Source organism: Peromyscus californicus, unplaced genomic scaffold, assembly GCF_007827085.1.
Source record: "Peromyscus californicus insignis strain IS unplaced genomic scaffold, ASM782708v3 Scaffold_14__1_contigs__length_90479793_seg_2, whole genome shotgun sequence".
Taxonomy (NCBI): Eukaryota; Metazoa; Chordata; class Mammalia; order Rodentia; family Cricetidae; genus Peromyscus; species Peromyscus californicus.
Window position 1 is genome coordinate 17,050,245 of NW_026294436.1, and position 144,179 is coordinate 17,194,423.

Below are 144,179 nucleotides of genomic sequence, written 5' to 3' on the forward strand. Positions count from 1 at the left end.
GAGTGTGAGGTTCATGAGCATCAACCATGGAGAGAAAGATTTGGTGAGAGTAATGTTTATATTGGGCATTAAATCTCTGGCTATATTTTAATTAAAGCAGTGACAGGAATCATTTTGAAAAACGTTTTTGCAAAAAACTTTACCTGCAAAGTTTTAAAAGTTTTGCATTTGTCAAAGTTACTGCCCATATGCTTTTTTTTCTCCCCCAGAGCAATTACTGAATTCTGGACAGAGGATGAAATGTAGCAATCTCCAGCATGGAGAAGGGCTGAAAAATGCTTTGAGCCATACCGGACATAATCATTTTCGTACATGTACTTATGCTATGGAGAGAAGTTGAAATAAACTAATTATCCAGCATTAACTACCCACAGGCATACTTTTACAATTTGCATTAGTGCTAGCCTGCCAAATGAATAACAGTATGTGAGTAAATTTTAAGAAATTCTACAACCGGTGAGATGATTCAGGGCCATGCAGAATTCCATGACCTGATTTTGATCCCCAGGACCTGCTCCAAAAAGTTGCCTTCTGACCTCCACACATGGTCTGTGGCATGCTCATGTGCATGTGCCTGCACTCACGACAAACATAACAATCATAGTAAAATTAAAAAAGAATTCTAATGTTATTGAAAGACAGCAATCAAACTGTTCACAAATTACAGGTGCAAAATTGAAAAGGAGAGAATATTTAAAAATTATACACCAGAGAAAATACTGTGCAGTTGAGTGCTAATGTAAATTATGAGGCACCCTGAGAAGCAATCGGTCCCAACCATCTATCCAGCTCCCCCTCTCTGCCCTCCCCAGACTCTGGAGGAGTCAGAGTGCAAAGCCAGGTGGAAGTGGTGGGTAGCGCCTTCTCGGAAAGTGGGAAGCCAGCAAGCGCGTGCCACCTGATTTTTCTAATTTGATTTTGTCTCTTGGGGAGCTGCTAGGAACTCTAGCCCTGCACAGCTGGGACTCCAGAGACTCATGAGCATTTGAGATGCACCTTCACTAGCTGTGTCTTCGTCATCATGGAGGACCCAGTGCCTGAGTGCCCAGTGTCCCGCACATAGCATGCAGGTTTGTGCTGGTCCATGCTCTGGTGCTTCTCTGCTGAGCAGTGACGGTATATCTCTGTCTAGATAGGCACTTTCTAGGTAGATGCTAGGTTCAGTGTGTCAACCTGGCGGTATCAGAGACAGCATAAACACAGGTGAGGAACAAGAGAAGCAGATGCTCACTCACCAGTAGCCAAGGAGCAAGAGAGAGCAGACAGAGTTATGCTGAAGCCTTCATTGAGGCTGTCCTGAATGTGCTTAACAGGCTGGTGGGTACTGCTCCCTATCTACACTTCACAGGTGAAGAGGAGTTGTACAGTACCTCACGGTTGTGCAGTTGCCTCACGGGCAAGGGTGCCACCAGGGAGAAGTGGTATAGCAGTGATCTTGATCTACTCAGCTGAGGACCTGGTAGGAGACAGAGAACAGAGACGGTGCCAAGAGTGTTGGGATCCTGTTTATAGTATGACAAAGTCCAACTTACACTCAAATAGAATGCTAAGACAGCAGACTGTGTAAGGGCTGACTACCATACATCCCCATGCTTCTGAAAGACCAAATGCTTCATATCTGGCAGATAAATATGGATACCAATCAATTGGGAAGTCCCTAGGATTTCTACTACTAACCATGCATCCCAGCCCATCACATTAATGTGAATTAGCACTACCTTTAATGATGTTCAGGGAGGCTTGGGGGAAGATAGGTCTACACAGCAAAGTGACTGGATGCAAACCTGTAGCTGGAGTTTTCTCCAGTCCTGCCCAGCCCCACAGACCCCACAACCATTTATAAAATAATCACTCAGAAGCTCATATTAATTAAACTGTTTGGCCATTAGCTCATGCCTACCACTGTCTAGCTCTTACACTTAAACTCAGCCCATTTCTATTAATCTATACCTTGCCACGTGGCTCGTGGCTTACCGGTAACTTATGTCTTGCTACCTATCGCTGTGGCTGGCGGCATCATCTGACCCAGCCTTCTTCTACCCAGCATTCTCCTCTCTCCTTGTCCCGTCTACACTAACCTTCCTGCCTGGCTACTGGCCAATCAGCATTTTATTTATCAATCAATCATAGAAACATATATTTACAGCATACAGGACATCCTACAGCACTTCCCCTTTTCTGTTTTGTTGGGCTCCAGATATTGGTTGTAGTATTAAGGCAACTCGACGTAGTTAAAAGGGAGGTTTATTTTGTGGGATAACTAACAAGTACAGGGATAGGCTATAGGGTCCGGGAAAGGTGTAGCACAGTCCAGCAGTGTTCTCTGGAAAATTCTGCTCGGTCTGCCTCCAGTGTCCAGGATCCAGGAACCAAGAGAGCTGGCACATCCAGATCTCGAGTCTTAAGGGCTCCTGTCTCAGCCCCACCTTGTAGATGTGGCAGTTACCGAAGCCTCAATGGAGGTAGTACTTCCAGGTCAAAGCTGGAACAGCTACCCACTACACAAACCCCTGTTCCACCTTGAAGAGTGCAGGAGGCAGCACCATTCAGGGAGTGTATTCCACAGGCTTTGGGCTCTGCCTGCCCCTTGGCTCCAGACCGCCTTCCCAGCTGCCAAAAGTAGACCTTGATATGATTTTTATGGTGCACACATGAATGCATAACCAGAAGCGAATCCATCCTGGAGTGTTCCTGAAGACACACTACTTCCCAGTAGTTAGTGTTTCATAGACTCACGTGTTACCAGGAGAATGGCACAAACCCCTGGAGACAGTCTGAATTCTACCCCTCAGGACTTGGATGCCCCACTGGAGCAACAGGACCAGAGTTGGAACCAGCCTCTGAGAATACTCACTGCAAGGCTGTGGTGCATCAGGGTTTTTCCCAGCCCCGGATAGCATGATTCTAGGACTCAGGCACCAGAAGCCTCAACAGTCACGGAAAAATCCACCTGGGACAGGAAAGTCGGAGCACTAAAAGATGGGGACACACCTCAGGAATTTGAAGTGAAGGAGGCCTTTATTAGGGAATGTCATGGTAAAAAGGAATGAAGGAAAAGAAGGGACGTGCCTAAGGTTTACAGATTTGGTGCAGAAATCCAGCAAGTAGAGTCCCATACAGGGTTCGAGGGGGCTCCTCCGGGCATCTGCGAGTGGCTGGCTCTTCATGAGTACTCTGTTAGATGTACTTTAGTCTACAGTCCGCATTACTAAGCTTTTTGTGGCTGTAATATATTTTCTGAATATAATTCACTCAAGACAATAGTTGACAAGCATTTCAAAGGTCTTCAAAGCTATAAATACAATAATAATACTACCTTACATAATATATGTTGTAATAAAGCAAAAATCATAAAACAATACTGAAGATAAGAATGCAGGCTAAATTATGATAGACACGTGTGTCTGTGTTGGAAACGTGAATATAAAATGGGGAGAGCAGATGCTCGGCCTCTGGAGGAGGTTCACCAGGCCCAGCTTGAGCTGCAGTAGTGATCAGGGCTGCTTGGAGAGATTCCAGCCCCTTTAAGGCCTTTCCTTTTTATTTTTTCCAAGCTACAATTTGTTCCTCCTTTAAAAGGGAAAGATAGTATAAGAAGAAAGAGAGAAAACTCTGAAAGGCGCAGGAACCTTCTCTCTTTTTTAACAGAAAGGGTTCAGCTGGAACAACCGCACAGGTCCCCCGCCTGAGTAAAAGAATCTGTGCGGTCCCATATCACCATCTACCGGCCGTTAGGTGGAACGACAATTTCCTGATCCCTTTGTGACCTCCTGGTGGGTGGGATCCGAGTCAGGAATGGATGGGCACCCACTGAAGTTTTCAGGTCACTGTGTCCAAGGAAAAAAAAGAACTGTACCAGAGACACAAATGACAGTTTATTAAGAAAGGGAGTGAGCTGCTGAGCTTGTCCTTTACACACCTCCTCACTTTTCTTATGCTTGCAAATTGCAGGCTTTCCAGGAGCATGCTCTACGTGTTACAGGTAGTCTGTCAGCTGGCTTCTTTCACATGTTCATCTTGATGCCTCTTCCTCCTCCTCACATCCCTCTCCTCCTGCCACACCCTCCACTTCCAGCTGTGGTCCCAGAAAGTTTTTCGGGAGCAGAAATGTGATGAGCAATTAATTTTCTGAAACTTCTCCCATGCTAATGATGGGTACAATCCCACCTAAGAGGTTCTCCCCAGACTCACTCTACTCTTGATAGACTGGCTGTAGTAGGAGATGGCTGGAATGCCTTCCCCACTAGGAGTTTATAGTTCGTAAACATTATATACCGTAGAAGACACAATTTTTACCAGATTAGAATATAAGGTTTAAGCAAGAGTAACATGATTATGCCAACCAATGATTCTAAAGCCGTTGTTGTATATTGCTCTCAAGGATGTGCCTTAGGGTTGTTAAAACAAAAACAAAACAGAAAATGAAACATAGTGATGGTTATACATTAGTTATTATTAATTATTATATTAATTGTATTAATAATGTAGAGAAAAGTTGTAAGGAGGAATCCAATGGTGGAAAAAAATGAAAAACAAAACAGTAAGAATTTTAACCATTAAGTACCAATATGTCAGAAGAAAAATGAGGAAACCAAAGACATGGGCAAATCTCTGCATTCTTTGTGTTGTAGCTGATGAGTGTGAGTCGCCTGCCTGGCTTGTCAGCCACCTATGCCCAAGCCTGAATGACATATTACCCCTTTGAAAAGCCTAGTCCACTTTTTCATTTTGTTTTCTTGCTTATCGTTTTCTTTGGGGCTATACTTTCCTGGGGGCGTTTAAGATGAAGCGGTGGCCAAAAACAATCATAGTTCTTGATCGTGCTAAGGTCCATGGAGGCTGTTTAGGGGATCTCCTGGGGGACTCAGGAGGAGCCCCGAGGCTCCTTTAGCACTTGTGCTGTCTGGTGGGACAGGACAGGGTGTGGCTGACCACATGCTGAGGACATTGTTTTCTGTGTTGACGCTCCTCCTCTGTGTTGTTGGGAGCCAGGCAGATCCACGGCTTCCTCAGAGGCCCTGATGAAAGGACAAAGAGAACACTAGTTCCCTGTCTTTGCCCGGAGGGGGGGGGGCAAATTTGGCAAGGACCAGCCTGAGTCTGGGGGCCAGGATCTCAAAGTTTAGGTGTGGGGTCCTGGGAGAGAACTTGGATTAAATTTCCCCTCAAGAGACTGGAGTCATCAGTCTGTGTAGCAGTCTGTGTGTGTTCAATCTGTGATGAACTTGAGATATCCTGTGTTCCCTTTGTACAACATTGCTTAACCTGCCTCTTGCTGACTTTCTCCCGTTGGGTGATAGCTTTCTGCTGACTCTGTCCCATTTCCCCCTGCAAACTACATCTAAGGGGCTGTACTTCTTAATAAGCTTGCTCAGCATAAGACATAGCTTGTCCAAGACCTCCTGGTCCCAGACTTTCCCATCTTCTTTATTTTCTGATCCCTGGCCCTTCCTCTCAGGATCCTGTCCCAGAAAGTGAAACTGCTAGCTCAGGTCACCTGTAGCAAGTTCATTGGTTCAAGTCTAACGTCTGTGCCCTTGGAGCCAGACAAGGCAGAGGTTCCTCCATCTTGTTTGTATTCTTGCTGAGGCCAATCCAGGTTTAACTAGAATCTGGTCTCTTTTGATGGAGAATCCCATGGAAAACTACCCAACTCTATCTAGGGACCAAAAGTCAGGCTGTCCCAGCTAACTCACCTTAGCCTTCGTCAAAACTGCCTGTTTGTGCGGAACCTCCTCCAGCTAGCCTCTTATCTCAGCTTCTGTTAAGACTGCTTGCTTCAAACTGCTCCCTCTGCAAAGCTCCCCCTCCCCCTTGCAGCTGCTGAGCAACATGCCTGGACGAGGTCTCTATCCTTAAAAACCCCGTGCTCTGGAAACTCAGGTCCATACCCAGATCCCCGAACATTTGGGTGTGGTTCCAACCAGCTGGAGTCTGAGAGGTCATCTCTGGTGAGCTCCCAGGAACACCTTTGACCTCTTTGAGCAGGAAGACAGGTGATCCACCAGAGCTATGTGTGATAGTCCCCGAGAAATTGTAGGATTCCTTTTCTCCACCCCTGCATTCTTTACCATTGACTCTCTTTAGGAAGTGTAGAGCCCAAGGCAGTCAGTTGAGCAACAGAACAAGAACTGCCTTGAGGAACCTCCAAATCCCTGGTTCAGATTCCTTTTCTTCCCTGGTAACTCTCTCCCAGGCTCTTACATAGATGAGTTCCATGTGATAGGGGGTCTGTGATGCCTCACATGCATGAGACAATCCTGGCACATGGGAGACAGTGGCACCAAGATCCAAAACCCTTTTCCCGCCTTGATGAAGCCAGGGCTGCAAGGAGGTTAGGGCTTCATTATTCTTGAAAACTCTGTTTCACTCTTAGAATGTTAATGACTTACGTTCTGTGTTTCTGATGTGGTTTATCCCGGGTAGTCTTTAACAAAGAGGAGCGTGAACTGAAGTACTGAGAAAAGCTAGTCCTATGTGATGGTCAGTTTCAAAAGTCAACTGTGTGTGTGTGTGTGTGTGTGTGTGTGTGTGTGTGTGTGTGTGTGCTATATGGCCATGTGGACACTGGTGTGCTTGGTTATGTGGGTACATGTGAAGGCCAGACATCACCATGTCTTCCTTGCTTCTTCTCTTAGTTCTGAGTTCACTGGTTCAGCTGGTCTAGCTGGACAGTGAGCCGCAGGGGTCTGTCCATCTCCACTCCCCACAACTGAGCTTATGGGTGCAAGTGGCCAATGCCCAGCTGTTAAGCTGTTCGCAGAATTTGAGGGCTTTTCTAGACCAAATTTTTCCACATTGCTCTCACAGACAAAAGGCCCATAAACCACAGGGTCGGGCTTATTGTGGCAGCAGCCCCATTTCTCAGAACCAATTTTCAATCTTAGTTACTATTCATGTGGCTGTGACCTAGCACCAGGCAAGAGGCAGCTTTAGGGAGAAGGGGCTTACTTCTGGTTACAATTCAAAGGGATGCAGCCCATCAGGAAGGAGGCGGCATGGCGGCAGGGACATTGGGCCGATGCTCAGCTTGCTGTCTACTTTTTATGTGGTTGCAGACCCCAGCCATGGCGTCAGGCCATGCTCCCATTTAGGGTGGGTCTTGTCACCTCAATGAACCTAATCCAGAAAATCCCTTGGAGACATGCCTGGAGACTTGTTTCCATGGTGATTCTAAATTCCATCGGGGTGGGAGAGACGGTTCACTGGGTATAGCCCTTGGTGCATAAGCACGGGTGCTACTCGGGAAACCGAGGTTCACTTTTGGGTTCTTAGTTTCAATAACGAAAGAATTTATCATCAAACTCAGAAGCTCGAGGATGATTTGATTAGAACTTGAGATGAGAACAGGAGTTGAAAACCCTGACAGCTGCAGGAGGAGAGATGAAGGAAAAACCAGGAATGGGATAGAAATGGACAGTCTGTAAGAAGTGGGCTAGAGAGATTGCTCAGTGGTTAGGAGCACTGGCTGTTCTTCCAGAGGACTCGGGTTCAATTCCCAGCACCCACATGGCAGTTCACAACTGTCTGTGACATCTGTTCCTGGGGATCCAACACCCTCTTCCTATTTCAACTGGTATGACAGACACACAGGTGGCGTACAGACATACATGCAGACAAAACATCCATACATACAAAATAAAAAATAAATCTTAAAATAGAAAGAAAGCAAAAGCACTCCTAAGAATGGAAGTAAGCTGTGGATTGAGGAAAGAGCCTAGACACATATGTGTACATGTATGTACACAGGCCCACATATGTAAATATGTTCATACAGGACTACATAGCTACATAATCATGCAAGTGCACACACATGTGCATGGGCAATTAACTACACATCGGCAGAAGTGTGCAAATGCATGAGTATATGCACACACATAAAAACATGTTCACAGAGGCACACACATAGGGAGAGACACACACAAATGCACACATGTATATGTGTACAGATCTGTACCTATAGGGACACATACAGACACACATGCATTCACACACATCTACATAGAAACATACATGAGTATTTACACACATTTATACATTAATGTTCACATTGGTTCACACAGTCACATACCTTTATGAGTACACTGTAAGTGCAGTTTCCTTTGGGCAGCCAGCGCAAAAATAATGAGTACCTCTCTTCCATCTTGCACTTCCTATTTCCTCTCCGTATCTGGCTGGCAACTCCTCTTTTCTTCTTCCAAGAGGCCTCTCGGTCCCTGGAAATCCCACCTAACCTCTTCCTGCCTAGCTATTGGCCATTCAGCTTTACTATACCAACCACAGCAATACATCTTCACACAGTGTAAACAGATATTCCACAACAGCACACCTATGCATTGAGCACATTGGTATGTGTGTCTACCAAGGCACACATACGTACACACATTGAGTGTGCATGTCGTGCATACACAGACACATAGGCATGGGGTGAGCACTCAACCATCATGTTCCCGGTACCTTGTAACAGCCTTGAATCTCTGCATTCATCTTCTCTCACTGCAGTCTTCTCTGGTTAAGGCTGAGAGCATCATGTGACCATGGTATAAATATAAACATCAGAAGGCAGTCTGATGCTGTGTCAATGTAGCTGAACAAGCGTAGTGAATTCCCCACCAGGCTTATGACCTCCACAGACAAGAGCCTTTCACCAATTCAGAGTACAAAGTGACCTCAAATCCAATCGTGGAGCGATCGCTTATTCACACACAGGTGTGTTACTATTGCACAAATGGGTACATCCTGCCTGGCAGGTTGGTATTGTAGCTTCAAGGATTCACATCAGAATAAGCCCATTAATGCATTTCACAGCAGCCTGGACGGCATCTTCCACCCTGGGAAAGCTACCCAGCATGGAGGAGGCTTCCAGCGCAGTTCCAGATTGGTATCTCTGCAGCTGCAACCAAAGTGTGTGATTTCTTCAGTGACAGGATCTTATCAGCTCGTTCTGGCATGCAACCAAGAAGACTAGCAGGAGCTCCAGGACCTGTATGACCTACAACTCTTAAGGAAGTGTCTCATATCTGGACCTGGGATTTGTTCGGTAACCTTTGGCTTTCAGGAACACAATTACCCAGTCATGCTGAACCTCTCCCTTGTAAATCTCTTTTATTTAACTTGTATTTTTAATTGGCTTATAAAGTAGCAAGCTTCTATGTTTTTCATACATCTTTAGTTTTGATTGGTCGTTCCCCCCCCCCCCCCGCCGCCACATCTCTCCTTTCCCCCATACCTATCCCTGCTTAAGTTTTCCACCTCCCCCGTTCCTCCTCCTCTGTTTTCATCTCACCTATGTTATGCTAACCCGCTCTCTTGAGGCATCTCCAACTCGAACAGCCCTTGAGTAGCTTCTGTACTCCAGGTTAAATGCACAAATCTTTGAGCTAGGATTCACTATGAGAGAGAATACGGGGAATTTCTCTTCCTCTGCCTGGGCTATCCTGCTCAGTATAATTTATCTAGTTCATCCATTTATCTGTGAACTCGGCTCACTTTTTGTTACAGATAATAAAATTCTATTGTGTGGATGTACCATATTTTCATTATTTGCTTACCAGTGGAAGGACAACTGAGAAACTACTTTCATAAAAAGAAGAAAAGCATTCTCATGTACCCAGTCTTGCCTCAGACTATGTAAATGATGACCTCAAACTTCTCATCCTCCTACCTCCACCTCCAGAGCGTATGTACCACTGCACCCAATTCGTACGGTGCCAAAGCTTAAACCAAGGCTGCCTGCATGCTAGACATAAAAACATGTTCACAGAGGCACACACATAGGGAGAGACACACACAAATGCACACATGTATATGTGTACAGATCTGTACCTATAGGGACACATACAGACACACATGCATTCACACACATCTACATAGAAACATACATGAGTATTTACACACATTTATACATTAATGTTCACATTGGTTCACACAGTCACATACCTTTATGAGTACACTGTTCACATTGGTTTCCTCTCCGTATCTGGCTGGCAACTCCAGATACTCTACCTGTCCGGGGCAAGACTGGAGACTGTCCAGAGGCCCTGATGATGGGATGCGGGCATTTTGCTCCTCTCCTAGTCAGGATCATACCATACAAGGCCAGCTGGGTACTGGTGCCAGTGCACCAGGGGCTGGGGAGTGTGGGGTGCCATAGTCCCCGTATGTATGTGTCAAATGCTTTGTCTGCCAACCCAGAATGTGCCTCACTAAAAGGGAACTTGAGATATCTTGACTTCCTGCATTTCTGTTATCTGATGCTCTTTACGGATTTGTTTCCTGCTTCCCCATTTGAGGGGTATAAAAAGCCACGCCATAACCAAGCTGTTTGCCTGGCTCATCAGCTTCCGCAGGCCTCCCTCCCGTCAGCAGCCTTTGACTCTTTCCTTCCTTTCATTATTTCTTTCTTTTCCATCCCCGGCCCTCCCCTTCGGGACCTGTCCGGCAGGCTGATAAGGCTAGTCTTGGTCACTACCATCTGGGCTGCACCCCAGCCCCCTTTCTTTTTTAATAATTAGCTTATTTTAGCTCTTCTACTCAATGAATATGATGAGCCTATCACATTGGAAAAATGCAGGTCCATATTGTGTAGACCGCCCCCAAGTCATTTTTTTTTTCTGAAGCTTCCTCATAACTTGAATCTGTTGTGGTTTTTTTTCACTTGTGAATTTTTGACAATACCATAGAAAAGATGCTAAGTTCTTATTTGCCAAATTCAAAAGAACTGTTCTCTTTCCCACTGCTCGTGGCACAATGATCACCTTGTTAAAATAGTAAATATCGAGTTTTATATTAGGAACATCTTGGAAGTATAAGTGTCGTGTGAGAGTTAAGTGTCTTATGGGATAGAAAACTAAAAACTACATAATGATCTAATGTCTCATCAGATTTTCACGGGTAACTCTAGCATCTATTAATGATTATTGCCTGAAATATTATTGCTGTGAATCTGCCCATGCTTATTTTTCTAAATCTGTAACTCCTCCATGTTTTAGCTAGATCTGCTGGAAGGAAAATTCACCTCTTTCCTCGATTTACACAGCACAGACTCAAACTACACTGTAATTCCGTAATTTATTACTAATGTATTGGCTTGAAGTATCTCAAGTTTGATTGGTAGGACTTATTGATGCTGGGCTCTGAGTCTTTTGAACACGTCGCTGTCATTTTTAAGTACTTATTTTCTGAAACCCTTAATTTCTGATACTTGGGAACATTTCTCATGCTCATCTAATTTTCCTGCTTCCCCTTTCAAATCAGCTATTTCTCCAAGGAATCCTAATTTCGTTCACTGTAGAAAGGCATTTAGAAATAAGAATCTTGGGTCTGGAGAAATGGCTCAGATGTTAAGAGCACTGGCTGCTCTTCCAAAGGACCTGGGTTCAATTCCCAGCACCGACATAGCAGCTCACAACTGTCTATAACTCCAGTTCCAAGGGAATCTGGCAACCTCATACATGTAGGCAAAATACCAATGCACATAAAATAAAAATAAAATTATTTTTAAAAAAAGAAGGAAGAATCTTGAGGTCCTCAATTTCTCTAGTGTTTTCAAGGCAGGGATATGTGTGTGTGTGTGTGTGTGTGTGTGTGTGTGTGTGTGTGTGTGTATGTGTTTTAATTATTAACTTCATATGCCAACTTGTACTCACAAAAGGGCTTCCTAGATAGCTAGTAAAACATTATTTCTGGGTGAGTCTTGGAATGTTTCTAAACATTTGAGTCGGCAGTATAAATAAAGAAGATAAACCTCACAATGTTGGCAGCCATCATCTAATCCGTTGAGCACCCCCCCCCAAAGGGTGAACAGATGGACAAAGAGTGGATTCTTGTTCTCTTCTTACATTGAGACATCCCTCTTCTGTTCTTGGTAGTCAGAGCTTCTGTCTGGTTTGAAAAGGGTCCAAGAAGCTTTGAGTATAAGTATGCTATTAATCACTATAGTACCAGCAACAAATCCTTGAGGAGAAAAGTTAGGTAACACAGTTAATAGAAATATGAGTAATTTTATACATAGTTTGTTCACAATGGTGATATACAGTAGTTCTAAGGCAAGTAAAAGAAAAAAATAGAGAATGGATTGCATTGTTTATAGTGTCCTCGCACCTTAAATTCAACAAGACCATGTTGTTTTCCAGACTTTAAAGAAACAGCAGTGTTGAGCCAGGCGGTGGTGGTGCACACCTTCAATCCTAGCACTGAGGAGGTAGAGGCAGGCAGATCCTGTGAGTTCGAAGCCAGCCTGGTCTACAGAGTGACCAGGAAAGGCTCCAAAGCTACACAGAGAAACCCTGTCTCAGAAAAAAAAAAAAAAGAAAGAAAGAAAGAAAGAAAGAAAGAAAGAAAGAAAGAAAGAAAGAAAGAAAAAAGAAAAACTAACAAACAGCAGTAAAATATTTTAAATATCACAGTGCTCAAATAAGATTGTTAATGAGTTTCAGAAGAGGACAGACATTACATTGTGATTATATTGACAACCTCAGCACAAGTGTAAGGTAGTGTGTGCATGTGGACACCCTGAGAAGTTTCTGCATAAGTGAATCACTGCTTTTTCTGCTATTCTAGGAAGTATCAGGCAAACTGAACACATGCAAGTATAAGTGGACATAAGCTTATTCTCATTACTTTTGGGAGAACTTGAAGAATGCCCTACCACTAGAAACTAATTCTGATGATGGTAGCTTGCTAGAAACATACACCTTTTGCTCCAATTGCATGTAAAAGTCTTTGCATGTGGAATCTGCTTTAAAGTATTTCAACACCAAGACCAAGAAACTAGATGAAGCAATGGATTCATAATTGTTGTCAGCCTCATCGCCTGTATATTATAGAACAGTCTATAATTAAAACACAACTGGAAATGGTTGAGACTATATTCAAAGCCTACACGTTAATGTGGTTATCTTTAGGTGAATCAATAACAGAAAACATATTAGACAATGGCATGCCGAGAAAGCACAATTTCAAAGGAACTGAAAATAACTCGCATGAGGAAAATCAAAAGACAACATCCTTACTACTTAAGGAGACAAAAGGAATCTCTTACCTAGAAATAAAAAATTCACATTTAAAAAAAAAGAAATTTCAAATATTACATGAGACAAAAGTGTGATTATTTATTTATTTCTATTTAAAGGAAATGATTCTTTATTACATATCTTTTTGAAATACATTTAAAACCAAGATGTTCACTGATATAAATAAATATAAATAGATTTCTCTTAATATTACAAAAGAGTAAGATTTACAATTTGGCTATGAACATAGCACTGCAGAAGTACAGAATCTTTTCATGTAGAGGTTATGATAGCTCTGGACACTATTAATGACCAGTCAGTGAGGACATCTTCCTAAGGCTTTTTCACTGGAGAAAACAAAACAAGAAAGGATTTCCCTGAGAGCAAAACTGTAGCTTATCCTTCTTGAAAGCAGTGAACTATCTCTGACTCAGACCTGTGCATTTGAAGGGAGATTAATTTGTACCCACCTCCTTTTTCTTTGCTATCAACCTAGTCAAAAGGCTTAATGTTCTTTTTTTTCTACCTATCATCTACCTACCTACCTACCTACCTATCTATCTATTATCTATCTATTTATCTATCTATCTATCTATCTATCTATCTATCTATCTATCTATCATCTATCTATCGATGATGTTTATTTGTTAAGACAGAGTCTCAGGTATCCCAAACTGGCATGAAACTCAACAGGTAAACAAAAATGATCTTCAATTTCTGATCCTCTGGCCTTCACCTCCCAAGTACTAGAATTATAAATGTGTGCTGAGGAAGGAGCCCAGGCATTTACACGTTAGGCAAGCTCTCTACCAAGGGAGCTACCTTCCCCATCCCCCTGCCAGTTTGTTAGTATGCTCTTCCTTTGGAACAGTTTGCCAACTCATTTTCATGGAAAGTCCAAATGAAAACACCTTCAGGTCAAAGGTTAAATTAAGATGTTCCATCTCTGTGGCAATTCTGCTTAGAAGAAAGGGGATTTAGTTTGGGGTCTGTGTTCTTCTTTTACAATCTAATTTGTATTTTTAGCTTTCTATTTTCATTGTAAGCTAGAATAACATGATAGATCTAGCCAAAGAAGTAACAATTTCCCTTTCTCCAAACTCCCATTCTAAGCACAGAAAAAAATCTCTACATTTTCCCACACTTTTAGAAAAGTGACCAGTGTTACGAATTTTCTAGTTTTGAAATATTTTCAAGATACTTCTGTAGATCAAGAATACCATTCCAGACAAACTCCTTTCTTCTTGTTTTGTTAACACTCCTAACACAGCTTAAAGACAACTGATAGCATGCCAAAGCAAGAACACTATTCAATTTAGTTCATCCATTCTTCCTGGACATTCTAACAAACTAGAAGTATGCGGTATGGTTGTATATATTTTCTTCTTAACTCTTCTTTGGCTAAGTCAACTGGCCAGTGAGCAATAGCATCACATGCAAAACTGTCAAGGTTATTAAACATGTATGCCCTGAAAGTTAAAGAAAAAAATTAAAATCAAAATGATTTTATTTACAGATGATAAACATTAATTTTCGGGGTGCTATGTGATAAAACACTAAGAGAACTGGTTAATTAAGAACCCTAAAGAAACGTAACATTACTAAGTCAAAGAGCATGGAGAGCCTTCAGCTTACTTCAGTATACTTCAATAATCATGGAAACAAAGTACCATAGCTTTTAGGTTTTTAGCAGTCAAACTAGAGACGAGAAGGTACTTTGAGATGAAGAGTCAATGAAAGTCCCCTAAACACTATATGTAACGTAGAAGAAAGTTTCAAGAGATTAAGACGCCTGAGAACATTCACAAACACATTTACATTAAGCTGTTTTCAAATTAAAACATTTAAAAAAAGTCTTTTACAATCTATAAATATAGTCGTGAAAATGTATCTTAACATGAATGTTTCTGGAACAATGGAAAGTCTAAACGTCACCAGACAAACTGAAAAACACATACAAGATAAGTCAACCCATTTATGGTGAAAATCGGCATAACAAACCCATTTTTACTAAGCCCCAAGCATCATTCTCTCTCCCAAATATCTGTGGCATTGTGGCATCCTAATAATTGTAATAAATGAGTACAAACAAGATGAAATGATAGGTCAGGAATCGATGCAGGGCAGGAGGTGGGAGGGCAAGGTAGAGGAGGGGCTTCAACCCACATGGAAACCTGCTATTGTAGAGACTTCCTAAAATACACACATACAGAAAATGAGTTTAAACGGGTTTACCCTATTAACTACTTCTAGTAAGTACAGGGGCATTGCAGGCTATCAAACAAAAGCCCAGTGCCAGGTATGGATTCAATCGGTTGGTCAGTTGGATCCTGCAGACTCCCCAGCACAATATAAGCTATTGCCATTACTCTTGGTTACCTTCCAGAACTTGGTGGTAAGAACCTGTTGCTGAAAACCCCATATAGCTGAGTAACTAAGACACTAAGAAATCAAGCTAGTACTGACCTGAATACTTTCCCTTTATGGCCTAACTTTCATAGTACTGAAGGCGCTATGTATGCTATTAGTGGAGAAGTCATCAACAATCTTATCTAGTTATGAACCCCGTGAGTTGCAATAAGGACGAGCCTGGCAAGATATGCCCATTGGTCTAACACTGGCTTGAGTGTTGTGGGAACAACCAACTACTTGTCGGATTTACGGCCTGTTCCCCAAGACAGAACCCATGCCTGGTACTGTTAAGTAGTCCAAGTACCCATGGTTGGGTAAGTCATAGGCCCGAGGGGGAAACCAGCCTCTACTATTCTGCTAACTGAGCACAGCATTAAACTACCCCCTCCCCCCCCCCCCCCTCCCAAATACTTATCTTCATACCCACAGATCAGAAGCTCTCATCCCTCTTCGGAGAAGCTTCTCTTTGCACTAGATGGTGATTAACAGTGACTCACCAATGGTCAAAGTACAGATAATGAGAGAGAAATCGTCCTTCCTCTAAGGCCACAGAACATCTTAAAAGATGGTGTAGTAAGACTGTCAGAGCTGGGGGCAATGGAGGACGTTTGTGAAACTGTCTTTCCTAATTATGACACACAGGGACTCACAGTAGCCACTGCTAAGACTTGTACAAAATCAAGCCAGCGAAAATTCAGTTTAGACCGGGGAGGGCCTCGCTGAGGAGCTCCTGGCAACTGAGGGATGCTGTGAGAGGGTAAGTCCCTGTTCTTCGGACGCAGCCCCGAAGAGGCTGCCCATGCTCCAGCGGATAGCCCTGTGCCCATGCACAGAGTACCAGCACTGAGTGCACTCAGTGGGTTTTTAAAGAATCCATGAAATTTGGAGGGAAAGTGGTAGTGTGGGCACGAGAGGGGCTGGAGGGGAGGGAGCTGAGGCACTGATCGAAAGAACCTCATGAGCTAAAGATGGTTCAGTGATTAAGAGCACTGCCTGCTCTTCCTGATGACTGAGGTTCAGTTCCCAGCACCCACCCACACAGCACCTCACAGCTTTCTGTAACTCCAGTTCCAGGGAAGCTGATGCCCTCCTCTGGCCCACACAAGCATTGCACGTGGATGGTGAACATATGTACATGCAGGCAAGGCATTCATACACATAAAATAAAGATAAACAAACCTTAAAAAAATACATCCATGTATAAAATTCTCAAACAGTAAAGTTTTTATCACAGTAATGAGAGAATCAGTATGTTAGCCAGTCATTCCACAAAGAATACAACCCTAGCAATAACAGAAACTTAAGACGTCATTACCCAAGTCTGCAGAAACTGTAAGCCAACTGTCTTGATAGATATTTTGTAAGATGCAGAAATGTGGTATTATTAAACCACCCATACCTTTCATAATTAATCAGAATCTCAAAGGTATCCTGTCACACTTAGGAAACATGACAGTGGATTAACGTGCTCAACGTAAATATTCTCGGCACTGAAGGGTAAAGAAGGCATCACTAACTGGAGGATATGACTTAAATTTCAATCAAATAACATAACCAAGAATTTGCCTCTACTGCCATCCCTAAACACAAACCTACTGTATAAACCCAACACTTCTAGGGAACTAGATAAATCTTCTGATGGACCCAAGATAGCTGTATGAAGGTACATAATCACCTCCCTCACATCTGTTAACTGTACCCCTTGTCATTTTTAATTAAGTAACTGTAAAATGGGGAGAATAAACAGACACTCAGTCAGTGCTCACCCTCGACAGCTTATACTTCTGAAATAAGGAGAGTGGATTCATGGGTTAGATCTGCTTTGCTTTGGAACTTCAGGTACTTTTGTTGTTTTGTTTTGTTTTTTGTTTTGTTGTGATAGGCCCTTGCTGCGTAGCCAAGGCTGGCCCCAAACCATGACCCTCTTGACCCAGTCACCCAAGTGCTAGGATGAAAATTACCAGTGGATGCCACCATGCCGGGCCATATGTATTATTATTTAAGTGTGCATGAAAAATGCATCATTTTAAGGGGGTTGCATGAATTTCTCTCTGTTTCAGACACTATAATTCAGGACAACACTCCCTAAACATTCCAGCACGTTCAGTCTCTTGAAAACATCACAGCAAGTGACTATGAAAGTGTACACAAAAACTGGAGAAACCCGAGAGGGAGTGCCCGGCCATTCATCACATGTCCACAGCCGGATAATTTATAACAAGATGACTCAACAACAGTAAAAAACAAAAAGCCGGGACAAATGCAGACAGTCCGTGAGGCGGGTGGAATGATTCTTTTCAAAGTCCTTTAGCTGAGGTGTCTGCACCAGCTTTACTTTTCATGCAATTACATTCATTTTTGCTAAGCTCTCAACCATGTTCTCAAATATTCTGTGAAGGGTATGTCTTAATGTATTTGCTGTTGTAGAATCTAGAATATTTAATTGATATAAAACAAATTCCTGTGAAAACTATTTTCCTTGCTCAGCTCACCCCACCATGTCCCAAGACCTAATGATCAGATATTTTTAATAAAAGATGGACTCTTTCAGTCGTTTAAATAATATTCCTATACTTTATATACATTATTTTGGAAGAATAGAAAATATTGTTTCTTTAAGAGCAGCCATCTCTTGGTATCTGCTGGGGAATATGAGAGACTGGCTGGAGGAATTCTATGATTCTAAATCCCTGATGATTCTAAAATCCACAGATTCCTAAGCTCTTTCTATGAAACTGTATAGTAATTACAGATAAATTAAAATCTGTAAACCTTCAATAAAAGTATGCACACAGGCTGGATGAAGCAGGTAAGACCACTAGCTTCTTTTCCAGAGGACCTGGGTTTAATTCCCAGCAATGTAGTTCACAACCATTAGTAACTCTAGTCTCTGAGAACCTGATGCCCTCTTCTGGTCTCTGTGGGCACTGAATGCACATAATATGTATAGACATACATGCAGGCAAAACACCCATACACATAAAAGAGCAGAAAAAAGAAAGCATGCATACTTAAACACTGTTGCTAGTTTAATGAGCAAGAAAAGAGCTATAGAGGTTAAAAGAAAAACAGTCTGAGTTAACCATTAAAATGGGCAATTTGGTAACAGCACTAAAGAGTAGTTGCTCAAATTAATTAATTGGTTAAAAAAGGTAAGAATTAAGTCAGTTTAGAAGGAATCAAGTATACACAAACTATTTGATTTCTGAATAGCTAAACCTCCAAAATAGAAGAGGATCAATTTACATCACCTTGTTTGTGCACAGGATATGAGCCAACCATGACATTTATACTTGGAATGTATATTCAAAGCACATCAGATATTTCAAAGAAAATTGGCTTTTCCTCTGCTGCTGCTGCTGAACATTTGGGTATTTGCTTATTCTAGTTTTATTCTCTTTGCAGGTGATGATCTATCTGAGCCTCACTCCATCAGGTAGCTTTGATTTTTTACCTCTTAAAGATAAAAAGGTCAAACTGCTCCAAGCCACACCCTATAAACACAACACTCAGGATTCAAGCAGGCAGTCAGAATTTAGAACTGGTCTGGTTGGCTTCGCTTCATGCCTATACACTATGTGGAAAACTGCTGAATCACAGGCAATTGAAAGATGTAATGAGCCCGCTTTTCCTGGATTTCTTTGCTTCTGTATAATATATAGATATTACCATAAATTAAATTCAGTTTAAAAAAAAAGAGTAAATTGTTCATACACTGTGAAGAGGAACTTTGACCTTACAATCATTTTTCTTTGAAATGTCATTACTATCCTTAAATATACTTGGGGAAGGGAGGGGGGGTCTGTCCCTTCGGGGTAGTAATTACAGAGGGAAGGAGACAGCGTTCCAAAAGGGGACTAAAGCTAAGACAGTGATTTACTAACACAATGTTCAAATCTAAGTGGAAAAAAAGAACTAAAAATAAATGTTTTAAATAATCAAAATTTCTGCTCACCCTGATTTTTCATAGTGCCAAAAAAAAAAAAATGACTAGCATTGGGGTCTGAATTACTGTATCAGCACCAAAAGATAAAGCAGAGGGGAAACCCACTAACGCAGAAGCGCCAGCCACTCCACACCCTGTAGTCTCATCATGGTGTACAGAACAGGGAGAAGGCAAGTTCAAGAAATAAACGGGAGATGGGGATTGCATTTTGGACGTGGTTTCCTAATGCCAGAGACTCGGCCATAAATACTGCTGCATGCCACTCGTCTCCTTGGAAGGAAAAACAAGTAAACTCTCTGAACCATCTTGGTGCTTCAGGAGGAAGGCCTGATCTCACTGGGAGAAATGTGCAGGGTCTCAACACAGCCTTGCTCCAACCTCAGTGCTCTGCTCATCAGTCAGTCCAAGGTGGTGGCAAGAGATGTAAATGTAGAGTGAGAAGGTGCCTGGGAATTCACTCACATCCGGTAGGTAAAGAATTGGAGTCTAAGTGTAAGTTATGTATGTTTTAAAAAAGAGGCTGTTGTGGCGTTCATAATACACGCATGGCATTCCCCTTCACGGGAAAGACGCCGTTGTGAAAGCGCAGAGTAAACAATGTTGACTTCGCCTACAGAGTACGCCTGGCAGTGTTCTGCCCACTGCACCTACCGTCTCATCTAGGTGAGCGGGATTTACTTTCAGACTACAAGGGCCCTTTGGAGGTGAACAGCAGCGAACAGAGAATTTCAGGAGCACCCCTCTGCTTTCACAGCTCAGTCTGCTGCTGTTGGTTTGGCTTTGGTGCTGAGGATAGAACGCAGGGCCTTGCCCGTGATGGGCAAATGGTCCACCTGCTCTCTCCGTGCACCAGCCCGATTCTCCCTTTCCTTCCCCCACTCTCTCCTGTCCCTAGACCCCACTCCTTTGGTTTGCACTACAAAGGAAACTGCAGACGGCAGAAAAGCAAGCAAAGCTACCACATCTAATGACTAAAAGACAGATGTTGTACAGCTGTGCTCGTGTGCACAACTTGAGAAGCAGTTGTTCCCACAACAGGGGGACTTTTACAGAACTGTACCTACAGTTTCTTTAACTGATCCCCCAGCACTGCACTGTTAGCTCAGAAAGACAATTAATCACAATTACTCAAAAGTTTCAAGTTTCCCTTCCTCTCATAATTTCTCATTAATCTCATCACTTCAGTGTCTAATTTAGAATTTAAAGGAAAAATGAAGATAAAAAATACGAACATGAAGCTGAATGTCAGGGGGACAGAAATAAAAAGCTATTTCTAGAGCCGGGCGGTGGTGGCGCACGCCTTTAATCCCAGCACTCGGGAGGCAGAGGCAGGCGGATCTTTGTGAGTTCGAGGCTAGCCTGGTCTACAGAGCAAGATCCAGGAAAGGCACAAAGCTACACAGAGAAACCCTGTCTCGAAAAACCAAAAAAAAAAAAAAAAAAAAAAAAAAAAAAAAAAAAAAAGCTATTTCTAGTTCACAGATCAACACGTGCATTTAGCTCTTGAGAAAGTTTTGTGGAGGTTGATGTTTTAACAGAAAACCAGAGCAAAGCACAAAAATATAAAACACAAAACCTACACATGCTCCCAGTAAACTAATAAAAGTACAGCTCTCAAGCTACAAATAAAACCTCTAGACAGAAATGCAACAGTTTATGATCTCAAATTCACTGGGTAATCTATAGAAAACAAACTCACAGGTAAATAACTGCTGATTTAAGACTTACACCACTTAGGATAAAGGAAGGTATATAATCATGTATAAAATTATAATAATAATTCAAATGTTCCTACTCATAAAATTGAAGAGATCCAAGGAAAATCATGTAACTTTAGAAAATACTGTTCTTCAATAAAAGGAGTATCTCGGTGAGATCCTGTTAGAACTGCATCTCTGTGATGTTCAAATCACTGCAAAGATTTTCTGTCTCCTTTGATCACCTTCAATAAATAAGCACAATGCTGGGCAAATAAGAAGTACCTGGTAAACCATTATCGAACTTCATTGGATGAAACCTTTTTCATAGGTGAGAAAATCAAGACCCCTAAAATAACCAACATTGTTGTCATTTTTATTATTGTTGTGCATTGCCACAACAACAAAAATCTTACTTTTAACCCAAGGTTCAGGCCACAGTTTTAATGGTTCAAAGCATTTTGAATTAAAATATTCGATATGCTGGAGAGATGGCTCCGCAGTTGAGAGCATGCCCTCCTCTTGGAGAGGACCTAAGTTCAGTCCCCAGCACCCACACGTGGTTCACTAGAGCTCCAGTAAATCCAAAACTTCTGCATTCATGTGCACACATCCACACACACACATCATCATCACCATCATCATCATAATATACACATACGTGTGATTTTTAAACTATTTAAAATATGTGTGATTATTCAAAAAAACTGTATATCAGATGAGGTACTGATTAAAATATAGACTATCATTTCCATGGCTAAAAAAATCAAGTCAGACATGTTTCTGCCAACTGATGTTCCTTAAAAGGTGCTTGTCACATCCTCTGTGGGCTTGCCCCATTTTTTCACAATGTCTCACTTGTGTATCTAGTAACATGAAATGCAATCCATCATGAAAAACTGAGATTGCAGAGGCTAGATTTGGTTCTTGCTCTTAATCATACTTAACAAAAACAGAACAAAAAGCCGGGAGTCATGTGAAATTACACTAAAAAGAGACATGTGGCCAGAAAAAGAATGTGATAGAAAAAAGCTAAAATTTCAAAATTCTAAATGCAGGCTGTAAGCAACCACAGCTGACTTCCCGACTTTTTAACTCCGAATAACAGGCAGACAGCTGTAGTCCCGCTATAACAGACCTGAAGCAGGAAACATGTCAGGACTAGAGACAGCGAGAGTCATCAGACCAGCATCGTTCACTCCGATATTGACAGGAGACTCAAGACTACTGCAGGCACACTCAGGTTTGGGCCAAACTGCTGAGCATTCCATATTCAGGATAAAGAAAGTAAGTACACATGTGGGTGTCACTGACTCTTTTCTAACTTTAATATGACTCCAATGGCTCTATCAGCCTTCATAAGATGTATGAGTGTTACCACACATGATTTTAGCACTGCGGACTAAAGATAAAGCAACGACTGTAGAGAATCCATGTACTCCGTCTGAGTTGAGTTGTGCAGTCTCTTGCCCTATCAGTAAGACGAGACTCTACCATGCCTAGTCACTGGCCTCTACTTCCTTCCTACGTAGCTTTGAAACCCTGGACAAGTTACAAATCCTGTAAACCTTATTTGTCAATGGGAAGTCTTTTTTTGTGTGGGTGTGGCCACTCGTAGGTAAACCATGCTCCAGCAGATGGTCCTACACACATGTGCATATTGATCTCTGAAAGTTAATAAATAAAAAAGAAGAAGAAGAGGAGGGCATCAAGTTGGGAAGGGATAATATGCTAGGGGAGGGGACTGAAGGGGAAAAACTAGGAGAGATCAAAATCCACTGTAAAAACATTTCTCCCAGCTTAAAAAACAAAAGTATGGATGCTACATTACAGTATTGTTGAAAAGTTAAAAAACATATATACATGTAAAAACTTCAAATACAGCAGCATTTGCCACACGGCAAACACAAACATTACCTGAATTAAAAAAAAAAAAATGGTGCTTGTTTATCTTTCATGTCGCCAGAGGGAGTGATAAAATTTGCACAAATCTATCTCAGAAAAAGAATGGTGATCCCACACTGTGACTTCCTGATATCCTGTGTACTCATCTCTTATTACTATGCTAGGATTGAACACATCCGTTATCAAATACAAGCTTACACAGAATCTGTGTCATAGAAAAGAAAATTGAGACTCAGAGGGCCTAAATTAATTGTTCAGTTGGATATTTACTAAATAAAAAGGCCAGATTGAAACCAAGTTTGACTAATTCCTAAGCATGAGTTGTTTTTGTTTTTGTTTTTTTCTTCTAGATGATACTAACTTTAAGGACAATAAAACTATGTTGGCCTCATATTGTCAATAGGAAGCAGTACCAGGAAGGAAAAAAAAGATTATTTTTATATATGTAAAAAGTGCAGGCATATAGAAAGAGAATAAAGTGATTTACAGTGTATGGGTGGAATGAATACTTCATGGGGAGGGTAAATCAGGAAAAACTGCTTGAACAGACTCTTAGCAGAGGAAGACAAGATTGGGGGGGCGGGGTCAGAAGCCCTAAGTCACACCAGCGGCATTTATAAGGCAAATTAAGAAGATCTGGTGATTTCTAGATTGACTTTGAGGAATTATGTGGGGAAAACTGCAAATTTCTAGGACATTACCATATAACCAATGAAAGTATTTTCCCAGGGGAGAACAATGGGAGGCTGACTTAGGAGCAATGTGTAACAATATATACACATAAAAATTTCACAGGGACACTCACTTCTTTGTACATTCAATAAAAAATTAAGTTGAAAACACTCCCAGTTGTGAGTCTCATCTTTAAAGTGAAATAATAACCTGATTCACAGGATGAACTTAAGAAATAACCCTTTTCCCATATGTCTGACTACAGGAATGAGTTGTCAGAACACAGGTAAATTACAACATATCCTAAAAAACGTTTCCTGGAAAAATATACAGACTTGAAGAATTTCAAATGTAAACAAGAAAAGAGGGGTAGAATTCATCAGTAGAGCTTGTGCATGATATGTACAAGGCCTGAACTGCACTACAAAAAAATTAAATTTATTTAAAAGGTATTAAATAGTAAGTATTTCAAATCTCCACTAAATATCACTAAGTAACGGAAACTCAGGCGTTAAACTCATCACTTCTACAAATCATTAAATCAGAAGATTTTTTTTTGTTAGCTTAGAATATATTTATTTCTATTTAAAATATAAAATAAAAATAAAGTAATTCCACCTGCTGAGATATTTCTAAATACTTAGCTTAAACATAAACTAAGTGTAACAAATACTTAAAAAGTAACAATACTAAACAAATAAAAAAAAGTAGCTAAAATAGTAACAAATACTAAAAGTAACAATAGAAACTAAATCTCCATTTTCAGGTTCGTATCCCTTAGCTAATACATTCATGTATGAAATGGGGATATCACTTGTAAGTACAACATTTTAAAATTAACAACTTTTCATAAAAAGGTGATTTCAATTGTACATCACTTCAGTATGCTACTTTGCTAATTAACAGTTTCTCTTACCATTTTGTTCAGGGGTTTGTTGATCTTATTAATAAATAACAGTAAACAATACTGTACAAAGAAAAAGCCTGACACCAATGTTTCTACACTCATCGACTACATCAGCATTAAGAGTACATATTTGGGGTTTTTTTGGTTTTTCGAGACAAGGTTTCTCTGTGTAACCCTGGCTGTTCGGGAATTCCCTCTGTAGACCAGGCTGGCCTCGAACTGAGAGATCCCACTTGCCTCTGCTTCCTAAGCACTGGGATTAAGGGTGTGCACCACCCAGGAAGAGAATACATTTTAAGAGAACTTTGCTTAAAACTATTATTAGAGATGGAGGAACGATAGAATCAAGAGTGGGACTCTGTCACATTTGGGCTATGACAGAGATCTAAAAGAGGCTAAAGAGTTGGTTAATTATAAAGTGTCGGACAGACACTGTCCCAACAGCTCTTTCTTCTGTCCCTAGAGAACAGACTGACACAGCGGGCACTCAATGGCACCCCACTGATTGGCCAAATGATCAGAAGCCGTCCTACAACCACCTTAGAACAAGAGCACTGGTAGGAATATAAAGGAACATACTGGGTGTCTAAGGGTGTCCACAAAACGTGACAAAATTCATTTACCGATCTTCCCTCAGGTTCTCATAAACACTGAAATTTTACAGTTTTCCTGAGACAGTTAAAAGATAAAATTCTCTTCCAGAAACACCGATTATGTTTCCCACAGTGATGGCAATTTCTTTTAACTCCCTGGGAGTGAAACTTACCATATATAAGATGGTTACCATCTAAAAAATAAAAGGGGAGAGGAACACAATTATAAAACTAAACATTTTAACTTTTCATTAATTTGCTAACAACTTAATATATATATTAATTAGCTATGCATACTTTAAGTTAAAAAACTAATCATATATATATATATATGTCATGAACACAATTATACATTCTTTACTTCAGCAGCATCAACATTAATATTTGAATCTGTTGGACAGCTACCAATGTCGCTGTAAGCCATGACAATTCTAGAACACAAAGCAAATATTTACATATATTGTTATATGACTGATGAAAGGAAACAAGTTTGAAAAGCTTAAATATAAAATAAATGACGATATAATCTATGATCAAAAACTACCAAGCCAAGTATGGAGGCACAGGCCTGTAATTCCAGCATTTGGGAAGCACAGGCAGTGGGTATCGAGAGTTCAAGATCATCCTGGGCTACATAATGAGACTGTATCTCAAAAACAAGACTATATAACAAAATTATCAGAAACTGAAGTCCCCTTCCGAGGACTCTAACAAAACTCAAAATTACCGTATCAACGTCTTTGTTATATTGTGCAGTGAAGTCATAGCAAGACTATGGAACACTGTAACCATAATTAGCTGAAGGCTGTTGGACCCCACAGTCCTCACTTTCCATCATAAAACATCAGACCCACACACAGGAAACGTGAACTAACCTGAGGTAGACCTTTCTTTATCTTTAGATGTTCCTGGTGGATGATGTGTGGTTGTCTTGGTAGCAGGTACACGCTGCGTTACTGTAATATGAACAGAAGTGAGTCTTTGTGTAACGCTCTGGAGACCCTTGGTGTGAAATGTGGGCCTTTGTGTTGCTGGCAGACTCTGTGTAAGTGATGACTTTGCTGTGGCAAATCTCTGGGCTGTTTGTGCAGTCTGTACAGCAGAAGAGTTAACTGTGGTAGGATTCTGAGTGAGTGGGCTTTTTGCAGATGCAGTATTTGATATGTGGGATGCCTGAGCTGTTACTGGTTTTGTGGTTGAACTTTTTGCTGTGGTGGACTTCTGTGAGGCTGGTGAGATGTCTGTAACTGGGACATCTGCTGTATCAGTTTTCTGAGGTGTCGCTGGGATTTCTGTAGCTGGGACATTTGCTGTGTTCATTTTCTGAGGTGGTGGGTCTTCTGTAGCTGTGACATTTGCTGTATTGGGTTTTTGTTGGGTTGAAGAGATTTCTGTAGCTAGAGCATTTGTTGTGTTGGGTTTCTGAGGTGTCAGTGGGTCTTCTGTAGCTAGAACATTTGTTGTGTTGGGTTTCTGAGGAGTCAGTGGGTCTTCTGTAGCTAGAACATTTGTTGTGTTGAGTTTCTGGGGTGTCAGTGGGTCTTCTGTAGCTGTGACATTTGTTGTATTGGGTTTTTGTTGGGTTGAAGAGATTTCTGTAGCTAGAACATTTGTTGTGTTGGGTTTCTGAGGTGTCAGTGGGTATTCTGTAGCTAGATCATTTGTTGTGTTGGGTTTCTGAGGTGTTGATGGGTCTTCTGTAGCTAGAACATTTGTTGTGTTGAGTTTCTGGGGTGTCAGTGGGTCTTCTGTAGCTGTGACATTTGCTGTATTGGGTTTTTGTTGGGTTGAAGAGATTTCTGTAGCTAGAACATTTGTTGTGTTGGGTTTCTGAGGTGTCAGTGGGTCTTCTGTAGCTAGATCATTTGTTGTGTTGGGTTTCTGAGGTGTTGGTGGGGCTACTGTAGATGGGATATTTGCTTTGGTAGGTTTTTGAGGTTTTGTTGGGGCTCTTGGGCCTAGAACATCAACTGTAGTAGGTTTTTGAGGTTTAGGTGGGACTCTTGTACCTGGAACATTAACTGTGGTGGGTTTCTGAGACATTGGTGGGACTCTTGTACGTGGAACATTAACTGTGGTGGGTTTCTGAGACATTGGTGGGACTCTTGTACCTAGAACATTAACTGTGGTGGGTTTCTGAGATGTTGGTGAGACTCTTGTATCTGGAACATTAACTGTTGTCGGTTTTGGAAATGTTGGTGGGACTCTTGTACCTGGAACATTAACTGTTGTCGGTTTTGGAGATGTTGGTGGGACTCTTGTACCTGGAACATTAACTGTGGTGGGTTTCTGAGATGTTGGTGAGACTCTTGTATCTGGAACATTAACTGTTGTCGGTTTTGGAGATGTTGGTGGGACTCTTGTACCTGGAACATTAACTGTTGTCGGTTTTGGAGATGTTGGTGGGACTCTTGTACCTGGAACATTAACTGTGGTGGGTTTCTGAGATGTTGGTGAGACTCTTGTATCTGGAGCATTAACTGTTGCTGGTTTTGGAGATGTTGGTGGGACTCTTGTACCTGGAACATTAACTGTGGTGGGTTTCTGAGATGTTGGTGAGACTCTTGTATCTGGAACATTAACTGTTGTCGGTTTTGGAGATGTTGATGGGATCTTGGATTTCTCTATAAAGAAAACAAGGTAAGGTTAAAAAGTAGCTAAATCTTGCTGACCAAGTAAAGCTTTCATAGTCATGTCATGCTCAACGACTATTCTCTTTCTCTACCCACAAGCCCCTGGACAGGACTTTTAGGAAACCAGTCCTTATTATGTCCCTCAAAATGCTGCACCCTTTTCATTAGTGTGTAGTGACTGTACATAACAATGAGTTTCCTAAAGATAAGTCCTACAAATATGACATGTGTTTCGACAACACTCACCTGCCTCTCACCCTCCCATCATTCCTATGCATTCCCACAGACAGTCTTACTTTTAATGAGACAACTGAAAAACCATTGTACTAGGTAACCATTACTAGGTAAAATAGGTCCACCTCTGAAAGATGAATATTGCATGTTTTCTCTCATTAGTGGATCCTAGATTTTATAAAACTACATAAAAATCATATATGTAAGAGAGGAAAGCAGAAGCTACATCATTTTGCTTGCTATTAATTATATCAACATATGACTAGAGACTCACGCCAATTCAGTATTGCAGTTTTTAAGCTTTTGTGTGTGTTAAAAAAAAAAAAAGCTGGAGTAACATCTCATTATGTGACACATCTCTCAATTTTCTCTTCAAAATTATCTTCCTCTCCACACAACAAGACCAAAGAATATTTTTATATAACAGCAGTGACAGCAGTTGCTCTGTCCATTGTCTTCAGAATGTGTTAGTGAATGTGCAGACTTGTTCCTTGCTGGTTTCCTGGGGGGTGTTTTTACAAACCCCCTTCCAGACAGCACTAAGTAGGGCTGAACGTCAGCAAACTCTCTGACCCCACTAAGACTTGTTTCCTCATCCAAAAAATGGGGATGCAAACAGGGTGGGCCAATTGGATCAATACAGTTCATACGTTCTCTCCGAAACATCAGAATACTCCCGAGAGCTGTATAAATATGTGTCCATTTTAATACACCAACAAAAAATGTAAAATAAATTTAAAAAATCCCAATGCAGATTTGCATGCCATCAGCGTGGAGAATGATTTAGGTAAGTTACTGGACACAAGCCTGTTCCTGAAGCAACAGGTTATATCCACCATGATGTCCTGTCCTGTCCACCAGACACAAGGTTCTAAGTGTTCAGATGGTATACGTATTTTCCCTGCTTTTATTTAAGAAAAAAAAAAATCTATGTCACAGGCTGCTTATAAAAGACAACTCAAAATTCCTGTCACATAACACAGTACCTTCCAGGCAGTCAAACGATGGGATGACTGGAATAAGCGACGTTTCCATAGAGGCTATTCATTTCAAGGCCCTCATGCATACAAATCATTCTTAATTTCACTAAATTCTTTTTTTTTTTTTCTTCAGAGCTGAGGACCGAACCCAGGGCCGTGCGCTTGCTAGGCAAGCGCTCTACCACTGAGCTAAATCCCCAACTCTAAATTCTTATTTTAATTCCAAAGGATTTATATACTCCCACTGCGTTTCAATTTCCTGACAATTTCCTAATTACCATTTTTTGTTATTGATGCCTAATTTAATTCCACTGTGGTCAGAAAGAATGCTGTGGATAGCAGCACCGAAGCTGAAGCCAGCAGATGGTCAGTTTGGGTAAATGTGGCTTCAAAAGCACTGATCATCTGTCATTATGGGGTTCAAGGTCAAATCTGCTTGACCTCACCCACTGTGGCTCACTCTCCTCTGTTCTTAGTGATCTTTTCCTGTCTTTCTTTCTTTTTCCTTTCTTTTTTTCTCTTAGCTATAGGAATAGGCATGTGGAATTCTCCAACGATGACTACAGATTGGTCCGTTTTTTCTTTCTGTCCTTTTTTTTTGGGGGGGGGGGTGCACTAATATTAATTTACTAAACAAGAGACCAGAAGCAGGTGGTCATCCAAAGCAAACACCCTTTATGATAACATGTCTAAGGGTTCGGTGTTGATTATGCAACAAAGCACAGTGCCTTGGATACATTGAAGAGAACTCCATTCTCCATACACAAAGCTCTGAATGAGGACCAACCAGTGTCTGAACTCAGGTTCTGGTGCAGCATCATTTTAGATGGTGTGACCAGAGCAACAAAGCTCAGTCCTAAGACAACAGGCCACTGTCCGCAACATCTCAGGAACCTGGAGCCTCGCTCCGACTCTCTGAAGCTACCCTATTACTCTGCTAGAGCTTTCCATGCATTCTTCGTCTTCCTGGGCCTGGTGGGAGAGGCGGCTGGGCTCCTGGTCTCAGCTCTTGGGGGCAGGGCAACACCCAGGTGAGTGACTGACCCCCTACTCCAGGTGGTCCTTTACCCCAAAGCTCCACCAGAGACAGTAAGAACACTGAAAATGGAGCAAGGCCCAACTGAGGAGCCTGCCACCCAGGACAGCCGATAAAAATGAGTGAGTCACAACTCTGCCTCAGAGAGTAGATGGTATTGGATTCTGATATCCACTTTGAGGAAAGATACACTGCTATCTTTTCTTTTTTTGACAGGATTTCTCTGTGTAGCCCTGGTTGACCTGGAACTCACTCTATAGACCAGGCTGGCCTCAAACTCAGCGATTCACCTGCCTCTACACTGGGATTAAAGGTGTGTGCCACCACCGCCCGGCTTATATTGCTGTCTTTTACCAGGAAATATTTTTATTTGATGAGTGAGCTAAATAACACATGATTTTACTTGTCTTAAAAACCATCCAAATAGTAAGTGTGCATAACTATACACTACATGAGAGCGTGTGTACACAAGGAGAAAAACAATAGATTACCTATGCACTGGGGTGCTAGGTCACTCCATTTCCCTTGGTCATCTTCCACGTTACAATAAATGGAACTCTTTCCAAGCAGGATGAAGCCTTTGTCACACACGTAGGTGACAGCATGCCTATATGCATAAGTATCACTTTCCTCTTTAATACGTCCATTCTCGATTTCTGGTGGATCTGGACAAAAAATTTCTTAAAAAGAATCAAAATACCTTTTTAAATAAAGAAAAACTGATACTGTATTTTTATAAATAAAACTAAAACACGTTAAAAAACTTTTGAAACAGTTAAAATCAACCATTTTTTTCTGAGCCCGGCTTTACTAAACAAGGGATGCTGACAGACAGACGCCTGTTACAATTGTTCTCGACCTGCGGGCGGAGGCACAAGGGCTGCATTTTCACCTCTAGGGTAAGGGGCTTTAGGGGAGACTGAGTCACTGAGACCTGATACAGGACAGAAATTACTATCAGCTGAATTAAAAATAAAAACATCAATAAACGAAGTACAAGCCCTGTTGTGACGTCACGCTGTAAAAAGAGCTGACAGCTACCCTCACAGCACGAGCAATGGGTTTCACGTTCCTCAGCACCATTAAGTCAACCAAGGAAACAACAGAATTCCATGAGCACGTCACAGTAAGCTGCCTCAGAGGTATAGAAGCAGGCATAGAACACGAGCAAACTCATGGCACATTTTAAATTAACCAAGAACCACCCACTGGACCAATCCAAACGTGCTCTGGGCAACTAATACATGAGCGCTGTTCTATGAGAAGCCGAAGCCAAAACAAAAAAAAAAGACTGAAGAACACTTCCCAGGTCTTAAACTCTAGTGGTGAAAGAAACTGGAGGAGTTAGCTCACTACTGTGTGAAGGCTGCCACAGCGGCACACATATGGAAAGACAGGGCAGGGACATGAGCCAGCCGAGGAAGTCCTCCTAAACGACTAAGGGAAATGACTCTTGATGGGGAAGGCACGGCCAAGCAGAGGGGTTGAAGGACCTTCTAGACCAATCTAGCTGTAGAACCAACAGTGGAGAGGTATCACCAGATCGTGAGGTAGGGGCCGGGTGACAGCTCGGTCAGAAGTACTACTTGCTGTATAAGCTTTCCCTAAACACACAATAAAAAAAAGTTGGGCTTAGCGGTGTGCACTCAGGGAGCCTGTGAGGGGGAAGAGACAGGCAGGTCCCTGGGACTGACTGATGGCTAGGTTACTCAAGCAAGCCCAGGTCAGTCAGACACGGTCTCAAAAACCCAAGATTCACAGCTCCTGATGAGTAACACCTCAAGTTGTCCTCTGTACCGTGTGTGTGTGTGTGTGTGTGTGTGTGTGTGTGTGTGTGTGTGTGTGTGTGCGCGCGCACGCACACGTGCGCACATGTGAATGTCACAAATGTGCATCTGTAACTACATACATACAAATAGACATCGGGGAGGAGGAGGAGATCACGAGATAGCTAGGCCTGGTGGCTCCTGACTGCAGTCCCAGAACTTAAGAGGCTGGAACAAGATGACGGCTGCCACAAGTCTGAGACCGGCTTGTGCTACAGTTGGATCCTGACTCAACAGGAACCAAAAACCTTATATTAACACACAATAAGGAATACAGCAACATGCAGGCAATTTGCATGGGTAGCACAGTAAAATAAGAAGGTAAAACCTGAGTGCAGAAAAGCAGAGAGACAGTGTTAGCCTTGAACACCCATTAGGAGCTTAGATCTGTAAGTGTTCAGACATACTAACAAGCTTCAAGAAGGAAAAGACATGGCACGTCTGTGTTTCTGAAGCATCACCCCGGGCAAACTATGAGTGAAATAGTAACCAAGTACAAGGAGAAAACATTCTCTATCACCCTGGAATTCCACCTACTGAGGTTCCTACACAGACCTCAGTAAGCACTCAGTATTTAAAGGGTATGCACTGCCCTACTGTAGGTTTCTCGTATCAACTGAAGGTATCGATGAGGCCCAGAGGGTGTGTTCAGTAACAGCCTGTCCTACCAGCCCTCCCTCCATTATAGGACATACTCAAACATCAAGAATTCCTTGTGCTGGTTCCTCTCCTGGGTTCTTTCTGCTAGCCCATGTTCTTGAGGGCGGTCTCTGCTGGTAGTATACTCACTTCTAATCCCAAGGACAATGAAGTCGGCATTAAATGTCATGGGAGACACGGCCTGAATACATAGTATTTGCTGCGTTCTTACGTGTGCCAAAGGATCCTCACGGTGGTGTAGGAAAGGGGACAGTGGTTTGGGGGCCAAGGGACATTTTTTTATAGTCAAACCTTGGCCTTAGAAATGTTAGGGGTAGCCCTCAGTGCAAGAGTCAAGATGGAGAAAAATAAACTAGATTAGAAGTAACACAGACGGGAGTAAAGCGTGTGGAAGTAGTAAAGAAAAATAACTCAGAGACGCTAAACCAAAGAGAGAGGTCTGAGGAGACAGTCATAGGAGAGAAGCACTGATTAAAGGTGAGCAGATGTCAGGGGTCTAAGGAGACAGTCATAGGAGAGAAGCACTGATTAAAGGTGAGCAGATGTCAGGGGTCTGAGGAGACAGTCATAGGAGAGAAGCACTGATTAAAGGTGAGCAGATGTCAGGGGTCTGAGGAGACAGTCATAGGAGAGAAGCACTGATTAAAGGTGAGCAGATGTCAGGGGTCCAAGGAGACAGTCATAGGAGAGAAGCACTGATTAAAGGTGAGCAGATGTCAGGGGTCCAAGGAGACAGTCATAGGAGAGAAGCATTGATTAAAGGTGAGCAGATGTCAGGGGTCCGAGAAGACAGTCATAGGAGAGAAGCATTGATTAAAGGTGAGCAGATGTCAGGGGTCCAAGGAGACAGTCATAGGAGAGAAGCATTGATTAAAGGTGAGCAGGTAACATCAGTCAACTGAATTTAATTTTTAAAAAAAATGAAGCAACCACAGGGAGAAAGGAAAACGTGGATCTCCTGAGAGTGAGGCTTAATTCAGAGTCAAGACCCCCCCTGTGTTGGTGTGTAACTGAAGTCGATCCTTGAATGTGCCCATCATCCCTCAGTCATTTTCCTCTGTGATCAGAGCCACACTGGAGACCAGGGCACCCTCACTCGTATGTGTACCAAGCAAGGCTGCACACTTGAAGAGAAGCAGCTCACCAGCGAACAATTCGCCTTCCATCAACTGTGAAGAGCTACACTTCAGAGGACTCAGTATTCTTGAAAGGGCTGGCCACCGGGAGTTTGATCATGCTCCAGCAAGTCTACGGGCAACACAAATTGGACTTGATGTTCGGTCTTTTGGGGGGGTGGGAAGACTGCAGGGGTGGGAGGGTGGACCTGAGAAAAATGGGAAGTGAGTGTGATTGGAATTCCACTGTATGAAATTCTCAAATAATTAACAAAAATATTATGTTTGGGGATAAAAAGAATTCGCTTTCCACTTTTTGTTTTGGTGATGTCAAAACAACAAAAAGTTAATGTGGAAATCAAAAATAGATTCTCACACTTGGGGTTTACAGGAAGAGGTCGTAACACTGGATTGCTCAGGTACAAGGGATTTTTCCTGGGGAATGTGGCTATCAGCAGCTGCTGATGGAAAGGCGCTGAGAGCCAAGAAAACAAGGGTGTTCACCATAAAGAGGAAAAAGAAAACATTCTGTTGCTTAGTGCAGCACAAACAGGAAGCGGGTCTTTTGCAAACACTTCTGCACCAGGATACATTCCTGATGGGCACTTTTCTGTGAACCTAAAGGCAACATCTCCTGGTAAAAATACTAGCTTCGGACTGGGAAAACCGCCTACCCAGGCTTTAGGCCAGGTTGCCTGGGCCAACAAACTGTATCCCAGCTCTTCTTTCAGCCTCATCTTTTGGTGTCATTACAAGACCTTTTACCATGAGTGGGAACAGAATCATGGTCGTGAGTAGAAATGATTAAAATGTTTAAATAGGCCTAAGAAGAAAACAGAAATCGTGGGTTTAGCAGGGTGGGCCCGTGGGACGGGTGTGGGTTCCCTGACAGCAGGCTTCCCATGAGTTTTTTCACATCAACTGATTCCACCCATTGGCTACCAGAGTGTCAGTCCACAAAGGACTGACGTTTCAACTTTCCTCCTCCTAGTAACACACACACACACACACACACACACACACACATACACACACACAAATGGACTTAGCATTAATTTTGACATTAGGGTTTTTAGAAGCCACTTGAAGAAGTTGGAAGTTAAGTATCAAAAGAATGAAAGATGGAATAAAGTCTACATTTTTTTTTTTTTTTTTTTTTTTTTTTTTTTTTGGTTTTTTCGAGACAGGGTTTCCCTGTGTAGCTTTGCGCCTTTCCTGGAACTCGCTTTGGAGACCAGGATGGCCTCGAACTCACAGAGATCCGCCTGCCTCTGCCTCCCAAGTGCTGGGATTAAAGGCGTGCGCCACCACCGCCCGGCTAAAGTCTACATTTTAACATGACTAGGATTTAGTGAGACGTAGTGGCCTTAGCATACATTAGGACAAAGAATCGGTGTCTAGCACACAAACAAACAAATAAACTGCATGCATTTTACTTCTCTCCATTTTTAAAGGGAGCCATGTCTCTAACGGACCTAAATTTGGCTGGATATATTCATTTATGATATTATTTCTATGTTGTGTTTTCTCCTTCAGAAGTTGAGATTCTCAAGTATAAGAATGGTTTCTTTATCACACAACCTTATTCCTTAAATGATAAAAACATCTTACCTTAAAACCTTCAGGGTAATTTCTCAGCTGATAACCTACTCTAAAAAGAGGCAGGTAGGCAACACTGGATCTTAGAGAAAGAACATGTTTGCAGTAAAAGACCTATATTAAATGCCTTCCAACGACACTTATTTTAGAAAATGGAATCAACCATGGAGACTCTGAGGGATACTGCCTTCCATAAAACCGGGAGATCTCCTGCTTCTCTGATTATTAGAAAGAATGATTAGACAGCAAATGACCAAGTATAATGTAAACCAAAGTCAGTTCTTAATTCTCAATTAAAGTATTCTAGAGTTAAGGACATTACTGCTAAGAGCCAGCTTTAAGAGTCCTCCCATAGCTGATAAATTAAGAAGTCTGTCAATAAAAGAGACACAGTGAAAAATTGGGGCACCACAAATATAGACTGTGGATAGTTCTTAAATGAGAAATAATAGAGTTCATTGATCCTTTGGCCCCACAGTGTGGGGACTTACGATTTTTAAAAAGGAAACATACCTGTGCACACGGGAAATGGGTCACTCCAGTCAACGGTATTTCCCAAAAGAGAGCAGAAGCTAGAGGCTGAACCAACCAGCCTGTACCTAAAGGAGAAGGGAAGGCTACTGTATTCAGATACTTAAGTCTTGTCTTTTCAATTCTCCAAAACATCATTTTAAAAGACTGACTCTACCAGAAGATGGAGACAAAAATGACAGTTGATAAACAGATCTATTGAAATTTAAAAGAAAATCATTTAGTTCACAGAAATGATACTGAAATGGCAAGACTTTCAGACATGCAAAATGCTTCATTTGCTGACTGTATAGAAAAATACATAAATGAAGAAAACGTTCTAAAATCATGTTTGATGAAATCTTTTATGCTAGGTTCTAAAAGAACAGGCTTTATGAACAACAGAGTGCATTTATATTTAAAGGGTTCACAGTGTAGCATGGCTAAGAGTTTACACTAATGTGAACTCTTGACCCAACTCAATCTCTGTTTAATAAAGGCAGCGGCAAAGTGCTACTATTTATTTTTCTGTTTTAAAGTTTGAAATGCATTTGGTTTCATTTAGTTTTTATGAAAACTTTTTGCGAACTTTATGCATGCCTATAAGATGTTTTGATCAAATCCACCCCCACTTCCTCCCTTTTCCAACTCCTCCTCTAACCCCCTCCCTCCCCTCCCTCCCTTTCTCCCCAGTTCCATGTGCTCTTGTCGTAAACCCACTAAATCCACTTAGTACTGTCTAGTTCTCGGTTATGAAGTGGGGAGGGAGGGCGGTGACCTAACTTGGAAGTAGAAAGAAAATGGACAGAAGTTTCCCACTGTCTGAGATGCTGATGGCACTTAATTACAGAATTTCCTTGTTCTACCTGAAAAACTAAAAAAGCCCTAAGGACTTTCTATTAGAACACTTTCACACTAGGCATGTTTTAGCCCATGACCTAACAGTTTGTCTGCACACAGAAAAACTCAGATGCAAATTAATATTTAAGTCAGTTTAAAACTGGTTTGATTTTTAACACTTTAAGGATTGTTACTTTTGCATCATCAACATATTTCAATTGTTTCTTCACTAATCATATTTAGAATTATATATGTATTGGAATCTAAATAATCTAGAGACATTAGAAGTATAAAAATCTTTTTTTCCTGGACCACATTACTAAGTTTAACTACAATATGCTCATGACAAAGGTTCTGTAGGAAAGAGGTATTATGTTTTTTTTAACTTTTTTCAATAGCATATAAAAAATAGCTTTCATTCTGACATTTACATACATGTGCATCACTACTGTTCACCCCCACTCTCATTATGAGGGATTGTTTTGGTACCAACCAGTGAACGCAGGTCACAAATCTATCAGTATCCACTGAACTCCTAATTTGTTTTGTCATTAATTAACTATAGAGCTTTTAGTGTGATGACACTTACCCTGTGTTGCATGAGAAGCTTATTTCTGAACCAAATAATATGTCCGTTACTATGTTGATATGACCATTTTTTATTTCTCCAGGATTACGACATGATTTTTCTAAAAAATAAAAAAAGGAATATCAATTGTTTTCATTCAATTACCAGACACGATCAAAAAAATAAACAGAACACAATTCTAACTGTACTGCATATGTTAATGGATCAAGACGGTAATGGTAATCATATGTGCATATAATCACGTGCGCGCGCATGCGTGTACACACACACACACACACACACACACACACACACACACACTATGTTGAAAGTGCATGGGGAAGAGGAGGTTTTAAGGGAGAGGAAATGAGGAAAATTAATGGGCTACATTAACATGACATCAAAAAGCGAAGATGACCTGGGATCAGGGGTCAGCAAGGAGGCGATGGGTAGGGCACTCCCCTGAGTGAATAAGAGCAAAGCAAAATGAAATGATGTGTGGAAATACCATATTGAAACACCTTAGTTTTATTTTAACTTAAAAAGTAAAATGTAAATGGGGGAGGGAAGTAGAGAGAAAGCTGGGCTGGTCACGTGTTTTCCATGTCAGAGCGAGGACCTGACTTTGATCCCCAGGACACACATAAAAAGCTGGGCATGGTATTGTCATCCCAGAAGTAGGCAGGCAGAGACATGCAGAGCCCTAGGGGTCACTGGCCAGCCAGTCTAGCCTCCTTGAGAAGCCCCAGGCCAGTGGAAGATCCTGTCTAATTATAAGGTGAACAGAACCTGAAGAATGGCACCCAAGGTTGTTCTTTGGCCTCCATATGCACAGGTTTACAAGTACATGCGTGCGCACGCGTGCACGTGCACACACACACACACACACAGAAACATGTGCACACAGAAACACAAACACACAGGAATAATAAGGGCCTGGGGAAGTGTCTCAGTTAATAAAGTGCTTGCTTATTATAGGTGTGAGAACCAGAGTTTGGGTCACCAGAACCCATGTAAACTGCTGGACACAGTGGCACACACCTATATTCCCAGTAATGGCAATATGGGAGACAGAACCCTGGAAGTTGGGGTGAGGGCGCAGAGTGGGGGGTGTAGGAAGAAGATAGTATGGTCTATGAAGTGAAGTTCCATGCCAAAGGCACCTAAGGACACCCAAGGCTATCCTCTGATCCCCTACACACACATACACCATGTACATGTACACTCATACCTACTCATTAGCACATAAACGCATGCATCAAAAACATACACACACAAATAATACAGATATTCACTATGAAATAATGTGTACCTTGAATTTACATGATTTTTACTTGTTAATTATATCTTATGAAAGTGAGAAAAAATTAAATATGAGGCACATATACACAAATTCATTCTCTAAGCCATTGATATTTCTAACCCTTACATTTTTTTAAAATTTTACATTAATGTTTTGTTGCTTCAAAAAAGCAACATACTTAGAGTACGTCATCAGTTTAGGTAACCTTAAATTAAGTAAACACGAAATCTGTAAGTATTCTATTGTGTAAGCATTTGTCTAATTAAAAAATAACACTCAGCTGGGTCATGGTGGCGCACACCTTTAACCCTAGCACTTAGGAGGCAGAGGCAGGTGCATCTCTTGAGTTCGAGGCCAGCTTGGTCTATAGAGTGAGTTCCAGAAAAGGCACAAAGCTACACAGAGAAACCCTGCCTCAAAAAAAAAAAAAAGAAACAAAATACTCAAGATTCTTTGAAGAATCATTCTTTTATATATATATATATATATATATATATATATATATATATATATATATATATATATATATATATATATATATATACATAATAGATATATATGTATATATATTTCCAGCACAAACATATATGTATGTATAATATATATATACATATATTATACACATATACATGCATATATTTCTAGCACAAATGGAAGAGAGATTTCCACAAATACAGATGATTGGAATTACTTATTCAAATTATACTCACTTTTACAAAATTCAGCAACTTTGGACCATTCTAAATTCTCAAGGCAAGTTGATATGCCTGATAGTGAAGGTTTTCTTTGAAATCCTGGCCGACATTCATATTCCACAGTGGTACCAATCGGGAAATAATTCAAGTTGTTATATTCCTTTTTTAGGGATGCAAAAAACAGCCTTGTTGGAGCATCACAGCTTTCTAAAAGAATTAACAAAGAGACAGAAAAAGTAATAACAGATTATAAAATAAGTTGACATCTGGTAATATCTGGTAGTTAAACCACCTCCTTTTCATTTAACTATTTACTTATTTTTGGGGAGGGATCTTTCCATCTTTATATATTCATTTATATATATATATATATATATATAAATATATATAATATGTATGTATAATATATATACACATATATTATACACTATACATGTGTATTACTGTGGTATTTGCAGTATATCAGGTGTATTCACCTGCATTTCTCAGTTACTTGGTGTCTGTTAAGTTTCCACATATAAATGTTAACAATAATAGGAATAATACCTTGTATTTACTGAATATTTGTAAATGTTTTACACACACTTACTCATTTAATCTTACAACAGCCCCTGATAACAAGGAGTCAGATGAAGGAATTGTGTACATAAAGTGTGCACCAAGTGTAAACAGCTGCAACAATACACTCCAGAGAGGCAAAGGATAGAGCAAGGAACAGTGACTCAGCAGTCAAGCGGCCCGGGCTCGAAGCCTGGCTCTTTGGTATAAGAAGTACTAGTCTTGTGCGTATTATTTACCTTCTAGTAGAAGATTTCTTCAACTCTGAAACTGAGAAGAGTCCCCACTTACATATTCATGGGGCTGCTTGAAGGGTTAGATGAAGCAATACTGTAGGAGATTTACAAACTCTAAAACATGTGGTCTGGGCTTATGGGTTTCCTGCCTTCAATGGGGGTTGAAAATACAAATGTAAAGCCCATTTCCCTTGTGGTTTCAAAAGTTAGTTTTGAATGATTCTGGATCCACTGTAGTTTCCCCCGACTCAGGTTACTCAAAGGCAGCAATCAAGTCTTCACGGTACTTTTCTGTAGTCAGTCACGCACCATATGTCTGATCCATGATGGGCCACACATACAAATGTGGTTCCTGCAGGTATGTAATGGAGCAGAACTATTCCTGTTGCCTAGCAACACTGCAGCCATACTAATGCAATTTCTTATGAACATGTTTGTACTAGTGCTGGGGATAGCAACCACGGTCCATGAAAATCATGAGGGTATAGCACATGAAATCACATAGAGTAGATAATGTTTGGTAATAAGTGTGTAGGTGGCCAGGCCATGTGTTTATCATATTATACTTTCTATTTTTATTGTTATTTTAGAGTGTAAAAATTTAAGAAAAAAAAAAAAGGCCAGGTATCCCAGCTTATAATTCCAGATACTTGAGAGGCTGAGGCAGGTAGATTTTCTAAGTCCATGAGTTGAGGCCAGCCTGAGCAATATACAGGCAAACAAAAAGTAAACTAAGCTAGGTTATTATTTTTTAAAGAAAATTAGCATAGCCTCCATGTACAGTGTATATAAAGCCTATGTAGCAGACAGGAATGCCTTAAGCCTCAGGGCCACTCCCTTTCTCCCTGACTAATGTGCTTTAACTGCCTATAGTATTTAGTAGAGTAACATGCTGTACAGGTTTATAGTAAAAGAACAAGCAATAGGTTACACTAGAGAACCCAGGTGGGCAGACACACTATCTAGTTCTGAATCTCTGTATTGTGTTCAGATATGCCAGAATCAACCTAAAAAACTGTATCTTAAAGCCAACATAGGGCTATATGAACAACAGATTTTTTAAGTAAAATCTTAAAATGTCTCCCAAGAGTTATATTTGTTACTTAACAAAATGAAGTTGAAGAAGGCAGATCACCTGTGTCTCAAGGTACTTGCCAAATATATTCACATATAATTTACTCCCTAAACAGGATCTATCATTTATTTTCTCTATTAGCCTGTACAACAGAAAGGAAAACTCTTAATGAAGAAGCAGGGCCTGCTATAGGAAGTACCGCCTTCAATTAGCTGGAGTGTGAACTGCCAACATGTATACTCTGGGGTTTAATAATGCTAGAAAACTATCAATTACCAGTCACTCCAAAGAGGTGTAAAAATAACCTCCACAAGACACACAGTCCCCTAACACTTCTACAAAGAAATGAAGAACTTACTATTACAGAATGCTTCGATGGGAGACCATTGACCATTTTCAAGACACAACACCGTGTCTTGCTTGTCTGGAATTTTCTGAAAACCTTTATTACATGAATATACCACACTGCTTTGCTCGGAAAAACTGGTTTGCCCACCCAGTTCTGGCGTGGCGTTAGGTATTTCTGGAGGTAGGCCGCAGTCGCCTAGGAAGAGAAGAGCAGATGTAAAGCAGACACCTCCAGGCAGCTGGGTGATTTCCTTTCCCCAGACCTGGACTAAGGAGAGCAGCAATGGCTCTTTACTTCCTCCCCGATGCTGAACCTTTCCAACAGGAACTTGCAAACGCCTAGGCTCTTATCGACACAACACAAAATGAACGTTGTGTGGAAGCGTTCCCTCCCCCTAAAGAGAAGTTTAGAAGAAGAGGTTCAGAAGGTACTCGACATCCACGCCGACACCGCGGCTGGGCGCAAGTTCCGACACCCAAGTGCGTGGCGACACCCAAGTGCGTGGCGCAGGGCGCTGCTGGCAACTGGACTCTCAGGGGCGCAGGTGGACAGCCCTCTGGCCTCCGCCTTAGAATAAAGGAACCAGGAGCAGGGTTGCAGATTCGCCCTCGACCCTCCCTCTTGGCTTTCCCTCGGTCTCGGGTCGCAGGATCCAGCCCAGCCCAGACAGCCCAGCACTCCGCACCCATCCGTCCCGCAGGCCTCCGGCACCTGGCCGCCGGCCCCCACCCTCACCCCCCCGGGTATGGGTAACAATGCCTGATGAGCATGCGCGCGCCTGGCCGGCCGCCTCTCCGTCCTCGCAGCAGCTCCAGCCCAGCGCCGGGCCACTCACCCCGCACGGTCGGGGACAGCAGCAGCGATGACAGCAGCAGCAGCAGCAGCAGCCGCCCCGGCGGCAGCGGCGGCGGCGGTGGTGACCGGGTCCCCGGCGCGCGTGCGCGGCCCATAGCCCCAGGTAGAAGAGAGAGAGAGAGAGGAGAGGGCGTCCGGCTGCCGCTGGAGCGGTTTCGCGCCCCGGTTAATTGAGCGGCTGCGGCGGGGATGGGCGGGGCGGGACGGGGCGGGGCGGGGCTCTCGTCATTTGGGGTGGGGCGGCCCGCGTGCACAGGGCGTTCCCTCCGTGGCGTGGGCGGGCCAGCATTTGTCACCCTGGGGACCCAGCAGCGGTCGGGGTGGGCCTGCTGTTGAGTTACGTCTGCAGGGCAACTAACTGTATGCCTTCTGAAGGAGGGCGCTTCGCTCCTGAGTCAGCACTCAGGAATATCAAAAAGCCACCCAGACTCCCAAACTCCCCCAACTCCAACTCCCGCCTGCTGAGTGCTGGCAAAGCGAGGGGTAGGCGCGGTGGAATTCCTGGGCCAGTGGGAGCTGAGAAACAGGGCACACCCCAGGACCTTTGTGGCTTCAGCTGGAAGATGTCAAATGGAGGGTGGGAACCGGTGACCAAGTATGTTGTCTTCTAGGTCTCTCCATGGTGTCAGCACGGAAAATAGGAGGTGATCCAAGAAAACGAGCTTAGGCTAGCTAATAGGGAGCTGGAGGCCAGCCTGCCAGCACCCTGTAACAAACAACACACAGAGGTCTAGGGAGCTTGACTGATGGTTTTTTTTAGATCTTGTCTGGGTAAGGAGTTGCTTTCTTAGTCCTGGTTCTGGTTATGTACCAAGGACCCTCCTTGAATTAGGATTTAGTCCTGCTATAAAATGATATTTAGAAGTAAGTAGTAGACCCTAAGACAAAGATTTGTTTCGTGCTGTGAAGAATAGCCAATGATACACAAAGCGATCCACACATTGGGGTCACATGGGAGCACTGAAAAAAAAAAAAAATCCAGAGGGTGAAGCCGTGCCCAGGACAAGCTGCACATCTTTGAGAACAGCACTGGGAATTAAGATTATTTTAGGTGTATCACTGTGCAACCCGGTTTGTGAAGCCCCAGATCCATGTGGTTACCATCGGGGCAGCCACAGTACCTCAGTGAGTCTCTGACAAAAGCACAGAGAGAGGGAGAGAGAGAGAGGGAGAGGAAGGTAAGTTGCAGGTCCTCATGTAAAGAGCCCCAAAGTGTTTCCCTTTAATTGTGTATGTGGGTCTGGTCAGCGGAGTCTTAGCCTGCATTATCTATTCCCATAGCTGATCTACCTGCCTGGTGAAATCCTTCACCTGAAATTCTCTTTTGATGGTGGACCAGCTGTGAGAGTGTTTGTTACACCCTACGCTAATAATCTTTCCTAAAGTTTACTCGTGGTTCCTTGCAGGTTAGTGTGAGCTTTTGAAGAGGAATCTTGTTTCCAGCAAGTGTTTCCTCTGATTCATGCTTCCTTAGTTAGCCAAACACTGTGTTGCCCAATGCAGGGATTATAGGAAAGGGTCTCCTATAGGCGCTCATTGACATCTAACAGTATTTAAAGCATTCTGGAGTTTACATCACACCCTAGTGACTCATGCCTGTAAACTTGGAAGGTTGGGCAAGAGGTTTGGGGCTCAAGGCTAGCCTGGGCTTCAAAGTTCCAACTTAACGTGGCCTGTATAATGGAACCATTTCTCAAAAACAAAAAATCCTAGAGTTTAATCCCAGCACTCGGGAGGCAGAGGCAGGCGGATCTCCGTGAGTTCGAGGCCAGCCTGGGCTACAGAGTGAGTTCCAGGAAAGGCGCAAAGCTTACACAGAGAAACCTTGTCTCGAAAAACCAAAAAAAAAAAAAAAAAAAAAAAAAACAGAGAAAACTTTGAAAGAATTCTCTAAATGTGTGTTGAATGAGCACCGTAGCTTGATATCTAGAACAGTGGGCTCAGCAAAGGGTCCAAAACTATCTTCATCACCCAGCTTAGCAACACCAAATACTCTTGAGCATGCACGTGCTAAAGTACTTTGTCTCGGTAATAAGTTCTTTCCAAAGAAACGAGTAGAAGGAATAATGGGTGGATCCCTAAGTAATGCTTGTCACCACCCAAAATAATTACAACACTCTGGAGGGAAAGAATTACAAATATCACATGATTTACTTACTTAATTTAAAAAGAAAGACATGCATAAAAATGTGAGCATTACTACGAAAAGAACAAAACCCTCAAATGTATAACTTAGAGTATTTTATTTTAACTGCTGGCCCAGATTTGCTGTATTCCAGGTGCTTTGTACATGTACCATTACCATTTTACCAGCACAACTTCAGGAAGTGGGAAAGCTGTCAATATTTCACAGATGAGAGAACAAAAAGGTTATTTCTACCAAAATCTGTACAGTTAAGAAGTGATCAGATTAGAATGCAAATCTAACTTGATTCTAAAACGTGTGTGTGTGTGTGTGCATGCACATTTGTGTTCGTGTGTGCATATGTCCCCGTGAGGGGGTGGGGGACAGAGGACAGCCTCAGGTGTCATCCTTGGGTACTCTTGTGTACCTCTTTTGAAACAGGGTCTCTCACTAGAACCTGGGGCTTATTGACTGGGGTAGACTGGCTGGCCAGTGAGCCCCAGGGACACACCTGTCTCTGCCTCCCTGGTGCTGGGATTACAGATGAGCACTAGCACAGCTGGCATGTTTACATAGGTCCTGGAGATCGAACTCGGGTCCTCCTGCTTGTAAGCAAGTATTCTACGGACTAAGCTATCTCCCCAGCCCATTCTCTGGAATGGACAACCCTCAAAGATTGGTTCTGCATAGAGCACAGTGACTTAGGTATTCAAAGAGAAGTTTTGGAACCTAGGGCTTTGTGTGAACACAAATTCCTTGTCTTTATTCTGCACTCTGAAAGGTAGCCATGTGTCTTCCAACATCTCATTCCACATCGATTTCAAAATGTCTGGGAACAATTTATAATCCCTATAGAGATCTCCAATTCCCAAATGACACATTTATGTAATGAGGTCAGGGAACATAAAGATACGTAAAAATAAGTCTATGATTTTGTAGGGATGAGAACGCATAGCTCTTGCCCAGGTAGAAAAGACCAACTCGGAAGCGTTAATATTTCCTTCCAAGAATCCATAATCTGTTCATATGATGAATGCTCTGGGTATGCAACAGCAAAATAAGTGGTCTGGAGTTCAGGAAGGCACGTGGATAGAGCAGACTAAAGACCCACTGGTCCTACCAAACCGGACTAGTGAGTGTCAGTGTGATGGGGCAAAGGATAAGAAAGAAGGAAGAATGGTTGAGCAAGTGGTCAAGAAAGGGCCAGGTGCCACTAGGATTGAGAAACAGGCTAGAAAGAGAGTCGAGGAGCCGGTGTGTCATCAGCAGACTGTTGAGTTTTCACAGGAAAGCACCAGCTAATTTGGAAGTTGTGCGCAGATCCTGGAAATGGAGTGACTCCAGAGGCACACCAGAAAGTTAACACTGGGGAACGCAAGTGCCTTAATTTCAGTTTTTAAAATAATGAATCTACAATAGGGAAATAGACCCGTGACTCTTAAAAAAGAAAACCACGCAATTATTTTAAACCCTTGGGTTTCCTTCCTTGCTCAGACCAAAGACATTTTGAAGGAGTCCACAGAGTTTAACAACTGAGCAGAAGCTGAACAATCCTAAAGGTGATTCAGTAATGTGAGCATGTGTAAGGTGAAGGGATAGCTTTAAAAGGACTGTTATCCCAAAACCTGGAGACAATTGAGGGAAGAAATAACTAATTGGGCTTTCTGCTGGTTAAGTATAAAATGCATTAGCCGGGTGTCTAAGTGAAAATGCACAGCATGAGATTGAAATGTCGGAGATGGTGCTAGAGCCAGGAGAGACACCGTCTTAAGGGGGTGGGTAACCAAGGAGAGAGCAAACAGAAACTCAGAGGGAGGCCTCGAAGCCATGCCGTAGAATCAACAGGACCAGGAGCAGGTGTAAATGTGGAAGAGGATATTACAATTTCCTGAAAGACAAGTCTACCAACCCATCAGCCAGATACTGCCCTTCTTCTTGTAGGTGAGGGAGGCCACTGGGATTCAGGGAAGTTAAGAAACTGAAACCACATAAACAGCTTTGAGTCTGAAGGTCTCAGGCCGCTCCACCTCTCCTCTCCCTTCTAGGAAGTCTCCCAGCTCACAAGGTCACAAGAGAGTACGTTTTGGTCTACGGGGTCTTTCAGTTCCTCCCTCCAAGGAACCTTCTATATGCATTCCCAGAAGCCTACAGTATTTCCTCATGTATCTTAAAATGTCCAACAACAACAAGCCTTTGAGCTGAGTTTTCTTTTTTTCTTTTTCTTTTTTTCTTTTTTTGTCACACAGCTGCAAATCTAGGCTGTTCTGCACTGTAAATTAAGTGAAATTAAGTAAATTAATGAAAACAGTTGAGCACACCCTACTTCTTGTTTCTGAAGAAAGGGATGGGGGTGGGTAGAAGGGAGGTGGGGGAAGGAACAGGATGAGAGGAGGGAGGGGAAACTGGTATGTAAAATAAAAGAAAATTAATTATAAAAAAAGAAAGCAAACTAGGACGCATGCTTGGCATGGCTAGTGTTTTTCAAAAAAAAAAAAAAAAAAACTCCCAAGACAAAAATGTTCATACATATTCTGATCATGGATTCCCCTTCTGCAACTCCTCCCCATCCTCCCCGCCCACCCAACTCCACACCCTTTCTCTTTTTAGAAAACAAACAGGCAAACAAAGACAACAGCAACAACCAAAATAAAAAGAAAGGAAAAGCACAAGACACAGACACACACACCCCCAAAAAAACCACAAAGTTGGAAACCATAATATACAAGCAAAAGACGATAAGACAAAAAGAAAAAAAAAAAGCCCAAACAAAAGCAATATGAGACAAAAGGTCTGCAAAAATACCATAGAGTTCATTTTGTGTTGGAAATCTACTGCTGGGCATGAGGCCTGCTCTTAATTGTGATTAATATATCCAGTGAGACTCCTAGGTGAAAGCTAATTTTTCCTTTGCAAGTGGATGCCAATTGCAGATTGCATCTAGCACACCCTATTTCTTATAGAGGAGTTTTTACTTTTGTAATTACTTTTTACATTTTCATACAGTATATTTGAGTCATAGTCTCTCCGTTTCCCCAGCTCCTCTCAGACCGCCGCCACCACAACTCATGCTCTCATTTCATAGTCTTTCTCTTTTCTAAAAAAGGAAGAAATAAAAACAAAACAAACATACATGTGTGTGTGTGTGTGTGTGTGTGTGTGTGTGTGTGAATGCACAAGGTCAAAGAACCCATTCACAGGGGTTCCATATCAGACATCCTGCACATCAGACATTTACATTATGATTCATAACAATAGCAAAATTACAGTTATGAAGTTGCAATGAAAATAATTTTACGATGAGGGGGGGATCACCACAACATGAGGAACTGTATTTAAGGGGTTGCGGTATTAGGAAGGTCGAGAACCACTGATTTAGCAGAATAATTGTAGTAGGTTTCCCCTCTGGCCCATGACCTGTCTAACCTCTGGTTCTTGGCCTCATTCTCCCATAACATTTGTGCCACTATTGCCCCAGTGGGTGTATCTTGTAGGCAGGTTGCTGTCGTCGCTCAAAGGGGGTTCATAGTTAGATGGGATCGATGACTGCTTTTCTTCTACAGTAGTGTGTGTAATGCCTTTCAACACTATGAATGCTGGTCAGTAGGGGTGATGCTCAATGTCTCCGTGAATGTGTGTCCGCAGGAGTAGGGTCCTACTCTCAGGTGGTGGAGGGCAACCCAATAGCATCAGCAATGGCCTGTGGCATTTGGAGGACTCTGTAGGACTACGTTGCCCAACAACTCAAAAGATGTAACCCATTCCTGTAGTGCAGGTTGTATTTGGTAGCATATGATATCTAGTTGAGGCATCGTCTCCTCCATTATATGGTAACGTCATTTAAATTCCATTTATATATGTATCTATTTTAGGGAACTTCTACAGTAGTAGGTTTCCATCTGGCTTTTCAAAAGGCCTTTAGTGTTAGTTGTTCCTCCCTCCTTTCCTTACCCTTACACACACACACACACACACACACACACACACACACACACACACACACACCATTTCACCCTCCTAATTTTCCGTCTATCCCTTTCTAACACTCTACTTTCCCTTTCTTGGAAAACCCCTTTTTCCTTCCTGGTCCCTTATTAGCTACCTAACCCCTGTGGACATTCTGAATGAAACACACATCGCTAAAGCTAACATCCGCATTTAAGAGGAAATGCAGTGTTTGTCTTTCTAGGTCTGGGTTACCTCGCTCAGGGTGATTGTTTCTAGCTCCATCCATTTTCCTGCAAATTTCATAATTCTGTTTTACTTAACAGCTGAATAATATGTCCTTGTTTAAATAATATGCCATTTCATTATCCATTCATCAGCTAATAGACATCTAGGCTGTTTTCAATTAGGAGTTTTATTTACCAAGAATTCACTAATTGAGGTATCAGTGTGCTACAGCAGTCAGGGTTTAATTTGTTCATTTCTTACTAAGTTCAGGTGCAGCACTAATTGGTTAGCGGAGCCAATAAAATGTAATGTGTCCCCCTGGCAGAACGGCTTCAGCCTGCTCCTGGTGTGCGTGAGGGAAGAGTCTCCAGCCAAGTGGGAGTGTAAGGTTGACCTCGTGAGCAAATGTTTCTTTGACAGGGCCTGGTTTTATGAGACTCCAGTGAATTGTTGCTGCCAAAGCAGAGAAAGAGAAAGGGCAAGAAAATTCGAGCCTGTGGGGGGAGGGAAGGAATGAGTGTGTGGGTGTGGGTGTGTGTGCTCATGTGTGCAGGTGAGTGTGCACTGGCACACACGTGCACACACACACACACACACACACACACACACACACACACACGCACACACACACACACCCATGATAAAAGGCAGTGTAGCACAGGGGCAGAGTGGGCAGTTCTGAGATTCAGACGCACGCAGGCCCTATCACTGACACTGCTGTTCCTTTGCCTTCTGTGTGGCCCACTGTCAGCCACTCTGTAAAACAACCTCGGGGTATAAAATAGGCCTGTATGATTGTAGAGACCTAGCAAGCCCTTACTCAGGGTCCGAGAATCTGAGCTTGCTTTACCCAGCAGGGCTGCATAAGGGAATGATTTGACCACGTGTGTGGTTCCCAGGTGTTTGGAAGGGTCTGCACTTGGCTGTGCGGTGTGCTTTGATGACAAGGGGGAGGTCTTTTGCCCTGCCTCTTGGCATTGTTATAAAAAGCCCTTTTGAAGAGACAGAAGGGGCCAGTGGATTTTGACCCAGGTCCTCCCGAAGCTATCCTGTGTTTCTGTCTGTCTTATCTCTGCTATCTTTCTATCGACGAGTTTCTTATTCCTCTCTCCTCCTCATAGGAACCCTTTAAAAGGTGGGAGCTGGCTTCCCACACATGATCGTAATACTGACCTCGTAATGTTGAGGACTAAAAGAAATGAGTCAAACATCTGGTACTTTAACTTCCGTTAATACTCAATCAATCATTGACAGTGAGTAATGACAATGTCAGACATGAACAATTCAGAGAATCAAGGGGACCTGCCCAGGGTCACATGATCTGTCAAGACATAGACTAAATAAACCTGTGAAAAATGTCAGATTCTCAAAAGGGGTGCAAAGGGCGCTGAAGTCACCCAGCTGTTCTCATTCTTTCTCTACCCCAGCAGAATTTGTTCTCTGGCAAAGATGATTATTTAGGTCATTTGTGTAAATATTCAAGATTGTTGAGCCGCTGGACTCTTTCTCGATGTTCCAGTCATCCCATCTGTAATGTATTTGCCTCAATTTATGGTCTTGCATCCCAAGAAGCAGATCTCCATTCTGCCTCAAGTAGACTTACACGGGGTGGGGAGAGATGAGAGAGAAACACTGGTAAGGGGCGTGCACCGTGTACTCTTCTAGTCAGACCTGGCCTTGCTTAGCCATCACAGCGCTGCTATCTGTGTAAACTGTTTTTACATACCCTTGTCATTCTGTCAGGAATAGCACAGCCCAAGCCACTCCCCCCCCCTTCCTAATTTAGCACCTCAGCTTAGGTAATGTTAACCCTCTGTTGTGGTTTGGACGTAGTGTGCATGGCACTACCGAGACTCAAGTTTCGTGTGTTAGGCTTGGTTCCCAGGGAGATGGTATCAGGAGATGTTACGGAACCTCTCAGGCTTAGGCCAGGAGCTGTAGCTCTTCTGTAACTGCTACCTCTTCTCCTCACTCCTTACCCTTCTCTTACATGACTGCTATAAAAGAAACAAGTGTGCCCTGCCCGGCTCCTGGTTAGAGATACAATCCTTTACATTTGTCCTTAGAATGTATGAAATGCCTTGTTTTCTATCTGGTTAATTACATCAAGTTTTGTTTTGGTAGTGGGCTTTTTTTTTTTTTCTTTCTTTCTGTATCATCTATTTTCTGAGTTCCTTTTGGTTTGCACTTGTTAGCTTGGGCCTTTGTTTTTCAAGTTGGAACCTTCCCCAGGAGTCTTATATTCCATGACTTGGCTTTCTATGAAAGAGAGACTATCCAGAAAGCTGGTGGAAGGCCCTGGCTATGTGGTTAAGACTGGCTTCCTGATGAGCCAAAGTGCAGGGTTATTAGGGCCGGAAACTTGACTGTGTACACAATCATCTAAAAGCATTTTAACTAACTTGACTGTGTACACAATCATCTAAAAGCATTTTAACTAAGACTCACCTCTCTAGAAACAATTTCCAAAATCTTGTCTGAGTGAACATAGAAGTATATACCAACCATACTGGGTCCTACGCAAAGAGGATCGAGGCCTTAGCATTCAATAGCTGCCACTTCTATTTCTTTTCTTTCACCCTCTATTTTCCAGTGTCAGGGGTTCCGATTCCTCCCTGCCCCCCCCCCCCCAATACTCCCTACTCCCTTCAGGATAGAAGGTCACTCACACACTGCATATCACGGAAGTCCTTTGGGTCTGTGCACTCTGCATGGACTTTCAGTTGATCCCCATTCCAGTTTAATCCCTCATCCTCTTTGCAGACGTGCTTGGGACTTTAAAATCCTGCACCGTAAATGGCTGGTTGCCGACTATAACGTTTCCGCTTCCCATTCTGCCCTAACTCAGTACACCATTCAACTACTGGCTGGCATGTCCGCTGCTGTATTTACTGTCGTGTGTTTTCATGCCTTTAAAACATCCCTTTCCTGCCATGTTAGTGAGAGGCTTTTTGAAGAGCACAAATATGCATGAATGTTCATTTAACCATTTTAAACTAGAAGTGGATGTGTTTATTGCCTAATCATTTCATAGAAGACTCTGGATTGTCACCTTGAGTGCAGATTCCTTTATGAGCCAGTATTTATTTAGCGTCTGGCTAGAAACTTTGACAAAACTGGCCATGTTAATGAAAACTTTAAAAAATGAAATCATATGTTGTGGGATATTATTTTAAGATGTGTTGCATTTGTTTATGCTGTGGAATAGTTGTTTTAATGATGCAAAGATGTGTTGAATTATTTTACGTTGCATTTGTTTAACTCTGTAAAGCTGTGTTACTGTGCCTATCTAAAACACCTGATTGGTCTATTAAAGAGCTGAATGGCCAATAGCAAGGCAGGAGAAAGGATAGGCGGGGCTGCCAGGCAGAGAGGATAAATAGAGGGAGAAATCTGGGCGAGCAAGGAGCAAGAGAAGGAGAAGGAGAGGAGGAGGACAGCCACCCAGCTACACAACCAGTCATGGAGTAAGAAAGAAAGAAAAGATAGACAGAATTAGAGAAAGATAAAAGCCCCAGAGGCAAAAGATAGATGGGATAATTTAAGAAAAGCTGGCTAGAAATAAGCCAAGCTAAGGCCAGGCATTCATAAGAAAGAATACATCTCCAGGTGTGATTTATTTGGGAGCTGGGTGGCGGGCTCCCAAAAGAGCCAAAGAACAAAGAGTTAAAATAAAAAATAAATAAAAAACCAACAACAGTCATAACTTAAAAAAAAAAAAAATCTCCTGTCCTTATGATGGAAGTGCACAGAATGCAAAGTTAAGTGATGACTCAGCTCTTCATTTTATATGACAGGAGAGAGGATTCTTACTCAAAACACCACCTTAAAGCTGTCAGAGCATGTCTTCTGAGAGACAATTAACTTGTGAATGGTAAAGGAAAATACACAGGTGCTACCTATGTTTCTTAATGACTTGGAAAATGCTAACTCAAGGTCTAAGTCCTGGTGGGGATGGTAATGGTCCTGATAAAAATAATTGTTTTCAGTAATTTAGTTATCATTCATCATATCTGTACTTTGTACCCGAAGAAGGACCTCAGGCTGTATGACTAACTCTTCTCCTGGGTAAAGTAGCAAGATATGTTGAATCAAGAAATCTTTCTTTCCTCCTGTGGACAGTATGGCCAATGGTCTGTGAGTGCCCCCGATCCTACCCCCCCATACCCTCCGCCCCCCGCAATTAGGATGTCCACGTGAGATTTGCTTTTCAAAAATACTCAGTTTAGTTCCACAAACATTCCTTTCAATACGACACTATTATAAAAGCTAAGGTAATCTTAGGTAAACAGACATCTCACTGAGAGGGGAATGGTCTCAGGCAGATAATGCTACAGGGTTCCGCTGGGGAATCCTCTCTGGTAAGATTGATTCAGGAGCTTGCAGGCTCAACCCACGTTCACCACCCGCGAGGTCCTTCAGCTGTGGCAGGCTAGGAGGATGGCACTGTTGGAAGTCGCAAAAGGTCCTGGAGAGTGTCAGCAGAGGCTAGCACTGACAGTGGGCATGTGTGAACTAAGCAATATACCAAAAACTCATGGTCACTGAAGCAAGAGACACAAGGTGGGTGGCTAGTCTCAAAGTCCCCTTGTGGATGGGTATCATCTCAGAGACGGCGTGAGGTGCCACACCTTGGGGAGTCTGGCCTTGCTCTCCTAGGGTCCCCTCCAAATGTCCAGTTGTTGTTTTATTCTATTGGGCCTGTAAGTTTTGTACCATCAGTGTTCACAACTATTAGGGCTGGTTCAATAACATATCAGTGCCATATTGGGGTTGGTTCATTAGCATATCAAAGCCTGCCTTGGGCTTGGCTCCTAGTGGAGTTGCCTTGTGGCTAGCCTGAAATCAGCATCACATTCCTCCAAGTCACACAAAAATAGCTCTTCCCTTTATATTCCTAACACCTCTTTAAAGCAGTCCAGAAGGATCATCAAGGACCACTGTTGTGTGCTCAACCTGGGCACAGAGCACCAGTGTATTGACTTCTAGTTGAAGTCCTAGATGAGAAGAAAATTTTCACCATTTAAATATCTAGACTAGACCCTCGGTTTCCAAAAGGGACCCAAAATACGAATTTTTTTGAGATGTGAATTTCCATGTCACATGATTTAGTTAAGCACAGCATATGGGACAGGCAGCATGGAGGAGCCAGGTACCATAATTTCAGAGCTGTCAAGTCCCAGCACAGATTGCTTCTTAATTCTCTGTCCTAGAGAGAGCTGCAGAGAGGCATGGCCTGATGCAGGCTATAGGAGAAGACCTATACATACAGATATGTATTCTGACAGTGTGAAGTCATTATCTAAACTCCAACACACACACACCCGGCCCACTTCTCCTCCAGGACACTTTTGAAGTAATTATTTCTCCTCACCTACATCACCAGTTGTTTGGTTTTACCCCAATGGCTCTTTCATGTAAACATAAGCTCATAATCTCTGATCCTTAGAAAAAAATGCAAAGACCCTCTTTTTGGCTATGTTTCTGGGCCTAGTTTTCCTGCTTTAAAAAAAGAAAAGAAAAGAAACACAATGTATCACTATGAAGGCTAGGCTGGTCTTGAACTCACAATCTTCCTGCCTCAACTTCTCAGGTGCTGAGGTTGCAGGGATGTGTCGCCATGTCCTCGTTCCTCTGCATCTTGAAGTTATTCCAGATCCCAATGTCCACAGCAACTGTATTACTAATGACCTCATTTCTTGGGGCTGGCAGCCGATAGGACCCCACTGACCGGTTCGTTCCTTTACCTTAATGTACTCCCTTCTCATCAGCACCAAGTTTTGCTGGCTTGGTCTCCTAGTTCACTGTCTGTGCCTTCTCATCCGGTTTTATTGCCTCCACTTTGCCTTTATTGCCTGCTCCACAGATTCCAAATGAAATGTGTGAGTTCTCTGTCCTTTGATCTGTCCCCTTATCCCAACATCCATTACTCGCTGAAAAAAAAAAAAAAAAACAATTTCTTTATTGCTTCTTTGGGAATTTCATATCATGTGCCCTAATTCCACTCATTTCCCAGTCCATCTGTATCTGCCCTCACCCTTACAGTACCCTCCCCTAAAAAGAAAATTTAAAAAACCAAAGCGAACCAAACAAACAAAAAACCGATTCTTCTCCTCCATCTTCCCTGCCTCTTCAACACCTCTTCATTCCTTAGTGGCGCTGGGAGTCGCAGTGTGTCACACAGTACACACTTGTGTCCTATCAGCTTTACTTGCAGTGTGCATTGCAGTGAGTCATTGGTCTGGTTCAAGGCCTCTAGTTTCTGGTCCACCATCATAATGGACCCTCACTGAAACTCCTTTCAGATACCTCTCAGATATCCCAATATCCCGCAGCCACCCTGAGAACTGGCTCCCTGCACTTGAGAGAGATGACCCCATCCCTCACCATGGAGCGTGAGAGAGCTGACTCTGCCCCCGTGCCTGAGATAGGTGGCCCCAGCAGCCAGGTCTGACCAGCTCAACTTATCACGCAGGTCCACATCCAGGGCCTTGGGTGGGCCACCCTAGCATCTACCCATCTATGACCTGCTGGAGCTTGTGAAGGGACTGGTCCTGCAGAATGATAACCTGTAGGCTCTCCAGTCTTACCCCTTCTGACAGCTATGAATTTTCAAGTCATACGTTTAGTCTGGATCACCTTCATCAGTACATAGGACTGGCTGCTTAAATGGCAACCCCACTTGGAGATCTAAAAGATGTTTTAAAGCTAGAAGTAGAGAAAAAGGGAGGGGGGAGTCCAGTCTTTACCATTTCTTCCCACACCTATTTCCCCACTCTAGCGAATGTCATTCTGTTCTCCATTCGGTGTAGGTCACGTTCCCAGGAGTCATCTCTCTTGCCTCCACTCTCTCATACTCCACCTAGAAATCTAATGAATATTCTCTCCTCTCTGCCTTCAAATTACAGCTCACTTGACAGGCTTGCCCTTTCGCATATGACAATCTGAAGCAAGCAATCTTTCTTTCTTGCCTGGGCCACTGCAGAGAGTTTCTGGGAGGTGTCTGCCCCTCCCCTTATTCTTAAATTCCCAAGGACAGGTTACTTGGCAGCTCCTAATCTCAGGACACAAACTCAGACACAATCACTGACCAGATCCTTATGGTCCGAGTCTCCCTTTTTTCTCTGCCTTCATCTCCCCAGACTCTCCACTAAGTATTGACTCTTTTCCCTATCCTGGCCTTTGAGCTCACTGAACAAAATCTCACACTGAGCAAAGTTCCACTCAGAGTTAGTAACTACTGTTTTCTCTTTGTTTGAATCTGAAAACAGATATCTCTGTGGCTCTCCTTACATCCCCCAAGGCCTTTTATCTAAATATTTCGGTAGGGTACGTTTATGCCATGGTGTTTGATATAGAAATATACTCCCAAATTATAGATCAAATACCCATTTACAGTCCTTTAGTGCTCACCTCAACACATGACCTTTACTCATTTGATAGTTGTGTGCATTCCCACAACTGAGTGTGAACTTCATCCACAGAAAGACTTTGGTCTCTTTTATAAATACAAAAATCCCCAACCCCCTAGATTACTGTCTTATACATAGTTTGTGCTTAATAAATGTTGTTCCCTTGCTGAATTCATACACAGGGACTTTATAACCAGAAAGGTTTCTGTCAGACAATATGCCTGTATTTCCCCTTAGAATACTGGGAGATTTGGCAGCCCTGGGGGAGGGGGTGTCTTCCCAGGCTAACGGTCATCTGGAGGGGCTCAGGGGCTGCTTCCATCTGACACCCTCTATCATTTCCTATTGTTCCCCCATGTTGATTGCGCTCAGCCCGACCCCCATGTTGATTGCGCTCAACCCGACTCTCTGCGGTGGCATCCAGTCTGCTTCTGTTTGTATTGATAAGGAAACTATACTTACTCCTTTCCACAAAGATAATTTTCAATTAACAGGAATTGTCTTACTTTTTACAACCACTTTCTTATAATGAAGTCAAAAATAAAATCCTCACACAGCTAGATTAAGAAAGCCACTCAAGGGAACACTTGCCCATTCCCAAACTCTGTCCGTCTTCCATGAACTTCTCTACAGTGAGACTCACCATTCTGAAGCTTGACTTTGAGTTTTCGACTTTCACTGTCAGTTACATTTTTATGCACTTATCCATGCAAAAAAGAATAGGAGACAAATACTATGACACAGTTGAAACCAGAAAGACAACTACTTCATATCCTCTTTTGTGACTCCTGTGCCCTTTGCCTGCATTCTGTCCCTTCTTTTCACCTAGTGTTAACTTTCCTTAGTCTCTTTCCTAAATATTATACCATATACACATACAGATGGTTTTTTTATGTAACATCTATACCATTATATGTTTCTTTCTCTTTTTTTCTGAGTTTGGGTGGCCTTGCTTAATATTGTCCTAAATCCATCCATTTTCCTGCAAATTCACTATTTTACTTTACAACTTGGTAATAATTCTGTTTCATATATATACTACATTTTCATTATCTATTTGTTAATGGGCATCTAGGTTGGTCCATTTCCTTGCTAATGTAAGCAGAGAAGCAGTAAACAGGGATGTGCAGATATCCCTGTGGTAGGATTTGGAGTTCTCTGGGTATATGCAGACCCCAGAATGGCTAGCTGGGTCATATGGCGGTTCTACCTTTAGGTTTTTGAAGAATGAAATTCCTTTGTGTGTGCGTTGTGGATACTCTGAAGTTCATCTTTCTTGGTCCTTCTAGGCTGAGCATTTGTGCTCCATTTTCCTTCCCCTCTAGGTATGCTACTCCTGTGGCCTTGGTAGACCTCTAGATGCTGATTCCAAATTGTACTTTAATTGAACTCTGTTGACTTTCAAACTCGGAGACCAATAACCAAAGGCCACCAATGAGAGTTCTCAGGTCTCTCAAGTCCATCCCGCAAAAGGGGCATTTTCTTCCTGCTTCCTAAATGGCCACTCTAACCTCTAACTTCATCTGCTGCTTTCTTTCCTGTGTTTGAAATTAGTAATATCACAAGACAACATGTAAATTTGGGATGGAACTCCACACTCATCTTGAAATGGATCTCCTTTTTCCTCATTCCCAACATACTTCTTTTCATTTATTTATTTATTTGAGTATTTCATTCATGAGTACTATAATTACATCATTCCCATCCCTGACTCTCCCCTCTTTGACTCCTCCTGTGCCCCCAATCTCACTAAAATTTATGACCCTTTTTTCCTTATTATTGTTACACATAGACACACACACACACACACACACACACACACACACACACACACACACACATACACAACTTACTGAGTCAAATTAGTATTGTTTATATGTGCACGTGTTTAGGGATGAACATTTGAGATTGGATAACCTATCATGGAGCTCGTCCCTGAAGAAAACTGATTCTCCTATATTAATTGCTTATAACTCTTCACTTAGGGTGGGGACTTTTGAAATTTTCTCCATCTACATTGGTACATCAGCCGAGGTTGTCATTATACAAGTCTTGTTTAGCTAAGCATATTGTTGAGATTTTATGACTGGAGAAGTCATTGACTCTAGTGGAAAGCCTATGAGTGCCATTCTCCTAAACAATTGTAATTTCTAACTATATACCTTATACCCACACATGAGTGCAGCATGCATGCCACATCTAGAAGACACTATTTAGCAGCTGGAGTCCCTGTCCTCTGCTCTTTCTTCCATAATGTTTCCTGAACTTTCAGTGTAAGAGTGAATTAAAGATGAATGAACTGGAGCCAGGCACCCCAGGATCATCTGTTCTCTATGTTTTGACCAGTTGCAGATTTTTGTAATAGCCTCTCTCTACTGCAAAAAGAAGCTTCTTTTTAATGAGGGGTGAGAGCTCCACTTATCTGTGGGTATAAAGATATGTAAAATATAATTCGAATTTATATTGGTTTAAGAAAACAGCAGTAGTTGGCTTTCTTCTAGAGTCTATGACCCCTTCAGCCATGGGTGGTTGGCTAGATTTACAGAACCGAGCATTGAACTCCCTCCTGTTGAGTAGGAGTTAAATCCAATAATGTTAGCTACCCAGAGATAAAAGTGCCACTGTCACTCCACCTGGGAACACGCTGTGTGGTTCTTAGACTTTCCACCCAGGTGTGACTACTACTTCTTATATAAGAGCTAGTCCTTAGGGAGGAGAATTTCAGGTCTCCAGCTCAATTCCTCCAGGTCCTGTGCCCAAAGTATGCGGTATCTTCAGCAATAGGAACTTACCTTCAGGTTCTGGGAGGCAACCAAAGACAGTGCAATAGCCCATATTGTTCTGGGAGTTTCATGGGTCCCCCTGACCAATTCAAAGGAGTATTTCCCATGCTTGGCACTGGAACTCTTGCTAGATTGTCTATGGCTCCTGGAGGGAGGAGTGTTATTACCCCGTGTATGTAACCATGTTTACATTTTAAAAATATATATTTATGTATACACATAAATATATTATGTATTTTAAGTGAGATTATGAAATAATGTGTTTCCCTGTGGCTTTTTCAAATATCCTTAGTGCTATTTATCTCTCTTTCCTCCCTCTCTCTGTATTACCCTTCCTCTCCCTAATTAAAGCTTCCATTTTTCTCCTTCCCCCCCCTTTATAGCACCTATGTTCTACTACCCTCCTCTCTAGGGCTCCTTCTGGCCCTCTCCCCATGGTCCCTTTCTACTTTCCTGGCTTCTGTGGTTACTTTCGATTATATGCTCAGATCTAAAGGTTCAGACTTGGATATGCAAGTGAGACAAAGCACACAAGCATTTGACTCCTTGAATACGGGTTGCTTCACTCCATATAATATTTTCCAGTTCCAACAATCTGCCTGCAAATTTCACTTTTCTTTATGGCTGAATTCAATTCTGCTGTGCATATGTTTGATTATCCATCATCAGTTGAAGGACCTCTAGGTTGTTTCCATGTTCTAGCTACTGTGAGTAGAACAGCAGTGACTGTGGCTAATCAAGCATCTCTATAGTAGGACATTGAATCCTTTGGGTATATGCCCAGGAGATACATGGTTGAATCATTTGACAGATCCATTGTTAACTTTTTGAGATGTCGCCACACTGACTTCCAGAACGGAGGCACCAGTTTGTCATCCCACCAGCAGTGAGTGAGGGCCCCTCCTTCCGCATCCTCACCAGCACTTGGGGTCAGTTGCTTTCCTGATCTCACCCAGTTCATCTGACTGGGGTAAGATGAACTCCTAAAGTAATTTGCATTGGCATTTCCCTGATTGCTAAGGATACTGAACCCTTTCAACGCTATTTCTTAGCCACTTTTATTTCTTCTTTTGAGAACGCTCTCTTCAAATCCATAGCCCATTTTTAAATTGGGCCATTTGTTTCCCCCATTCTTTGGGGTTTTTTTTTGTTTTTTTTTTTTTTATTTATTTCTGTGGTCTAGATATTAACTCCTTATTGGAGATGTAGCTAGCAAAGATTCCCACTCTGAGGCTTCCTTTCCTTTGCTATAATGAGACTTTAAGTTTTATAAGGTTCCGTCTGTCAGTTGTTGGCCTTGATCCCTGAGCAAATGCAATCCTATTCAGAAAGTCCTTTCCTCTGCCTACATGCTGTAGGGTGCTCTTTCATGTTCTTCTAGCAGTTTTGGAGTCCCAGGCTTCACGTTGAAGTCATTGATCCAGTTGGAGTTGATTTTTGTGCAGGGTGGTAGACATGCATCTGATTTCATTTTTCCATATATGGGCATCCAGTATGGTTTGAGTGCTTTCTTTCTGTAAGGGTGTAATTGGAAGCATCTTTACCAAATGCTGTCACTATGTACACTAATATCTGGGTCTTCTGTTTTGTTCCAATGACTTGATGCCTGCTTTTGTGCCAGGCCCATGCTGTTTTTATTACCACACTGCTGTAATAAAGCTTTAACTCTGCCATGGAAATCCTTCCAGCAGTGTTCTTTTTGCTCAGGGTTGCTTTGGCTATCTGGGATCTTTGGGACCCTCCCTCCCTCCCTCCCTCCCTCCCTCCCTTTCTCTCTCTCTCTCTCTCTCTCTCTCTCTCTCTCTCTCTCTCTCTCTCTCTCTCTCTCTCTTTCTTCCTTCCTTCCTTTGGGCTAACTCAGCTGAGGATCTGTTGAACTTAACTATCTTTTCAAAGGACCATCTGTCAGATTTGTTGATTCTCTATACTGTTTGTTTGCTTCTGTTTCATTCATTCCTACCCTGGCTTTTAGGATTTCCTCCATCTCCTGGACCTTGATTCAGTCTGTTCTTCTTCTAAAGTGCCTTAGCTCATCATCAAGTGCTTGTTTGTGTTCTTCCTAACGTTTTAATGTGCACTTAGAGCTAGAAAGGTCTGTCTTATGACTGCTGTTAGTGTCTCCCAGAGGTCTGGCTATGTGCTCTTTTCATCTTCCTTGATTTCCGGGAATGTTTACAACCATCTTGATTTCTTCTTGAACTAACTCACCATGTAGTAATCTGCTGTCTAATCTCCACATGTTCATGTAATTCCTAGAGATTCTTTTCTGTTTATTTCAGACTTTATTGCACTGTGGTCAGATAAGATATACAGAATTATTTCAATTACTTTTCATTCTTCGAGATTTGCTTTGTGTCTGAGTAAATGCTGTTTCACAGTAACTTACATGGGCTTCTCTTCTTTCTTTCTTTTTTTTTTTTTTTTTTGAAGGTGTACTTTATTATCTCTGATTGGAAAGGTGAAATTAAGGTAGCCAGCACTCGTAATAACAGTTAACTGATCTCATTTATAAAAGAAGAAAGTGAGCCGGGCGGTGGTGGCGCACGCCTTTAATCCCAGCACTCGGGAGGCAGAGCCAGGCGGATCTCTGTGAGTTCGAGGCCAGCCTGGGCTACCAAGTGAGTTCCAGGAGAGGCGCAAAGCTACACAGAGAAACCCTGTCTCGAAAAACCACAAAAAAAAAAAAAAAAAAAAAAAAAGAAGAAAGTGACTTAGGAAGCAGCCATTATGCTCATCTTTGCTAACTAAAATAAAAGGTGAGTTGTCTAACTACATGTTAGTTACATGTAGCTTAAGTTTTCCTGCCTGGCCCACAGTCAGGACAAATCTCTCTCACCTGCCAGTCCCACAGCCGCTCAAACCCGACCAAGTAAACACAGAGACTTATATTGGTTACAAACTGTATGGCCGTGGCAGGCTTCTTGCTAACTGTTCTTACAGCTTAAATTAATCCATTTCCATTAATCTATACCTTGCCACATGGCTCGTGGCTTACTGGCATCTTCACATGCTATTTGTCATTGTGGCGGCTGGCAGTGTCTCTCTGACTCAGCCTTTCACTTCCCAGCTTTATTCTCCTCCTTGTCCTGCCTACACTTCCTGCCTAGCCAATGGCCAATCAGTGTTTTATTTATTGACTAATTAGCAACACATTTGCCATACAGAACATCCCACAGCAGTTACATGTTAACTATATGTTAACCACAGTTTGTGTGGGTTTAGTGAAATAATATGAGAAACAATCAAATCTAGTTCTTTGATTTATTTTCCTTACTGACTGAACATGACTGCATTTTCTTTTTCCCTTTTATTAAAAATAGATTCTTTTCTCATACAGTATAACCTGATTACAATTTCCCCTCCCTCTACTCCTCCCAGTTCGCCCACCTCTCCTCCCATACAGATCCACTCCATTTTCTGTCTCTCAGTAGAACAGAACAGGCTTCTAAGAGCTAACAACCAAACATGACAAAATAAAATAGAAGATGAAACAATATCAAAGTCGGACAAGGCAAACCAACAGAAGGAAAAAAGCCCCCAAAGAAGTCACAAGAGTTAGAGACTTGTTCACACACTCAGGAGTCCCATACAGATACTAAACTGAAAGTTTCAATATGCACGCAGAGGACCTGGTGCAGACCCATGCAGGCCCTGGGCTTATTGCTTCGGTCTCTGGGAGCCCCTGGGAGCTCTGCCTAGTTAATTCAGAGGGCCTTGTTTCCTTGGTGTGCTCCATCCTGTCTGCTCTTACACTCTTTCTGCCTCCTCTTCCAAGGGGTTCCCTGAGCTCTGAGGGGAGGGATTTGATGAAGACAACCCATTTTGACTCTCTCCACATAATGTCTGGCTGTGGGTCTCTGCATTTGTTCCCATCTGCTGCCAGAGGAAGCTTCTCTGATGATGACTGAATAAGACACTGACCTATGAGTATAGCAGAAAATCATTACGAGTCTTTCATTGATCACCCCCACCCCCTTTTTTTTGATCAGTAGTGCTTGGTTTTACCCCAGGTCTCTGGACTATCTGGTCTCTGGTTCTTGGTCACCCAAGCAGTATCAGATATGGGTTCCATCAAATCAGACATTGGTTGGTTACTCCCACAAGCTTTGTGCCATTGCCCTAGCACATTTTGCAGGCAGGACAGATTGTAAAAGGTTTTGTGCCTGGGTTGGTGTTTTTGTTTCTCTTTTGATGGCCTGCAGAGTACCTCCCCATACCAAAGACTCTAAAACGTAGGGGTGAAGGTTCTATGAAGGTTCCATGTTCAACAAGTGGTGGGGGTGTTGTCTGCAGCAATGGGGCCTTGTTGTCAGTTTGGGGAGAGCGACCTATTGTCTTGGCAACAGCCTGGGCGTTTACATGGGCGTCTAAGAAGAATTTATTCTCTGATGTTTGGGTGGAATATTATGTAGATACTGGTTGGGATCATTTGATGTGTGATGTCATTTAATTGTGGTGGTTCTCTATTACTTTTTTTTGTCTATATGGCCTGTCTATTGGAGAAAGTAGAGTATTGGAATCACCTACTATTACTGAGTTGTTAATATGGGTCTTGAAGTCCAATAGCATGATTTTTATGAAATTGAATGTTCACAGGTTTGGTGCCTATATGTTCAGGATTGTAATGTCTTCTTGGTTAATTGTGGGGCGGTTGGTTTTTTTGGTCTTTTAATGGGTTTTGGGTCTGGGATAATTTTCATTGATTAGGGGGGTTGGTTACAAGTTGTTGTCAAGGGTTAGGAAAAAGGCTAAGCAAAGGAGATTAGATTTAAGGTTCTTATTAAAAAAAAAAAGAAAGAAAGAAAAGAAAAATGTAAATACTTTACATTGGATTGGATTGTTTTATATTGTATACAAATTATATATATTGAAATTGATATTGTTAGAAAATGTTATATATTTTTTTCTAATTGTACTGTTCATCTAACAATGTAATGCAATTTTCTGATCCTTGAATGTTATTACCAACTATTAGGATATAAAGAAATGAAAGTTAGTAGTTAGATATTATAATAGAACTTGTAGTTATATTAGGTATGTTTTCAAGATTGAGTAGATATATTTTAGATAGACAGGTTATCTTCAAACCCTTCAGAGATCTACAGAATATGGCATTTAAAATGTTTTAATAACTTAGAAAATTTTTCTTTTTTGTTATGACTATGAGACATGTCGGCTCCTGGCAGTACCAATCTACTTCAGAGAAAATATGGGCATTGAAGAAACTGCATATGGAGTTAACTTTCATTGTGGCAAAAGTTAGCCACTGGACAACAAAGTATCCTCGAATCAACAGGACAAATTGGACAGACAGGACATAAAACAAAGGATTACTGATTCTTGCCAAAACAAGTGTGGTTATGGCTTTATCAAAAGGCATCTTCAGAGGCCAGGACAATATGGCACCATCCCTGAAGTGGCCTTCGCAATTCGAAAAAGGTACAGTGCCCTTTTCTTCAAAGGCAGCTGAACAGGCAGTGGGCCGATGGCCTCTGATGTGCAATGGAACAGCAGCTGAAACAGTTATTCTTGAAGAGTAACTAAGCTCACGCCTCTCAATAGTAGACTGGCATTTGATGGAGGGATATGGAGAAGAATGGGATGCTGAGATGAAGCCATATATACACAGCCAAGAAGAATGGACAGCTGAATTAAAAAACCATCAACAATTTCCAGAATTTAAAATCCTGAATCATGACATGACACTAGTGGAATTCAAGTGTTTCTGGTACATGGACTACTCTCACTCAATGTGAGGTTGAACTGTTGACCTTGTGTACATCCTACTTCACAAATGAGTCTGTCAGATATGCTAAGCCTATAGGCTGAAGATGATGCCCCAGCACTGTGGAGAAACCTCAGGTGACTGTCCAGACAGCTGTCTGTTTCTGTCAACTCACAAATTTTTTGGAAGTTGCTTATGTGCACTTCCTGTTTTTATTTTTGTTAGCTAATATTATTTCCTTCTTGGATCTCTGAGGGAGTTGAAGATTAGTTAGTTATAGTTGAAGTTTAGTTAGTTATAGTTGAAGATTAATTAGGATACATTTTGGACTTACCAAAATAGGATAGATAATGAAATTATTTTCTCTGAATTTGTCAAATACAAATGGACTAGACATTGTTTAGGTATTTATTACTTGTATATATTGTATATAGTTATTGTACTTTTGTATATAGTTTTTCTTATATTAGTTATAAGCTTTTTCTTTTTTTTCCTTTTTATTAAAATAGAAAAGGGGAAATATGGTGATATTTTATTTGTATTAAAATATTATTTGTATGTTAATAAATAAAGTTGCCCGGGGGTCAGAGCTATTAGCAAGCCATAGGAAAGCAGGGCAGTGGTAGCGTACGCTTGTAATTCCAGCACTTGGTAGGCAGAGCTGGGTAAGTCTCTGTGTGTTCAGGGATACAGCCATTATTGGATACACATGCTTTTAATCTTAATACCAATCATGTAAAACCTGGAGGCCTGTACAGACAGGCTGTGAGGAGGCGGTCATGTGGTTGGGTTTACAACCAATGAGAAGGCAGGACAGGAACTCTATATAAAGACTTTAACACAGGGGTAGCTCTGGTTTGGAGAGGTAGGACCACCGCAGGAGGAAGGGTAAGGTTTTAGCTCTTAGCTCTGACCTCTTGGCTTTCTTCTTTGCATTGGTTCTGTGTTTATTATTTAATAAGAAGGTTGGATACATCTACAGTTAATCATTCCCTTTATTGGAATGAAGTTTCCTTCTCTATCTCTTCTGACTAATTTTAGTTTGAGATGATTTTGTCGGATGTAAGGATAGTCATACCTGCTTGCTTCCTGGTCCCATCTGCTCCTAACCTTTTCCCATCCTTTGACTTTAAAGTAGTACTTATCTTTGAAGGGAAGATGAGCCTCTTATAGATAACAAAAAGATGGATTTTGTTTCTTAATCCATTCAGTTAACCTGTGCCATTTGATTGGGGAATTGAGACCGTTAATATTTAAAGTTGCCATTGAAAGATAGGTATAAATTGCTGTCATTTTCTTTTTCTCTTCTGTTTGTGTTCTTGGTTCTCTTTTGTGCCTTAGTAATAATAATTTCATTTGTTTTCTTTCTATAATCTCTTGGCCATGCTCATGCCTCTCTTCAGTTTGAAGCGTTGCTTCCAATATGCTTAGTAGAGATGGTTTAGTAGACATTAATTCCTTAGCTGTTTATATCACAGAGAGTTCTCCTTTTTCCTTCATCTGTCACATATAGTTTTACTGGGAGTAGTACGGACTGTTATATCCATATGGACTGTAGCATGGTCTGTTAGAATATAGAGAAATTGTTTTAAGCCAATCCGTGGGTCATGATCCCTTTGGGTGTTGAACAACCCTTTCACAAGGGGTCACCTGAGACCATTAGAAAACACAGATATTTACATTATTATCCATAACAGCAAAATTATAGTTATGAAGTAGCAATAAAAATAATTTTATGATTGGTGGTCACCACAATATGAGGAACTGTATTAAAGGGTCACAGCATTGGGAAGGTTGAGAACTACTGCTCTGAGCTCTTCAGGCTTATAAAATTTCCTTTGAGAGGTAAATTGTTATTCTTACAATTGTGCTTTTCTTTATATGAGACTTGTAATTATTTTTCCGCTTATAGCTTTCATCAAACTCTCTTCATTCTGTATATTTAGTGTTTTAACTATAATATGCATTATGGGGTTCTCTGTTCTTATCTATTTGGTGCTATGCACCTTTTGAGTTTATATTGGTATGTCTTTCTCTAAGTTGGGGGAGACTTCCTCTTTGATGGTGTTTAAATACAGTCTATGCTATTCCTGGAATTCTCCTCCTTCTATGCCTATACTTCATAGATTTGGTCTTTTCATGGTGTCTCAAAGTTCTGCATTTTTCTTTTATGTTTTTTCTTTTAATTACTTGAGTGGTCCCATTTATCTACTTTTTCTCTCATTTTCTATCTTCTCCTTGATCCATTCTATTGGTGAGGATGTCCTTTCTGGTTTTAAATTGGGTTAGAGTTTTTCAATTCCATCTTCATTTCTGTTTGAATTTGTTCAGTATTTCTATCTCTATATTGAATTTACTTTGGAAATCCTGAATTATCTTTGTCATTTCATCCAGCCGTATATTGGTGTTTTCTTGAACTGCACTCAGGAGTTAATTCCCATCATCTTTAAGGTGTTTGCCTGTGTTCTCTTTAAACCCCTTGAATTCTTTGGTTATCTTAGTGATTATTCGTTTAAGTTCTGTGTCCTTGGTTCATCTAGGCAATTCTCATTGGAGAACATCTCCATGGTTTTGGAGGGGGACATATTGCCTTGACTGTTGATATTGTTTGTGTTTTGGGAATGTGACCTGGGCATATGACCTATGTCAGTTCTTCAGATAATCAATGTTTTTGGTTTTTATTGGAGAAATGGAAGTGATTCCAATTCAATGGTTACTGAGAAAGCATGCAAAAGTGACTCCTAGCTGAGTCAAGCTGGGCTAGTGTGCACAATGCAGGCAGGCAGGGACCTGGGCACTCACCAGGCTGGATGGTGCACAAGTCACATGATCCAAGCTAGGCCTGAGAGTGTGGGAATGGTGCAGGTAGGCAGAGGCCTCTTCTATCTACTTTTCAGTTATCACCCCTGTGTTTTATCTTCTAAACTCTTTTTTTTCTCTCTCTCAACACCAGTGTTTTTCTTTCTCAGTCTCTGTAATAGTCTTTGAAGTAAACTGCTTGTCTTAAAGTCTCCCTGCCTTCACCCAAGTCCATTACAACCCATGTTATTAACATTACAGTTCAAAGGATTATTTTATATCTTATGTAGGCTTAACTCTTACGTTAGAATCTAAACCCTTATCATTGCATCTACAGCCCTTCAGATCCACTTCCTGTCTGCTTTCTCCCGTGTTACCTGCCTCTTCCTCCCACATACCCTGTCCTGTGGCATTTCTTCTCTTCTTTATTCTGTGCCCTCCACACCTCAGGTACTTTGCCTTTTACCTGCAGTGGCTTTCTGGCACCTGCCTGCCTGACTTCTCTCATTTTAGGAAGTAAATTAGCCCTTGACATCTCTGTGAAGTCTTCTGTCCTACTTTGCTGCCATGTTGCTGTAATAAGACACTGAACAAAGGCCACTTGGGGGGCAGAGAGGGTTTATTTTAGCTTATAGGTTACATCCCATCATTTGAGAAGCCGCAGCAGGAGCTCAAGGAACCTAGAGATGGGAACTAAAGCAAAGACCATAGAGGAACAGAGCTTACTGGCTTGCTTCCAAGAGCACGGCTAAGTATGGTTCTACTAGAGCCCAAGCCCGCCTTCCCAGGGCTAGTACCACCCACAGTGGACTGGGACCTCCTTCATCAATGAGAATTAATAAGATACCCCACAGATCAATCTGATGGAGGCCATTTCTCAGTTGAAATTTTCTCTTCCCAGACATGTCTGGGTATATGCCAAATTGACTAAAACCAACAATGACGCCTTCTGCGACTTTCACACAATGGGCAGTGTTCTATTACAGCATTCAACAATGGTATGTATTTGATTTTGCCATTAGACCATAGCCTTTCAAGAACAAAGATTCAAGATTAATCTTTTTTAAAATCTCTGCAGCTAATGCAATTGTATGACATACAAGATATGCTCAATAAACACAAGAATGAATGGATAAAAAGCTGGATGGATAGAGATTTAGCTTAATCTGATGTTCTTTCATGACCAGCCTTGACCTCAGGAATATACACTCATGGCTCTATAATAATAAAATCATAAAACAAAAAAAAAATCACACACCCCTTTTATCATATTCTTTCCCCTCTCTTAACTCCTCCCAGATCCTCCCCCATCCCTATGAACCCAACTCTATGCACCCACAAACACGGAGTCCCTTCTGGGCTGGCCTCCCTGGGCATGGGGCCTTCCTGGAGTGTGATTGATATACTCCATTGAAGAAAACAGATTTTCCCTCTCCTACCAGGTAATAAATGGAAATAGCTTACTTCTTGGTTGGGGTGGGTCTTTGTGCCCACTTCCCCTTCTCAGTGCTGGAATTTTGTCTGGTTTAAGCCTGTGTCCATTGTATGTGCTGTCACAAGAGTTCATATGTGTATCAGTCCTGCCGTGTCTAGAGAGTGCTATTTCCTTGGAGTCATCCACCACCCTGGATTTTACAATCTTCCTGCTTCCTCTTCTGCTTAGATCCTTGAGCCTTGAGGGAAGAGTGTGATAAAGACTGCCGGTTAGGGCTGAGTGCTCCAAGGTCACTCACCCTGCACTTTGTCCAGCTGTGGGTATCTGTGTTCATGACCATCAGTCATACAGCTTTAAATCAGTGATTAAATGGCCCTCAATTATTCCTAGGAACTATGAGTCACAAGATCTGGGTGTTGTATATGATGTATCACAATAGTAAACATATTGTATAGCTATGCAGACACATAGAACAAATTGAAAGCCTAAAACTCATTGAAACTCACAGGCAGAAAGTGTGGCTTAAAGAAAACATGTGAAGTGAGAGGAAAATATACCTATCATTTTTATAAGATGCAAACTCATTTTCCATTTAAAATTTTATCTAAAAAGTACAAATAACAACCCAGCTTCACTAATTCTGTGGTTTCTATTAGTACATAAAAACTTAATGTTTGTTCCATATAAATTTAAAATCCTCCCTCCTCTCATTAAAGCATTTCTTGCTCTCCTACAAAGAGTTATATTAAGCAATGACGTTCTACAGCTTTTGATTGCTGTCAACGACTGATCTCTGTACCACTGCTATTCATTGAAGAATGTGCCACTCCCATAGCATTCACTTTTATCCACTGTCCATTTCCATGTTCAGAATGACGTCATATCCATATTTGATGATTTTAGACTTTTTTTTCCTTGTCTGAGTCACCACCAGGATGTCGTTTCATGTCTCATTCCTTCTACAAACTCCTGTGGCACACCCTGGAATGGTTACCGTCTAAAGTTGTTTCAGACATGAAGACAGTTGTTTTAGACATCAGACTCTGGATAACCTTTAACTAATTACTCTAGTTTGTTACTGGTTGCCATCTCTAAGACCTGCAGTTCAAGGTTCCCTACTTTATATCGCCCTCTCTTCCTGTCTGCCTTCATGTCTTCCGCCCCTGATTGACATCTGTGGGGCTCTGCTGCTGCTTCTTTATTCTTAATGCCCTCACCTGCCCTGTCTGGCTCTTCCACTGTACTTTCCTGACAACACACAACACCAAGCCCCGTGGATTCCACTTTAAAGTCTTCAGAGAAGAGAGGAGCGTTAAATAGACAGATGTTCCACCGTCCTCCCAAGCACACCTTCCCTGACTCTCTGTGGGGGATTTTCTGTTCTAATTGTCAGGTATAAGGCAAGTATCAGCTCCCCCACCTAACACACACACACACACACACACACACACACACACACACACACACACACACACACACACTAAGATTGTACTGAAAGGTCAATTCCTGATATTTCAAGAGAAGGAGGAATTGCCCCACCCCCACCCTGCACCCCTTTTTCTCATCACATTCCTTAGCTCCAGCAAGGCCACACCTCTGCTGATCCCTCCTCCTCACAAAGACACTTCTCAAGGAGCTGTTAGCAGATGAATAAATACAGGGCATGTATATATGTTTATATGGGGAATACTGTCATGTAAATCCGTCCTGATGCATCAGAGCCCCTGCTTTTTCAAACCTATTTGGTAAAAATATTCACTTCAATCTGACAGAGCCCTCTCCACTTTTGTGGGTTGGTCTGGCTGTGTGATACTGTGCCCAGTTCACAGGTAACACATACATGAAAATGACAAGAAGGGATGATGGCCAGTGACAGAGAAGGGAGGCCAGGAAACGGGAGAGAAGGAACATGGGGATGAGGTTCAGTAGAAAAGAAGACCTGTTTCTCTTGCTCTTGTCTCTAGCTCAAGATTTAGTACAAAATTTGAGACATCATAAAATTTCAGTTACTGGAGACAATAGAGAGAGATGAAATGGAGACAGCCTCGATGTGAATACTTTTGTCTGTGTTGGGTATCAAATGTGTTTGTATTTCCCATTGACAAAAGCAGACAATTCTTGACCACATCTCTTTTCTATTTGGCTTCCTATCTATTCCTTATGGAGTTCAGGAAAGACTTCTACAGTCTCTATTTATTCTTGGTCCTGAAGTTCTTGGACCACTGATAACTACAAAATAAATATGGGCCCTGGCGTGGATCTGTCATTCCTCCAGAGTGCTGTCTATGTTCTTTGACGTTTATCTCCAACTCACATTTAATACTAAGTTAATAGAAATTTTAATCACAGGAACCAAACTGATGTTGGCATCCTCAGAGTGTGTGTGCTGCCAGCACACAAACCCACCCTGTTAAAGAGGCTTACCATTGTTAAGACAATTCTCTTCCATGTCTACTGAGAAGGGAAAGGAGTCGGCAGCAGCATCACACGTGATCGTCATCCCCACAGCTGTTGATTTTCAACTGCCTGGTCTGACTTTAAGATCAGAAACGCCCGACGTGTCCTTCTAAAACCTGTGTGAAATAAACCAGCACGGAGCAGCTAGATGGGAGGAATGACTGAAGCCCGTCTCTGTTTAAGAGACAGGCATGGAATCTCTATGAAGAGAGATTTCCATTCGGGATCACACAAGTACCTACATCCTTTTACAAATGCCAGTTCATTCATTTGTACCAATGAGCCTGGGGCCTTGCAGATGCCTTAAAGCACCTCTTTGGGATCCACTTTTCATCCCTCCAAGCCTACCCTGAGCTTCCACACTTCACCTCTACAAGCTGTTTGTAGCTTCCTTTCCGTCCACTGCAGAACATGGTGGTGTCTGGTTTCTTTTCCTTGTTCTTTGACCCTTTTGTTCTCCAAGAATCTCACCTGCTCATTCCTCCCTTTGCTTTTGTGAATCCAGTGAGGTCAGTTTTAACGTAAGTCTTCAACACACCGAGCATCTAGCACGTGGCAAGTCCTGTTTATGACGTAGTCGTGTGCAATTATACTTGACCTTTCCAATAAGCGTTCACAGGTGTGCTTTCAGTGTGTCATGGTTTCCATGCTTGACATATGACGTTACAGCTGCCCTGGTCAAGTGTCAAGGTTTTTAATTATAAGAACCAGCTCCCAAACACATCTCCAAAGCTTCTGATTTTTTTTTTCATTTTACTGGACCTATTATAGTTTATAATGTTCCTATCATCTAGAGGAATCATACATCATGTAGCATTCCTTCTTTATAAAATGATATTTTGGGTACCAAGTGAGAGCAATATGAATAAGCTGTACACACCACATGTTTATAATAAAATATAATAATATGACTTTGTACTCTGAAAACAATGATTTTAATTTTGGCCCAAATATAATTTATCCAGGACTTTGAAAAGGAGGTCAAATAGATATTTCTTCTTATCCGCATTATAGAGATTTACTACGTGCATTTGATTTGTAAAATAAAAATGCTGAAGGTGAAATTACAGAGACACTAGGTTATTTCAAATTCAGTGCCTGCTAGATCTTGCTGGTTTCTGTGGAAGTCCTTGTAACCAAGCAAACATGTTACTGCTATGGCATTGTCTCCTGGAACAAAATAAGGCCCTAAGGTCTTTGGGGAGCTGGGCCACTTTGGACTTCAGCTCCAACTAGAGCCTAAAGAATTCAACCATAAAGCTCACACTGATTGCACCCACAAATACAGAAACTTGTCACCCACTTTCCCTGCTCTACACGTCAATTTGCTCTTCTAGGGTGTCTAATTTGTCCTTTGATATAAGATGGAGTGCCAAATTTAAATACTTATCTTTTAAGTAAAGGTGCATTTTGTTTTAAGAGTAAACAACTAAAATAAAATAGCAAGGATGTAGGAACCAGGTGCACAAATAACAGCGTGGAAGCACTCAGCAGTGTGAAAGTGGGATTTGGTAAGATGTGAGCACCCTTTATCAAGTCCTGCCAGAGCTGGGGCACTGAAACTTTACAGGAAAGCAGGGAGGGTGTGCACAACCGAAATGTGCGTTTCCCTCTGAAGGGAGATTCTCCATCATTCCAAGTAATAGCCCACTACAAAATCCTTGCAGAGTCAAGGACCCAGAGTTGTAGCATCAATGTTTCATATTTTTCACTACCCTGGCTTTAGGAGAGCCAAAGAACATAGAATTGCAGCCTGGAAGAACCAGGAGTTTCTTACGTATGTATGTATGTATGTATGTATGTATGTATGTATGTATGTGTGTATGTATGTATGTATGCATTGTGTTTTTTCAAGACAGGGTTTCTCTGTGTAACCCAGGCTGTCCTGGAACTCACTCTGTAGACCATGCTGCCCTCGAACTCACAGAGATCCACCTGCCTCTGCCTCCTGAGTGCTGGGATTAAAGGCATGCACCCCCACCCCCACCCAGCTAACCAAAAGTTTCTTAATCCCATCATTGCATAACATCACCCCAGAAACCATCACAGAACTGTGGTGGGGATGGGATGATGTGGAGCATCTTCCTTCTGTAACCGCTTTGCTTCCTAGATTACAGTGCTATTTATCAGTATTTCTGTTTATCTTTGCTTTGCTTTTGGATGGCATTTTCCTGATTCACTCTCTCTATCTTGATTGTGAAGATAAGGATCTATATTAAGCAGCAAATAAAAAGCCTAATAACTTAAATACTTTGTGTGGCTGCTGTATATCAGCTGCTGAGCTCTTATGCTTGGCAGTCCTCAGACAAGTTGGTCCATCTAGGGAAACACAGGACCAGAGGTTAAGCAGCCCTCTAAACACCAAATAAATGATATAGAGACCATGTTTGGATTTCTCTGGAATCCAAACTCTTGCTTTTCCATGGAAATGTGCTAAGTGATTTTGAAAGGTATTCATAAGAGTGACCTCTGCGTTTCACCCAAAGAGGCAAGTTGTTTGTTTTGTTTTGTTTTGTTTTTAAGTTAGGTCCCTTAGATGCAATAAACTGTCCAAATATCTTCTAATCCTCTTAACCCATCTTCTGCCCTCTTCTCTCTCTCTCTCTCTCTCTCTCTCTCTCTCTCTCTCTCTCTCTCTCTCTCTCTCTCTCTCTCTCTCTCTAGTGGGCAATGCAGGCAGGGGACCAGTTCCCAAGGCTTGATTCCTTAATGAATGGAAAGCTACAAGCCATGCCCTTAGGGAGCACCTGAACCCAGCTCCCTGCAGCTTCTAAGTGTTCATAGTCACTGGCCACCAAGGATACCTGGAATTAAAAGCAGCTGCAGTTTTAAATATCAAATCCTCTAGGAGAAGACTGTTTATCCTTTCTCGGATTTTTCTATAATTTTTAACTCCTTTTGAGCCACTCTTCTTTACATTGCAACTTGTTAGCAAAGGCAAAGTCAGCCAGAAGTGAGATCCTAAAGAACAGATATTCTGAGTCGGTGAAAGAGAGCCCCTAAGCCTTTAAGCTGTTCAGTGCCGGCTGATTGTCTGCTCTGTACAAAGCTTTGTGCTGTGAAGTTTGCACTTACTCCCATTCAGGTTCCAAACGGACTGTCAGAGTGCTGGGGCCTTACGTGCATCACTGCATCTGAACACCCCCAAACTCTACAACATCACATACAGTACTGCCTCTGGGCTTCCCCAGACTCTACCACATCACATACAGCATTGCATCTGGGCTCCCCAGACACCCACATCCCATACAGCACAGCATCTGGGCTTCCCAGACACCCACATCACATACAGCACAGCATCTGGGCTTCCCAGACACCCACATCACATACAGCACAGCATCTGGGCTTCCCAAACCCCATTTTCTGCTGTATGATGTTGCCTTTTTTCTGACATAAATAATGACATCTTCTGGGCAGAGAAACAGTCTGTATCAGTACGAAAACACGACTTACAGCTGTTCCCGTCATGAGATAAACTGATTCATAGCCTACTCCCTTTATTTGTAGTACCCATAATTCCCTGAGTGAAAGCAATTATTCTCTTACAAACCATTTTTTTAATGTTTAATGAAGCTAAAATACATTTTTGTGAAATCTTTTTTGGCACTTTCCCATTTGGAATTCACCCCTGACTAGTTTTTACTTGTGTGGTCCCAAAAATACTGATGTTTCAGCCAATTCATCAAAGCCAAGATGCTTGAATTTAAAAATGAATAAATAAATAAATAAAACCAAATGTAATCTACACTTGCTTGGCACTCCAGAAGTTTGAATTTTGTCCTAAGTCTCCATGAGAATTACATCTAAATGAAGGGGAAAACTCAAAACTATATATTATATAATAATCTGGATATCATACTACTGATATTAAATAAATTTGAAAAATATAAAGGATATCTCAAATTAAGAAAAAAACACTTCTAATTGATACTCAGTGTTCTGCTGTCTTTTCTCCCAATGTTTTTTTCCCTTTTATTTTCACTCAGTATTATACTGTGAATATTCTAACATAAATAAGAACTCTTAAATTAGTCATAAATTTGTCTATTTCTTACTGGTCAACATCATATTCATCCTTCTGTTGCTGGACAGTCGGGTCATTTCTAGTTTGTCAACACTATACATACGGAAGAGACAAATGTCATGTGTGCTTCTCCAGTACCTGGATTATTTAATTGTGCAGTCCTTGTCTTACCTCACATATGAAAAAAGTCAACAAAAAGGATTACAGACTTGACCGTAAGCACTGAAACAGTCAAGCTCCTGAAAGAAAGCACCAAGGAAAGGTAGAGAACATTGGTCTTCACCACAATTTCTTGCACATGATTCCAAAAGCACAAGAAGCAAAAGAAAATGGCCATGTGAGACCTCAAACACTTAAAATCTGCATGTTGAAAGAGTGAAAAACAGCCTATAAGGTGGGGGAAAAACAACTAATATTTGCAAAACATTCATTTAATAACATGTTCATATTCAAAATCTAGTAGGAACTCCCAAGATCCATGTACCAAAACAAAACCCTGGAGTAATTATCCAGTTAAAAATTAGCAAAGGAAATTATCTTAGCGCTGCTCTACTGCTGTAAAGAGTCACCATGACCAAAGCAACACTAACAAAAGAAAGCATTTGATTGGAGCTTGTTTAAAGTTTCAGAGGTTTAGTTCATTATCATCATGGTGGGAACATGGTGGCATATATAGCATTGGAGCTACATCCTGATCTGTAGGCAGAGAGGGATGGGGGGGCAAGGGGGATTGGGCCTTAACATGAGCTTTTGAAACCTCAAAGCTCACCCCTACCTCCCACACATCCCCACCCCCATGACATTCTTCCTTCAACAAGACCACACCTACCCCAACAAGGCAACACCTCCTAATCCTTCTCAAATAGTGCCACTCCCTGGTAAATAAGCATTCACATGGATGAGCCTGTGGGGGTCATTCATATTCAAATTGCCACATTCTACTCTCTAACTCCCATAGACTTGTAGCCATATCATAATGCTAAATGTATTTAGTCCAACTTCAAAAGTCCCCATAGTCTTTCACAGTATCAGTACTGTTTAAAAGTCCAAAGTTCAAAGTCTCTTCTGAGACTCATGGCAATCTCTTAACTATAACCCACTGTAAAATCAAAAAATCAGATCACATGCTTCTAACATACAGTGGCACAGAATATAACTATTTCAAAAGGAAGGAAAGGAAGCATAGTAAGGAAATACTGGACCAAAGCAAGACCAAAAACCAGCAGGGAAAACTCCAAATTCTGCATCTCCACGTCTGATGTCAAATGTTGACTCTTCAGATCGCCAACTCCTTTCAGCTTTGTGGACTGCAACTGTGTATCTCTCTCTCTCTCTCTCTCTCTCTCTCTCTCTCTCTCTCTCTCTCTCTCTCTCTCTCTCTCTCTCTCTCTCTCTCTCTCTGTTTCCTGGGCTGGTTCCATACCCAGTCTTGAACTTTCCTTAACAGGAATCCCATAACTCTGGCATTTCCAACATTTTTGGGTCTCTAACACAATCCAGGCTTCACCTTCACAGCTTCACAAAGTGACCTGTCTGGGCCTTCATGTAGGGACATCCCCCTGACACACACCTCCTAATCCTTCCCAAATAGCCACTCTCTGGTGACTAAGCCCTCAAGTATCTGAGCCTATGGGGGGCCATTCTTATTCAAACACCGCAGAAATGAATAGAGATTTCCCCCAGAGAAGATATGCAAATAGCCACAGGTATATAAAAAGGAGCTGGAGAACATGAGTCATAAGGGAAAAACAAATCAAAACTATCATGAGATTAAAATTTCAATCCCATTAAAATACTGGTTTTTTTTTTTTAAAGATTTATTTATTTATTATGTCTACAGTGTTCTGTCTGCACGTGTGCCTGCAGGCCAGAAGAGGGCATCAGATCTCATTATAGGTGGTTGTGAGCCACCATGTGGTTACTGGGAATTGAACTCAGGACCTCTGGAAGAGCAGTCAGTTCTCTTAACCTCTGAGCCATCTCTCCAGCCCTAAAATACTGTTTTTAAAAAATAAAAACAAAAGATAAATGTTGCTAAGGATGTAGAAAAAAGTGGCCCCGGAACATTGTTTGTGGAAACATAAATTGATAACAGTTAGTTAGGAAAGCGATAAAAATGCTTCAGAAATTAAAACTAGACTTGCTATGTGGTCCAACAGTCCCACTTAGGGGTGTTTCTTTAAGGGAATTATAATCAATGTCTCCAAGAGCTCTATACTCTCATGGTCATTGCAGCATCATTGACAATAAGCAAGAAATGGAAGTACACAGAATATCCATTGGTGGACGAATGGATAAATAAAATGTAGTACATACATACAGTGGAGGATTATGCTTTTTAAAAAGAAGGAAAAGTTACCATTTGCAACTACTGGATGACTATGGAAGAATATGCTATGAAATATAGACACAAATACTGCGTTTATACAAATAATCTACGAAAATTCTCGGGCATGTAGAGTAGAATATTGATAACCAAATACCCAGGCTAAGGGACGTGGAGGTGTTAGTCAAAAATACAAAGTTTCAAGTGTCAGAGTTAGTGGGAATACCAATACAAAATGAATGGGACCTAGAAATCTATTCTAGGTAATATGATGATGATGATGATGATGATGATGATGATGATCTGCTCTAGGAAATAATACCTGTAGGTAACAATGCTATGTTGTGTGCCTAAAGTCTTCCTGAGAAGGTGGATTTAACGCCTTTAATCTCAGCACTCGGGAGGCAGAGCCAGGCGGATCTCTATGAGTTCGAGTTCCAGGAAAGGCGCAAAGCTACACAGAGAAACCCTGTCTTGAAAAACCAAAAAAAAAAAAAATCACATGATCTTATAACACACAAATAGTTAAAGTGGTCAGACACTTGGAAGCAATGGAAATGTTTGTCATTCTGACTGTGGTGATGATTTCACAGGTGTACACTCTCCAAACCCATCACACTACACATGTTAAATATGGGTAACTTCTGTATGTCAATCTCTTAATAATTTAAATGCTTTAATTTGGAGTGAGTCTCAAATGCAGATAATATTAAAACCAAGTATATTGATAAAATACCCTTATTGTTCCAAAGCAATTATACCAGCTCTCAATCCTAATGGAAGTCAGTTTTACCATATCCTCAATTTTATATCCAACCATCATATCTGTTTTACTGATCTATGATTAATATAATTGGGACTTACTCCAGAGTTCTCTATAACATTCTGACAATGATTTATTGGGTAAGAGTTTGCCTCACCCCATTTTTTATTAGAAACTTAACATTTAAAGTACGTGAGGAATAATTACAAGTTATTTTTAAACAAACTAGCAAATGTTTCCTGAGCCACCACAGTGTACAAAGTATATTATACAAAGAACTATGCCCAGTGTTGTAGAAAATACAGCGCTTGCTTCAAAATATCTGCTCACCAGTAGAAGAGGTATAGTACATTTGTTTCCCAGGGCATTCACTTCCTTCTCTTCCTAATTAATTGCATAAATAATATGGAGCAGAGACTAGTGAGATAAATAAAGGAGATGTAGTTAATAAGAGGACTACATAGAAGAAAACATTTGATTTAATGGCGATATCTACTATCGGTTATTTTGAGTCTTGACCTTGCATTAAGAGAAATAAAATGCCCAAGTAGAGCCTCAAACTCTAGAGACTCGAGATCCCCTTATAGGAGGACTTGACATAGGTAGGGCTTCCTTTAGAAATGGTGGTGAAAGCGGGTGTGCAATGGAAGCTGTCACGTGATTCTAGTCACCATTCCATGAAACCAATACTTTCCATAGTGTTTCAATTAAAACAGATGAACATCGGCGTTCTGCTTCGCAAATACTGTTGATACTTACACACTCCTTTCCCAAAATGTAATGAGATGAAACTGATCCTTACAGTGTAGCCGAACAAAAGGTGCCACTAAGGCCTCAACCGACTAGGATGCAAGCTGTGTTTATTCACAGGGCAAACAAAAATGAAAGGCTGTTCCGGTTTTATCTTAGTGACATCTGTTTGTCACAATCTAGACACTGAATGTTAACGGCTGGCAATATCTAGCTGTATAAATTTACTTTAAAATCATTGAGAATTCAAGTTTAAAATTTGGTTCCTCATTTGTATCATTCATGCTTCAGCTACAGGGTAGTCCATGTGGTTAATACACAGCAGAGAGCATAGACAGGGTGTCCATCATTGCAAGAAGGTCTAGTGGACAGGATTTATCGAGTGTCAGGCAGCCAAGTGGCTCATCAACACTGTTGTTTTCTTACACAGGCTCTTGAAAATGGGGTGTGAAGCTGTCCATAATCCATAAATGTTATAATTATAGACGTAATATTTAATTTTTAGGGATAAGGTAAAGGGAAGTGGTTCTTCCATTTTCTGTTATAAATTGTAATATTCATTAAATATCGACTGTTTCTAGAATATACTCTATGTTTTTTAAAGCAGTCTACAAACTAGGTGTGGTTGTATATGCCTGTAATCCCAGCACTTTGGAGGCAGAGGAGGAGTGGATAATAGTGGGACTCCTGTCCCTAAACAAACAAAATTGTTCTAAAATAAAAGCAAAGACTATGAAAACTCTAAAGATTGCCATATATAACTATATTAAGGTTATTCGATATATACAATTATATGTCATAAGTATTTTCTTGCAACAATGATGATTTTCTTGCTATGAGATGTCTTTTTGCATGCTGTGAATATGTGTTGCTCTGATTGGTTGATAAATAAAGCTGCATTGGCCTATGGCAAGGCAGCTTAGAGGCAGGCAGGAAATCCAAGTGGATATACGGAGAGAAGAAAGGAGAGGAGAGAGAGATACCAGCAGACCAGTAATGCCATGGCCATGTAGCAACTTATAGATTAATAGAAATGGGTTAAATTATAAGAGCTAGCTAGCAAGAAGCCTGCCATAAGCCATACAATTGGTAATTAATATAAGCCTCTGAATGATTATTTTATAAGCAGCTGAGGGACTGTGGGGCTGGACAGGACCTAAGAAAACCTATGGCTACATTTTTCCTTTTGTTTGGATGATGTATTCAGATTCTGCCCATCTTATGACTTCTGGGATCGCCTTCTCATCCCAATCAACCTCCCCTAGGACCCACAAATCCTTTTACAAGATTCATGTTTTCTCTCATTTTGTGACATATAATCAGTGCCATCTCTGTGATCATTGGATTGGAAGCTATCCTCTGAAGCCTGCTACAGTCATCAGTGGGTACACAAATAAAAGCAACTATTTCCTTTCTCCCAGAATTTATCAATAGCAAATAGCTCAGAGATGAGGGTTAGGGCCCCCTGAGCCCCTATTCCATCCATGCCTGACTGTTGCTTGGCCCATTCTTATGCTGAACCAATTCAGGCATCCACAGCTGCTGTGACTTCATGATGTTAATGCCTGTGTCTTGCCCAGATGGTAAGTCACAGACCTTCTCCCTTCCTTCTGGCTCTTAACATTCTTCCCACCCTGTCTTTCCCAATGTTCTCTGAGCTTTGGAGATGACAGTATAAATTCCTTGTTCAAGCTGAGCACTCATCTTGAATAAGCACCCCTTATTCTCTGTACCTTGTACAACCAGGAACCTCTGAATTCACCATCATTCATCTGACAGGGCCTTCTGTGACTGATTAAAGCTAAGAGTGTGCACTTGTCTAGAGTTGTGAACACAAATATTTAAAAGGTACCTTAGAGTTCCGTTAGATAAACAACAGCATTACATTCCCCCTAGGGCCTATGATCTCCCTAGATCTAAGTTTTTAGCCAAGTTTACAGTACCAGGCAGATTGCCTGGAATGTGTCTTAAATCCAGTGAGAGAGCAGTAGGTGTTTCTCCTTTTTGTGTCTTGTCCCTGTGGATTTCTGTTTGCTAGAGAGACAAGGATGGTATACATCTAAAGCATTCTTTTTGAGTCAGTATGAACTTCTGAAGTTCTTTCAGTTCCTTTTATATACCAGTCTCTGTTTTGTTATGTTTTGGGTTTTGTTTGTTTGGTTGGTTTTGGGGTTTTGGTTTTTTGTTTGTTTAATTTATTTAAGTAAAGGTTTTCACTTCCACATGGTAGTCACTTTTGATTTTTTTTTAAATCGGGTCTAGTACCTCATGATTTGTACATATCCTCATCAAAGCAATAAGCTTGACTTTTCTATTTATTGTCTAAATTCCCCCAGAGAATTTAAGCCAAGTGAAGACTAAAATTGATGTCGATTTTACTTGCTTTGCATCTTCTGCTAGAAGATAATCCACATAGCTGACACTCAGATGTGTTTGTGGGGTAAATGGAAGTGTGAGCTTGAATGTAAGCCTTTGTGTAGGATCTAGTGCCAAGGAAAACCCTGCAGTGGCATTTGGTCAAGACCCAACTATAATGGTGTTAACCCAAGGAAAATGAGTTCATGGAAGAGGTACAAAAATTCTGTAGCAATTCACAAGGAAACAACAGCTCACCAGAAAGTAGGTATTGAAGGTAGGTCTTAAAGCAAGGCTGGGGCATTCAATTTATGGTTAATCTGGTATGCATGGAAAGATATTGTTTTAAATACTTAGGTAGAATGATAGTTGAATTTCATTGTCAGTTTTGTCAATTCTAACAAACACATAGAAAATTCATGGGGCACACCTCTTGGTATATCTGTGAGAGTGGTTTTGAGATCTTTAACTGAGGAAGGAAACCCTATCCTTGAATGTGGATGGCACCATTCCATGAGCTGAGGTCCTGGACTGACTGTAAAGAGGAAAAGGAGAAAGCCAGCCGAGAAATGATGTTCTCCTGCCTCTATTTCCTGGTTGGATGAAGCCACTCCCAACATCACACCTCCCCTCACCTTGATGGACTTCATTCCCCTGAACCATGAGCCAAAAGGAAGCCCTTCTTCCTGTAAGCTGCTTTCATTAGGCATTTGGTCAGAGCAATAAGAAGAGGAAGAGTAATTAATACAGCTAATAAAAATGTTAAAAACAAACAAACCACAGTCCCTGCTTTGAAAAGGCTAAGTGATTTAATTGGGAAACGTGTAATAAAAAACTATGCTATAATTTAAAAATGTATTTATAACAAAGATTGACAGTGTAAGCAGAGTGCCATAGGAGTGCTTAGGAAGAAGGGTGAGGGGTAGAAAGGGGGAGTCATTTCTGCCTGGGTGTCTTTTCCACGGGAGTAGAGAATAGTAAAATAATGCTTCATAGGTGTAGGTTTAAATGAACTTAGAATTAGCCTTTGTTACCTTTTGTCGCTTGGCAACCCTCAATCTAGTTCATGGAGCTGGTCACCACTGGGAACATTTTTTTTTTAAGGTTAAACTTTCAACCCCCCCATTTACACACAGACTACATTGTCAAAGTTTCCTCTAAACAGCTGTATCTGGGCAGTGATCTTGACTATATTATGAACGTTCCAGGTACATTTCCCCTTAACTCTATGTTTTATGTACCAGCAGGAATTGCTGGGCTTGTAACTTCAGTAAATCTTAGGGACATCCTCAAGTTGGTCTCTTCCAAAGAGCGCTAGCTAGAACATTCTTCAGGTGAGATCTATTTATTTCCCCTTCCCTCTTGGACGCTCACTTTGGGAATTATAGGCTACACTGCTCCTGCAGAGTCCCTGTGGTACCTATGCTAAATGGCATGCCTGCTCCATTTGGCTGCCTCTGCCCTTGAGATCTTTGGAGGTTGCTCAGCAGCAGCCTGAACAGAGGATTGAAGGGAGACAGAAGCATGGCTTTTTTGTCATCAGTAGTCTAAAGCCAATTCAGAGTCTTACCCTGAACTCTAAGGCACCATATTTGTGAATGGATGTCCAGGAAGGGCTGGGGCATCCGTTGGAAGTACAACTGCAGTCTTCGCTGATTTGACTACTCCTGGAATCGCTGACCTCATCTTCTCCACTGTGATGACCTCTAATAAAGGCCATTTATCGTACCACCATTTAACAATGGTTTCTTTAAAAGTCTTCAGGGCCTTGGGCGAAAGCTCAGTGGGTAAAATGTTTACTTCACAAGCCTAGGACCTGAGTTCAGATCCCAAGAACCCGTGTAAAAGCTGGGCATGGTAGCATGTGCCTGTAACCTCGGAGCTGGGTGGGCAGGGAGTAGAGGGAACAGAGGCAACAGAAAGCAGGGCTCACTGGGCCAGGGAGCTCCAGGCTCCCTGAGAGACCTTGTCTCAAAAAGAAAGTGGGAGGGCCACTGACAAGGTTCTAGAACAGGCAAAGGCACGTGCCACACAAGCCTGAGAGCTGAGTTTAATTCCTGGAACCTACCTAAAGGTGGAAGGAGAGAACTGACCCTACAAAGTTGGCATCTGAACTCTACAAGTTCATGCATACATCATCCATACACACATACACAAGACTATTATAAAAATTTAACTTAATAAAGTTAGGAGCAATAGAGAAAGATACCCAAATGTTGACCTCTGGTTTCTACTTAAACGAGCATAGGCATGCACACCTGCATACTCATATTCATATATTACACATACACATACACACACACACACACACACACACACACACACACACACACACACACTACTCCAGATATATCAAATCCATAGATTATTCTCTGGTTTCTAGAATTTTCCTCCAAAACAGTCCTGGAAAAAAGAGAAAGCTAGTGGGTGAATACTTTTTCTCTCTTAGAAGAAGAGGGATCTTTCTATAAGAAATCATAAGTAATCTGCTTGTCTACGACTGTGGGTGATATGCTAGAATGATGAGACCATCTCTTATTGCCCAAATCCACTTTTTGTCAAAGGTACTAATGTAATTTACAAACACAAGTGATAACCATCATTCTGTACTATCGGTTCTAAGTGACTTAAGAATGTCTTTACTTGCCGGGCGGCGGTGGCGTAGGCCTTTACTCCCAGCACTCGGGAGGCAGAGCCAGGCGGATCTCTGTGAGTTCGAGGCCAACCTGGGCTACCAAGTGAGTTCCAGGAAAGGCTCAAAGCTACACAGGGAAACCCTGTCTCAAAAAAAAAAAAAAAAGAATGTCTTTACTTTCTGCCATAAAGAGGCTGCTTTACAAAGGAACTTTGTGACCATCATAGTTTAGAGAACAGTATCTTCAGTTATAGTTGTTGACCTGGTATGGGATCATGCAAGCAAATGTGGGTGATGTTGTCTAACAGTGTCCTCAGAGGTTGAAGTGTTCCATCCTGCTGAGAAGTTCCTTAAGCAGGAAGGTAAACAATTCAAAATAAATTTAGGAAGTCCCTGAAACTGACCAGATTCACTGGACCCCTGCCAGAATAAGCAGTAAAAGCTGCAAAGAAGACTTAGACACGCTGCCCTGCAAAGACTCACACCAGACCAGCTGCCTGGAGAAGAAGCAGAAACCAGCAAAGCTGCCGGGAAGAGGTTCAGACCAGAGTCACTTGGAAAGGACACTCTCCTACCTGCTAAGATGCCTGCAGGCTGTGCAGTGTGCTCCACATACCCAGCTCTGTGAGCTGTCACCTGTGCTTGGGTGTGTTTGGGTGATGCACCTGCCTCTGTGCCATTTCTGGAAGTGACCCCTCACCCATAGTCCTCTAAGTAACTCGACTAAAACCCATCGGTTCACTACGCTGTGGTGGCATCCGTATGGTCTGCCATGAGATCCCTACCCTCAGGGGGAGGGTAGATTTGTGCATGCTGAGTCTCCCCAGAACAGTTTTGACACGCAACATGTGTGAGAAAAATGAGAGAAGGAAGGAAGGAAGGAACAAAAAGAAAAACGGCAAGCATAAAAGTGGATGGTTTCTGAATACTCATTGACGAAAACTGATTGAAAAATCAAATGGGAAATGATCTACCACGGCTGATCCACATGGCATGCAGCTTCACTTGGTTCTAAACAGAGTTTTGTAACACGTGTGCTGTTTCACCATGCAATACCAGTGAATGTGCCCGAAACAGTTTGTCTCAGATTCAAAACTGTCATACGGTAGGAGCTTCAGTCTCTCACTATATATATGGTTTTGATTTATATAGATATATATAAAACAGTGGTGTAATTATGGAAAACAAAGACTTTCTACTTTCCTCCTCTGATTCTTCAGCATTGGTATCAAATTAGCCTATATAGTGTAATACAGTGTTTGATTTTAAATATTACTCTTTGGGTTGCTGACTTCATCTCTGAGGAACCCAGGACCTCGTGTGTAGCTTCTCATTATTCTAGATAAAATAGTTATTTAAAAATGGGCTCAGAAGGAAACTCAGGAGGTGTTAGAGAGGGAATAACATAAAGAAAAGATCAAGCCAGCTGGAGAGCTCAGCGGCTGCCGGGGGGAGATAGATAAAAGAAAGAAAAGGTCAGAAGTATTGAGTTAGAGCCCGAGAAAGCGGGCACTCAGCGCTGGAAGCAGCTGGAGGCAGCTGGAGGGTGGAGGGCATCAGAGAAAGAAAAGGAATGCTCCAAGGACAGTACAGTCACGCAGCTTCAGAGTTTGGGCCAACGTTTGAAAAATGAAGATAGAAAAGGAGAAAAGAGAAGCTATGTGTTTTCTGAATTAGAACTAAGGGTGTGGGCCGACTCAGCAGTTGGGATCTGTAATAAATCAACCAAAAGGAGTTTCTGGGAGTAGAAAAGTCTGGCCTTCCTGGCAAGAATAAAGATATTCCAGAGACAATTATGCCCCACCCTTTGGCTATTAGACTTTTGAAAACAGTGGACCATAAGAAAATGGTATTTCCCTAGGAAGCTCTTGTTGCGAGAAGGGAAAGGCTGGGCCTTTGGTGCCACCCCCGTGGTGAGCTTTTCTCCTGAAAATAGATTTTCCACTTGCCACACCATCTTGCAGGGAGATGGGAGTGGAGATGACGATGGTGGGTGGGGCCACACCGTGCGCAGCACCTCTTGGCTTTTTCACATGTTAATCTTGATGGGACTTTCTCCACTATTTACACTCCTTGCTCATCCTTGAGAACTGTGCTCCTAAAAAAAAATTTTTTTTGATGAGCAGAAGGAGGATATTCAGTCATTTTCCTGTAATTCATGCTGATGAAGGGAATAGTTCCTGCCTAAGAGTGACTGTAAGACTCCATCCCTATTTTATCTATTGCTTGAGGAGGAGGATTTGGCTTTTTTTGTAGTAGGAGTTGGACGAGACCTCCGTATCATGGAGAGTTTAGTTTGAAATTGTTATATATCTTACTACAGGGTTTAAGCAATAGTCATCAATGGCCCCAGAAAGGGCCAGAGCCAGGAGAGTGGCGGCCATGCTTGATCCAGCACAGCAGTCTGCTGTAGTTAGAGTCCAGGGATATGTTCCCTTGTGTTGCTTAAGAAAACAAACCAAGCAAACAGACACCATATGATGGTTGTATGTGGACAGTGTAGCAAAGTAGAACAAAAATGAATCCAGTGGTGGAACAGATTCAAAGGGAAGACAGCATAAAGTTATAATCACTGAGTACTGGCAGTATCAAAAAAAATAAAATAAACAATGAAGAAAATTCAAAGGATGGTTACAAACATGGTTAAAAATACAAGTGTGTGTGTGTATAAAATGTATATGTATGTGTACACACACATATATATATTGGAAGAGAGGAAAGGGGGGAGAGAGAGACAGAGAGAGAGAGACAGAAGAGAGAGAGACAGAGAGACAGAGAGAGAGAAAGAGGAGAGAGGTTAAATGTAGTTCTCTGGAGTTAATGCTTCTCTTAAGAGCCATAGGTTGTCAAAGAGCCCAATGCCTGCCTGTGCCAGGTGTGTGAAGCCGGAAGTTTTCCTGTGTCCCACCTGGTCCTGCAGCCGTTCAGACCCAAGCAAACACATAGAGGCTTATATCAATTACGAACTGGATGGCCTATGGCAGGCTTCTTGCTAGCTAGCTCTTATATCTTGACCCATTTCTATTCATCTATAAGTTGCCATGTGGCCATGGCTTACCGTTATTTTCACGTCTTGCTTCTCCTGGCGGTGCCAGCATCTCCCCGCCTCTCCTTCCTCTTTCCTCCCTCTCCAGTTGGAATGTCCTGTCTAACCTTATTCTGCCTCACCATTGGCCAAACAGCTTTATTTATGAACCAATTAGAGCAACACAGATTCACAGCATACAGAAAGACATCCCACAGTAGATGTGGGGTTCCTTTCTTTGAGTTGTTGGTCAGAGGTGTCCCAGAGACTCCCAGAGCAATGCAGCCTCCTGACATTGCTCTTGGTTGCCCACCAGAACTTGATGGTAAGACCCTATTGCCTGAAGACAACCACAGACTTTGGCCATAGGACATGGAGAAAATGAGCTAGTACAAACATGGCTGCTTCCTCCCTGCTGGCTAGCTTTCATAGTACCAGATGGTGCCATAAAGGGTCCTGAGAAAGAAAAGTCCTCAACAATCTTACCAGCTCTGAAGCCTGTGAGCTACAATAATGATGGGCCTGACAAGACTGCCCAAGGGCACATGAACATGATGGGAAGAACCAGTTGATTTCTGATTGGATTTATGTCATGCTCCAAAGGAGGAAGTATCTCCTTTGTACAGTACAGTACCTGGTACTGCAAATCTGGCCAAGATCTCATGGCTGGGGAGCACCTAGGCCCTAGAGGAAAACCTACTAGTAGTCTGTTGTCTAGATATAAGGGTTGTGGGTCAAAAATAGAGAACACACAAAAGAAATTCCTTTAGGCAGACAAATTAAAGCTCTGTTGGTTAAAACACCTGGAATTTTTCTTTACCCAAATTATTCTAAATAATAAGGTAATCTTTTCCTTGTGGTCATGGGAAATTTGAATGTTTCCAAGCATAAAAAATTGGCTTGATGATGCAAAGACCCACATCCAAACTTTAGGTGGAACTCAGGGAACCCAGTGGAAGAGGTGTAGGAAGGATTGTAGGAGCCAGGGCGGTCAAGGACATCACAAAAACATGGCCCACAGAGTCAACTAAACAGGGCTCATAGAGACTCACAGAAATTGAAGTGACAATTAGGGAGCTTGTATAGGTTTGACCTAGGTCCTCTGAATTTATGTTATGGTGGTGTAGTTTGATGTTCTTGTGGGACTCCTAACAGTGAGAGCAAGGGCTATCTCTGACTCCTCTGCCTGCTTTTAGGGCCCTTTTTCTCCTACTGGGGTGCATCGTCCAGCCTTGATATGAGGGTGTGTGCCTAGTCTTATTATAACTTGCTATGCCATGTTTCATTGATATCCCTGGGAGGCCTGCTCTTTTCTGAAGGGAAATGGAAAAGGAGTGGATCTGGGGGAGAGGGGAGGTTATGGGGAGGGACTAGGAAGAAAGGAGGGGAAACTGTGGTCAGGATGTAATATATAAGAGAAGAATAAATAAAGAAAATAAATAAGAGAAAATACCCTCAACAAAAGCAACACACACACACACACACACACACACACACACACACACACACACACACACGCAAACACTCACAGAATTGGCTTGAATAAGGTAAGAAGTCTGGGTGAGCAAATAACAAACACATGGCTGATTAATGGGTATAATAGTATTAAAGTCTTTAAGACACACATTATGTTTACCATCTAAGGAACTTTATCACCATTAAAAATCCCCTGATGTTGGCTAGTTTATAATTTGAGTTTTTAAGTCGTAATTCTTTTTTTTATTGATTACATTTCTTCTCCACAGTTGCATATATATAGATATACAATGCATTTAATAATGCATATATTATAATGCTGATTACTCTGAGCACCGCTCCCCTTTTCCTCCTCCCACCCAGTCAACCCTCCTACATCCTATGCATCTCTTTCCCACGTTCATGTCTTTGGGGTTTTTTTCTTTGTTTGTTTTTTCTGATACACTATGTTTTACCCAGTGACCACGGGGTTGGAACTGTCCGCTGGAGTCCAGTGAGCTCACCTGGAGGTCCTCAACCGAAGGCAATGACCCCCGCTTCTCCCACAGCCTATCTATAGCCCATAGTGGAGGGCCAGGACCTCATGAACATCTCCTCTTTTCCAGACTGTTGAAGAGCCTGTCTTGTATAGCCCTGGTTGCTCAGAGTTGCTGTGCTTTCATAATCTCCATGGCTGGGCCATGCCCAGAAGATGAATGTAAAGCTTTTATAGTGCCATTAATCTGTTCATCAAATCCAGAGAATTGAGGGTAACAAAAGCAGTGAAATTGTTGTGTAATAGGACAAATTTAACAAAAAATACGTGTCTGGTAAAATGAGTTCCATGACTGCTATATAATTCAGCAGGAATGTACCAAGTGAGCATAATTCTTCCTAACCCAATTTCCCCCCCACTGAGACAGCTAGAGCTTCAATCCAACAGGAAAATAAATTCACACTAAGACATATTCATATACTTGTGTAAAGAGACATCTGGACAAAGTCTAACTGCCAAGTTTCAATAAGTCCTTTCAGTAAAGAAAAATTGTGTCCAAGGGCACAGTAAATAAACCACTGAGATGGCTGCTCCATGACTGAGAGAAAGTTTTTTATGTGGATAACAGAGAGAACATCCAGAGGGCTGGAAGAGTCCAGAGCAGAGAGAAAAAGTAGACTGAACGTGGCCAACAGACTTGACATGACCAGGACTAGGGAAGCAGGAGTAAGAAGCAAGAGAGAACAGTGTGGGGGGGGGGGGAGGTTTGCCCCCATTATATAGAGAATAATAGTGTTGCCATTATACAGAGAGTAAATGGGTATCTGGGAGGAGGGAAGCCTGTGGGGGAGGTGAAAGAGGCCAGGATCCTAGTGCAGACTTTGAAATACATAAAGGTCCTTGTGAATGGGGACTGTAGGATCCTGAAGGATAGCATGGACTTTGATATGCTGGTCAGCGCCACAGGTATATATCAATAGAGAGCCATATGTCCCTTCCGCCAGAAGCAAGGGAAATGACTCATTTTGACAGACAGGAGCATGTTTTACAAGTTCCTGAGGATAGTGGTTTTTATCTAACCACCAGAAATCCTTCTATAGTCCAGACTGAGCTGAGCCAAGACTGTCATTTCTGGACATACTTCCTGAGACCTAACAGAAACGCTCTTGGGTCCCATGAAGTGGCTTAGCAGGCTTATGTTTGGGACAAACAGAATGTCCTGAGTTTCCTTTGGAACGATTGCTGAGGAAAGCTTCCAAAAATATTGTTTACCCCAAGAGATTGTGTTTCCTGATGCCCAGGATGTTGAGTTATGTATATATTCCAGAAAAGAAAAATGGTCATTTAGGAGTATTATGGGATTCCCACTAAGTTTCCAACCAAAGCTGATTTTGGAGATTGAAATTGTTTCCCTTCTATAACCAATGACTTTGTCTTCTTTGGGCGCCATCTATGACCATGAAGAAAGTCAGAGGTGAGCACCATGAGCAGCACCATGAGCAGGACCGAGTCTTTCAGGGCACACTGTCCCATCCAATGCAGCCATTTTTGCTGTTTCATCACCCATGTTGTTATCTTTGCTTCTTTTGTATTTGTTTTAGAAGGTCCTAGGATCTTAATAATGGCAAAGTGGGCAAATGGCTAGCATCCAGCGATTCTAAGATTTGCTGACTCCTCTGAAGGGCTGGCCAGAGAAATTCAGAAACTCTTTCTCACTCAGCACTCCAAATATGTAGTGGCTCAATGGTCGTGTATTTTAGCTGTTCTGTTTTCCACTAGGGGCACTTCGGTGAAGACTATGGATTCATGCACTTGAGCAGGTTTACTGATCAGCAAAAGAGCATAATCCATAATCCACCAAGAGTGGAAGTAACTGCATGTCCTGCCTGAAAAAAAATGCCTGTGTTCATCCCAAAGATAAGAACTAGCAGTAAGTGAAATCGTTCTGCATTTTCCAGAGCTGTTTCAAACGTCTCTCCCAGAAGCAAGAAGTATTATCCAGTACTGAGCACAGCTATGTTCCTCCTCTTCTAGTCCATCTGATAAAGGGTATGGTGAGGCAGGAGGATTGATAGAATTGCAGAGCGCCAGGGAGAAGGAAGCAGAAGTGTCTCCTGGGAAGTTAGACCTCCCTGAGTAGTGCTGGTGTGATGTGAGTGTAGCAGGATTCTATGGAGTGGGCCCTAAGTGGTGGAAGGAGAGGCCGGAGTGGCCTCTGAGGTCTTTTCAGTAGCACAGTCGTGGCAGAGACGGCCAAGGAGGCTGTCCACTGGCTAAGGGGGACTGGAGGACCCCAGGGGCTTGCATTCCACTTCCCCCACTGCCACCCTCTCCCCTGTGGTTCTAAATCAGCATACCCTTTCCATTCCCTTCCTTCTCAGGAACAAAGGCAAAAAAAGAGAAGATTATAGACTGCCTCAAGGAAGGGGCCTGGTTTAAACATATCTTTAAGGCTTAAATTGCCACCTCTTCCTCCAGGCCTAGTTGTACAGTATCAGATCAGCCCTGTTTACAGTTCTTATATAGTGACTGGGCAATTAATGAATAGTTTGGAGTATAATTTCAGTAACCAGTTGGTCCTAGGGTCTCTTTAATCATTCTTTTGTCTGGGGTGTAGAGCATTTACTAATAACAGAGATACCATTCAGATTGTTAAACCTGAGAATTGCGGAAAGAAAAGCCACATCCACAATTGTCCAGTTAAAGCAAGCTTTATTCTGGGGTGCACCTGGGACTGGCCGATCTGGCTGCCTCTCCCTATGTCGAAATTTTAGAGAGCAGCCCCTGATGGCCTCTTGAAGTCCCTTTTGTAGGAGAGATCAAGTGTCCCAGGGTGAGAGAGTTGGCTGCCCTACACTGTTGGAAAAAGACAGCGAAAGGGAAGGAACAGGGGTCAGGATGTGCACCATGTGAACGGGGTCGCAAGTTTAGTGTGGGTTGAAAAACACGTTTGCAGTTTACATCAGATCTAAGAAGCAGGAATTTAATCTTAATTTACAAATAGAAAGTAACTTGCATGGGCTTAACACAGGACAAACAGGAGCTTATTCTTTAACTACAAACAGAAACCTTTACAGGACAAACAGAAACTTCTTTATCACAAACAGAAACTTTAACTTGCAAGGGCTTAACATAAGACAAACGGGAACATATTCTTAACTGAACCCTCAGCCTGCAAGGTATATTTCTCCTGTTTGGTCTCACAAGCTATATGAGCAATCCTGGAGGAGTCACCCTGTAACGTGGGTATTTAACCTCCGGTGGACAAAGCTATATTTTGTGTTTTGATACCTTATAGCCTGTCTTAGCTAGTTGCTATAATAAGAAAAGTTGACCTTTGAGTAAAACATCATGTGAGGGAGAAAAGAGCAGGTCATCTGTAAAGGACTCTTAAACAGAGAAACAGGATACCCAGACTTTCTGCCAAGGAGCAGCTTTATTTGTGCTGGAACTGGCTCGGCAGATTGGCATCCAAAGGCTGAGCCCCAAGCACAGTAGGGCTTCAGCTTATATACATTGTAGCCCCTTGGCCCCCTCGTATGGCCACATATATTTCCATGTGTAGTCTATGGCTACAGGTCTATGATATTAAGGAGCTACAGGAATGGGTTCGGGTTGCTATGGCATTGAGGACCCACGAATGTGGTGAGGGTGAGCATGCACACACTAGTGCTGCTTAGGCCTCTTGTCTTTCCCTTGTTCTCGGCGGACCCTTACTTACCACAGTCCACATGTTGAATTAAATCAGACCCCTGAAAGAATTGTAAATATCGTGAGACAGAAGGGTTTGAGAAAACCGTGTCGGAATTTCTGGGTTTTTCTGTGCCATCACATTTCATGTGGATTGCCTTCCCCTGAAGACAATCACTGGTTGTTAGGTCCGACAGAGATGCTCAGAAAGGCACCTGCAGTTCTGTGACCAGAGAGTGAGATGGACCTAGTGAAGTACTGGATCCCGGGGTATGGGGATTCAGGACCACTGGGATGGTGTCGTATCTGGGGCTCGGTAGTCTAGCTCAAGCCCCCATCTTCTTCCATTTGGCTTCCTAATAACATTGGGATATTTTGAGGGCTGGTCCAAGGGATTATATACCCCTCTTCTTGGCATTCTTGGATGATTTGCTCGATTCCTATAAGGGCTTCTTGACTTAAAGGGTATTATTTTATATTTCACAACGCCCAGAGCCTAATTAACAATGATCTTGGGCCATCTTTAGCCCCCTAAGCTGCCATTCCTTGCCTACCTCTGTGTCAGAACTAATGCCCTGTGACCAGCAGATAAAATCTTGTAGACTGTATCAACAAAACTGGACTTTCTACCCACCAAAAGGCTGAGTCACCACAAACATGGAGACCCATAGATGACATTTCTGTTTCCTGTCACCCCTCCCTGATGTTCCCACCAGTGTATTTGAAAAGTGTCTTCATTGATGACTTCCTTTGCTCTTACGATAAAAACTTCATGAAAATGCTTCCATATTGGAACATGGGATTTGGGGTAACCTAATCCTATGTCCCTGGACCATGGTCACTCATATTTGGCTCCAGAATAAATGATCTCTTCTCCTTTTCGAGTTGAGGGCTGTGTTTTTGTATCAACATCGCTAAACTATTTCCTGCTCTTGCCTGCCTCAGAAGCCCGTTTTCTCCCCAGGGGGTTGGTTTTCTGCTTGTGTTTGTACCTCACCCATTGTGGTGTTCAGTTTTGCTCATGTGTGTCTGGTCCTTTGGTCTTTCAGCAACTTGTAAAGCCACAGTCTTTCCACCGGGAGTCAGAATCTAGTTTAGGGGTCACATTACATCCCTCAAGGCCAGCGAAGAGGACTGAGTCCCCGAAGCCCTCAGTGAATTTGACAGCGGCTTCTGAACACTTCTCCAAGATTAGCTTTTATATGTCTCTGATCTTATAAGGAAAAGGGGGTGTCCATCCAAGTGTCTTTCTTTGTCTGGTCAATCCCTGTCTCTCATAAAGAGCAGGAGGGGAGGAGATATTCAGGAGGGAAGACAGGTTCTGGATGGGCCCTGGGCCCTCAGAGTGAGGAAGAGACTCCTTTGCCTGCTTTCTGGGTCTTTAGCCACCTGGGAACCTCTGGTGTGAGGGAAGTGGTGAATTCTGGGTGGGTAAAGCAGTCCTTGCTTAAGTCTGGGTTATCTCTAAAACAAATAAGGCCTGTGCATAAGGCACCTTTGAGCATTTACCCTTTTCTTTTCCGAAACAAATCTCATTGTAAAATTGTATTTTTTGGTGCAAAAACACGGCTCGCACACCAAAGGGAATAAGAAATAATTTATTCTGGAGCTAAATGCAGGGGACCATGGCCTGGGAACTCAAATTCTGTTTACCCCAAATTCCATGTTCCAGTAACTAGCAATTTCATTGTTTTTATAGTAACAGAACAAAAGAAGTCATAAATCAAGGTGTTTTTAAGAATACATTGGTGGAAACGTTAAGAAGGTAGTCACAGCGAATCAAGGAAATCTCAGCTGTAGGCCTCAGGAGCTATGTGACGCCTCTTACTTAGCCTTTTGGTAGGTGGAAACTATGGTTTTCTTAATAATACATTCCGAAAGGTTTCTTATCTGTTAGTCACAGGGTGTTAGGTCAGTCACAGAGGTAGGCAGGGGATGGTTATTTAGGGGGCTGCAAATGGCCTGAGATAAAGTGTAAGTAGACTCTGGACCTGCAACATTCCAGCCTCTCTACAGTCCTGACATTTAAATCAGTCAGTCAACCTTTGAAGACTAAACTTCTTCCCAGGATTCTTGCCTGAAGTGTGTGGGGGGGCAGGGGGGAGGTGGGGGCTCCCTCTGAAGGTTATTTCAGACCAGAAAAGTATGAGGCTTTTTTTTTTTAAGGTCCGTTCATCAAAGTGATCCCAATGAGTAAGGAAACAGTGGAGGGAAGCCTTCGTTGAAGATAAGCAGCTATCCATCTGTAAATTAAAAAGAAATAAAAAGTAAAAAGCTTTGGTGAGGCAGGAAAGCAGGAAATTCCGGAATTTGATATGAAAGATGAAAGGTCAGAGCGGGGTGGGGGTGGGGGGGTGGGGGTGGTGGGGGGGAAGACTGTAATGACCCGTAAAAGGTCGCTGGCCACCTCACTTCAGCCCTCTTCTCTCTCTCTGCCTCTTCCCTTCGTGGAGTCACGCCACAGGGGAGGCACGGAACACCTCCAGGTTCCTGTGGCCATCAATAAACTATGCAGGGACGCTTGGCTCAGCCTGGGAGGAGGGGCTGGACCTGCCTGGACTGAGTCTACCAGCTTGATCTCAATCCTCGGGGGAGGCTTTGCCCTGGAGGAGATGGGAATGGGAGATAGGCTGGGGGGGAAGGGGGGGAAGAACAAGGGAATCCGTGGCTGATATGTAGAATTAAATTATATTGTAAAATAAAATAAAAATAAACGATCTCTGTTCTTGTAATGATCCGTGTGCCTTCGTGCAAGTCATTGTGATAGCATGAACCTGGAAACGTCAGTGGTTGCCCTCTAGACTCAATCACCCACTGGAGATTTCCCTTTTTCTTTCCCAGCTTCATGAGCAACGACAAGGAGAGAGCAGCCTGTTAGAATCTTCCATTTTCCCTGCCCTCCTTCAGGAGTACCAGGAGGAAGGGAAGCCTATTGGACTAGCCATTCCCATTGAGGTCCCTTGGATATCTGGTGACCTTGACGGGTTCTTCCTGCATTTTGACTGGCTGGTCTTAATCTGCCTGTGATGGATCCCACGCTGGAATAAATACTGAGTCTCCCATGTCAGGGATGTCAGCCACTTCCTAGTGATTGTTTGAGTCGGGGAGCATCTCCGTTCCCTCCTTAGACATCCCCTCTGACTCGTTTCTTCAACTTCATAACTCACCAGTCCGTGTCATGTTCCTCAGTCCAGATGGAAAGCAAGCACCTGGAGTCAGAGTTAATTCTCCCACTAATCCCCCCCCAAAGGGAGCTGTCAGTCAGTCAGCTGCCTGGATTAGGAGCCGCTCATTGTAACTGATCGCATGCAACATAATGTTAAATCCCTGTAATCTGCAGATCCAGGGCATAGAAAACACAACAGCAATGACAAAAATGCAACAGAAAAAATGCAACCCCCACACTGAAGGCTCCGGGAACATCATGGAAAAAGGGGAAAGGATTGTAAGAGCTGGAGGACCAAGGCAAGATAAACTCTTCTAAAAAAAGGGCGGGGGGGGGGGGGGGGGAGAAGAAAAGATATCATCAGGAGGATGGGGAATCAGCTTAGATCTGGGAAGGGGGGGTGAATTTGATCAAGATACATTATGTGAAATTCTTAAAGAATTAACATTTTAAAAAGCTTTAAGCAGAAAATAAGTATTACTCATGATCCATCTCCACCCACCTCACCCCCAAGAGACTCTCCAGTGTGAGCACAAACAGCTGGGTGTGTTCTTCCTAAGAACATATGTTTGCAGGAAAACACAGCTGTAAATCCCTGCCTGTGCTCACACACACACACACACACACACACACGGAGACACACACACACACACACACACACACACACACACACACACACACCTGGATAATACAGATCACTGTTTACAACATTTACCTTTGTCACATACTTTCTTCTAATGGGAAAGGAAAAGCTCATTAAAAATTGAAACATGATTGGATTGCAAGGCATCAAAAAAATGAAAAACAGTGCAGGAAAAGACAGTCTCAGGAATGCTCGCAGTCCTTAGTCTGTCCATGTCACAGCAGCTGGACACTGAGAGAAAGAGCTGTTGTGGGGTTTCCACCAGAGAAGACAGCTCGGACATGGGGTAAGCCAACTGAAAGTCTTTATTCGCCGGCCGGTGACTACCCTGGGTGTCCGGGATCCCAGTGCAGCACCAAGCCTTTCTCAAGGTGACTGTTTAAGCACAAAAACCACGTCCTTTGTTGACAGGCTTCAGTTAACATGAACAGTTAGCCAGAGGTGAGGTTAGTCCATTTAGAGACTTTCCCAGAACTCTGGACTTTGATGGATTAGGTCTTTGTTTTCATTTTGGCAGGTGGTGCTGTAAAGTGGCAGTTCCACCGAGTCTGTCTGATAATCAATCAAAAGGGATTTATTCTGGGTTAACTCACAACATGCATAAGGGAGTTGGTCACAGGATCCAGGAGGGGTGGGGCGCGGGCCAGTGCGGTTCTCTGGAGAACTCTGCCTTCCTCTGCAACACCAGCATCCAAGACCACGAGGTAGCCAAGAGAGCGAGCACATACGCATTCCAGGGCTTAAGGGATCCCCCTCTGCCATGCTCCCCTCAGAGCGGCGGGGGGAGGGAAGGGGGGTTGTGGGGGACCTAGCATTTACCTGCTGCCTACCAGGGGCAGTGCTTCAGGGTCAAGCCCAGACCACCACCCCGACAGTGCTCTCCATGCGCCGACTTATAGCCTGAGTAGTACTTCCATCATGGAGTCAGTTGTGCTAAGGGCTGGGGGTCTACTAAAGTCCACGCGTCTGTGACAAATCGATTTGTCCTCTGACCTCTACACATACGCCGTGGCACATAAGCGTCCCTCACCAATAAATAAATACAGGTGGAAATTATTTTTAAAAACATAAAAGGGATTAAATTAGTAAAACATGCTCTTGTGATGATTAGTGTTGTCAACTTGACTGAATCTGTAATTGTCTGGGAAATAGGCCTCTGGGCACACCTGTGTGTGATTGTCTTCATTATATTACTGATGGGAGAAGACCACCCTCACTGTGAGTGGGACCATCCCTTGAACAGAGGATCTTAGACTGTAAGGTGGAGACAGCATGCTAAATTGCAGCTTGCATTCATTCCCATCTCCCAGTTGTTGATGTGATGGGACCGGATTTTTGACTTCCCCATCATGATGGACTGCGAGTTAAAATAACCCTTTTTCTCCCTCGAGTACCTTTTATCCAAGTATCTTGCCACAACCACAGGACAGAAACCAAGATGGGTAGAATAACTTTTGGTGTTTGATGATTCCTGCTGGTTTGCTTGCAAATGGTCTCCAAGCTTTCCCCTTTTCTCTGCCTCATGAAATCACATGACTCAAATCTATATAGAACTTTGAATTTGCTTAATAAAGTTGCAGGGGCCTTGGCAAAAGGACCTAAGCAGTCAGGAGAAGCTGGCATTGTAAAGGCTAAGTTGAAGTTACCAAAATAAAGGACTGGATAATTTGGGCACCTTGAATGGTATTTTTGGTATTTTAATTCATAGCAAGTGGCAAGAAGCTAATTAGAAGGAAGAGGCCCATGTTGAATTATGTGAGAGTGTGGTGGTATTTTACTTGTACTGAAATGTGATTTTAATTATATGTTAATAAATAAAGTTGTCTGGGGGTCAGAGCTATTAGAGTCATAGCAAGTGCGCGGTGGTGGTGGCGCACGCCTTTAAGGACCTGGAGGGCGGTACATTCAGGCAGTGACGAGGCAGTCACATGTTTGTGTTTACAACCAATGAGAAGGCAGAACAGGAAGACTTTAAAGACAGACACACAGGAAGTAGGTCCTTTTTCGGAGAGCTCTTTTGGCTGGAGAGGATCCCTGAATCAGGAAGGGTGAGGCTCTTAGCTCTGACCTCTTGGCTTTCTTCTCTGAATTGGCTCTGTGTTTCTTATTTTATAAGACCGTTGGTTACATCTACATGAGAGAGCTTGCTCTTCTTTGCAAATCCCATGAAGTAGTTGCCTGTAGTTCTTTGTCTAGGGGCGGGACCCTGAGAAAATTTCCCTTTTCTACATCGAGGTATCCATTGATATTGCCATTGTTCTGGTCTTATTTATGCAGCCAGTTCGGTAAGAGACTGTCTCACACAAGTATTGTGGCTTCCTGGTATTCTCATATCTCATTCTTACAGTCTTTCTGCCTTCTCTTCCTTGACGTTCCCTGAGTGGTCAGCCTTCAAACCATCTACATACAAACAACTCAAAAGATGTACACAGCAGGTTTTGTTTAAACACACACATCTATGTATGTGTGTGTCTATGTAACACATGTAATCAATAAACTATCATCTTTGGGTGGGGCATGGGAGGAACTTAAGGGAGGGTATCCAGGAAGAGCTATAATTCTATTTCAATTAGAAACATTTTTCTTTAATTTTGAGATTACAATAACATCATTTCTCCTTTCCCCTTCCCCCCTCCAATTCTCCCATGTACCACTCCTTGCTCTGTTTCAGATCCATGGCCTTGTAGCTGAAGTTTTCCTGTGTCCTCAAGCCCACAGGCTTCAGCTGGCCTGAGAGAGACAACTAGGAAGCTGTTTTTAGCTCCATTTTAGAATCTTTTTTTTTTTTTTTTTTTTAAATCTTTATCAGGTTTCAGGTGGAAACTCTTACCCCATGTTGGGCACCATTTATGGCTAAAGTTTTCCTGTGTCCCACCCAGTTCACAGCTGCTCAGACCCAAGTAAACACACAGAGGCTTATGTTAATTAAAACTGCTCAGCCATTAGCTCAGGCCTACCACTGACTAGCTCTTACATTTAAACTCAGCCCATTTCTGTTAATCTATATGTTGCCATGTATTCCATGGCTTTACCTGTGTGCCATTACATGCTGCTCTCTGGACGGCGGGCTGGTGTCTCCTGACTCAGCCTTCTTCTTCCCAGAATTCTCCTTCTTTGTTTATTCCACCTGTACTTCCTGCCTGGCTACTGGCCAATCAGCATTTTATTTATCAACCAATCAGAGCAACATAGATTCACAGCATACAGAACATCCCACAGCATGGCCTCTTTTTCATTAATTGTTATTATGTGCATATTTGTATGTGTACATACATATATATTCCTAAATATAATCTTCTCAGTCTGTACAATGTTACTTGTATGTATGTTTTCACGGTTGACCGTTTGGTATTGAATAACCAGTTGGGCTCTTCCCTGGAAAAGACTATTTCTTCTTAGTTGTCTGTAGTTCTTGATGTAGGATCGAGGCCTCATAGGCTTTTCCCGCCCCCACTTTGGTGTGTCACTTGGTGTCATCCTTTTTCATCTATTGTTTAGGCAGTCATGTTGGTGAGAATTTATGGATGTCGCTTCTGCCATTACTCAGAGACATTTTTTTTTAAAGGGAAAAAAAATCGCATTAAATGAGCTAGATGAAAGACTGTACTTCCCACTGTGGCTTCTGAATCCTGAGAAAAAACACACTATGGTCCTCACTCTGTTGACCTAGAGAAAAGGCAGGATGTGGTCTTCTGATGTGCTGACTGTGCAGAGTGCATGAACTCCTGGGAAAGTCAAACAAGACAAAGGATTGTTATTCACTGAAGAAACAGTTCTTAAAAAAAGAAAAAAAATGTCCTTAGGCTGGGCATGGTGGCCCACGCCTCTAATCCCAGCACCAGGGAGACAAACGCAAGTGGATCTCTGTGAATTCAAGGTCAGTCTGATCTATATAGTGAGCTCCAGGCCAGCCAAGGCTATTTAGTGAAACTCTGTCTCAAAAAATAGTAACAATCGCTGGGCGGTGGTGGCCCATGCCTTTAATCCCAGCACTCGGGAGGCAGAGGCAGGCAGATCTCTGTGAGTTTGAGGCCAGCCTGGTCTACAGAGTGAGATCCAGGAAAGGCGCAAAGCTACACGGAGAAACTCTGTCTCGAAAAACCAAAAAAAAAAAAAAAAATAGTAACAATAACAACCAACCAACCAGCCAAACAAACAAACAAAAACACTCTTTGCTGGGTAGCTTACACCTAAAATTTCAGCACTGGGAAGCTAAGACAGGAGGATTGCTGAAAGTTTGAAGATAGTGTAGACTACACAATAAATTACAGGCTGTTAAAACATGAGCCTTCAGGCCTAATCCCACAGCCTGAACCAGGCCACACCTCCCTGCAGCTTTCTCTGGGACAGACAGTGAAGAAGCAATCTGTGCTGTGACTTGACATCTCTCCTTTTATGGTACCCAGCTCTCCAAGCTCCCTGTCATGTATGTTATACTTATCTAAATCATGTGATGTGAAACTTCCTACCACCCCTAAAAGTTTGTATCACCTATGGTAGTTTGAATATAATGGACCCTCATAAGCTCACAGGGAGTGGCACTATTAGGAGATGTGGCCTTGTTGAAGTAGGTGTGCCCTTGTTGGAGGAAGTGTGTTACTGTGTGGGTGGGCTTTGAGGTCTCCTATGCTCAAGCAATGCCTAATTCAGTTCACTTCCTGTTGCCTGCAGATCAAGATGTAGGACTCCTGACTCCTTCTCTAGCACCATGTCTATCTGAATGCCACCATGATGATAATGGACTAAACCTCTGGACTGTAAGTCACCCCAATGAAATGTTTTCCTGTATAAGAGTTCATGGTATCTCTTCACAGTTCATGGTATCTCTTCACAGCAACAGAAACCCTAATGAAGACACCACCCCTAAAAGTTTATTTAAAAAAAAAAAAATCAGACCTTCCCTTTGTTCTGGGGGCTGATTTGTGACTCCTTGGGAAGATTCCTGGGGAATTTGGTCCAGAGATGAAGGATGCTCTCAAAAGAGGCTCTTCTGGCCTCTCCCCATACTGTCCCTCCCCTCCCTCCCCTCCACCCCACCCCATGACTTTCTCTCCCCAGTCACATCCTTAGGGAAGCTCCTTTCTAGTCTTTAAAGGGAAGCCTCTCCTTCCCTTTAAGGCCTCATCATACTTTTATTGAATTATTCCTGTCTAATGTTCTCCCTTCCTTTTGAGGCCCCATCATGGCCTTGAGGCCCTCTCATTTCAATAAACTCCATTAAAGGGAATTGTGTCAGCTTTCCTTTGTAGACAGATAGCTGCTGTTATTTATATTTGTTATATTTAACATGGGCCAACCTGGGCTACAGTGTCTCAAAAACAAAAGTAAACAAATTTAAAACATATCTTGCTGAGCTTTTGCAAATCTCATCAATAGCAGGAGTGTTCATTTGGGATTGGCTTTGCCTGCATGAGTCAGTCTATGAACTTGCCTCTCCTGCCACCAACCTGGAACCCACTTTACTACCAGGATCTGTTCTCGCTGTCCATTCTCTGTCTTTTGTCCCCAGTGTTCTACTGGGGACTTCAATTTCATCCATTTTTGCTATCTACTCCTACTACACAAAAGACCCAAATGAAACTGTAACAACTCTGGTAGCAACAAAGATTCTGAAGAGAGAAACTTGGTCTCTCCTTTTGCCTATGGAACCACTGAAACAAGGGACCACAAGAATTAACATCTCCCCAGATATCCCATGCTGAGAGAGTAGAAAGGCTGGAGCTTGGTGACAGATAGAGGATGAACTTGTCTCCCAAGAGGAGGTTTCACCAGTGTGGACCACTTGTCAGACCTTCTTGCAGGAAAGACTGGAGCTGGGAGGATGATGATGGACAGGAACCTCCTGGACCAGAACTGCTGTTGCATAGCATGTTCTCTCTGTTTAAACCTAAGCCTCATGGCAGTACCCTGAGGTCGGACTTGGGAGTTACTGGATCTCTCCATTTGTTCCTCTTCCCAGGGTGGCCACATTTTCTTATTTTGCTATCACTATCTAATTGGCATATCCAGAATCAGTGGATCGGTCATCTTGTTAGAACTGTCAGGGCCCAGGCTTGGGCTCTAAAAACTCCAGTAATAAGTCCAATGAACCAAAACTGATTTCCCTTCAAAATAATACAAGGGGATGGCTGCCTTGGTTTGCTGTTGCGTCTAAACCCACTCTAGCCTAGTCAAAAAGCAGCCTTCACTTCTTCTAACAGCCTTTATATCTACACATAGACAAAAGCCCAGCTATTTTGATGCTTCATGTCTAGGTGGCTTCCCTTTTACAGTCCTCTCTTGTAGGGGGCATGAGATCATTGTACTCACAGAGAAGCACTAAGAAAACCAGGAATGTTAAACACACAGGGTTGCCTCCACAATGGAGGAGATAAAATCAAATTCCTGCATTCCATCTTGAAAGGTGAGGGAGGAGGATGTTAACGACCTAGTGACCTTTTTGCTATCTTAGGGACAGACCTCGCCCTAATTCCCCAGAATGATTATCCCAGACTCTTCCCTCTCTAGACTATTATCTTTAGTCCCCAGTTAATAGAAGCCAACCTTTAGAGAGATGTCACATGTATTTTATGGCCTGCTGACCTATGTGCTGTCTCAGTCAGAGACCACAGTAGAGTCTAGACCTTCATGGTTACATATACTTCATAAAGGAGTGTCTAAGTAGTCACACATTAAGCTTTATTGTGCACTTGGATTTGGAATGATTGTTGCCTAGAAACCCTTTCCAAATTCTACTGTGTTTAAATTGCCTAAAATAAACCGCCTGGCATGAAGACTCTCTAGAAGTCTTGAACCAAGTTGACAAAGTCAATTTGAACCAAGTTTTCTTTCTCACCTCTTCCCAATCCACTTCCCTGTGGGACAGCTGCAGAGACCCCCCACCTCTCTACCCACTCCTGCCTATTTTGCATACAAGAGAAACTTGTAGAATTTCTTTTAACCAAACTCCTTTGTCCTTCCTACCTTAGGTCTTACATTTTCGTTTTTCTTTGGACTATAAATCGTGATCCTGTGACTTTTATGGGTGATCTTTTCTTTCCTGAAACCATTTTTCATTTCATGGAATAACACTTTAAAATGCTTCTATGTGTCAAGACTATTTTAATTGACTATACTGAACTCTCCAATGATGTCTTTTACTCCAGTTTAGCTGGAAGCTGTCTGCTCTGCATTGTCAGCCAGCAGGCCCACGTGACCATAATCTCTCCAAACCCCGAAACGCCATTCCCATAGTCATCTGGTGAAATCCCTTTACTGCCTTCCACCACACATGTACACCATTTCCCCACAAACACTGAACCTACTTGTGACAGTTGCAGGATCACTGATACTGGAATCAAGATTTCTTTTTTTTTAATTTTCTATTATTTAAAACAATTTTTAAATTTAAATATATTGTATTCATATTCTTCCCCTCACCCAAGACTTTCCAGATTGTCTCCCCCTTCCTACCCACCAAACTTTAACTTCTTTGTCAAAAAAGCAAACAAAATCCCAATACATAACAAAACCAAGAAAAAATAACCCCTTCCAAACACACACACACACACACACACAAACCTACCAAACTGCAATCAGATAAAAGTACACAAAAACTATAGAATCCAATTAAACATTGGTCAACTACTACTGAACATGAGGCTTGTCCTGGAGTGGCTGACATCCCAGTGTCATTCTATTGGAGAAAACTAGAAGTTTTCAAACTCAATTCTTTTTCATCGTTACACAATTCAGAATTTAAGCCTAACTCCAGGCTTTCCAGTAGATTCTTGTAATCTGCGCATCCATTCATTCTTTGAATAGTAATGTTTTAAGTACTCACAAGGTACCAGTTTTCAAACTAAGTGCTGGTATGAGACTTGAGGGAAAAAGCATGATTTCTGCCTCTGTGAAATTTACAGTCTAATGAAGAAAATGATAAATAGGTACTGCACAAATAAATATAAAATTATAAAATGCATTATTACAAATGAAGAAGGCCTATGAAAGGTGCTAAGAGAGAGTCATAGGGGACCCAAGTTAGACTGGGAGGGTCATGAAAGTACTCTCTAGAGATGTGGCCATTCAGCTAATGTGTGAGAGAATGGGTAGGAATCGATAAAAATGAAAATGACTACCGAACAGGAGAAGAAAAAGGTGTGAGTAGGGCCTATAAGAAGAAAGTGCTAGAAGTACTCCAGGACGTAAATCTCAGGGTGACAGGGTAAGGACTCTGGATAAAGGTCAAGGGTTAGATAGGACTGTAAACCTACTGACCCTGACAGCACATGTTGGGGTGTTCAGAATTCATTCTCGTTTCAATAAAACGTCATTAGGAATTTTAAGCAACAGATTAATGTGATAAAAATTTTAGGAAACTCTCTTGCTCTGTGTGGTGGGATAGAAAGACAGAGTTAAGTAGACAAGAGAAAGACAAAAGGGCTTTTCACTCTGTATTGGGTTTCCACTTCCTGGTGGTTGAGAGTCGAGGACCTCAATACAGCTGTCAAAATCAGTGAAGCTTGTCTACACAGAGATGATGTCTATTTTCGAAGGTATTTCAAACATGGTTAAAGACAACAAACACGCTTGTGTAGGGCCAGAAGGTATGTGACCTTTGAGCTTAACCTTATCAGGGCACCCTCTCATGACTACGTCTGAACCACACACCTCATAAAGTACTTTGCAGTTTCATTTACAAAACAAAGTTCCTTAAGATAAGAAAATCAAGCAAGTCACCCCCTTGTGTATTTTTACTTAAATTTTAAACTTTGTTTAATACTTGAACTTGGCTGCAAAATATATTTGAGCATTATGACTTCACAAGCAACAAAATCATGTGTATAACCAATAGCTATTGCTAAGACATTTCTCTTTCCACTCTCCACCCCCAGCAAATCTAAAGCATGACAAGCTCTGCCTTATCAATATTTAATAATCCCAGGCCTGTTTCAGACTGACTCATCCCGAAATCCTATTCTATGTTAAAGCCAAGATCTCGTCTTTACCTGGTGATGGGCTGGGGGCGGGGGACGGGAGGGGGGGGACGGGGCGGGGGGGGGGAGGTAGGGGGGGCGGGACAGGGCAGAGGTTCCTCCATCTTGTATTCTTGCTGAGGCTGTCCCTAGGTTTAACTAAAATCTGATCTCCTTGATGGAAAATCCCATGGAAAACTACCCAACTCTATCTTGGGACCAAAGGTCAGGCTGTCCCAGCTAACTTACCTTAGCCTTTGTCAAAACTGCCTGCTTGTGTGGAACCTCCTCCAGCTAGCCTCTTATCTCAGCTTCTGTTAAAACTGCTTGCTTCAAACTGCTCACTCTGCAAAGCTTCCCCTCCCCCTTGCAGCTGCTGAGCAAGATGCCTGGACGAGGTCTCTGTCCTTAAAAACCCCGTGTTCTGGACATTCAGGGCCACACCTAGGTCCCCGAATACAACTAGAATAAAGACTTCCAATTGGCTATACACTGTGTCTGAGTGCTCATCTCTGGTGAGCTCCCCGTCATAACCTGATGAGAGGCTCAACTACTCAGGCAACATCTGGTAGGATCTGGTTGTGTCTCCTCCACTACTGCCAATGTGAAGGTAGCAGGGGGCTATACTAAGTATTATTGATCATAATTGATATCATAATTGATGGGAGCTTAGGCTGGATGAGTGGCAGAAAAGATACAAGTAGGAACACTCCAAATAAATATATTTTGGAAGTAAAATTAATGTTTGCAAATGCATTAAATTCAGGGGGGGAAAGAAGAAAACAAGTCAAGAGCAAGTCCGAGGATTAATGGATGGTGCTCTTGACTAATGTGGGAGGAAGGGAGAAGAGAGAGTTGGCAGCTTAGGGCTGGGCATGGCAGACAGAAGAGGTAAAACGGGGGATATACTAAATTGGGGTGCCTTTGATATTCCCTATGAGGAGATGTGAAGCAAGCAGTTCTGTTGATCTCTGCATAGCCTAATGTGGTCTTCATGAGTCCTAGGACTCAATACTTATAAGGGGGTAAAAAAAAGAAAACAGAGCCAATTCATCTTGGTGTGTGACAGAGACAGCTAGCCAAATGTCTGCTGTCCTCATCCCAAGGAGGCATTTAGAACAGATATCAGCAGCTTCAGATGCAAGAGAACATGAAGATGAGTGATGGGTACATCTCCAAGGAAAGCTGACTAACTCTCTTCCTCTTCTGGTTTATAACAGGCCTTGAGACTTCAGCACAACTGACTCCATGATGAAAGTACCATTCAGGCTGTAAAGTTCAACACGTAGACAACACCACCGGCCAAAACTAAAACAAAGGCCTAGTCCATCAAAGTCCATAATTCTAGGAAAGTCTCTAAATGTACTAACCTTGCTTTTAACTTCTGTAGTTCCACTTCTGACTAATTGTCCTTGATAAACTGAAGTATGTCAACGTAGAACAAAGCTTTTGTGCTTAAGAGCTCACCCTGAGAAAGGGTTGGGACTACACTGAGATCCCAAACATCCATTCTATTAACCACCAGCTGGTTAATAAAGACTTCCTATTGGCTGAAACCCATGTCCAAACAGTCTTCTTTGGTGGCTACCCCACAACATTTTGGTGCAGACAAATATAGAGACATTGAAAGTCACATGCTGAAAATATGGAAACACAAAAAAACAGGACCTTAAGTCTTCAAACTTCAAGGACAGATGACCAGATGACCATTTTAGAATACACACACACACACACACACACACACACACACACACACACACGAAACTTCTCTTGTGTTATACCATTGAAATGCAAAGGATTACTTCTTTAATTATACCTATAATTATATGTAAAAATATTTATAATTTTTACCGAATTCTTAAATATTATTAAGGACCTGCCTTAATAATATTCCCAGGGACCCAGAAGAGAAGCTACAAATGGCGAGAATGATTTTGGGGAAAAGAATCCGAGTACACCAAGCTCTTACTTAGTCCATTTACTTTATTCCTCTGGAATAAGATTCTATCTACACAGCTACAGTTCTGTACTCAAGACTAGCTCCTTTCTTGTCTGATTTCTCACTACCTTTATCTGCTGTCCCCTCTAAGTTCTATCTTAATTCTCTCATCTTAGTTCTGCCCCATCTTGGTCTTTCTCATCTTGTTCTTACCCATCTCATTCTTCCCCATCTGGCTCTTCCTTATCTTCCATCTCATTCTCCATCTGGTTCTCCAGTCAAAATCCTCCAAATCCTCTCTCAGTCTCTGAGGTTTGCAGTTATATATACACATGCAATAGCAGTGCTCTAGCCAAAGCAAGATCACCAGGCTTGAATTCTTACAGGGGCATAAAGGCAGACCCTGTAAAGGCTGTTTTCCTCAGGCAGTGACCATCAGGCTTTCTTTTACAACCCAAAAGGGGAGTGGTAAAAGAGGAGGTCAATTGAGAGCTAAAGTCAGTTAATATATCAGAAAAAATGGAATTTATGTGCTCAGTCTACATTCCTAGAAGTGGTTAGGTTAAATGTTAGGAGTCTGTACTGTTAGTATAAATACCACTAAGGCTGTATAAGAAAGGAGGGTCTCAGTTTAAATTGCACAAGAAATAAAGCTATCCGCCTGACCTAAGAGACAGGCGTTGTTTCCATAAGGATATTACCTTAGTTCATGAGATCGTTTGGCTTTGGATGCTTGATAGGCATTTTAGATAAATACTGTTAGGAGTTCTTGGAAGCACACATAGCATACAAGTAAATCATTATAGGTATCAGCTAATATATACAAAAGCTAAAATATCACCAAGACTCCTTAAGCCATGGCTTGACCTTCGGAAAAGTCCTTGACTTTTCCAAGTAGTAGCTTTTGTAATAGTAGTTGAATTCCATTTTCCTGCAGCTTGCAACATTGAAGTAATCTACTTACTGTCTAGTTACTATCCATCTCTATTAGACTATGGTTGTTGCTTAAGCACCTTTGGTATGAGGAGTTATAGTGGAAACTAATTTATGCATTGTGTAGAAACTCTGGTAGAGAAAAACAACATTTATTTCCTTAGGATAAATACCAATAGGGATTGATGGAAACAGAACTAACTTCATGTGTGCTAATGAAAAAACAAAACCTACAAAGAGATGAGATATAGGTCAAACTCCCCAGATGAATATAGACACAAAAATTTTCATTGAAATACTTGCAAAGTAAATTCATGAACACATACAAAAGATCATACACTGTGAGCAAGCTGGCTTCATTCCAGAGATGCAGAAGTAGTTCAATATACATAAATTAGTGCATGTAATAGCCAGATAAATAGAGTCAATGACAGAAACCACATGATCATCTCATTAGATAGACAAAAAAGCCTTTTGCACAATCCAACATCCCTTCATAATAAAAGCCACGTAGAATCTAGAAAAATGGCACATATCTCAACATCATAAAAGTGATACATAACAAGCCCACAGCAAGCATCATGCAAAATGGGGGAGGGGAGCAAAAAAAAAAAAACTCCTCAAAGCATTTCCACGAGTCAGGAACAAGGCAAAGATGTCCACTCTCTCCATTCCTGTTCAATATAGTGCTTGAAGTCTTAGCTGGAACAATACGACAAGAGAAGGACATGGAGGGTAGACACATAAGAAAGATTATTGCAGATGAGATGATACTAACCACAAATTATCCCGAAGAGCCTACTAGGACAGTCTTTCAGATGATAAACACACTCAGTTCAGCCATGTGGCGGGACACAAGATTAACACACAAGATGCGGTAGCCTTCCTGCATACCAACTTTAAATGTGCTGAGGAAGAAATCAAGGAAACAGTCATTCACAACAATCAAAAAAAAAAAAAAAATCTTGGAATAAGTTAACCAAGGAAATGAAAGGCATGTACAATGAAAACTTTAAGACACTCAGAAATTGAAGAAGATTCATTTAGAAGATAGATAGACCTCCCATGTTCGTGGATTGGTAAGATTAATACTGAGAAAATGGCTATCCTATTAAAAAAAAAAAATCTGTCATTCAACACAATCGCCATTGAAATTCCAATGCAATTTTTGCAGAAACTGAAAAAGGAATCTCAAAGTTCAGAAGACACTAAAATCAGATACAGATACGACAATAAAATAAATGTATCAGTCACTCTCTCTGATGAACATAGATGCAAAAATTCTCAATTGTAAACTGAGTTCAAGAACACATCAAAGAGTGTGGTGGTATTGTGTTCCCCAAAATATTGTGTACCCTAATAAACTTATCTGGGGTCAGAGACAGAACAGCCACAATATTAAACATAGAGGTTAGGCAGTGGTAGCACACACCTTTAATCCTAGCATTCCAGAGGCAGATATCTACCTGGATCTCTGTGTGTTCAAGGATACAGCCAGGCATGGTGACTCACACCTTTAATCCCAGGGAGTAATGGTAGAAAGCAGAAAGGTATATAAGGCGTGAGGACCAAAAACTAGAAGCATTTGGCTGGTTAAGCTTTCAGGCTTTTGAGCAACAGTTCAGCTGGGATTCGTTTGGATGAGGACTCAGAGGCTTCCAGTCTGAGAAAACAGGATCAACTGAGGAACTGGTGAGGTGAGGTAGCTGTGGTTTGTTCTGCTTCTCTGATCTTCCAGCATTCACCCCAATACCTGGCCTCAGGTTTGATTTTATTAATAAGACCCTTAAGATTCATGCTACAAAAGAGCCCATTCTTTCTGATCAAGTTGGTTTTATTACAGGGCTGTAGGTATGGTGCAATACATGTAATTCAATAAATATAGTTCAGTGCATAGATAGACTCAAGGTTAGAAACCATGTGATCATCTTAACAGATGTACAAAAGACTTTTGACAAAATCCAGTATCTCTTCTTGATAAAATCCTTGGAGAGACTAGGGATTAAATGAATGTATTTCAACATAACAAAGGTGGTATCTGTGTAGGAGGCATGGAGGTCCTTGTGCTCACAGAGAAACACTAGGGGAACCTAGAATGTTATATGCACAGGAGCATCCCTTCAAAGAAAGGGATGTATAACCTGTTAACCAGCCAGAAGGCTGGGAGCAGATGTGGTTACTAGCCTAGTGACCTTTGCACTATCTGTGTGGCTGAGACCATATAGGATGCTCCCCTAGACCCTCATCAAAAGCTTTGTTTTTCTCAATTAACCTACAGAACCCATCTTTATGAAAAGAGTCATATGTACTTTATAAAGAGTTTCGATGTAGTCACATCAGATCTTTATTTAGCTTACTTGTGTTTTATTGTGCACACAAGACTGAGTTAATTATCACCAGGAGAGCTTTCGCCAAATTGTGCTATACTTAAATATGCCTAAAATAAACTACTCGGGGTCAGACTCCCTAAGTTTGAACAAACTCTAGGTTCTTCTTAGTCATGTTGAGCTGAACTACCTTCTTGCCCCCCATACCCGCCCCCCACACATACATACAGATTGTACTCGAATACCCTCCACCTACCTACACACATACATACATGCATACTCATTGCACTCACATAATCCCCCATACATACATACATACATACATACATACATACATACATACACACATACAAATAAATAAATGTTGAAATTTTCTCATTTGTATTCATTTTGTATTTGACAGTTTCCTATAATGTATTCTGATTATTCTTCTGCCTCTCATATTCCCCTCCTCCATTTCTGTCAAACTCTCATCCCTTCCACGTCCTTTCTCAGATTCACAGCTGTTGGGTTTGTTTTGTGACCCATTTGCCTTAATCAGGACCATTTTTGCAACTATTGGATTACAAACTCTCTTATGGAGCGTGGTAGGGTCATCAGAAAGTATTCAGATGAAGGCAATGATTGCCCTGCTTGCTGAATTTATTAATATCAAATAGTTTAGCAGTGAGGGGCAGGGCCCCCAAGGTCCTGTTTTATCCGTACCTGACTGCTGATGGGCCCATTCTTGTGCAGACCTAGTACAGACATCCACAGTGATTGTAAGTCCATGATTGCAATGGCTGTGTTCTGCTCGAGAGATGACATTTCACAGCTCTTCTCATTATCTAGACCTTACATTCTGTCCACCCTATTTTTTTTTCAGTGTTCCCCGGGCCTTAGAGTAAATGATATAAATATCTTGTTTAGGGCTGAGTACTTATCCATCTGTTAGTCTGAGTACCTTGTGTAGCCTTGAATCTCTGCATTCTCTGGAAAGAGGGGTTTCTCTGATTACGTCTAAGGGTAGCGTTTAGTTATGAGTACAAACATAAATACTTAGAAGGTTGTAGATGAATTTCTAAATAAATTTATTAAATAAAAAAACATGGAGCCAAATATAGGGGTAAAGAGAGATCAGAGAAATAGGGAGAGCCACCAGCCAACCTTACCTCACCAACTCTGCAGCTTCCAAATGCCACAACTTCCTGTTTACCCACGCCTATATGCCTTGCTGTTCTGCCATCTGATTTGCTCTCTCCATTCAGCTACATCACTTCCTCTTTCTTCCCAGCTCTGTTACTTCCTGTCTGTCTATACAGACCTCCATGGTTAACTAGTTTTGGAATTTAAGGTGTGTGCCACCACACCTGGCTCTGTTTCCAGTGTGGACTTGAACACACAGAGATCCTGCCTGCCAACTGATAGGATTAAAGGCGTGTGCTAACATTGCATGACTTCTGTGTTGTGGCTGGCTTTTTCCTCTGATCTCCAGGCAAGCTTATTTATTAAAGCACAAATAAAATATCACCACAGAAGGTGGCATGGTGCTATGCCAATTTAGCTATATATCAGTATTCAGTTGCTCCCCTACAACCTACGATCTTCCCCACTATGGTTTGGGTTTTGTTTTTTGTCTGTGTTTTTCTGTTTGTTTTTCACAATGTTTACTGGACCAGGAATGTACTCCCTCCTATGAAGCAGGTCCTAGATCCAGTCAGAATGCAAATGATTAATGTCTTGAAGAGATGTCACAATCGCACAAGCAAGCGTATCTTGCTTGGTAAATTAGTTTCATAGATTGAGGGATTCATAGATGGCTAAGACCATTGATGCCTTTTCTCACCCATCATTCTGCATAGACCTCCGTAGACCTTGAAAGCTAGCTGACAGAGATGACATTTCAACCTCAGTTCCAGCTTGATTTCCCTAAATCGTGCACCCAACATGTGTGGTGTCCTCAGTGATAGAGTCTTACCATCTAGTTCTGACAAGCAACCAAACAAAACACAGAAGAGCCGGGCGGTGGTGGCGCACGCCTTTAATCCCAGCACTCGGGAGGCAGAGCCAGGCGGATCTCTGTGAGTTCGAGGCCAGCCTGGGCTACCAAGTGAGTTCCAGGAAAGGCGCAAAGCTACACAGAGAAACCCTGTCTCGAAAAACCAAAAAAAAAAAAAAAAACACAGAAGATACCTCTGTAGCATTCATGATCAACAACTAAGTAAACAGCTATCCCATCCCTGCTACTGGGGTTTTTAGTTAATAACCTGTGTCTTCTGGGAGCAGCTTTTCCCATCTCTTCCAGGTATCTCCCTTCCAACTTTTAAAACATAAATTATGGTTTTAATTTTGATTACAAGATATTAGGTTTCTATCATGTTCCTCTTCATTTTGGACAGCCCACCCCATCTTCTTTATTCTCATCCCCTGCCTCCTTAAACCTTTCAACTCAATGTTCCCCATCTCTACTTACGTATTACCCATGTTTCACTGTACCCCATCCCTCACACTGACTTATTTCTAGTTTCCTGGCTTCTCTAGGTACCCTAAGTTAAACACACACTCGGGGATTCAAAGCTAGGATCCACTCTTGATGGAGAACACGGTATATTGATTTTGAGTGTCTGCATTATCTCACTGAATACAGGGTTTTATAATTCAATCCATTTGTCTGTGCAAACAAAAATGCCTGGAAAGAAGCTGTGTCTGCTTAGACTGATTTATTAGAATCACAGTACTGGAGAAAGATTGGAACATTACAGGTCCAAATGCTAATTTCCTAATTTTCAGCTAGTTTTCATCCCTTGGAAAAGCCATTAGTTGCCCACCTCTGTATCAGAACTACCATTCTATGATTAATAGATAAAAGCCTTTGGAATATTTTAACTTAGCAGATCACTAGCTTCTACCATCCCCTATCTAAGGATGTCATCAGATGACATCTGAACCCTACAGGAAACCTTCCCTCATCTTGCTGTAACCACCTCTCTGATATGCCCACCGATGTATTTTAAACTTGCCTTGATGTATGACTTTCTTTGTTCTATAAAACTATAAAACTTCATGAATCTGCTTCCACATTGGAACATGGAATTTGGGGTAACCTAAGTCTGTGTTCCTGAGCCATGGTCACTTAAAAATGGCTCCAGAATAAACTATCTTTTATCCTCTTTAAGGTGAGAGCTATGTTTTTTTGTACTGACATCTGTAATTTAATTCTTTTACTGTTGAATAAAATTCTATTCTGTGTATGTACCACATTTTCATTATCCATTTATCTGTTGATGGACATCTGCACTGATTCCACTTGCTGTTTGCTGTGAAGAGAACAGCAATGAGTGTGGATGAGCAATATCCATGTACTATCTCATCTGTCTAGTGGAATAAAGAGGCCTTTGGGTATATGCTCTGTAGCAGAATAGCTGACTCATATAGTAATCTACTTCTAAATTTTTGAGGAGATGCCATGCTGATATTTACAGTGGCCGAACCGGTTTTCACTCTCATCAACAATGACTAGGATGCTTGGTCCTCACATCTTTGCCAGAATTTGTTGTCATCTGATTTCTTGATAGTAACCACTCCAACTGGGCTGAGATAGCATTTCAAAGTAGTTTTGATTTGTCTTTACCTGATGACTAATGAGACTGATCACTTTCTAATTTTTTAATTGGCCATTTTATTTCTTCTTTGGGGAATTCTTTGTTAAGATCTGTAGACTTTTTTTTCTGGATCGTTTTTATTTTCTTGATGTTTTGACTTTTTGAGATCTTTGTGTCTTCTAGATGTTCATCCTCAGTCAGATGTATAGCTGGCAAAGCGTTTCTCTGATTCAGTAGATGACTTGCTCTTCTGGACGGGAGATTTCTTAGTTTTATGAGGTCCCGCTTGCCACTTGTTGGCTTTAGTTCCTGAGCGACCAGAGTTCTATATGTAAAGCCCTTGCCCTACTGTATGTTGTAGCACACTCCCTGACTTCATCTAGCACTTTCAACTTTCAGGCTTTAAAATGAGGTTTTGGATATAGTTGGAATCAATTTTTGTGCATGATGAGAGACAGGTTCTAGTTTTATGCAATGTATAGATGTTGAGAATTGTAATGCTCTTTTTTGAAAATTGTTCACCTGATCAGAATGAAAAGTCTTTCTTCAACTCTTCTGATTAGTTTTGGCTTGAAGTGTTTTTTTGTCAAATAATAGAATAGTAATGCCTGCTTGCTGTTTTGTTTTTTGTTTTTTTAATGCAAGGGCTTTATGTGATGAATCTGAAGCTGACCTCGTGCTAAATGGAGAAAAATTCTTACTATTGTCACCAAGATCAAGATCAAGAACAAGACAAGGACACCTACTCTCTCTGTTTCTATTCAATATGGTGTGTGAAGTCTTAGCTAGAACCACAAGACACAAGGGGGAGATAAAGAGGATACAGATAGGAAAGAAAGAAATCCAATAATCCTTACTTGAAGACAATAGGATGCACAGAAAAGACCTTCAAACTCCACCAGAAAAGTTATAGACCCAATAGTGACTTTCAGCAATGTGGCGGCATGCAATAGTAATGCAGAGAAGCAGGTAGCTCTCCTGTATATCAAATCCAAGAACAAATAGCCTTCCCACAGAGTAATTCCAAACATGCGGGGGAAGAAGGCAGAGAAACAGCTCCATTCACAACAGCCTCACAAAAATACCTTGGAGTAAATCTTCCACAGAAGGAACTCTTGACAATGAAAGCTTTAAGATACTGAAGAGAGGAATTGAGAAGATACTAGAAATTGCAAAGACCTCCCATGTTCATGGGTTAGTGGGGATAATATTATGAAAATGGCCACCATACCAAAAGCAATTCATGGATTTAGTGCAGCATCAATCAAAACCCCAATGCTATTCTTCACAGAAATAGAATCCTAAAATTTTTATAAAAATACAAAAGACCCAAAAACCTAAAGCAATCCTGAACAAAGGCAATGGCACCATAACTGATTCAAGGTATACAACAGAGTTATGGTAATAAAAACAGGATGGTATTGGTAAAAGGAAATATAAATGAATGCATAGACTATATAATCTAGATATAAGTCCACACAACACAGCCACCTTATTTTTGTCCAAAACACCACAAATACTCACGAGAGGAAAGGTAGCATTGTGAACAAATAGTCCTGGGGACTGGGTGCCTCCTGTAAAGCAATGAAAGTGTGTCCTTTTCTCTCACACTGTACAAAACCCAACTCCAAATGGATCAAGAACCCTCAACATAAGACCTGAGACTCTGAACCTGCCTGGGGAAAAAATATGGAGTGTCTTTCAATATATAGGCATAGACATAGATAAGGAATTTCTGGACAGGATACCAATTACTCAGGAAATAAAGAGGACAAAAATAGGACCTCATGAAATTAAAAACAAAAAAAACCTTCTGGACTGAATGGGAGAAAATCTTGGCTAACTTTACATCTGACAGAAGATTAATATCTAGAAAATGCAAAGAACTAAAAATGTAATCATGAAAACAATCCAATTCTAAAATGAGCTGCAGGTCTGAACAGAGTTCTTAGAAGAAAAAATGCAAATGTTTAATCAGGAAAAATTCAAACCACTTTGAGATTACATCTGCTCTAGAGAGAACGACTATTATTAAATATAGCAGATGCCAGCAAGGATCCGGCAGTGAGAAGCCCTTATTTGCTGTTGGCAGGAGTATAAACTAGTCAGTGTTTGTTTCACTGACTCAGAAAGCTAAAAACGGGTCTGCTCTCTGACCCAGGTATTCCATTCCTGGGCATATAGCCCCATACTATGTCTTACAATGGAGATACTTACACATCCATGCTCACTGATGCCCTCTTCACAGTAGCTAGGAAATGGAATAACCACAGTGTCATTAACTGATGAATGAATAATGAAAAGTCCATACATCCACATGATGGAATTTTACTCAGCTCTAGAGTAAAACAAAGTTATGAAATATGCAGGTCAATGGTCAATGGAAGGAAGTGGCAGAAGTTGTTCTGAATGAGGTGACTTGGGCCCAGCTAGACAAATGTCAGACATCCTCTTTAATATGCTGACCCTAGCTTTGAATTCTAAGGCCACTTTTTTTGTTGTTTTTTTGTTTTTGAACCAAAGTATCTATCAAGGCCAGGAAGACAGAAAGGGGCCATTGGATGAGGTGAGGAAGCCACCATAGGGAGGGTAGTAGAGGGTATGAGGTCCTTGTGCACACAGAGAAGCACTAGAGAAACCAGGAAGGTTAAATACATAGGCTTATCTCTTCAAAGGACGGAGCTATTTACCTGTTTTCCACCTGGAATGCTGGGAATGGATGTAGTTTACAACCCAATGTTCTCACTATCAGTAGGGCCAGGCCAGGCTTCCCCAGAATCCCCCAGACAACTGTGTTTGCTTATCCCAGGCTCTCCCTCCCTAGATCCTGAGCACTGCTTCTCAAGTCAACACAACCCATTCTCGTGAGACTTGTCATTTCTATGTTACCTGTAGGGCCAGGCCAGTCCTGGCTCCTGAGGCCGTTATGTTTACCTCAGCCATTCTCTCTACACTCATATCTTGAGCAGTTTCTGAGTCAACAGAACCCATCTTGTTGGAAGAGTTTCATTGTAACAGAACCCATCTGTACTTTGTGAAGAGTTTCATTGTAAACGTGTCTTAAGCATTGTTGTATGCACAGGACTGAGCTAATTATCATTAGGGAACTTTTTTTCCAAGTTGTGCAGTGCTTAAATATGGCTAAAATAGACTGCCTGGTGTCAGACTCTAGAGGTTTGAACCAACACCGGCTAACTAAGTAACGCTGAACCACATTTCCTTCTTGCCCCATGCAGATCATTCCCTTGCCTGACCTGGTGTTTACAAAGACTCTGACAAGGTCATAGCAGAAGACCTGTGATAGGAAGGTGGATGCGGAGGAGCTGGGCGTTGTGAGAGGTAGATGGGAGAAAGAAGATTGGGGGGGGGGATTAACCAATACCAAGGATGTATGCAAAGGTCCTACTATTTTGTGAGTCTATTTAAATTAGACTTTTAAAAAATTGGAAGTACCCAACATAAGTGGACTTTGTTCCTTCAAGAAGCCAAGGGTTATTAGATGAAAATCCCAGTACCAAGTGTGAGGTACCTTCCTACAAATTGTTGGCCAGTGAGGCCCCAGAGGCTCCCCAACATTATAGGCTACTGCCAGTAGCCTTGGTTGCCCAGGATTACTGGATCATAAGACCTACTGCCCCAAACAGTGAGCTTGCAGGATGGTGAGTTGTAAGATGTAGAGAAATCAAGCTGAATCTGAGGTGGAAATTCCCTCTTTGTTGGCTAGCTTTCATGGTGTTAGAAGGTGCCGTAGAAGCTGCTGGGGGAGAAAAATCCTCAACAATCTTACCCAGCTCCTGATATGCCCACTAGTCAAAAATGGCATGAAAATCACCAGGGTAACAAAGACTGTTCATTCATTCATTCATTCATTCATTCATTCATTCATTCATTCATTTGATTTGAAGCCTGCTCCACAGCAGGAAACCCATGCCTGCACCTTGAACCTGGAGAGCAGGCTGTGGTCACAGGCCCCAAGGAAGAAACTCCTGCCATTGTTCTGCTCAAGGGTGTAGGATCAAACTGCCTTCGAAATACTTCCCATTGACACTCACAGGTTAGTGCTGCTCTCAGTCTCCATGTATAGTTGTTATTTGTTGTTGTTTGTTTGTTTTAACTCTTCACTCTTTGTGGGGCCTGCCACCCAGCTCCCAAATAAATCACACTGAGGCTTATTCTTTTTTATGAATGCCCAGCCTTAGCTTGGCTTGTTTCTAGCCAGCTTTTCTTGAATTATTCTGACTATCTATTGCCTCTGGGCTTTTATCTTTCTCTATTTCTGTACCTTTCTTTACTTCTTACTCTGTGCCTTGCTGCATAGCTGAGTGGCTGGCCCCTGATGTCATCCTCTCCTTCTTCTTTTTCTCAATCCTCAATCCTCTCTCCCTGGATTTCTCCTTCTATTTATTCTCTCTGTCTGCCAGCCCCACCTATCCCTTCTCCTCCTTTGCTATTGGCTGTTCATTAGACCAATCAGGTGTTTTAAACAGGCACAGTAACACAGCTTCACAGAGTTAAACAAATGCAACATAAAAGAATGCAACACCTCTTTGCATCATTAAACAAATGTTCCACAGCATAAACAAATGTAACACATCTTTTTTTTTTTTTTTTTTTTTTTTTTTTTGGTTTTTCGAGACAGGGTTTCTCTGTGTAGCTTTGCGCCTTTCCTGGAACTCACTTGGTAGCCCAGGCTGGCCTCGAACTCACAGAGATCTGCCGGCCTCTGCCTCCCGAGTGCTGGGATAATATTCTACAACATCCACAACCTGTAGCTAGAGTTTTCCTGCCTGGCCACAGTCAGGACAAATCTCTGACACCGCCAGTCCCACAGCCACTCAGACCCAACCAAGTAAACACAGAGACTTATATTGCTTACAAACTGTATGGCCGTACCAGGCTTCTTGCTAACTGTTCTTATATCTTAAATTAATCCATTTCCATAAATCTATACCTTGCCACATGGCTCGTGGCTTACCGGCATCTTCACATGCTGCTAGTCATGGCGGCAGCTGGCAGTGTCTCCCTCTGCCTTCCTGTTCTTTCTTTTCTCCTCTCTGTTAGTCCCGCCTGTACTTCCTGCCTCACCACTGGCCAATCAGTGTTTTATTTATTGACCAATCAGAGCAACACATTTGCCATACAGACCATCCCACAGCAACGACCAAAGGTTTTCATGGGTGGAGGTTAATGCAGAGACCCAACTGGTCATAGTGAAGCAAGCAAAGCATGGTGGCATGCTTGGCCCTCAGAAGGACATCTATATCATGACCTTCAAGCCTCAGAGAACATCATGGAAGAGGGGCAGAAAGAATGTACTGGCCAGAGGCTGGGAAGGAGTGCTGAGGAATGGTGTCTTCTGAACACACAGCCCTGTGCTTACCAACCCACTGAACTAGGACGTCTGCACAAGGCCCATCCAAGAATGGGACTGTCTCCATTTCATCACACATGGGGCAAGGCTGATCAGGCCTCACCCCGCAGTTAATGAGCGCTTAGGGAAAGGAGGTCACTTTCTTTAGTGTGTAACCACTGATAAGCTGCTCACATTCCAGTAAACAACCCTTCCCCCTCCCCACCCCCCACTCCTCTCCCGTCTCATACTCTTGCAAATAAACATAATTGAATGCATGTGGTTTTTAAAAAGATATCAAAGTAGGAGGGAGCTTGCTCCAAGGAAGGAGGGTTTCAGTGGTGGGGAGAAGGGTGTGGTGAGGGATGGAAACTGGGCATGTACGTATGAAATTGTCAAAAGACAATACATGAAAAAAGTGCACTAAAATTCTCTTTTTCGTGGTCATTGGGGGTGTTTACTTCCCTTCCTAGGTTTGCTGCCCACCGTAAGTGCCTCACTTGCCTCACCCTTGGCATGGGGCTCAGCATGCTACAGAACACAAATCATAAACACAACTATTTGGGGCTCACTTGCGCTCCATTCTGCAGGAGGACAAAGAGAGAGGTGATGAGCTTCCTCATTCACGGACTAGCTGACAGTGCTTCATCTTACTCTTTAGCATAATGGTGAATACTCTGCAGGCCTTCTAGAAAGCTCCATCAGGGTTTTGTAAAAAGCTGTGTTTGAGGGGTCGCGTTTAACTGATGTGGTCAGCTGTGGTCACATGAAACAGACCGGCTCTCTGCATGAAAACTAAACCGATGGAGGAAAATTGTGCCGCAGACTGCAAAGCTAATTGTGGCCAGCAGAGGACGCCAGAACACAAAGGATGGAGGCCAATAAAGCGCAGCTCCCTCCATAGGACAAGTCTGATACAGGCTTGGCACCAGCGTAAACCATGGAAATTTCTTGAGTTCCACTAAGCTACCCCCGCCATACAGCACAGCAGACGCCACAAAGTGTCTGTCTCTCCGACACTTCAGACTATTCTCTTTTCTTCTTTTTAAAGACCCCCGTGTTTCGGCTTTTTAAGTAGTAATTTGACTTTAATGTACTTAAGTAACTATGCACCCATTTATTTTTGTCTACGAATCTTTTCATCGTTGAGCAACCATCTTGTGCCCTGTTCCCATTTTTATTCTTTCTGCTATACTTTTCGTAGAGTTTTGAACTTACCTTTCTGTTTTGGGGGATATTGGCTTGTGTTTTTTATTCTCCTTTTTTTTTTTTTTTTTTTTTGTTTGTTTTGTTTTGTTTTGTTTTTCGAGACAGGGTTTCTCTGTGTATGTAGCTTTGCGCCTTTCCTGGAACTCACTTGGTAGCCCAGGCTGGCCTCGAACTCACAGAGATCCGCCTGACTCTGCCTCCCGAGTGCTGGGATTAAAGGTGTGCGCCATCACCGCCCAGTTTATTCTCCTTATACTTACCTAATTTTGCATTAAAACAATATCATTGTTGAAATACTGTTTTTGTCTTTTCTTTAAAAATATTTTTAATTTTCTGCTTTCTCTTTCTTTCTAAAACATTACAATCTATTCTTTTTCCTTGTGTTTCATCTAATCTCCTTCCTTTTTTTCCCTTGCTTCTCCCTTCCCCCTCCCTCATTTTACTGAGTTCCTATTTCCACATTTATCCTAAGTAAGATTTTTAGGTTTATTTTCAATCGTGTGTATGTGGTTGGGTATGTGTGCAGTGGGTACAGGTGTATGTGGAGGCCACACATTGTAAAACTGCCTCCTAGAATTTACTTACACCTTTTGATTGGTTCTGCTCTCAGCCTTGATCAAAGATGCTTTTTTCTGCACTGGGAAGCAGTTCGTGCAGAGACTCATAACTGGCAGTGAGAATGAGTGACGGCTGAGTACCCACACCGCTGAGGCATCTACACCTACCCCGCCATGGTTCCGGTAATACCATGGAAGGGTGACAGGAAGGATGTGAGAGCCAGTGGATGGAAAGGAGGCTGTGACTGTCTCCTTCTGGAGATGACATGGTTCACTCGTGACCTCACAGCAGCCAGGGTGACCTGTACAAGATCAAGCCCAAAAGATCAGGTGCTGTGCCAACAGACAATAATAATGGGAATCAGTGGGTTACAAAAATACGAACATTTCCAAAGGCAGAGAAGACATGAAGGTAGGAGAGGGATGTGTTGGGGGTGTCTAGGAGGATGGGAGGGTGAGTTGGAGGTCGATATGATCAAGGTACATTGTATGCATGAATGAAATTGTCAAAGAATAAATAGTAGATGCTTAAGAATAAATAAAAATAAAAAAGTAGGCTGCTCACAAGAAGATCCTCCCAAAAAAACAGAAGAGATGCATAGAAAATTAAACAACAACAAGAAGAAAAACATGAAAACACAAGGCATCGTGACTCTCCCCCAAAACCGTCTCTTCAACTACTTCAGTTGAAAGCTATTGAAATACATGAAATGCCAAGGACTTCAAAGGTTCACCCGTATAAATTCTCAGAGTCCCCCACAATGGAAAGCAAGCCTGTGAGTTTAACCCAGGACCTCACCGGAAAGCCAGCAGCCCAGAAGGGAAGTTAGTAACTTGGAAAAGAGACCAGCAGCGTGACTTACAGAGTCAGCAAGGAAATGCTGTCAGAGGAGAAATGCAGGGAAGAAGCCAAGGCTGCAGGAAAACAGGAAGCTAGGCTTGGACACTGGGCAAGGGGATGAATCGGATTTCAAACTGTGGAAATCATCAGCGAGAACAAGCTGAAGGAAGAATACCAGGAAACCAGGAAGAGAGACAACTCTGAAAATTCTAAGAGAAAACTGCTGACTCACCTATGCATCAGAATAACTTCCGGTCCCTAACGAGAAAACTCGAGATAATAATGGAAAGCCTTGAAAGTAACAGCCAACCACGATTGCTGTGTTCAGAGGAGTTATCTTGGAAAATCAATGAGATCACTGGGATATTTATAACTTAGCAGAACTGGTAGCTCATCACCACCAGTCAAGCACTTGGAATATACTTACAGGAACACTATACACAGAGGAGGGACAAGTCTCGTAGGAATGAATATATTCATTTAAAGGAATAGACTAGACTAGACTAGACTAGACTAGACTAGACTAGACTAGAATAGAATAGAATAGAATAGGAGGACTGATAAAAATTCGTAATGCCTACCATAATGAACAGCAAATGGCTAATGCTGATAAAGAGAAGAAAGGAACCAGGCTGTGGTGGTCCATGCCATTAATCCCAGCACTCAGGAGGCAGAGGCAGGTGGATCTCTGAGTTCGAGGCCAGCCTGGTCTACAGAGTGAGTTCCAGAACAGCCAGGGCTACACAGAGAGACCCTGTCTTTGTGGGAGGAGGGTGGAGAATGACATACATAGAGCAGCACACCTCTCCCAATCACAACCTTAAGTGTAAATGTCCTCAACTCACCAACTGCGTGGGCCTGGACTGGATATAAGATCCGGCCATCTATTGTCTCCAAGGTCCACCAGTCATTGGCAAGAACACATACAGACCAAGAGTCTAAGGATGGAAGTCCAACTAGCTAGTGAATAAACAATGAAAATAAGTTGTCATAGCTAGTCCAGGACCTCATAAAGCAGACTTTAAAATAAATCCAGAAGAGGTAATGAAGGTCACTGAATGTGAATCAAGAAAAATATAAACTCTTAAATCTATGTGAACCTGGGCTGGGAGGATGGCTCAACTGTTAAGGGACTTGCCAGTTAAGTAAGAGGACCAGAGATCCTCAGCACCTATAGAAATCCTGGATGGGCCTGGAAGGCTGACTGCAATTCCAGTCTGGGAAGGAGATGGGGGACCCCTAGAGTAAGCTGGCTAGCCAGATAGCCAGTTTTGATGTGATCTAGATTTGATTGAGAGATCTAGCCTCAAAGAATAAGATGGAAGAGCAACTGAGGTACAATCCTATCATCACTCTCAGATGTACACACACACACACACACACACACACACACACACACACACACACACGCATGTACTCAAGTTTGCCCACACACATAGGATGGTGCACATACACACGAACATGAAAAGAGTATGAGACACAAATAACATGTCTACTTTGGTGGTCTGAATAAGAATGGTCCCCATAGGCTCATATATTTGTATCCTTAGTCACCAAGGGGTGGAGCTCTCCGATAGGATTAGAAGGGCCTGCTCTCCAGGGTGCTTCAGCTGGTGAGGGACAGGGCCAACTCCCCTTCGTGCTGTAGGTGGAGGGGTGGAGGGGAAAGGGCATCTTTCCCTCGCCCATGCCATGACTCATATATGGCAGATGAAGGGGGTCAAGGCCAGCTCTCTAGCTCTCATGCCCTCAGGGCCAGCTCACCTGAGCCCCCGTGGGGTCAACTCTACTACTGTGCTGCCTAGGCAAGGTGCAGGGCATTCAGGAGAGCAGACCCTATACCTTGCCTGAGCAGCACAGTAGTAGAGTTGATCTGTTGACAGGGGCATTGGTGAGCCGGGCCAAGAATGTGAGCATGGGGGATGTGGCCCCTCCCCTCATCTGCCATGCACTGATGTGCATGAGGGAGAGATGCCCCTATCACCCCTTGCCCTTTACCCCTCACCCCTTGCCACCTGCAGCAGGTGGGAGAGCTGGTCTCAGGGGTATGAGAATAGGAGAGCTGGTCCTGCCCTCACCAGCTGCAGCACTTGGGAGAGCAGGACCTGCACCTTGCCTGGGCAACACAGTAGAGCTAGCCCTGGTAGTGTGGATGTGGGTGAGCCACCCCAAGGGCCTGAGAGTAGGATAATTGACCCTGCCCCTTGCTGCCTACAGCATTGGGCATTGGTTGAGTTAGCTGGGGGTGGGAGTGCTGGAGAGCTCACCCTGGTGGTGAGGATGAGGGAGAGCTGGTGGGCTGACCAACCCAGCTGCCACCCAGGCCCAGAACCAGGGCTGTGAGTTGGCCTACCACAACATCCACCCCATCTGTGAACTGTTGGAGCCTGTGAAGGGGCCCATCCTACAGATCCAAAGCTGCAGGATCTCCATGACACAGGGCAACAACAGGATATCCAAGAGGAGTCCCAATGAGGGTCCTGCATCGATAATGTAGCAGAAACCAGAGGCCTCAGACCAACTCATTGCAATAAACATTTGCAAGTAAAGATGTATGAACTAAAGGTTGTATGTATGTATACTGTGTGACTCACTGTGTCATACCACAGCTTCCACAATGAGATTTTTTTTCTTTTAAGCTTTATTTTATTTTATTTTGGGGGAGGTTGCAAGGGCAGAGGGCAGATGCAAAGGGATGGGGAGATGAATGGGATCAGGATGCATGATGTGAAATACACAAAGATTCAATACAAAGTTTAAAAAAAAAAAGAAGAAGGATTAGAAGACATGGCCTTGTTGGAGGAAGTGTGTCACTGGAGGTGGGCTCTCAGATTTCACAAAGCTGATGCCAAGTCTAGTCTCTCTCTCTGTCTATGGATCAGTTATTAGCTCTCAGCTACTGCTCTAGCACCTGCCTCCATATCATCATGTAATACGAATTGCTAAATGGTCTTATTAATAAAAAAAAAAAAGGAGCCCGATATTGGGGTGAAAGTTGGAGGATCAGAGAAACAACAAACCCAGCCAACCTCACGAACTCCTCAGCCTCTAGAGCAAGTCTTCCTGTTTACTCATGCCTTGTATACCTTTCTGTGCCCTGCCATCTTACTTCCTTCCTAGTGCTGGGATTAAAGGCGTGTGCCACCATCCTGGCTCTGTTTCCAGTGTGGCCTTGAACTCACAGAGATCCAGATGGATCTCTGCCTCCCAGAGGGACAGGAATAAAGGCATGTGCCACGATGTCTGACTTCTATGTCTAATTTGGTGGCTGGCTCTGTTCTCTGATCCCCAGATAAATTTTATTGGGGTGCACAAATAAAATATCACCACATCATCACATTCCCCACCGTGATGATCATGGACCAACCCTCTGAAACTGTAGGCAAGCCCTCAGTTCATGCTTCCTTTTATAAGAGTCGCCTTGGTTGTGGTCTCTCTTCACAGCAGTAGAGCAGTGACTAAGACATCTACCAAATATTGTGGCTCCCAATTCCATAAAACAAACACAAACACAAACATAAGAGATTTAAATACCTCACTCTCATCTTTAGATAAGTCATTCAAACTCAAAATTAACTAGCAAAAAACTCTAAAATTTTACACGCCACCAAGCAAATTAATTGAATAGGTGCATACAGAATATTCCACCAAATACGTAAGTAAATATACATCCTACTGGGCAACCCATTGATCCAACCTGATAAAATAATAATTGGTGAGCTCTTAACTCTACATGGGTTATCCAAACTCTAAATGGGTTATCTAAGTACAACAAAGAAACCCCAGATACAAACTATCCCCAAAATCAAACTTAAAATGATGTATAGAGAACACTCTATCCAATACAAAAGGAATTCACATTATTTTCATCCTTAAAACAGACCACATTCTAGGCCTCAAAGCAAGTCTAAATAAAAAAGAATGGATATAATAGATTTGCTATGTAGCCTCAAACTCATGACCTTCCAAACCTCAGACTCCTGAATTCAGGAATTACACATAGATGCCACAACACTTTGTTTAAATAAGAATACAGAAACAGGGATGGAGAGATGGCTCAGAAGTTAAGAGCACTGGCTGTTCTTCCAGAGGACCCAGAGTTGATTCCTAGCACCCACAAGGCCACCCACAACCATCTGTATCTGCAGTTCTAAGAGATCAGTGCCCTTTATTGTGTCAGAGGACACTAGGCACACACATGGTGCACAGACATACACTGAGGCAAAAGACCCTTTCCTGGCTGATTTTGTGTATCAACTTGACACAAGCTAGAGTCATCAGAGAGGAAGGAGCCTCAGTTGAGGAAATGACTCCATGAGATCCAGCTGTAAGGAAATTTTCTCAATTAGTGATCAATGGAGGAGGGCCCAGCCCATGGTGGGTGGGTGGTGCCATCTCTGGGCTGGTGGTCCTGGGTTCTATAAGAAAGCAGGCTGAGCAAGCCATGAGTGGCAAGCCCAGTAAGTAGCACCCATCCATGGCTTCTGCATCAGCTCCTGCCCCCAGTTTCCTGCCCTGCTTGAGTTCCTGTTCTGACTTCTTCCAGTGATGGACTATGATGTGGAAGTGTAAGCCAAATAAACCCTTTCCTCCCCAACTTGCTTTTTGATCATGGTGTTTCATTGCAGCAATAGAAACCCTAACTAAGACACACCCTTATACATTAAATTAAATGAGATTAAAAACTTTTAAAAAATGATATAGAATCAGAAATTCAAGTAAATAAATAAGCATAATAAATACTGGAGAATCTTCCGAAGAAACTAGACAGCAACAAAGAGCTACCAATAAAAACAGATATTTAGTATATAATGGGATGTATACACTTAGGATGTATAGTGGACTGCTGAAATGATCACCGCCGTCACACCCTTCCACACACACTAAACACCATGGTCTACTAGGAAGAAATTCGTCCCTCTCAGACAATGCAGAGACAGCAGTGTATGCAGGTTAATCTGTGACTCAGAATATAATGTCAACCAGGGGCCATACCCCTTCCTGTCTGACACTTCAACATTCCCTAGGGCACTGCCCTCATCAGCAATGTGGAAGCCAGTTCACCAGCATCGTCATCGCTTTATCAGCTCTCGGTCGTCACAAAAAGGAAGTAGCTAGTGGCTATTTCTTTCTAAGAAAGGGGCATTGAAATCGCAAACACTGGAAGATATTTGAAGAGTAAGTCTAGCTAAGCGGCCGAGTATGTTTCTTCCTGGCGTGAAGGAACAAGGGAAAGCCCAGTTCCTAAGAGCAAGCGGGAGGAACTCAATACTGGAAAACAGTGAGTAGTCTCTGTTACAGTCCCAAGAAAAACCAAATAGCTTACTGGCTAATTGCCCCATGTACAGTAGACTTAAATCTGCTCCTGTGAGTCTAATCCCTCAAAGTTGCTCATGCAAAAGCTACAACCCTCATCTTTAAGGGAACAGAGATAGTTTATTCTAGAGTCATTTTGAGTGACCACAGCACAGGAACACACACTTAGATTAGTTACCCCAGCTCCATGTTCCAACGTGGAAGCTATTTCATAAAGATTTAGTTTAACAGAATGACATTTGAATTTCTTAAAGACCATTGTTTCAATAGTCTGGTAGCCAAGGGCATATGTGTCTTTTTAGAATATCTTAGAATATTATAGCCAAACAGTTATAATTATTAACACCGTTTCAGATCTCATTTCTTGAGAAATTTGGTGTGGAATTTTCTGAAAATAATCTTGTGTCTGTGTAGCTGGAGAATTTCTCTCCAGCTCCCGCCAAGCCCCGCCAGTACTGGAGCCCACTTATAAAATAAACACGCCAACACTTATATTATTTAAACTGCTCAGCCATTAGCTCAGGCCTACCATTGTCTAGCTCATACTCTTATACTAAGCCCATTTCTGTTAATCTATATGTTGCCACGTGTTCTGTGGCTTTACCTGTTGCCTCTACATGATGCTCCCTGAATGGCAGCTGGTATCTCTCTCCTCTACCTTCCTCTCCTTTTCCTCTCTCCTCTCTCCTAGTCCCACCCATACTTCCTGTCTGGCTACTGGCCAATCAGTGTTTTATTTATACAGAGCGATATCCACAGTATGTCTGAAATAAATATTATAACCAGAATACAAGTAGAGCCAGGTGAGTGTCTGGTAACTGTGCATAAGAACCATGTCTCTATAATGCCTTAGCTTTTATTACTTTTGAAATGAGTAGCATAAGTGACTCCAATCTGTTGTTGTTAAGATGAGGTCTCACTATAAAGCCTAGGTTAGCCTCAAACTCATAATTCTCCTGCTTTGAACTCCCAAGTTGTTAGAGACCAACTCCGGACAGCTGTGTCTTGAATTTTGTGTGACCTTCCTTACTTTATCAAACCTTGCAAAAAACAGGTTCCTGGCCTAACCGCGGGCTGTACAACTTCCTGGAGTACCTGCTAATCAGCCAGCTGCAGGGGCCTGGGACCAATGCGACCTCACCCTTCCTTAGGAATTTTCCATTCTTCTCTCCTTTTGCTTCCCCTGCCCCCCTCCCTGCCTGAAGCCCTGCTTATAAGCCTCAATACCCAGTCAATAAACGAGACCTTGACGTGACTCAGACTGACTCTGTCTTCCTTAATGCGCCTGGTCTCCTTTCTCTCTCGCCCCCATTGATCTTTCAGGAGGTGCCTCCTCGAGTCTCCCCAATAACCTGGCCCGCTGGACGGGACACCAAGTAATGGCATTATAAGCAAGCCTTACCATCCCAAGTGTGACTTCTTTTTGATTTTGATAATTTCCTCCTTGTCTCTGAATAACATTCTCCAAAGACATCACTGGTCAACCATCTGGTTGTTCTGTCTTGCCTATCCCTCATCACCACTATGCAATCTGTCCTTGTGGGTCTGACTAGATTCTGCAGTGCAGAGATGTGTAAGTAATAGATGTGAAGGACTTGGTGTTGATCAAACCCTTTGGGATGAATTTTAAGTAGCTAAGAGAAATAAAGGAGTCTCAAGAGGCAACAACTATAAAGCTTGGCAAAACAACAACCAACAAGAGCAAATATTTAAATAAAATTAGTTTAAAAATAGTATTTGTTTACAGCTATGCTTGTTTGGTGAACAATGTCTAATGCATTTTTTTTAATTATTAGGAGGCCCTGCTGGGAGTTCACAGAATTAGGTAGGTCTAATTACCTTTGCCTAATGAGACTGGCTATGGTACAATTAGGAACACAGAGAACAGTTAGTGCTTATAACAATTCTTGTTTGGAAGACACCGGCTTGGTAAAGTATTCTCCTAAGTTTTGCATCTGACAGGATTTATGCAATATGAAGGAAACACAGATGCACTTAGTGAACTGAGGAGCCGGCACTAATTAGCACCATTATGCAGATGAATAATATAGAAATGCTTCACTTATTAATTTAGCTTCATCTTTTGAAGGGAAATTTAGAATTTTGATCCTAGTAGGTAATATATTAATATCACTGACAAAAACTAAAATTGTAGACCTCTTACAAATTTAAAAATAGTGCAAGTGACCATGGGCAGACTACTTTGTGATGTACAAATGCATCTGTTGTATACAGTAATATTTATTTAATTGAGGCAAATACATATGGGCCAGTGTCTTGAACAGCAGAACTTCCTAAATAGTAGGGCTATCTTTTCTTTCAATCTGAATAGTACTAATTAAAAATAGTAGAACTGTCAAAAGAATTTCAGTGGCCATAGTACATAACTGCGATTACTTACTGGTCACTTTGCATGTATTAAACTTATGTGAATTTACCTTTGCAAACTTATACATAAACTTCAGATGTAGCTATACACATTTCTGATCAGATAGACAGGAAATTAAATATATTAAACTTTCCTTAAAATAATTGCTCATAAAGTGGTCATCTAAAAGACTCTAGCATAGACAGACACTTAAATAAAATTTCATTTTACTTAGGTAAGATAGTTTCTAAGAAGCCCAAAGCCTGAGAAGTTCAGCACAAGATATAAACGATTGTCTCAGTAAAACATAACAACTTGGTAATTCTACAAGGCACATACATATCAAATTCAATACTAAAATATCCAGTTTGGGGATAGTGAGATAGCTCAACTGGTAAAGGTATCTGCTTCCAAGTCTGATGACCTGAGTTTGATCCCTGGGACTTACATAGTAGAAGGAGAAAACAGACTCCTGCAAGTTGGCCTCTGACCTCCACATGCATGGCCATAGCATGCACATGTCCACACACACATAGACACATGAAAAAATACAAATGCAATAATGTTACAGGGAGTCCACCAGAGATGATCGCTCAAACACAGTTTAGAGCCAAGTGAAAGTTTTTATTCCAGCTGGCTGGCACTGCACTTAGGTATTCGGGGACCTAAGTGTAGCTCCAAGTGTCCAGAGCACAGGGTGTTTTGAAGGCAAAAAACACACATCCTGGCATCTTGCTTGACAGCTGTGTGGAGGTGCAGGTCGATGGGGAGGGAGGTGTCTTCTTGGAAACAAGCAGTATAACAGGAGCTAAGATAAGCAGTTAGCTGGAGGGGGAAGTTCTGCACAAGCAGGAAGTTGAACAAAGCTAAGATAAGCTAGCTGGGACATCTTAACCTTGGGTTCCTGGAATAGAGTTGGATAATTTTCCATTGGATTCTCCATCAAGGAGAGCAGATTCTAGTCAAGCCCAGAAATGGCCTCAGCAAGAATACAAGAATGGAGGAACCTCTACACTCTCCTGCCCAGTCACAATAAAATATCCAATTTTATAACTTTATAACAAAATGTGTTGTCTACTAATAATGAATTGTTGATTGATAATGTTATTATCCAAATGACAAACTGCCCCATATCAAAACTGTCAAACATATATGTCTAGATATGTATATTTGATATATTATATAACATTTATATAATAAATAGATATTGTATAGTACATAATACATAGATATTATATAAAATTGTTATATATGCTATATATGAGTATATATAGTATGTATAATATACAGATATATTGAAACAAAACCTTCTAAACCATGCACAAATATCTAATTCCTACAATAAATATTTAAAATTTACATTTTCAATTTGCTAACAAAAAGCAGTGTAGAAAAGTCTGGATGTTTAACAAAAGCATCTCTAACAATTTAATCTCCTTTTAAATACAAGATATTCTTCATCTTTCTTGTTTGGTAAGATTTAACAGCACAGTTCTTTCCCCATTATATACAGTTATCAATGTAAAAACACAGCTCCCATCTCAAAAAAAGAAGGGTTACTCTAGAGCCAAATATGAGTGACTACATCCCAGGAATACAGATTGAGGTTTCCCCAAATACCATGTCCCAAAACAGTGCCAATTTCAGGGAGTATTTATAGTAATAGAGCAAGGAAAAATCATAATTCAATGCAGTTTTCAAATTCATTGGTGGCGCATCAGATAGGTGGGTTATGGCAAAGCAGGGAAACTAATGCTGTAGGCCTCAGATGCAACCTGAGGGCATTCTTGGCTTTGGAGTGGTGGACACTAGGGGTCTGTTAATACTTCCCCAAGTGTTCCTGTGACAGTCAGGAGAACTTTAGGTCACTAGCAGAGAACAGTGACTATTCAAGAGGCCGGGATGACCCAAGATAATTTGTAATTAGGCCAAAGACTTGCAACATTTCAATTTTTCCACATGAATTGAAACTCTAGTTAGCCTGTACAAAATCCTCAAGCAGGTGTGTCTTCTGTCCAGGAATTTTCATTCACACAGACTAAGGTAACCTGGATCCTGAACAACACTTTTCACAGAGATTGCATTACCTGTGAAATTGTTCACCTTATGAGAAAGAAATTTAACATAATGACCTTTAAAAAACATATACATCCGTCATTTCATATTTATCAAAACCTAAAAAACTCTTAGTTCATCACTTGTATACACATTGAGAATATTCCTGAAAAACAAACTCATAATAATATTCCAACAAAAAATATTATAATGCTCACTGTTCAGAGATATTTTGATCAACAAAAGTATTTTTTGTGTCCTTGTTTTCTGTTGCATTTGGCTATTAAAAATATAAATTTAACTTCTTGCTAGGATCTATTTTGGAAAAAAACTCCTTATCAAAATCTATGAAGTCAATACAAATGTTTTAACTTAAAAAAATCCTTTCATCTTATGAATAAAGTGTATGTTGTTTTAAGTAAATAAACTGCACTTCTAGTAAAATATTTCAGGTATGCATTATCTCTCTGAAATACTTGGTTTAGGGACTCATATGTCATTTATAAATATTGTAAAAAAATTTTTTTTCTTGGGATTAATTTCCAAAATTGACACTTGAAAGGGCCAAACCCAAACCATTCTACCAGAAAAAAAAAGCTAAAAATTATTTCTGTTATTTGCCATTGTAGTTAGGCCTAACTTCTGTAAAGCCTTATGTTACCTGTGTTTCTTTAGTCTCTAATTCTATACTTAACCATTAAATTCCTGCATTTTACCCCATCTGTTTAAATGAAGATAGAAAAAATGGACAGAGGCAACAGCTCCTACAGAATGATGAAGTCCAAAAACCATCTTCAAAACATACATACACACACACACACTCACACACTCAAAGTTTGTGTGCTAACAATAGTAATTTCATCATAGAGTAAATTTTTTAAAATTCAAAAGTGAGTGTCGAGAGGTTAGTTAATGAGTTATTTCTGGGCACTAAGTGGAGACTAAGTTTTACTTCGTGCTGCTTAAACACAACAAGACATAAACACAATAACATTAATTCAGGGTGAACTGCTAGATGAACTTAAGTAAGCTTACAAAAGCCTCATCAGCTAGAATTAATTCTACCTCTAGGGCCACCAAGATAATACAATGTTTTCCATGGTTACACAAATCCACAGCAAGATCTCAACTGTTAAATGCTCAACAGAACCTTACTGGTTCAGGGAAGACACATAGACAGACTTCTACCTTCCCTGTTGTAAGACAGGCACCAAAAGAGCACAATAGAAATCGAAATGTCCTCAAAAGAATTTCCAAATTGACAACTGTGTGGCTTAAACATATTAGAGAAAAGCTCAGAGGTACCATAATGTGGTGGGAAGGAAACCAAGCACTTCCTTGCCCAAGACCGAGTTCTCCACTTCTCGCCCTGTGTCTGTAGTTTACGGTTCTGGGCCTATCTGTCTGCTGTATGAGTCTGAATCTTGCCTGCCTAATGCTGTCTTGTGAAAGACATTATTGATCTTCTCTTTTATTGATAGCACAGAAAGCATCATGTGGGTAAAGGAGTGTGTGTGTGTGTGGGGGGGGTAACCTGAGGGAAAAGAATCTAAGTACATCGGGTTCTTTCATCTATTTACTTTATTTTTCTGAGTTAAATTCTATCTACACAGCTTTAATACTATTCTTAAATTTAGCTCCTCTCTGTCCCTTCTCTTCCTGAGTTCTCGCTCTACACTGCTTTAGTTCTGTTCTTACATTAACCTCCTCTCTGTCCCTTCTCTTCCTGTCCTCTCATAGCCCTAACTAAACTCTTCTGCTATCAATCTCATCTTCGTTCTCAGTTCCTCCATCCATGCTTGTTCCTTCCTTTCCTACTCTCCTGACCTGACCCAATCCACCTCTCATCTGCAAAAACTCTGCCTTGTTCTTTCTTCTGTGACCATGCCACTCTGATCTGAATTCTGCCTCAATCCTCCACCTGGTATGCAAAAAAACTCTTTTGTTCTGAGTCAATTGCTCTGGAATGCCATTTGGCCTGTGAGGAGAAGGACCTTCATTTGCACAAGAAACAAAGCTATGTATCTACATATCCGCTTGCCTCCCAGGCCTAGGAGACAGGTGTTGTCTCTGTAGGGGTGTTGCCTAGTTCAGATCAGTAGTAGGTCTGAGAAGCTTATTCTGTTTGCCATTGTGGCCTAGGAGTATATGAATGCACAATAAATTGATAGCAGGAAACAGCTGATATATTAAAAGCTGAATAACATCAAATATTCCTTGATATTTGACTTCCTCCAGAAGGATTCCTTGATCCTTCTAGGTATAGCTTTACCATATACAGCTGAATCTCTATTTCATATTCTTGCCACCTTAAAATTCAGCACACCTTAAAATAAACTATGTGAATGCAGTACCTCCTTCTAACTGTGTATACATATTTTATACTATTTACATATCTCCACAATTTATATCAGTCTATATTGTATATTCTTTTTTTAAATAAAAGACTTTGTTTTTTACTCTTGTATAAGGGTGGGTACAGTGTGTGTGTGTGTGTGTGTGTGTGTGTGTGTGTGTGTGTGTGTGTGTGGTGTCAAATGACAACTTGAAGGAATAGGTTCTCTCCTTCCACCATATAGATCCCAGGGATCAAACTCAGAATGTCAGAGTTGGCAGCAAGTGCCTTTATCCGTTGAGCCGTGTCACTGGTCCAGTATTGTACTTTCTATCATAACTTATGTAGTTATAATGATATTTGACCATTTTGACTTTTAACCTTTATACTAGAGGTTTATACTTCGTACTAGAAATCTGTAATATTACAAGATACTATAATAGTGGGGAAGTTTTCTGAATATGACTATGAATTTATCTCTGGTAGTATTCTGTATTTTCATGTTTATAAGGAAGTAAGTAGCACACTTTTACTTCGGATTGAAGCATAGCCTATGGGTTCATGGGAGGCTGGGCAAGTTGTGATGAAGTCCTTCAGTTTTTGCTTATTTTTGAAAGACTTCATTTCCCCTTTATTTCTGAAAGCCATCATACCTGGGTATAACATTGAGGCTGTCAAATCTTAATTTTTTTTTTTTTTTTTTTTTTTTTACTCTGAACATATAAATCCACTTTCTCCCATCCTGGGCTTCTCTTGAGACCTTCACTGGTAGCACAATGGGAGTCTGTAGATAATTCCCTGCTTGTCTCTTCCTTCTGTTGTGATTTTTCTTTGTCTTTTGTTTTTCGACATCTTTCTTGTGTACCCTATAACAATGAGGGGTGGTGCATCTGCCTGGAGAACTATGATGTTCCTAGACTTAAATATTTGTATCTCTCCCAAGACTTCAGACATTTTCTACAATTGTTCCATAACAATTGCTTGCTGTGACTTTTCTCATCATCTATTCTTCCTCCAAAACTCTCAAACTGTAAATCTTTGTTTAATAAAGCTTGTCCAACAAGCTTTATTTACTCTTTTCACTATTTCTAGTTTTTATCTCTGCTTCAATACTTTTTTTTAAAAAAAGAGAAAACTATCTTTGAATTCAGATGTTCTTTTTTTCTGCTGCTGAGGGTCTTGATCATATTTTTAAAAATTTCATTCACTGAAACTTTCAGCTCCAGAATATTTGTTCTGATGATCTTTTGATCATTGTTATATTTGATTGTTGAATTTTTCATTGAAACCATGATTTCTTTTATGATTTCATTGAGTTGCTATCTGGGTTTTCTTCTCTTACTGTGTTTCCTTAAAATCAGTTTGTAATCATATTTCAGGGAATTTGTGAATTTCCACTTCCATGGTGTCAGCTAATATAGGAAATTCTTTTTTAAACATAAAGTGGTGCATGACCTCACATATTTGTGGACAGCACATGCACACATGAACTGCAGTTAGCATGGGGAGCCCACAGGAAATGGAGAGACATAAGTCAAATGACACAGACTAGATGACACCTAGAGTCACCAGTTCTGTAGAAAGAATGGACCACACAACCAGGTTTTAGGAAATCATGGCTTCTTAATTAAATAAATATGATTTTTAGCTATTCTGATTATGCACACGCAGATAACAATGAATGGTGGAAGATGCATTGATCTGCCTCACCACAGTATCCATTGAAGCATTTGTGTAGCACGAATCTTAAAAGGTCTTATTAATAAAAACAAACCTGGAGCAAGATATTGGGGTTGAAAGATCAGAGGGACAGAACAAGCCACAGCTAACCTCACCTTGCCATCTTCTCAGCCAATCCTGTTTCCTCAGACTGAAAGCCTCTGAGTCCTCATTGAATTGATCTCAGCTTGCTGCTAAAAGCTTAAAAGCCTAAAAAAGATTCTAGTTCCTGGTCCTCATGCCTTATATAACTTTCTGCTTCCTGCCATCCCTTCCTGGGATTAAAGACATATGTCACCATGCCTGGCTGTTTCCAGTGTGGCTTTGAACTCACAGAGATCCAGACAGATCTCTGCCTCCAGAATGCTAGGATTAAAGGCGTGTGCTACCACTGCCTAAACCTATGTTTAATATAGTGGCTGTTCTGATCTCTGAACTCAGATAAGTTTATTAGGGTGCACAATATATTGGGGACACACCATCACCACACAATTGTTTATGTGCCAAAACCTTAAATAAACACAGTAAATTTCATTTTTGAAATAATACAAAAGAATTTAAAAAGAACAGAAGAAAATTAAAGAACAACTATGCTGTGAAATTCTCAAAGGCCAGAAAATCAAACACGTCACACCTCCTGAAACAGAGCTCAGTTTCCATGAGTGGCAGGAACTGCTGTGTCCCAGTGATGCTCCCTTATGCCTGTGGGATGATCTCACAAACGTGTTGACTTGTCTTCACACTAGGACCAAGCCCTAGTGTCCCACGTGGTAGGTGGTCCAACACCGTGTTTCTTCTTGACTGTCTCACTCATTATTCTAAAGACAGTATTGAATACAGATATGGAAGCCAACTATGGAAGTCTGAATGCAAAGTATGCTTACAATACTAATTATCCACCTGCCCAACCTCATTACACTCATGAGTGATTTTGTGTGCAAAAACACGGCCCAATCTAAGCTACAGATTAGGTTTCCAATCTAGTCTTTAAAATATTTTCTACTGTAAGTGTGTAATAAAGTAGCTTCATGAAGGTATAGAAGTGAAGACTAAAAATTACTTTTTATAAATTATTATTTAGTGATTTGAGACTTGCCAGAGTGAGATGTGGTAGAAACTAGAGAGAGGAAAGGGTGTGGTCATTCTTGTTCATGGGAAATGGTGAGCAAATCTTAGGTATGCACAGCAAGCACATGTTAAACTCATTTAATATCCTTTGTGGAGATCTTAAGTGACCATAGGGAGTAGACAGTTTTTGTAGATGAATGTTTATTATCATGTATATTGGTGCAAAGAACACCACAGAGATGTTAGGCCAGAGTGATCCATATTGAACAGAGCAACGAGCAAGCCAGGCACATCTCCTTTCCTTCTTTGGGAAAATTATAGTGATTGCTAAATGACAAGTCATCTTGCCTCGTCTCTGTAACTCTACTAGTTAAGTCTCCAGGAATGCTTGTATACCTTTTGTGGTGGTTTGAAAGAAAATGGCCCCCAAAGGGAATGGCACTATTAGGAGATGTGGCCTTGTTGGAGGAAGTGTGTCACTGTGGGGGCAGGCTTTGAGGTCTCTTATGCTCAAGCTTCCCTCAGCGTGACTATCAGTTGACTTCCTCTTGCCCGCAAGATGTAGGACTCTCAGCTCCAGCACCATGTCTGCCTCCATGCTGCCATGCTCCCTGTCATGATGATAATGGACTGAACCTCTGAAACTGTAAGCGAGCCACCTTCAATTAGATGTTTTCTTTATAGTTGTTGTGGTCATGGTGTCTCTAAACAGCAGTAAAAACCCAAACTAAGACACCTTCAGGGCGGTGGTGGCGCATGCCTTTAATCCCAGCACTTGGGAGGCAGAGCCAGGTGGGTCTCTGTGAGTTCGAGGCCAGCCTGGGCTACCAAGTGAGTTCCAGGAAAGGCGCAAAGCTGCACAGAGAAACTCTGTCTCGAAAAACCAAAAAAAAAAAAAAAAAAAAAAAAAAAAGACACCTTCAAAGTCATTTTCACCTCCCCTGGGCTCATAAGTTTCCTGCATGTGAGCGCATGGTGATGCCAGGTAATACAGAATAGATTCTCTCCAGTCACAGGAAATTACATCCCTGCATAGCAGAACTGCAGCTCAGGATCTAGAATAGCCTCACACCAGTGGCTAAGCAGAGAACATATAAAGACCTGTTGGTGGCAGCCAGAGTTTTCCCCAGATGGCCCATAAATCATAGTTCTGTCCTGGGACACCTATGTGGAAATAGATCTCTCTCTCTCTCTCTCTCTCTTTCTCTCTCTCTCTCTCTCTCTTAATTCCAAACAGTATAGAGTGACAAATGTTTATATCTGTGGGGTGTGTGAAAGACTTCTACTTTGCAGAATGTTTAGAGACAAGAGCCAAACTGGGTCTGGATCTAATTTTACAGGCTTCTGGGGTTGCATCACATGCCCATTTTCTACTAACAAATTTAATGTGTATTTGCTGCTGTTATTTCTGTTACCACAGTAGAGCAAGCAGAGAGAGAGAGAGAGAGAGAGAGAGAGAGAGAGAGAGAGAGAGAGAGAGAGAGAGAGAGAAAGGAGAGATGATCTTAAACCCAGGCTGCCCTGGAACTCACTATATGATCCTGAATAGAGATGAATTCACAGTGCTCTAGCCTGAGCCTCCCAGATTATGGGCCTGTACCACCACACTGGAGACATGATATTTCTGGTGACCATTCAGAACAGCAGTGTACTGTATGGTTTATTTGAAGTTTGGAGTCAGTATTCTCATGTATATGGGATCCTGCTCTCTAAGGGCACCAGATTTCCCTGTTCTCATTGAGAGTAGGTAACTTGCCAACCTCAACTCACCTTAGTGCTTTGAGACCATGACTAACAAATGAATTCTAATTCAATGACTTAGAAACCTCAGTATATCAGTTATTCTCTGAGCAGGAGACAGTTTGGGGACCCCGCACAGCAAAGCCAGTGTCACACAGGATGGTGACATTTTCAGAATCAACATACTTATCCACAGATAGCTGTAGCAAGCTTTCTTGCCGGACGATCTTTGAATTCCCAGCCCCCCAAATAGCGACATGGAGACTTATTAATTATGACAGCTTGGCCTTAGCTTAGGCTTATTCTCAACGAGCTCTTATAACGTAATTAACCCATATTTTTCGAATCTATGTTCTGCCACATGGCTCGATTACCTCTTCTTAGTGTGGCACATCCAACTTGCTCCCAGTCTGTTGTTGGCGTGCCTAGATTCCTCCCCCCAGTTTCTCTCCCCGGAAATCCCACCTATCCTCTCCTGCCTAGCTATTGGCCATTCAGCTATTTATTGCACCAATCACAGTAACACATGTTCACACAGTGTACAAATATTCCACAACAGATAGCTTTCTGTTTCCCGTCTCTGGCTTCACACACAGAGATATAATGAAAACAGTGACGACAGGTAAGACGAACTCTCACTCTCCGTGGCCCCAGGCACCCCTTGGCAGCTAATAAGTCATGGCGGCCGGCTTGTCCATCTGGTAAAACGTTTCTGTTGCATGAGCAGGGATACGTGTCAAACACTATGAAGCCTGCGCTCCTGAAGTTATAGGCCTCAAATAAATGTTAACTTATGTGCTATTCCAAGGCTTGAAATATAAAATTAAACACATGCATTGGGAAAATACTTTTTTAAAATTAACCTAACAAATATTTACAAAGCTCACCCCCATAAGGCTGTTTGGGGAACAATGGGCAACATTCTTGAAATATCACCCCATTTTTGAATTAAAACAATAACTCACATCTGTATTTATAACTAGCTGTATCCTAGTGGGACATGTTGATTCTTACAAACTATTAGACAATTGCCTGCGGAGAGCAGACAATTATTCTGCAAATTATAAAGCAATGCATTATGAAATGTCTTCTATTTATACAGTGATTTACAATTTTACACTACTGCATTATTTGTTTTTATAATAATGTGGCAATTTACCATGTTAATAGAAAAAAATGTTCTACTTAATGACTACTACACTAGAGAAAATAAGGCCTATAGAAGAATTAACTTTTAATCATTTGGAAGTATTCACCTAAATATCATACATTAATATAAAATTGCTTCTGCTAGATAAGTACCTTAATGAATTATAATATTTAGCTTCCAGTGATTCTATAATTATATAGTTAAATGTATTCCTTAAAATCGTATTTCATTGTACTTAACATGGAGCTGAATTATAGCCACTGGCTAAACTACTTCTTAAGAATTCTTTCTTCATTCCTTAATTTAAACTATTTACTCTATCCTATATCTTCCTACTCAACCATAAAGGACAGGAGGACACCAGAGTAGAGACAAGGCTCTGAGGAAGTACGGTGTTGGGAAAACTACCTGTAATTTCCAGGGCGTGCTGCAGTGTCAGAGAGAAAGCCTTGGACACAGTATTCTCAGATACCCTGGATCAGGTTAAAGGTGAAACTCTAAATTATCAACGAGTTGATGCTGACCAACTTATGTCCAGACCATATATTTGTGCCTGCTTGAAGGGGAGCAGGGCATTATGAACCTGTATTTCTTATGATTTGCCATTTGGACCAGCAGTGAGTATTTGTTACCTGACATTCCAGAGACACTGGTGAACACTGGGGGAACATGCAAAATAGCTTTTACCATCAAGCTGAGCCATCACAAGTACAATACAATCCTAACAACCATGTGTATAGCTCCCAGAAACAAAGAGCAACATTGCCCAGAAGTCAGTGAGTTGGCCCTCCTCCCTGAAATATCAGTGATTAAATGTCAGCCTTCCTCAAGAGAAAGGTGAATAAAGCTGCCACGTGATTACTTCCTCTTTCAAGGAAGAGCCAGGATAATTTTAACAAGTTGCCGATTCTGCTTATTAATCAGGTTTCCATAAATTACTACATTTGGTTTCCTGGGAAGTTACATCATGAGTGTTAGTAGCATGTTTTGCAGACAGGGGAGAAAGACAGAATGCCCAGCTTAACTTTCTTATGACTTGCCAAGTCCGATCCTAAACTCATCTGCTTCAAGTTTTTCACACTACACGGAACTAATTTACAAACGTTTCCTGGGTGGATCCCTGAGACAGCCACTTGGGTCAGTGTTCCTAGAAACCTCACACTTCTACTGTGGTAGGAATGACCACAGACTGTGGCTTTATCGGGAGACCAAATCCCCATAAAATCTACTATGAATCATGAGTCCTAGTCACTCAGGCCTTTATCTACATATGTGTTGAAAGGAGTTTGAAAGTAAAATAAGCTCTATGATGTTTTTCAGTTCAGAAAGTCTAAGTCTTATGCTAAGGGGAAATTGTAAATAATAATAGGTTCATTTCCTTAAAGTACACGAAAGGGTTGAGATTTCCATGGACGGAATCCCTCTCCTGTGCACCCCGCCCCAAATGATCATATCAGTATCTACTGAATGAGAAAGGTAAAGAGGCGAAGGTTCTGTGAGATTGTTTATCCAGCAAAGATGTCTGCTGTCAGGCCTAAGAACCTGAGCTTGGTCTGCAGGACCCACAGAGTACAAGGAGAGAACCAACTCCCACAAGTTGTCTTCTCACCTCCACCTGTGTGCCACGGCACACACTCACTCACCCACTCACCACCCCCCCACGCACACACATTAAATAAATGAAAAGTAGGGGCTGGAGAGATGGCTCAGAGGTTAAGAGCACTGGCTGTTCTACCAGAGGTCTTGAGTTCAATTCCCAGCAACCACATGGTGGCTCACAACCATCTATAATGAGATCTGCTGCCCTCTTCTGGCCTGTAGGTATACATGCAGACAGAGCACTGTATATGTAATAGCTAAATAAATTGTAAAAATAAATAAATAAAATAAAACTTTTATTTAAAAAAATAAAAAAAAATAAATGAAAAGTATATACATGTGTGTGCATTCAATGTTTAAAAATATTTTTTAAAATGCTGTCTTAAAATATCTATATGTAAGTGGAAAAATAGCTTGCTGGTCTGCTTAGTTTACCAAGAAGTCCTTGAAATGGAGTGCAAAAAAAAAATATCATGAAAAGCAACCCAGAATATATTAGTTATGGACAAAAGGAATGAAAATGGAATAGAAGGAAATAGTTTGCACTGGTGATCAATTACCTGTAGACTGAGCTATATATATACCTTATGGAACCTCAGATGGAAACATTCTATTTGTCTACAAGAAAATGAGAACCGACATTTTTATCTACCAGCACCCATTATAAGACCATGTGCCAGGGAGGCAAGTCAATCACTTGACTTCCCATCATGGAGGACACAGTGATTGGCCTTTTCAGCGATAGATTCCCATCTGCATTTGGATCCTATACTGTGGCTAGGCTTTTTCCATATATATCATCTGTGGAGTTACTGAGAAACAGATTCTCTGTAGCTATAACAGTCTTATTAAATAAGAAACACAGAGCCAAATGCAGAGTTAAAAACCCAAGAGGTCAGAGCAGTAGCTAAGAGCTGATACTAAAAACCCTTTCTTACCCTTCACTGCCGCTGCCATCCTTCCCCTCAGAAAGAGGCCTATTTCCTGTGTGTCTGTCTTTTTATTGACTTTCTGTTCTGCCTTCTTATTGGTTGTAAACCCAATCACATGACCTCCTTGTGACTGCCTGTCTGTACAGACCTCTAGGTCTCTATGGTTGGTATTGAGATTAAAGGCGTGTGTCTCCATGTTGGCTGTATCCATGAACACACAGAGATCTGCCTGTCATGTGATTGGGATTAAAGGTGTGTGCCACCACCACCTGGCCTCTGCTATGGCTTGCTATTAGCTCTGACCCCCAGGCAACTTTATTTATTAACATACAAATAAAATTACATTTCAGTACAAATAAAATATCACCATAATTCTCTGTCATAATAGGATACACTATTGTTGTATGACAAGACTTTTCCTGGGGAGACACAACACACATGTCTACTTGCCCAAAATAGGGAATCCACAGCAGACCAAAGTATGGATACCACTAAAGTCCAACTTGGTGAACCAATGAGTTTTATTGGAGTTCCTTTCGGGAATATGGGTGAGGGGTTACTTACAGGAGCAGAAATGACTCAAAGGTAGGTGCATGACCAAAGCCCACTCTAGCACTGATGACAGGTCATAAAGCTGGGAACCTATAGTCTCTGAACACTCTACAGGCACTCAACAGGTTGGAAAGTCCTTTCCAAGTCCTTTCTGTAGGCATAAACCTCTTCCTGGGAGCTCAGTTGTTTTCTTCTGGGTAGCTGGTATGATCTCAGAATCTTCTTTGCAACATGGCTTGTCTGAAAGTGACCCTCAGTGGTCTTTATTATTTACTGTGGGAGGAAAGGGGGCCTAGTGAATCTGATCAGTTTCAGGGACTTCCTGAAGCCACTTTGTGTTGTTTACCTTCTGTCTAAAGAAGCTTCTCTGAGAGATGGAATGTTTCAATCTCCGAGGAAACTGCTACACAGCACCATGGAAACTCAGTTGACATCAAGAAAAAGGAACACCAACAGACTGATATTGTGGAACTTTACTGGTCCTAACTAGCATTCCATCATAACATCATAAAGCTGTAGTAGATAATACAGTGTGGTATTGCTGTGGTCAGGCAAACATGCCAAACATCACCAACCAAAAACCAAATAACAAATCTAAATACATGTGGTCGATTTGTTTGTATCGAAATGACTTCAGAATCATAGGTATAAATGTGAAAGTAAAATTACACATTTCTGTCTTAGTTACTATGGCTGTGATAAAACATCATGACCAAGGCAACTTTTAAAAGAAAGCATTTCATCGAGGCCTTACTTAGAGTTTCAGAGGATTAGCCCATGACCATCATGGTGGAGAATGTGGTGGGAGGCAAGCAGACATGTCACTGGAGAAGTAGCTGAGAGCTCACATCCTGATCTGCAGATAGCAGGCAGAGATGGACTTAGACTGGGCCTAGTGTGGGCTTTCAAAACCTCAAAGTCCACCCCTAGTGACATACCTCCTCCAACACGGCCTCACCTCCTAATCCTTCTGAAACAGTCCAACTGGAAACTAAGCATTCAAATATGTGACCCTATGGGGCCATTCTCATTCAAACCACCACTATATCCTAAAATAAACATGTGAAAATTATATTTATAACCTTGGGGTAAGTATATTTCTCTAACAAGATACAAGAAAACCCTGGTCTAAAGTGAAATACAGGTGTTTTGTGATACTTGTGGGATTCCTCACAGACACCAAAAAAATTAACTCAAATAACT

The 144,179-nt window shown here is 41.8% G+C and overlaps 1 protein-coding gene and 1 long non-coding RNA gene across 3 annotated transcripts; one reads left to right on the forward strand and one right to left on the reverse strand.

The window, feature by feature from the left end:
- Positions 1–13,103: 13,103 nt before the first annotated feature.
- Cd55 (CD55 molecule (Cromer blood group)) lies at positions 13,104–42,407 on the reverse strand. 2 transcript variants are annotated; one of them, XM_052736831.1, is made up of 10 exons: positions 42,198–42,407; positions 41,372–41,557; positions 39,160–39,351; positions 37,168–37,267; positions 35,742–35,827; positions 30,520–30,708; positions 27,563–27,769; positions 26,021–26,101; positions 25,319–25,339; positions 13,104–14,482 (listed from the first exon to the last, which is right to left on the reverse strand). In XM_052736831.1, exons 1-10 carry the CDS (start codon positions 42,310–42,312, stop codon positions 14,415–14,417), a joined length of 1,245 nt encoding a protein of 414 aa, XP_052592791.1. In that variant the 5' UTR covers positions 42,313–42,407; the 3' UTR covers positions 13,104–14,414. The 2 variants fall into 2 exon arrangements, with proteins under 2 accessions (XP_052592791.1, XP_052592789.1); XM_052736829.1 differs by lacking the exon at positions 13,104–14,482 and having other exon boundaries at positions 20,850–25,339.
- Positions 42,207–111,674, forward strand: LOC128109644 (uncharacterized). Its single transcript, XR_008217877.1, has 3 exons — positions 42,207–42,320; positions 101,123–101,208; positions 106,626–111,674. It is a non-coding gene; the product is annotated as an uncharacterized LOC128109644 (long non-coding RNA).
- The last annotated feature ends 32,505 nt before the right edge of the window (positions 111,675–144,179 follow it).

Coding starts and splice junctions, on each gene's coding strand:
- Cd55 (XM_052736829.1), bottom strand. CDS start 42,312: ATGGGCCGCGCACGCGCGCCGGGGACCCGGTCACCACCGCCGCCGCCG. Junction 27,770..30,519: donor CCTAGCACCCCAGTGCATAG/GTAATCTATTGT, acceptor TTTTCTTTATAG/AGAAATCCAAGATCCCATCA. Junction 26,102..27,562: donor CACCACAGTTAATGTTCCAG/GTACAAGAGTCC, acceptor TTCATATTACAG/TAACGCAGCGTGTACCTGCT.